This window comes from Patagioenas fasciata, chromosome 1 (assembly GCF_037038585.1).
Source record: "Patagioenas fasciata isolate bPatFas1 chromosome 1, bPatFas1.hap1, whole genome shotgun sequence".
Classification (NCBI taxonomy): domain Eukaryota; kingdom Metazoa; phylum Chordata; class Aves; order Columbiformes; family Columbidae; genus Patagioenas; species Patagioenas fasciata.
The window spans coordinates 153902963-154017664 of NC_092520.1; the positions used below are offsets into that span (position 1 = coordinate 153902963).

General features: G+C 40.9%; 1 protein-coding gene across 2 annotated transcripts; it reads right to left on the reverse strand.

Annotated features, from left to right (window-relative positions):
• Positions 1–17450: 17450 nt before the first annotated feature.
• On the reverse strand, positions 17451–85406 carry KDM7A (lysine demethylase 7A). Of its 2 annotated transcripts, none has more exons than XM_071798275.1 (20): positions 85151–85406; positions 58526–58611; positions 53590–53707; positions 52580–52740; positions 50767–50908; positions 50344–50530; positions 49495–49657; positions 46042–46129; positions 45211–45317; positions 41866–41957; positions 37619–37708; positions 36521–36730; positions 34942–35066; positions 34258–34415; positions 29532–29629; positions 27384–27529; positions 27024–27236; positions 24763–24844; positions 23426–23702; positions 17451–22524 (listed from the first exon to the last, which is right to left on the reverse strand). In XM_071798275.1, exons 1-20 carry the CDS (start codon positions 85264–85266, stop codon positions 22430–22432), a joined length of 2754 nt encoding a protein of 917 aa, XP_071654376.1. In that variant the 5' UTR covers positions 85267–85406; the 3' UTR covers positions 17451–22429. The 2 variants fall into 2 exon arrangements, with proteins under 2 accessions (XP_071654376.1, XP_071654373.1); XM_071798272.1 differs by having other exon boundaries at positions 27384–27532; positions 85151–85405.
• Positions 85407–114702: the final 29296 nt, after the last annotated feature.

The following is a 114702-nucleotide window of genomic DNA, read 5'->3' on the forward strand; positions in this document are numbered from 1 at the left end:
AAAACAACACTAGCCACAATATCCTTGGCCCCATTCTCTCCACACAGCTCCATCTTGGGGGTACTTGCTGTGCAGGCACTGGCAATTCAAACCTCCGCTTGTTTCTGTCCCCAGCGGACTTGCCACATAAGACAAGGTAAACAGAAGGACTGTGCAGGGCAACAGCTGCTTCGCTGGCAGAAGTGGGATGAGGAGGCTGCTTACCTGAGGAAGTTTGCTGCTCTGGCAGGTGCTGCAGCGCTGTCAGCAGCACTGGCTGGCTTGCAGGACCCTCTCTGTAGAGTGAGTGGTTTGTGAGATGTGCCTCGTGCGAGTGAGAACATTGCAGAATTCAGGACATCTGTACAAATTCCAAACTGATGCAGCTGCTCAAATGTACTTATGAAAAAATATTAGCAATTGAATTGGGAAGGAATTGCAAAACAGCTAAGTAGAAAGAAAATAAACTGGCATGCTGTGATTGATGTAAGCACGTAACAGCCTCCACATGTCAGTGGGACCAGCATGATCTGCATCAGCTGAGGCGCTGCTTCCAGAGACAGAAAAACACTTCTAAGGGAAGGGACTGAGCAGCCAGGGCCAAGCCCTTGTTCCCTGTCACAGTGCTGGTGAACCCCGTGAGCCTCTTCTGCCATGTAGAGATGGGTTTTCAGGGACACAAGGCCTCCAGCCATGATTTGGACCTCTGCGCTTTTCAAAACTTGGGACTGAAACACAGTTGGCTGGGATGAGTTAACTGTCAGGAATACTCCTCAGCCCTGTTCAGAATGGGACCTCTGGGCCACCAAGAGTGCTCACTTCCAACCAGCCATGATGCTGAGCATCCCTGGACCTCACCACATCCAGCACGAGCTGCGGATCCCTGCCAGCTGCTCTCCACTCAGACACAGCCCCTGATTACAGCTGACCTGGTGCTGAGCCCTGGAGAGGCACAGGGACAAAGGAAGAGGGAGGTGACGGTCAGTGTTGTTTGCTGGACTTACCTGCCACAGGCCAAGGTTGTCAAACAGTCATCCTCTCCTTTCCTGGTGTTGCTTTGCTCACCACCTGTCAGGCAACCTAACACAGGTTTGGTGCAAAAAGCTGGGAAAAAGTTTCCATTCCAGGCCAAACGGTGTGTTTCATTCAGTCCCAGAACAATGTCCCATACACTGTGTGAGCACACGGACATGCAAAACACACCTGGCCTCTTGCTGAGCTTCCATAATGCACTTCCAGAAAGAAGACGCAACATATCCTGCATATCAAAAGAGAGAAGATAGTAGGAACAGTACTAAGAGATATGCCAGAGGTCCTACTTAGATGCTTTTGTGGCTACTCAGTGCAGGTACAGAGGATGCCAAGCAACTGTGTTCAGACAATCCCTGTAACTATCTCGTCCCTCCCCAGCCAACTACTGCTGTTTTAAATGAAGGAAAAGGTTTATTGTGTTCTTTTTCCACTCCTCCCCATATGATTTTTGTTTTATCCTAGGAAATCTAATTTAAAAAGGCACTAGCAGAATGCTACAGATGTGCGGCTGACAGAGAAGCAAGCATCAATTTCAGTCCTAAGAGGAAAGATAACATGAGTCTTTCCCACCGGTTTCAGCAGGCTTTCAATTACACCTTCAGAACAATGAGAGGAAGGATAGAGCAATACAAACCCCTTCACTCCGTTCACGCCCTCAAGGAGCCCAGGATGCTTTGAGATGAAGCCTTTGGAGTCTGCCCAGCCTCCGGGGAGCTGCACACCACACGGCAGATGGGGCACGCTGGCAGGCACGTCCAGCACTGCATGTTCCCACCCAAGCAGGATGCCTGCAGATGCTTTTTCCAGGAGGGCTTGGAGGGATTTTGCTGCTGAATCAGGCATTCTGTGGTGCAGGCAGAGACCTCACCGCTGGAGCTGAGCCCGGCAGCTGCACAACGCCTGGCACACGCCACCGGGGCCACCGAGCCAACACGGACAAGCTTGGGGTGACACGGGCTCACCGTGGCCGCTCGCTCACTTCCAGCTGATGGCATCACTGAAGGCTTGTGTCCCCTTGGCAGGAAAAGCTGAAAAATAGGCACCGGAGGACAAACCACAGGAAATACGTCCCTATCTAGGAGAGAAAGGACTTGTTGTACAGCACACGTCGAAGGCATTGGAGCGCAGAGGAGGGGTGTAGGTTTGGCACTCGAGTGCAAACAGTGTGTCCCTGCTTCACCACATCGCTAGCCTTCTCAGGCATAGCTATTTAGGTTATTGGTATAAGGGTACATGTCCCAAAATATGTAATTGTCAGGCTTTTCTGGGAGTTTTTTTAAATGCAGTATGCCTCAGTCATTTCCCAGACTGCTTCTACCTGCAGGGAAAGATGGCCTTGTCACTAAAGGCTTCGTTTTCAGTTGTCACCAACTATTTATCTCTGCAAAGCAAGCACCCAGGGCCATTTTTCTTTCTACTTTGCTGTAGGTTCTTCAGAGCAAGAACTTCTTGAGCACCAAGATAGCACAGACCTTGGCCCAGCTCTATCTGCACCACAGCAACGCAAATATGTACATTCTCTTTCCCTGCTTTACTTTGGTGCAAGTTGTCTTACACAGACCTCGGGGCAAGCACGGATATAACAGCTCCCAGGTGCTTTATGATGTCTCCCGAAAACCCCGGAGCCTGTGCCTGGCAGCTTGTTTTTTTTCATGCCTGTACACAGGAGCACCATGGAAAGGGCAGGACCTGTGCAGCCTTGTGGCAATATTTTTGTTTTTACAGGGCATCTCCTCTCTTTTGGCAGCCAGCAGTGGTGGGCAGATCAAGGCACTTCTGAGTGCATCACTGTGCACGTGTCTCACTCCAGCTGGCAAGGGCAGGAGAAACATAAGTAAGAGCAGCAGCTCTGGAAAGGGAAATGAGAGGGGCAACGACGGGGGAGTGGGAGATTAAAACATCAGATTGAAAAGGAACAATAAATCCCTGGTGAGGAACGTATCTGGCCGAGCAGAAAAGGAACAGATTGCAGCTCACTAATGAGGCAGACGGTATTTTCCTTGTGATCTGCAGATTCGGTTAGCTTTTCTGACAGAAAAGATACCCTCTACTACCCAGAAACCTGCTTGACACATGACCTGCCTCCCTCTGCCTTCAGCGGCAAGAGCTGCTGGAGCAGGCAGGTCTGACAGAGCCCACCTGGCCCGGCAGTGCAGGCCGCGGTCAGCCCGCTGCCCCAGCCGAGCCCCTGCCGCAGCCTGGGGAGGAGGCAGGAGACACAAGCAGGGCCATTCCTGCCCTGACTCCTGCTAAAGTGCAGTGCTCTGAGCTCCACAGGCCTGTCGAAACGGGCAGGGTGCTCTTCTTGGGCCACAAAGCCAAGGCGACAGCCAGGCTCAGTGTCACAGGCAGTGACTCAGATGCAAGATGCTGCCCAGGACCATTAGTGAATGGCTGAAGGCATCTGGCAAAAACTTGCTGGAAATGCCCTTGGATCATTAAGACCATGTCTCCTCTGTGTAGGCAGGAAGGCTCCAGTTGTGTGGTTTCAATCTGTAAGGGCCACAGAGAGCAACACTGAGCATTTCAGCATATGACACCATTGGAGTGGGGATATAGCTACCAACCATCAGCACGAGTGTTCTAGCAGTGCCGAGGGATTCTTGCAAAACTCATGCAGGGAAGGAGAGAGAGGAAAGACAGCAAGCCTCAGGTCCTCACATGTAGCTCCCAGCCCTCCGTTCACTGTATTTCATTAGGCAAATAAATATCTCAGGGTCAATAGCATCAGCCTGTTTCCCAGAAATGAAATAACCACAAACAACGACCAGGTTGCCAAGCTGGGGACCTGGGGATGCAGGCAGAGGTCCTGCTCTGCACTGAGCTGCTTTTGCTGTCTTTCACATAGTATTACTTCGCTGGCACTAGGCAATAGCATGTCTCTCCTTTATTGTGGTTTGGGGAATACAAGTGTATGAAAGATGGGGCAAGAGCTCCCACCCACATGATGGGTTTCCTCATTGAAGCTTTGGCAGAAGTACTCATGAATAAACAGGCAGAAGAGGCCCATTCGTTTTCTTTCCAATGGGATAAAGAGATTACTGTCACCAGAGTTACCAGACTGATACTTGCCTTTAGTATTAAAGTCTCCAAAACAAAACAACAAAGAAATTCAGCATAATCAATAGTTCTGTGGGCACAGTGCACCTGATGGCCCACAGAGTTCAGCTCTTTGAAGATGCAAATCTTCGCTAACATTCGCTGGGAGAGGGGTGGAAGAGCACAGAGATGCAAAGTGCCACTCACAATATTTGCTTACAACAAGGCACAGACTTGGTTTGCTTGGACCAAGTGACATACGTGCACCCCAGAAGCCGAGGATGCCGGGCCCCTGAGCTGTCTCTGCTTCATGTTAACGCATGCAATATCACCCCTCGTGCAGTCGGCAGCAATCACAGACTCAGGACCTCCACGAAGAAGATGAGCTGATTAGAGGATTCTGGCTAAGAAGGAATTAATCAAGTGATGGGTCAGCCCTTCAAGACCCACCCTTCCCATCAGCTGATGTGGGCTCTCCTCCACCTGTCCACAAACTTAGCTCACCAGCGGAAACATCACCGGAGCTTACTTTTGCTCTGGAAACATAGAAAACAGCACAGTGCCAGCACACCGACCAGATCACCACGGGCAGAGCAGCAGCCACCTGCAGGCAGATATCTAAAGACAAGGTACTCCAGCTCCTGTTTTATAAAATATACATTCTCTGATGTGGCACTACAATACACTGCTTTTTATTTGCACATCTGTTCCTTGAAATGTTCTCCTGCTGTTGGAAGGACAAAGTTTCTGTAAAGAAATTAACTAAGAAACATCCCTATTTTTGCCCCTCTTACTGTCTAATTACTCAAACGTGTCAAAATTGCCACTGTATCTTGCCCTACTTTGCATAGAAAATCTCTGTAACCAGCTCCAGTTGCCCTTCCCTGTGCTTAGTCACAGCTACACAGACCCAGGCCTGTAGATCAAAACCCAACTCTTCACATCAGTGCCAAATCAGCAAGAGCAGTGAGCTGCCAGAAAGACGACCAACTGATATGGGACATCCTCAGCAGTAAATGACTTTGAATGAAGATGCCTCCTCAGGAGATGTGCTCTAGGCTCACATGATAAGTAGGAGGAGGGTTATGGGGCCTATTTAATAGCATTTTACAGTGTGTTACTTGAAACACCAAGCTAGGCAGTTCTCCTTCTAACAAAAAAAGTCAAGCTTTTGCCACATGGAACCATTGCAGACTGGTTTTGTGCTACCACCATGCTTGCAAAAGGCAAGAATATGCTTACATCCTTCTTGCTTGGTATTATCACCAGTTTTTCAGGGACTATCATACTTAGTTCTTGTATTTTCCTCTGCTATGAAAGTTCTCATCATGCTTTGGACTGAAGCTCACTGACTCTTCACAAGCCATCTCTGACCTTTTATTTCAGGACATCTGCTTATAGAGAGCAATATGTTTCTGGCTGGTGCTGGCATTGCACATATGGTTAAGAAAAGCCTGTCTGTAAGTTTGCAAGGTCAGGATATTTCTGAAGAGTAACAACAAAAAGGAAGACACTGTTCAAAATTAATCTCAGATCATCAGTCAGTAACGTACTCTGCTTTATCAGTCTTGCACACGAAGGACCAAGTGTCAGCACTCATGATTTGTTGAAGCAATGTTCCTGTCTTGTATGAAGAGACACTTCAAAAGGCATCTCTGTCCCAATTTACTTAAAAAAACCAAACAAACAAACACAAAAAGCCCCACAAAAAAAAAAAAAAAAAACAACCAACCACAAGAAAGTGAAACCAAACCTACCAAACAAACAAAAAAAGTGATCCACCTGTAGAAATGCCACACAAATCCCCATAAGCTGATTTCCTCTGCCACTGCTGATAGAAAGTCAATATTTAACAGAATAGATGCCACAGAGATGCACTTCTGTTTCTGAAAATAAACACGAAGGCCATATTGAACATTCCCACACATTCCTAACATGATGCAAAATTATTGCATGGCCCTGAGGGCAACCGTGAGCTGGATCTCAGAAAGATGGCTGGATTTATCTGCAGACTGCTGAGGAGAGATGAGGGAGAATAACGCAATTTGCTGCAGTCCTGAAAAGCTGTATTCATTTCAGGTTCTACACAAACATTTTTCCAAAAAGACACTGCAAAATCCCAGAGACAAGTGCATCATCAACTTCCTCTAATTAATTCCTGTTAGGAAAAGTTAGTTATAAAGCAAAGGTTTTTCCTAATTTAAAGTAGGCAATAAGGTGCCTTCAATGGTAACAATTCCTCAGCCCAGCTGAAAAACACATGGCTTTCTAGAGCAGTCGAGGCATGATCTATATGGATTTCATTGGGATACATCTTTCTTCTTCTTTTCACTTCCCTCCAATCTCTTCACTTTAGTGGCAGACAGGTCACAAGATAGATCCCAATAAAGAGACATTTGAAGTTGTTATTTGCTGTGACAATGAAGTAAAGCCTTTAACCAATAAGCGCAGACTCTCACAAGATCACATTGGATTCTCACCTGTCCTCCCTGAATGAGTGCCCAAAAATTGATGAACTCACTAAAACCCTTCTGAATGTTTTATTGCATGCACAAACACTTACGGAGACAAGCTCACTCTTAGCAGTTCAGCAACTTACGTGAAAGCAGAGAAAATCGAAGCAACAAGAAATAATAAAAAGGTTACAAGATATTACACAAGGAAACCCAGCAGCAAGATGCATTTGCTGCACTTTCTGCCCCATGATTCCTCAAAGAGGATCTTCAACCACTTATAGCAAGAGCCAGGATGACAATGTCGTGTTTCTGATGGGCAGGACTACTGAAAATTTCCACGCCTACCATTGTGGCACAAAACCCTCACAAACCCAAACCATGAAAACTCACAAGTTGGTATTTCCACTTCCCTCCTCTCTCCTCCAGCCTTTTCCCAAAAAGGTTATTGAGTCAGTCAAAACCCCTTTTGGTTTTACTTTAAGGCATTGGCTGTTTTACTATTTCAGTCCGAGATACTTTGAAATAACAACAGTATTGTTTGCATTTTTTCCCCTGAAGAAAATCAGTGCTCAAGCCTAATCTCCTTTCACACAGAAGGTACGTGCAACGAATCTGCATTTTCCCTGCAGAACAACACTGTGTGAAAGACCTCCCATTCACATCTCCTGGATTCATGGGAACTGGAGGTAAACTCGAGGAACAGCTGAGAAATGCAATAAAAAGATTGGCTTTATTCTATTGTAGGAATATCCCTTTGACTGTGACCCTGTCATTTTAGTCATGGTTACGTTGCGGTACATCATGACTAACATCTCCCACTGTACATCCCTGACAGCAGAGGAAGTGCTGGCCTCCAAAGCGGTAATTGTGGTGAGTGCAGCCCTTTGTTTTTTACCGGATATTTTCAGGGTAGCACAGAAAAAGGAATCGCATCTGGGACCCTCTCAAGGGGCCATTGGCAAAAATCCAGAGGCTCCATAGAAGAAGCAGCAGATTGCGGATTTTGACGCCTTGGGCAGGATGTCTGTTTCCACAATGGCTGGGGAAGGAAGCAATATAAAGGGAGATGGTCTGATAAGAACACGGCGGTGATAAAAAGACTCTGTTCAGTATTAATTTATTTTAGCAAGAAGAAAGGTGCCCACAGTCGCTGGGTTACAGACGTTAGTCTCTTCTTGCCTCAGTGAAATGTGAACTGGTTAGTCTTGAGGCAGTGTTAAACACTGGGTTTTAAAACAAGTACAAAAATAGAGAGCAGAACAGATGTCACAGACAGTGGGTTCTTCTCATTCATCCTGGAATTTTGCAGAAAGTTGTTAAAATAATTTCCTCAGCAATTTCAACGCTGGTGGCTCTGTCCTGCTTTGTCCTGGACAGAGGAAACTTAGCAGCTGCAGGGTGAAGATCTGTGCTTTCTGAAATCAAGCATCTCTCCCACAGTAAAAACTACCAGCTTTTTACTTACAAATTTGTTCTGCTGCCCTTGGATAGCTGGGAACATTCACATTAGCAGAGTTACTGACCCACCTACAAAGAGGTTTACTGAAACTTTAAAAAGCACAGTATCACGTGAACGCTCCCCCAGTTCTGATTGCCAGCTGGTCTTTATGCCACCTCGTTTTTTTTTACCAATGGAAAAACAAGAGATTTCAGAAGCAAAAGGCTGAGACTGGAATTCACTGCATGAACGAGGCTCTTTTGCAGCAGATGCATCATGTTCTCTGACCTCTCAGTATCTGCCCATGGCAAGTTACCCCACCTGCCCTCTGGTTTGGGTCACTTTTCCAGATGTAGTTCTAGTTCATGCATTCCTGTGTCAAATGCCAGCACTGAGCTTGAAAGGGATGGCTGCTTGCACTGTGCTTCGAGTTAAATTTCCTTCTTCGCTGAAATTTTGAGAAGTTTAAGGGCAGTGAGCTAACGCTGCAGGCTGTACCGTGAGCTCCTCCTTGTGGTCATCAGGATTGTATTAACGTCCCCTGTGTTGGAACTCAAAAATAAAAACACAGCGTTTGGACATTTTTCTTTTCTTCTGTAGACAAGAAACACATTTTTAAATGGAAACAGAAAAAAAAATAATTCTGAAAGTAATCTAAAGGCTTTCATTCCTCACTGTTTGCAGATGTGGCTAAAGGGAATTAACACAACCTTACCCCTCGCATTGATTATTTTTCAATAAAAATCAAGAGCTTCCCATTTTCTTCCTAGCAGAAGAAATAACTTTGCTGCAGATTCCACTCTTTTATATGAGAAATATATCCTTCCTAACTATTTACGTCTGTTCAAGGCAGCCTTCTCCATGCTGAGTCTGCAGGGCAGGAAGAGGGAACAAGGAAGAAGAGTTACCTGTATCATTTTCTGAGTTTGAGATAGAATGGGAAATTCTATTCTACTTAAATAGCATGGTTAAAAATATTACAGAAAACTAAATTATAAATAATCCTGGCTCAAGGTATTAACCAAATTGGTTTTTAGGCACTGCACAAGCATCTAGCATCTGACAGCCTCAGTCCCAGAAAGGTTACATTACAAAGAACAAGCTGTAACACCCAAGCGAAACAAAAGGTGGAAAACAATGCAGCACTTTTTGCAAACGTTGTCACTAGCAATGGTCTGCACTCTCCTTTTATCTGGCCGATAGTATATGATACCATGGCATCCAGAGTATCTTCTGATGTCTTTATAATTTAAAAGTTATATAAATATATGAGTAGGTAAATCAATTAATAAATTAATTTATATGAATCCTTTATACACAGTCTGCTAACCAGGTAGCAGAAACAAAATCTTGGTACCAGATCTGCCTCTGCTCAGAGCCTTGTGTAAAAAACTTGACTGACTTTGCAATTTTCAGAACAAGGCATCAGACACTTGCTTCAGGGTGGTCTAGAAGCCTTTGTTCATGCTGCCTGTTTGCAGCACATTGTGAAAATGCCTCGTCAGAACTACTAGACCCAGCATCTTGCATTAGGAAGGTTCATTTTAGAAACATTTTGTCCAGGATATCCTCCTGATGACTTGGATGGAATTGTGCAATTACTGGTCTATGTAACATCAGAGGATCCATCTTTCTCAGTATCTTCAGCATCCCTTCTTTTTATTCCTTTGCTGCTTCTAGACAATCACTGTTTCTTATTACAGAATGACAGAATGGTTGGGGTTGGAAGGGACCTCTGGAGATCATTCAGTCCAATCCACCCACTAAAGCAGGTTCATCCAGAGCAGATCACACAGGAATGTGTCCAGGAGGGTTTTGAATGTCTCCAGAGAAGGAGACTCCACAACCTCTCTGGGCAGCCTGTTCCAGTGCTCTGGCACCCTCCAAGTAAAGAAGTTTCTCCTCATGTTTAGTTGGAATCTCCTGTGCTTCAAGTCTGTGCCTGTTGCCCCTCATATTATCATTGGGAACCACTGAAAGGAGCCTGGCCACATCCCCTTGACACCCACCCTTGAGACATTTGTAAGCATTTATAAGATCCTTGCTCAACCTTCTCCAGGCTGAACAGACCCAGCTCTCTCAGTCTCTCTTCATAAAAAAGGCACTCTAGACCCCTAATCATCGTTGTAGCCCTTTGGTAGACTCCCTCCAGTAGCTCCTTGTCCTTCTTAAACTGGGGAGCCCAGGACTGGATGGAGTACTCCAGATGCAACCTCACCAGGGCAGAGTGAAGGGGGAGGAGAATCTCCTTCAACCCGCTGGTCACACTCTCCTTAATGCACCCAATTCAGCATAAAAAGTGCAGACCGTGGGCTTCCAAAACGTTGTTTGCCCAGGTTACTGTCACAGAGAGAGAAGGGGATTACACCAGATGTCAGAGGCACGGACTGGCCCTGTATCAGGCTGCCTTCTTGTGTAGATGGGATTTGCCTCAGCAAGCCATACTCAATCCCCATTTCTGGGTAAAGCACAGATGCAAAGAGCTGCATAGACATATACACAAACTTCCGCATGCCTTTAAGAAACCTTACGAACTAATAGTGATGCAGGTCCTATGTTTGAAAGTGATCTGCAAATCCCTTGCCAAGAGAAAAAAACTTAGTTTTCTAAATTTTACTGTTACATCTTTTAAATTTCCCAGCTATTGATGTTATTAATGATGATCGTGATGGCATTGATGTGAAAGCCCTTTGTGGGCATGGCAACCTTTGGGTTTGCATCATTAATTAGCACCTTAAGATATCAATACCATTTGAGGAGATAAGAATATCAGCTAGCAACAGCTGCACACAGAAATGTTCTCAAAGATCTGGAGAATTTGAAAAATGTAGAACTGAAAGGCCAGAGATGTCTAAGCTTACGTATGAGAATTACATCACTGAAAAGGACCAAACACTTCAATGCAGAAATGCTGCAAAGCAGAGCCAAAAATTAAGTGGATTAAAAAAAAAAAAAAATCAAAATCAATACAGCTCCCTAAAATGCCCAATAAGATATTGTCACCTTCAACTATAAAAAAAAGACTTGTGATTTTTAACTTGCATCAAACTCGATTGCAACAGAATATAAGCCTAAACATAAGATAGCAGTGAAAGGTACAAGATGAACAAACAAAAAATTAAAATGTCACTAAATATCCTCCAGTTCAGATCCTTTGCAAAAACACCCAGAACCTAGATGCATTGTAGTCAATCTTCCTGGCAGCTGATGAAGAAATTCAAGCAGAGAAATCCAGACACCTTAAGTAATTCTCAAAGAGGTAACACTGTTTAGAGGTTCGGTTTAGATATTTTTATAGAAAAGGAAATGTGTCTGTTCAACCTCCTTCCATCCTGCTGCTACAGTGACTGAAACACTGGTGATTCAGTGGTGCAATGATAACACGGCTTTCCAGACTAAGCTGCTATGTTATTAGGTGACTAAAACATTGGACAATACTACATTCTGGTCAATTTCATTCAAAGTAACAGCTGAGGAATGGGAGCCTTCATCTAAGAAGACCCTGGTGAGACTGGTCAGATCTTAGCCAGGCTACAGGGGAAATTAATGATGTCCACCTTCTGGGGTCCCACCATTTCCACACTTTTCACCACACAGGCTGGCAGGGTTTGAATACATGAGGAAAGAGGTGAAAAGAACAGGCCCACAGGAGCTGGCATGTTGACCAGTCAAAATGGGAGAGATCCCTCTTGCCTTCTCCAGGTGTCCTGGTCATTGTCTGCAGATGGCTGCTCCAGTCTCCAAAAGGGCACACATTCTGCTGCTGACTGGCCAACTACTCTGATCCTTTCTATTCCCTTCCCTCATCAGTACACCCCAGAGACTCCCACCACATTAGCAGAAAAAAGTTTAAGATATAGTAGCACAATATTTAAAGCCTTCCTCTTAAATGAAATACTAACTCCCAGACAAGACAGCATCACCTCCTTCCCACAGAAGACTGGACTGGGAAGTACCCCAGACAACTGTTTTGGCTTTTTTTTTTTCCTAGAGAGCACTGGGAGCTCTGAATCACCAGAAATCTTGACCAGGGATACAAAAACAGTGAACAGCAGCACCACCCAAAAACCATTAGAAGCATAGGTTGTCCAGAGAGGTGGTAGATGCCCCATCCCTGGAGACATTCAAGGCCAGGCTGGATGGTGCTCTGAGCAACCTGATCTAGTTGAAGATGGCCCTGCTCACGGCAGGGAGGTTGTACTAGATGACCTTTCAAAGTCCCTTGCAACCCAAACTATTCTATGATTCTATGACAAAAAGATATGTCACTTTGTCAGCTGAGGCATTTAGACCTCATTAAATCAGCATATGCAGGTTCAACAGCTGAACTGGTTAGAAATTAAAGACAGGATTGTAGTCAAGGCATGAAAAGAAAACCTTGGTGCTTCTAGCCAGCAATCAACCCTATTTTGGCGCTATTTCTTGCAGCTATTTCTATCACCTGACAGTCAAAGTATTTCAGGTATTAAGCCTATGCAGTGTAATACCCCATGCAAGTGAAAACAGCTATTGCAAGAGTGTTGTCTGCTTAATGTATGCCATGATAAAACTCTAGCATTCCTGCAACTAATTAAGAAAAAATTACCTCATTTTATACATATGGTTTCCCTTTTATTTTCTACCACTAAGTATGTTTTGATCTCATTAGTCACCACAGTATCCTCAAGATCTCAGGTTCTACTATAACCTGTGCTTTAGTGCTTCAGATAATGACTGGAGGTACAAAGCTCCTCAGAAAATTCAACAGATCAGAGATATTTTTTTTTCTGTTTCAAGTCTTTTTGGGGTCTTTTTCAGTGAACCACAGCAGTCTGGCACAGAACGCTATTCAGTCTTTTCTTCAAGTTATCAACTCTAAAATACAGTGAGCATTAGTATCAGTGCAGAAAACAATTTAGAAATCTCTGAATGTCCCAACCAAGTGGAAAAGAACTTAAATGTAGTATTTAAAGAGTAGTGACAGCACTATTGTGTTGTCAATTAAAACATGTAATCAAAGGATAAGTGAAGACATTCTTTTCTTCACAATTATGGTAAAAATGCTATTTTGGAGTTTGGTAGCTGACATTCTATATTGTTGAAAATTCCTTGAAATCAGAGGCAACAGAAAACATGGGACAGAAGAAACAGAGATACATATATATTTTCGTATATGTATGTCTCTATATACACACACACAATATCATAGCTGTTATGGCTGAAGACAGTTAAGAGTACGGTAAATAATACATATATACCCTGTGGCTTGCTAAAGCATTTCCAACTCCCTCAGTTTTGTAATCTGTGAATGGCCCTCTTCTTGAAGTCATTGGGGTTTTTTAGTTTACTTGAAAACATTAACCTCAGGAAATTCTGCCTTATACCTCCATCACCTCCTAGACTGTACATATATTATGCATTCAACCCATCCAAATGACATCATTTTTCTCCTGAATTACTCTAGTAAGTGGTATTTAGAATGTACTTCAAAATAAGAAAGCTACTAATGGCAATATGATTGAAAACAGTCTATAAGCTACCAGTTCACAAGAGTGCCCCATATTGAGAGTACATAAGCAAGGCAAGGTTTGCGTGGAGAGAAAATGTCTTACATCTGAACTATGAGCGCTAAACATCACATTTATTTCCCACTCTCCAAATACGTCAGTTGGTCTAATACATTTCAATTCCCCTTACAAACCTCACTCACAGGGTAACTGTGGGATGTATAACATGAAATATCCTTGCTTTCTGTACAAACTGCACTTCTCTAGTGAAATTCTCTTAATACTGAAGAAAATAAATCTCATGTAGCCACAGAAGAGGTATGTTATACAATGTTTTGCATGTTCACAAAGCATTTCACACTAATACCTCTAAGCTGCTGGAGAAGCCCGAGTTAAAAAAGAGATCACTCAGATGCCATGTTCCATTTAATGCTTGGTCTCCCTCCTAAGACTACAGCAATTCAGCATCGCTTGCGGTGCTTAGCTTCATGACAGGAACAGCTGTCTGCCAGTCTTTGGAACATCGTCAACTCATTTTGCAGTAGCACATGGCACAGCTCACAGATTTTTTCTTCTCCCTGCTCCCAGTGGACTTGGGCTGAATATAGACAGAAGCAAAAAGGGTTCCTCTCAATGCTGACCTCATCTGAGCCACCCAGCTCTGACATCACTTTTAGGATGGCTGACATGGTAAACACCCTCTCTGATTGCTCTCCTTCCTCACTAGGTCTGTAACTCGGTGGGAACACTGAAGTAGCTGCCTCTTGAGAAGCACATGAACCACATGGGAAGAGCTCTGTTCAGGAACCGTCACATGATGGAGTTCAAAACAATCTCTACAAGTGCTGGATGAGCACAGGAAAATCCTCACTGGGCTACACCTGTAATGGATCTATGCAAAGAGCTTTTGTAAAAAAGCAAAACTTCTGCGATTAGAAACCAACCACTTAAGAATTAAGCACATGATTTAGTATGTTTTTCGAATTAATAGTAGCCTGAAGAAGGTGCCAAGTTAAACCACATTTCCACAGCCCAGATCCTGTTTTAGGAGACCACAGTAGCAGTTTCTAGAGTTTTGCTGGCTTTTAGTTTTACCACAACAAAAAGCTGACTTCAATCTTTATGACATACCACCAAGGTGTATGATTCAAGGGCAAATGTTTCTTCCAGATAAATACCACATTCTCCAAATATGGGTAGAAACTTAGTACTCACACTCATTGCAGCAAATAAAACATTTCTTATGAGAAATAAACTTTGGGGCAAAACATCACAAACAAGAAGACACTTTGTATACTGTTCTTTTAGTTGACTTACATGTTCCAAAGCAGAGTACTTTTTCCAAGACCAAAGCAAATACAGCAGGAGCAGTACAGATAAATAGATCTATTAAGCCAAACACAACTCTTCAAAAATTTGCAGTACTTTTAATTCTAAAGACTGGATATAATTGGTTTCAGGGAAGCCAGACCTTAGTCTAGACAAAAAAACTGTCCAATTAGCCAGATGTTAGGTGGAATACTATGAGCTCTGGCAATGACAGACTTTATTCACTGTCCTGATCACCAGCTATTTCTTCCGCAGGTAAAAACTTCAGTCATTGACCACTGTAAAAACAAAGGCATTTACAATTCCTGGTTGTATCAGAATGAGTAACAATAACATTCCAGTTTTACACTTTCAGTCCTCCTTAACTTTTGGCTTGAGGCAGTTGACAATACTTACCAGCAGTAAAAGCGTAATTTCAAAGGCTCCCACAGGAGAAACACTTGTATACAAAGGAAAAAAAAGTTTCAATAGAAATTAACACTCAGCATGATTGACTTCACCATATTCGTTCTACTACTTGGGTTTCCTTCATCAATCCAAAGTTATATCTAAACAAACAAAGAAGAAAAGGTTTGGCTGAATGTGCTAACTAATGAGCCACCACCAAAACAGCTTCACAACTTAGGCTGGTCATGACCAACCCTCTAGAGAAAGAGTTGAACTTCACTAAATGCACTCAAAACCAAGTTTGCAGGCACTTTACAAGGGGGTACTCTTACCTCAAATACAGTAGAATACTGTTGATTAAAAAAAAAAAAAATAAAAGAAATAAACAAACATTTTAGTCTTCGGATATCAAGAACATAATCTTGACTATTCCCTGACTTCAGACATTCTTTTGACATATTGGGTAGACTTGAAATCTTTAAAATTCATCTGCCCATTAGGAAAGAACAATCCAGGCAAGGATTCCTCCATCCTCCCCAAACCAGAAAAGAAGAAAACTAGAAGCTCTCACTTTTAATGGAACTATGGCTCCAGGTGCTGAAGGCTATCCAGCAGCATTTAAAGTAGCACTTTGAGATATTTCTCTTATTTTCAAGCGTATTATCCTACCCTATTATCCACCAAACAGCAGTCACAGAGAAAAGCTCTAGAGTGTAGCTGGCAAAAACAAAAGGACAAATAGTAAAGGTGCTTATAGGGTTTTTATATGGGTAAGAAACTTGTAATTTGGCCACTGAGGCTCTCTCTTAAGTCCATAACATTAGTAGGAGCAGCGAGTTCAAGTGTGACAAATCCAGGTGAGTCTGTCAGATGGAAATGCAGTTGGGCCATTGTTCTTCAGTCACAGTGATCAAGACTTTTCTAAAATACGTGGTTGCTCTGATAGACAAATGGCTCTTTCAGATCTTTGGCAAATCTTTGGCTAACCAAATTTAAAATCAGTTTTAACACATTAATTCAAAAGATGTAGAGGCATGTCAAAAATACAGCAGGAACTGATGCCTGGACATATAAATATTTAATCTTCATCCCTTGTACTTAAATAATTATTTTTCCTCATTATTTCTTACTCCACTCAAATGACGTTTATTTTTGAAACAGCTCAGAAGTTTCTGCCCCCAAAATCTATACCACCACCAAATTTTAAACCTTAGGCCACAGAACTTACTAGTTTGGTGGAGTTTTTTTAACTATTTCAATCTTATACTTAAGGAGCACATGGTTTGATGAGGTCAGTATTCTTGTTCTTTGTAAAGCACCTGGCACAATGAAGTCCTTGTCCATCAACAGGTCTCCTAGTCAATACAGCCAGTCATAAATCCTCTGTAAACAAAAAGCCAGGCTAAGAGGCAAGCTTGAGCAGCTGCAGAGGATGCTCAAATCAAACACCTTTTGCCATCTGGTTCTTCCAGTGCCATTGCTGCATCATTTATCTAAGGTTCTCATAAAATGATCATCCTTGGAATCTGAGCATCTGCCCATCGCAGCACTGAAGCCATTGAGTAGGACGGAGCACTATTTGCAGAAGAAAATGCACTATGTGAAGTTGGAGTGCAACACAGTAAGGCTTCCATTACTCCCAAGCAGAGTACCCACATGCAAACACTGTATTGCCACATGGAATCAAAATAGGGAGCAACGACAACTGTAAAGCAGAAAACAGTATGTGGGAGAAATCAGCTGAGAAATCATCCAGGATAAAAGCAAGTATGTCAAAGGAAATGCAAATGTGAAAGAGAAAGCTTTTCTTCCAGAAGCTGCACACGCTTAAAGGAGGATGGGGGGGGGGGGAAAAAGAAATCAAGATCCGTATCAATCATCAGTAGCATGAGACAAACCTGAACACAAACCAAGACCAAGAACAAGAAAATACCATTTGACACCCTTCTTACAGTCCTAGAGCTGCTAACGTGATGGATCACAAACACTTCCACCTCCTTTTTTATATTAGGATTCAAAAAGAATATACGTATCTCCACAAAATGCATTTAGTTGCCACATAATATCCTTAGATTGAAATGAGATTTGCATTTTGAAAACTAATAATGAAAAAAAAAAAAAGTACGAGAATACTCCCTCCCACATTTCTCCACAAAATTTCTTCTTAAAAATGCGACAAGTAAAGGGCATAGCAAGCGGACCTAGAAAAGTATTTTTCTCCTCATGAAATTCTGTAGTTTTCCATATTTACACTGAAGCAAGAGAGCAGATGTCTGAAGAATTAAACACTTTAGAGTGCTAAAATCAAAACATAAGCAATACAATTTTTTAATTTCAGTATTTTAAGGTACAGAAAGTGGAAACTATGAATATCAAATACAAATTTGAACAAAGCCACTTGTCCTCCCCTAGAATAATCAATGTGAACTACTTATAGAAACTTACAAATTTAAAGTAAAATTGAAACAAAATAAATACTGTACACACACTTTCCCTGCCTGCAGGCAAAAGAGGATGGGAAATACTGTTATGAATTGAAAAAAATGCTCTTAAAGCTGCAGCATCCCATTTCCCAGCCAAATACTTAACACAGTAGTGCGTTTCTGTAAAAAGGAAGACACACATACACCGACCTCTACTGAGCAGACAAGTTAATATTTTCAGAGATATAAGAAGGAAAGATAGAAATTAGACTATGAGAGTAGAAAAAGGAGAGGAAAAGACACATGGGCCAGCAAAACATTACTACAAAACTAGCAAATATAGCCAAGAACTAGCCCCCCCCCATTTTTTTTTTTTCCAAATTCCATGTGTGTTTTTTTTTTTTTAAAAAAAGAGTCACCAAAGCATTGGCAGCAATAGACATTTCCCAGCAGATGTGACAATACATATCAATATAATCTCTTAAAATGATCCCTTTCATTCCCTTCCCACAGCATGAAACTCTTATGGCTTAATTTATATTAGAAGTAGAAAAAGGTTTTGTTTTGTTTTCCAAACAGAAATGCAGCTTATGAAGAACGTGCATTTCCTTATCAGTGCTACTCATGTTTCCCATCCACTGCATGATTTATCACACATACGCTCCCACAAAGTGGGTAAACGAGGCTGTTTTATGTTGGTGGTTTGTTTTATTGGGTTTTTTGTTGGTTTTTGGTGGGGTTTTTTTTGGGAAAAAATGGATGTTGCAGCTTTTAATCTTGTTTAACCACAAACAGTAAGGCCCTTGGTTCCATTTATATTTATTCTGTGAAAGTGTAGCTCTGGGTTCACTCAACCCCAGAGATACAAACAGCTTTTAATGGTCTGGAAGTATTATGTGAATGAAACTCTGGAAAGACAGTAGATTTGGGGGTCATAGTGGGAGTGTGAAGGGAAAGGTGGGAGTGTGGAGCCTAAACAGAGCACTAGTAGTTTTAGGCTTGTAGTACCAGTCATTCTAGTTTTGGTTCTGCTTAGTCTCCACAATTATCAGAACAGCTCTGACTCGAAAACCCTGCAAAAATTTTCAACATTTACAACTTCATGGCATTGTGAATGAAGGTAGCTTATGCCATATATTATAGCAAAGCCTAGGGAAAGCTGAAGTTTCTAAAATGTGATCATGACACTGTGCTCTCTTACATCTCTACTAAAGGTAACACAAGCACTTCAACCACCAAAATAACCAAAAACCTCCCAAAATCCCCCATGTGATCAGAAAGCAACAATTTTAACTCTCAACATCTACCCCTTTCAAAATCATCTTTAAGAATGGATTCATGTAGAGTATTATAGGTTGCATAGGTAATCTACCTTAGAGGTCAACAAAGGCTACCTTGTAGCCAGGGTTTATTAGCAAGTATAGTAGGAGAAGAAAAGGGAAAGTTGCTGGAAGAGTCTTTGATATGGTTTCTAGGTGGTCTTTCCATTTTCATGTTTGTTTCTTGAGTTTTTTTTTCTTTTCAGTTGCAGGAATGTGAGAACTTAGAAAACGGGAAACCCCCTATGGTATTTCATTGCCTATTGTTCTGTCTACAATTTAAAAAGAAAAAGATTTATGCCAAATCCAACTTATCTGACTTTTCAAAATATCCTTGAAAACAAGTTACCATAGTAGGCTGAATTCTCTTTGCTGTCCAGTCAGTGTTCCCCACTCCCTCCCCTCTTCTACCCCAAGTGAGACAGCAAGGAAAAAAATAGGGCTTTTTCTCTCCACTACAACACAAGGTTCAGTCCATCTACTGAAAGATTGGTGCAATAGTGTTTTCATCTAGAACACAATAAAAATATCCCTACGTACAAGCACACAAAACAAGTGAGGTCACCACATCCTCTTCATGAGCTACCAGAAGACTTTTTTCCCTTTTTTCCTTTTTTTTTTTTTTTTTTTTTGCTTTTGTTTTTAAAATATTGCTTATTATGGTAACTTCTTTCGAATTACTTTTTCTGAGGTGGAAATTCAGAATTAACTTCTGCTGGAAGCAATGATATCTGAAGAAAATGAGAATGAACCTCTGCCTGTAGACAGCCTATGAAGAGACTATTACATAAATTCATGACAGTGGAGAGCCACTTTGAAAATAAAGGTAGAAAGCAGAGTAGAGAAAGAATAAAACCAAGTAGAAATAATATATATATGGGTCCAGCCACATCTGTGTTCCAATAGTAAAATATGGATAAATAATATGGATGGTCAGAAAAGAGATACTGTACAAGCCAGTTACATGTACAAGAAAGCATTCTCCATCTTTTAAAATTCCTTACTCCAGATTCTATTCTGGCATACTTCTATTTTGGATAAGTGTTCTCAAAAATCTGCCTTCAAGAAGAGAGAGCTCATTCTTCATTCTGCTCTGAATCCGACTGCTGCCTTAAAACTGTAATTTTCTATTCTTAAAAATTATATAGCCAGCAAGAAGGAAAGAGTTTGGTTCAATATGCTAAAGCTAAAATAGTTTCTAAAGCCTGGCAGGCATTAATCCATTTGCTCATGCTTAAGCACAGAGAATATTCAAATGGGTATATAATTTTAACTAATATTGACAACATAGTTTATTTCTTTGACTTACTTTGGTGAGAATATATTAAAAGATAGTTAAAATATTCTCTTTTAACTATTTCCATCTGGAAAACACAACACCTGAGAACAGCAAGTACTTATAGTCACTTTCAGCACCTGTAAAGTACCTCTTAGCTTATCTTCTGCTTTTTAGAAATCCTTTGTTACCTCGATTCCCAGTAGTCTGAACGAGGTTGATAGCTTACATTAAATAAAAAAAAATAAAATAAAAAGACTGAAAAAATGCTTTTGTGAAACTGTAATAGCAAACAAGAAAAGGTTAAAAATATTCTCCCATACGCACACACACAAAACAGTGAAGTCAATATAAAGTAAAAGTTGGGCTGCAAAAGCCATTTGTAAGTTATAACTTTCAAGCTTCAGAGGAAGCCATGAAAGCTACCTGACATCTGCAGTTGTATTATGTTCTGGTGTTTCTCAATTTAGAAACAGGATAGCAGTGCTAAATAGTTTTGACCTGCAGCAATCAAAGACATCTGACATCAGAACTATTTCCATAAATTTGTAAAGGCATTGATAACCCAGCCTTGATAAAAATAACTCTGCACAAATATTCTGGAAAGTTCAACTGAATTTGTTTTTAAAACACAAGAAGATAAAACTATTCCAGCATAGAATATGGAGGAAGGAAAAACTGGTATGGAAAGTTAAATCAATTCAATGATTTGGATAGCTATGCCTGAGTATTTTTACTCTAAGCAACCAAAAAAAAAAAACCACCACTTAACAACCAACAATATTGTTGTCACTAGCCTATTAATGTTTTCATTTTGGCTGGACCCTTCAAAATGCCCTTTTTGCAGAATCAAGTAAAAGTATTCCCCTTTTTGCCTTCAACCCCATCCCCCAAAAGTTAAATATTTAGTTTTATATTACAGAAAAATACAAATTTTAAATCAAAATTATTTACAATAATTCAGAATCGGCATTTGCTATCAGCTCTGTATGAAGCATGACACAAATGATCATTCTGATACCAGTAAGCTACTTAATGCTTATATATGCACCAGTTAAGACTTTTAATTGGCTCTCTCCCAGATTTGAAAGCAACTCACATTCTCCTGCCTTCCTGACTCTTCACTTCAGTAGAATGTGTCTGAAGTACAATAATAATATTTTAATGCTACTTCCGTGCTACATTAAGTAATGCGCCAAATCTTAACGCGGCAATGTGTATCTTACGACTTATTTCAGAGTAATTGTTTTGAAGAAACATTTATCTTAACTGATGTCCCCATTCCCCCAAAAAGATATATTAGGTTTCCCTCCTTGGTGCACGAACTTTTAAATAATCTGTACATAGACAATTTCAGGAAGCCTTTTTACAGAAGAAAATCATCACAGAAAGATCACCAGGAGGAAAAGTATGCACTCCAATTTGGAGGAAAGGGGTGCAGTTTATACAAGTTAGCTACTGGACTGACATAAGACAATTCTTCTGGTTTTAGGAGTCTCTTCCAGTCCATCAAATAAATAAATCTGTATAAAAGAGGACAGATCGAAAAATAATCAAGCTGGCAGAGAATATGCAACTTGAAGTCAACAGAAGCCCAGCCAATAGCTTACAAAAAGCAGGAAAAAAAAATAAGATTCCATATGCCTTAATTTAAAAAATAATTAATAATGCATCTCACCCCTACTTAAGACTATAACCTGAATATCAAATTTAGGAGTCCAGACTAATCACAATTAATGTGGCTCTCCACTGCACCAAACATACATTATCAAAACAATTAAAAACTTTCACATTCTTAAATCTAAATTAATAACCCCCACAAAAAAAAGTCTTCCAAATAAATAGTTTTTTAAAATGAATTTAAAAGTTGTCAAAATCTATCAGAAATAAATTATTGATAAACCACCTTCATCATCTTCCCCTCATTAATTAGGTCAGAATCTACCAGCAACAAATGATATTCAAGCCCTGATGAGAGACTCTTTCTCACAGTCCATGTCTCTCTGAAGATTTCCCTATTCCCATATGGTTATTGCTGAGCAGGTGTGGCACAGTGAAAATGCAGCATTGGGTTGGGTTTTTTTTGTCAATTTTTTTTCTTTTTTTTTCTTTTTTTTTTTCTTTCTCGTTTTTGTTCATCAGGCAGTGTTTTATATGGTACATGCAAGTCTGCTTCAAGCAGAGGAACAACAGCAGCTCCAGGCTCTGCTGCCCTCAATACTGGTCTGTGCAGGAAAGACAGCAGTAGTAGAAGTAGCAGCTACATTAAACAAAGAAGCGCGCATGGCCATTCCGGTTCAGCTTCAAGATCTTCCCGAGGCGCTGTTTAGCTGTTGCCATTCCTTTCTTTGGACGTTTGCCTGAAAAATGAAATCGAGTACTTCAATCAGGAATTTCAGAATACACTTTAAACATCGCAGAACAAAGATGACACCCGGCTTTCAAGCTGAAGCAGGCAAGGGACAAGGTTTAGAGCTAGAGTTAGGTTATGGTTGGACTTGATGATCCTGAGGGTCTCTTCCAACCAAAATGATTCTATGATTCTAAAATTTTCACCTGAATCGGTTTTTAAAAAAAAAAAAACAAAAAAAACAACAACCAAAACCACACCAAACACCCCTCATTTTTCTGTTTGGGAGCAAACAAACAGGGAATCAGAATTGTAAAAAAGTCCAGGAATTGTTTTCCCTGAACTCTTGTTAGTATTATAATAAATAAAGTGATTATATTATTTACAAACATTTCCAGTTCAGGGAAGACCAGTGGGTATGGTAGGAAAGAACCTAAACAGAGCTTCCTGAATTTTGCTCAAGTTATTCCAGTGAGTAAATTTCAGAAAATAAACTAGAAACTAAAAACTAAACAGTACAATCATCAGACTGCTTTTTGAAGTGTCGCAGCTCTTCAACCTTCACTTCAACAAATAAATCTGATTCATGCCAGTGTTTCAGAGTAGCGTCGTGGTTCTGTTCCCTGTAATAAATGCATAACAGATACATGCGCAGAGGTGCAGTGTTAACTATCAAAGTTTAATCTGGCCATGGACCCAGTTAGATCTCTCTTAATTGTGCCTCCACACATTCTCTGCCAAAATTGGAGAGTCCATGGGATACCTATTTTGTATTTTTTCCTCAAGGTCTAAGTCTGTCCTTCTTTCAGTTTCTGCATCTGACAGTGCTTTTTGATGCTTACAAGCTCCTTTTTCTAGTCTTTTTTTTTTTTTCCCCACCCTGGCAAGAGGACCACAGAGATAAACATTACCTTTTGTCGCCTGGTTGCTGATAGGAGGTGGATTTGATGCTGGCCTCTTTGTTGGATGAAGCGGTACAGACAAGGACGTTTCACCGTATGCCGTGTCAGGGCTAAGGCTGCCATCACTCAGCCGACACTCTCCTTGAGTTAGACTGGAGTCTCGTGTATACTTGCTATGCTGAAAACTCAGGCCGTTGTTTTGGACTATACTTCTGTTTTCCTGAACCTTATGGATGGATTCTGATGCAGCCTCTTTCTTGATATATTTTTGAGTTTTGCTTGTATCCTAGAACAGAAATAATAATACGAAAAACAGTAGAAGTTAACACCTTTTGGCTATGAGTTCACTCAATTTTTTTGTTTACACTACTGGATCTTTGAAAAAGATATTTCAGTTCCACCAATGTCTGACCACTTCATGACACCATCACTTCTTTCAGCATAGATACCTCTTAAAAATAAGATAAAATATAGTATCTTTGTGCAAGCTTTTCCATATGCACTTAAGGGCAGTGCTAAACATTACACATACCAGTGTACTTGAATTCTCTACTTTTTGGTTTTAGCGTGCATTGATCAAAACAAAGGCAATTTGTTTTCAATATTCAGCTGACGACAGAAGAAAAGCTAAATGGAGAATTACAAACTGTAAGGAGTATCATGTAGTTAAGATACTCTTACAAAAAATAAAAACACCTACAAAGCATGAAGTTTAAAAACAGCTATTAAATCACACTGTTATTTTGTAACTTTTTTCAATTTCATTGTTTAATTGTTCTAATACTTCTAATAGATACAAGTTTAGAAGGACCAAAAAAGTTCAGAGTGTAAGAGACACAACCTTTAATTTATATATCGCTTGCTGGATTCCACCTGGGCATCAGAAAACACAAATATTCCTACCTGCTGGTTTTTGAAAGGCTGTATTAGTTTGGCAGTACCAATTTCTTAAGCAAGTATCTTTACTGTAAGTTCTACCACCAGGTTCCACTTACTCTGATGGTCTGTTTGAGAATAACGATGACTAAACAATACAGTGCTTCCCCAGTTACACCGAATGTAAAATCACACTTTTTAATGAAGTAGTTTTTATTTTTAAAGATACTGTCCTGAGCATTTTAATACTAGCCACTGTGACAAAAGAGAGTTTGAAAGGAAAACAAACAAACAAACAACAGTGCGGAAAAAATAACTACAAAATGTAATATTCAGTTACCAGCACCAGAAGGATGTATTATCAGATATGCAGTATGGAAAGACCTGTCCACCATGCTTTTTGTATTTACAACTTAATGATCTCTTTTTTTCATAAAAATGTTCTCAAAATGTTTTAAGTTTTGCTTCACCTGAGGGGTAATCCTGGAAGCTTCATTCAGGTGTCTAGCCCACGCTGAAGTCCCCAAGTCTCTTTCCTCTTCCTTCACTGACCTACCTAAAGAGAAGTTCAATAAGCTTCAATTTTAAAATCAATAATTAGGAATACAAAGTTAATTTTACATTGTAATCACTTTAAAATTAAAACAAACAAAAAAAAGGAAAATACAATGGAAAATATTTCCTATGAACAAAATTAAAAGTTGTCAGAGCTGCTTGGTTCTATGCCCTAAATTAGGAAAACTATCTCATAGTATAAATACACCTAATTAAAGATCCATATACCACAGTAAGAAAGTCAGAAAAGTATTAATATAACCATTCAAATTTGAAGGTACTGATGTTGAAGACAGGTTACTTTGTTACGCCACAGTTTTCTACCATGACTTTGTATCATGAGGAGTTCATATAAAGATGGCCATTTAATTTTCAAGTATTACTAACTGTATTGTTTCTAAGAACTAATGTGCTATTCAGGTACAACATATGGAAGATCTATGCTGATAGGCCTACAGAAGAAGTGTTCTCACTGAAAACATACTTACAATACAGTCAACTCGTAAAATTAAGGGTATCCTAAGACACCAATTCAATTTGAATTTGGAGAGACTGAAAAATTTTGCAAAACCTGCTAGCTATGAAGAACAGTTTCATCTTCACCCATGGAGTCTGACACATGTACTGGGTCTGTCCAGACCAGAATTTTTTCCTAACAGTCCATGTGGTGCTATGCTTTAGATGTGTGGCTAAAACTGTTATAACACACCAAAATTCTGGCTGTTGCTGGGAAGTGCTTTCACAGCGTCACAGCCTTCTCTTTTCCCACTCTGCCCCCTGCAGTAAGTAGGCTAGGGGTAAGCAAGAGATTGTGAAGGGACACAGCCAGAAGAGCTGACCTGCATTGGTCAAAGGGATATTCCATGGCATATAACATCATGCTTGGCAATAAAATTTGGCATAGGGGAAGAGGCTGAGGGGAAAGGTGGTCTTCCAAGGCAGAGCCATTGCTCAGAGACTGGCTGAGGTTCAGTCTGCTTGCAGAAGGTGGTGATTGCCTTTGCACTACTTGTTTCTTTTCCTCTTTCCTTCACTTACTAAATCATCTTTATGTCAACCCATGAATCTTCTCACTTTTGCTCTTTCTATTCTCTCTCCCATCCTACAGGGCAAGGGCAGAGAATAACTGGTAGTGGTGTAGGTGCTTATCTGTTGCCCTGAGTCAACCCACCACAATTTAGAAACTTGGATACTATATTTTTTGTAAAGTTACAAAGAGGAAAGGCACTCTTTGTGCCTGTGTGGTTTGCTGGTTAGGGTTTTTTGGTGGTGATGGTGGTGTTATTTATTTATTTGGTTGGTTGTTGGGTTTAAAGGTCATAGAGCTTCAATTACCAGAACACAGCCAATGACATATTACGCTTTCCTGTTATAGATGTAAACAAAAATCGACATACTAGTAGTTCTTTGAATTAGCACCCTATTTGTTGGTGGGGTTCTATTTGTTTCACATCAGCAAAGCTATAATCCTCTTCCATTTCCATCTCAAGCAAAGAATTTTCAAACATAATGACTCTATTTCTCTCTGTTCCAAGAAGCGATTTTGATTCCTTTGACGGGATTAGTGTTAATGTTCTGCTGTCTGTCATTCCCAAAATGCTTTTAACACATCTGTTTTCCACACATGTCAAAATGCCACTGACAAAAAAATTGCCTCTGAATTCTCCTCTTCAAGATTAGAATCTCCTTTAATACACTGCATTCACAGCAGACTTTCAGGAGTAAAGCCAAATATGCCTTCTAAAGACATACGAAAAATCACCAAGCAGATTCTATGTATATCTAAGTAACATACATGCCGTGAATGCTGCAACCATGAAGTTTCGGTCGATCTTTTCTGGAGGAGGTTACACTTTCAATAAGGAGAATATACTTTCAATATATCCATGACTTTGTCAGTCCTGGAAGGATGCCATGAAACTTTTAGATGGCAATATTTAGAAGATGTATTCTGATGAACTCTCAATCTAAGTTTGTCCCAGTTTTCAGAAGTAACATTTACTTTTTTTATGGGTGAGAAGAAAAAAAAAAGGAAAAAAAACCCCATACTTTTTAAAATGTCAGTCTGATTTACTTAAAAACTTGACTACAAATCTAAAAACGTAACTTATTCTGAGTGTTTATTCAGAGCAGTTTGTCCAGAAGCAGAGAGCAGCAGCGTCATTATTTCAGATACCTACCATATTCTATTGTTTTGTGGCTCTGAGATGGCTGTCTGTCTTTATGCCTACTCCTGGGGTAGCTTCTGTGTTCCTGAAGAGAGGTTCTTTTATCTGTGCAGTCTGTGCTTTGAGTATGACCTGGTAAACATGTAGTATAGTGCAATCCTGCCATAGAAAGCATGCCCTGAATAGCTTCTTCTTCTGTACTTGTCGAGGTAGGACATTCCCTAGAAAAATACGAAGAGTATTAAGCAGTTCAAAACAGAACCCCAAATTTCTCCAAAGGAATGATTTTTACATTGGTATGAAGCAGAACTATAAATATGTGCAAAACGGTCTAACACTTTATTAAAAAATGTCCTCAATATGCTTACTTTTTACTGGGAGTTTCATTTCTGGATGGCTTCTGGGTATTTTGACAAAGGCCTCTCCTGACCTTAGATTCCTCTTTGAAATTTGATGTTACTTCCTGCTTCTCTTCATCACCTGAGCTTTCTGACTCCTCTGTGGAGGAATCCTTCTGCTGAAACAACAGCAAAACAGTACACAGAAAGGTCACCTTGGCTCCTGAATAAGAGACACTATCTTAATTTACTCTAAGCAAAAACATTCAAAAGCTTCCAGGTCCAACTTTTTTATATAAACCATGCACAAATCATTGCACTCTCTTCAAAGACAGCATTGATAATTCTTATCTTCAATACTAAAAGTAGAGGAAAAAAATATGAGAGTAAGGTTCCCAGCAGCAGCCAGAATTGATGCTTATTACATATAACAGGACACATCCTGCCCCAAGTAATTGTTTATGGTTCCTGATCTCACAAAAGCTAACTTTCAGCAGCTGCATCTCTCTAAGGAGTGACAGAAGTTTTCAGGTGGATCCAGAACACAGCAGCAACAGAAACACAGCAGCTGTTGCCTCTCTCACAGTGGCACAGCCTCATTTCTTGAATGAAAGGGCTTTTCAGTTCCTGCTGGGACTACAGCTTGTATGGGTAGGAGCTTCTCAAAGGTGAAGCAACCATATGTGACTCAATATGCCTTTACATGAAGCAAGGGCTACAACAGGTATTTTCCATCTTGGTAATTCAGACCAATCTATTTTCAACAAGTAGAGAGAATGCCACAATTTTTTTTTCAAGCCAAGGAGTACACATGACATTCAATAAAAGCATTGACATGGAAGATTAGAACATGGAAGAATCATAATATTTCAAGACTGACTCCACTATCCCTATCATAAAAATGGAACTGGAGTGAACGCAGTGCATCGTATCACCAAGGGATGTTTTTAAACACTGGTTTAATTCACAAGAGCAGCTCATTAATCTTTGACACTTGTGACACAAATAGGCAGTTAAATTATAAATACGACTCAACGCTAGTAATAAAGCTATTATCTTGTTTTGTTAACATCTTTGGTACAATATAAAAACGATTTACAGGAGCTACTGAGATAGTTCATTTTGGATATATCAGTACAAAAGACAAATTTAAACACGCAGAAAAATTATTCCATTAGACGCTATTAGAAATTAAGAAGCACAAGAATATAGAAGGAACTAAGAGAGAAAATGGCAGCAATAGAAAACATTTCACTCAATGACAAAGTCATCCAAAACTGGCTACATTCTCCTGCAAAGAAGAAATATATCCCTTCTGAATAACTATTGATTCTATGTCTTAAAAAAGGAAACCTGCCGAGCCAAAGTTGTTTGCAATGCAGTTCAGGAAACCAGAACAAGCCACATCACAAAGGTTCCTACCACTTATTCCAACATCTAGACCAAAACAAGAGCTTTCCAGAAGCACAAAACAAAAGTGTGAGGTAATTACTCCACCGTTTTACTGCTCTCCAATTAAAATTGAAATTAGTAAGTCAGAACACAATTTTGCAAGGGCAAAAATCATAAAAATATTTGTATATACTTATTTTTAAATACCAGAAGTTGTATTAAAATACATGTATGTAAATACATGTATCTGTACACATGTGTGTGTACATTTTGTTTAGTAGACCCTCAAATGGAGGATTTCCATTTATTTCAGTCTATTTCCTCAACCGTCTATATCCTCAATAAGATTTAGCCACTTCAGCATTTTTTAAAAACTGAAGGCCTATAAGATTGTTTCCATTTAACCATGCTCTAAAATGAAACTCTGTGGTAGATATTCATCATTCTAATGATAAAACTTAGATTTGTTATGGAAGAAATGAACAAAGCAACTACAACAGAACTTTTCTTAGACTTTGCATGTTCCAGAGCAGGGCTGCCAGCCCCACTTTAATAACAAAGAAGATAATAAAATATGGGTCAAGATAGCATATCTTGTCATTTTTCTCAGTGCTAGAATAAATGAAGAATGAGGCAGAACCGTAACTTTGAGATACTAACTTGAACAAAAATTAAATACTTTGCTCTTCTTCTTTTAACACAAACTTTGACCAGATAAATTTGAAGTGAGTGAACAAAATTCTATTTAATTGCTTCATTAACTTTTGTGATGTTTTCTAACTATACCTGTGTAGTGCAATCAGGCTCAGATTCTTCTGAATCAGAAATATCAGAGTACTCTGAGGATCCATTCCTGAGTTCTGCTTTCACACTTTCAAAGAACACTGAGGAGAGAAAAATTAAAATCTAAGACCCAACATTTATTACATATAATATTCCACAATTATTTTGGAAGTAAAGATCAAGAAACACATATTTAGTTTTAAACAGTCTGTAAATAAAAGCACATCAACACAGTGATCTGGTCTGCAAGTCAAGTTTGTCCAAATCTCTAATGAGTTGCCCTACTGTTGACCAACAGACCCCTCAAGCAACTGACTGGATGAAGCCAGAGGAAGAGAAATCAGGTGCAGCAGAAGCAAATATGATTTCTCTCCAACAGAGCACATACTCCGCAGACGGCACCTTGGGCAATTTCTGCTTTTGTATAAAGGTTGGAGTCAGAGAAGTGGCTCTCAGAAAACATTAATTAGAAGTAATTTTCAATATTACTTTGTCTTTGAACATTTAAATTCCATTTAAACATGAAATTTCCATGTTTAAAAACAAAAGCAGTTATACAGAAACACTAAACATGGAAGTCAGGATAGCAAGCAATTTAAAGGTAAAAAAAATCATCGTGTTACTTGGAATTCTACATTTACATTACAATTTACTGGCAATTTCTGCCTGTTCTGTGCTAATACAGAGTGGCCAACCAGGGGTAAAATGCACACCTGTTAAAGACTAAAATATTACTGTAATGATATACAATACACTTGCATTGGTTTTCATCACAGAAAGACCTGAAAAAGAAGAGGAGGAGAGGAAATACCAACCTTAGACATGCTTTTTCCTAGCAGTAACAAAGTACTAATCAGAAAACGAGGTGTCAAAATAGACATCAAAAACATTGGCATATGACAAAGCAATCAATCAAATCAGCCACTTAGTCCACATGGTTTACTTTTTGAAGTGCTGAAAGAACTCAAACATGAAGTAGCTAAGCAGCTCTCAGCAGCACATACTCCTAAAAGGCAGCCCCAAACAGCTACGAGTGGGAAACGCATTTGTAAGCATTTGGAATCCAAGGCTCAGGGTCAGTGGGCTCTATGTATACCTGTGTCAAGGCTGCTGGTAGAAATCTTGACTAAGCACAAATTTGTGACAAATTACAGTATGCAGTTCAACTAGCAGAAGTTTTTTAGAGAAAAGCCAAACAGAATAAAAACTTATGAATGTGTGTCAAGAAGGTAGTGCATAAAGGAAGCAACGGAACATTTTCAAGTACTCACAATTTCATATAAAACTACACTGAAAGCAAACCAACATTTTAATTTTGCTTGTCTTCATTCCACATCTAATTTTGATCTGTGTTGGTTTGCTTTCAGCTAGTTTTATATGAAACTACATCAACAGAACATAGTTTTTCATAACTCATATATCATGCAAGCATAAAAGATGTATTTGCAACCCTATATACACTGCAATTCTAGAAGGATTTTGTTCCTTTTATAGACTGTGGCAAAGCTCATAAATAGGTGTCAAGTATATTTCAAGGGATATCACTAATTTCTAAACACTGTATAAGAGGAATTTAGTTTGAGTCAGAGGAAAGCAAAGAATGAGACAGGTTATTAGAAGGTGAATACAAAGAACAGTTGGGACCAAAATCCAGAGAAGATTACTTAAACTTAAAATAGTAGAACTGTGAGGAATATCTAAACACACTAAATGAGCAACAACACTGTATATGAAGTTAAGCTAAATAAAGTAATGGTCAACATATGAAAATAAAACGAATATTCTGAATTACTTTAGCTCAAAAAACCCCAAGGGATTTCTGATGATAACTCAAGCCTTCAGCTCATTTCGAAAAGGAAAACAAGATTCTAGGATAAGCAACAGCATGCATGACACAGAAAATAATACCATTAACTAGCTCAAATGAATTTTCATTTGTATTACTGCCTTTTTCAAAGAAAATATTGCTCCAGACTTAGAGACAATTTAAAGGAAGGAGCAAGAACAAATAAGGATATCTAAATATGCTCACTGCTTTTCCCACCACCCACTTTCTACATAGCCCTGCAAAAGACTACTGTAGTTTTCCCACCCTTCTCTTTCAGATACAGGTTTCGGATATATTATTGATCTTCACAACAACACATCACATGTTATTAGGACCCCTCATCTCTTCATCCATGAATGCTATGTATAACTAAGCTTAAAAAAAAATAAAAATCGTCTAAATATACAAGTTGGGTCTTGCTTTTTGTTTGTTGGTTGGTTTTGTGAATTACCTTGATAAATACTATTTTTACTTTAGAATGAAGCACTTTACCCCCAGATAAAGTTATGGCCCTGCACCGTTCCAGATACTGGGTGGAACACTCCAGAAATCAGGTGAATGAAAGCAGTCATTATGTGCAAGATCAGGCTAAGCTAATGTGAATTCAAAAAAATATCTCAAATCACCTTCCCTTTCTCCACACAAAGTGTCTTGCTCCATTAAGCACAGCACTTGATTGTTATCTCTCTGATAACATTGGGTCACCATTTAGAACTAGGATCTTGGCATGACACACAAAGCTATATAGAGCTTGATCCATTTAAAGGCACCTCTCTGTGGACATTGCCCCTTGGCCTAAATCCCAGTAAGAACAATAGAAGGTGGCAGCTGTTACAGAAACAGGTAGTTCCTTTTATGGAATTTTATGGAATTTTCCACTAAAAATAGCTTCTCTCTCTCTCTGTAGACCTTCAGTTAAGGCAAAGTAATCAAATGTAGGTGATCTGTAATAGGGAAATTTGAAGACTCTCACTAATCAATTAAAAATATTAGTGATAGTCCTGAGTACTCAAATTCTGGCAGAAAAATCTCAGCATTCACTTATTGTTCTAAGTACCTTTCTTACAATTCGATACACACTGCCATATTTATTCTGTATCAAATAAGATTACAGATTTTGAAGTAAACCTGCCACTTCTGTGTATGATTTAATCTTTGATTCAAGTGTAAAAATCAGTTTAATTTACTTAGTTTAATTTTTAAGTGGAAAACCACCACATATATCTAAGCCTTCACTCAACAAGCTGTTTGCCTTGTTGGTTCAGGACTATCCAAGAGGCATCTTTTCCCTGTGCAAATTTTTTAGCACTGTTCACTGTGACCTTTGGAAGCACAGTCAACAGGGATTACAAATTGCCTTGTTAAAAAAAAAAAAAAAAATTATATCCAGGCTGACAATGGACTCAGATGTTGTTACAGATTGTTGTGCAGGAAATTAAGGGAACTGTAAGTCTCTAGAGGAGTCTTGTTATCTTTTAAGTGCTGACATCAGTTTCCTAATACATACCCTCTACTGTGAAAGGATGTGACTTTTATAATTAAACAGAGCTGAACAGCTACATCAAGGATCAATTTGTTACTGCACATGGATAGTGCTATTAAAAACAGGTAGTGAAAACAGGCATTCAGTATTGATACTTTACTAATGCACTGCTGAACACTTGGCAGGAAGGCCTGAGGCTACAGAAAGATCAGAACAGATTAACTCCTAGTGAAGGATGGTTTTAAGTATTGGAAAGTGGAATTAAAGTGTTTTACAGATAATCTAAATTCTTTCCCAGCCTTGTAGATTACCACAAAGGTTGAAAATAAAACATTTTATTAAAGCTAAATTATGTTTGATCACTTGTATGGAATAGATCTATTCATTAGCAAAACTGTCCTGGTTTTGGCTGAGACAGAGTTAATTTTCTTCCTAGTAGCTGGTATAATGCTGTGGTTTGGATTTAGAATGAGAATAATAATAGTTGAATAATAGTTGATAACACACTGATGCTTTAGTTGTTGCTAAACAATGTGTAACACCAAGTCAAGGACTTTTCAGCTTCTCATACTGCCCTGCCAGCAAGGAGGCTGGGGGTGCCCAAGAAGCTGGGAAGGGGCATGGCCAGGACAGCTGACCTGAACTGGCCAAAGGGATATTCCATACCATATGATGTCATATTCAGTATACAAAATTAGGGAACGTTTGCCAAGGGGTGAACACTGCTCAAGAACTGTCTCAGTATTGTTTGACAGGTGGTGAGCACTTGCATTGTGCGTCACTTGTTTTTTATGATTATCCATTTCTCTCCTGTTAAGACTGTCTTTATTGTAACCCATGAGGTATACTGTTTTTTTTCTGATTCTCTCCCCCATCCCACAGGCAGGGGGGAAGCAAGCCAAAGCTGTCTGTAGTGTTTAGCTGCCTGCCAGGTTAAACCACAACAAAACCATACAAAACTGTATTATCAAGTATGTAATCACCAAATCGAACAGAAATAGGTTTAAAATCAGCTACATGATATGATCTCTTATTCTCTGCAGTGAATGATGTAATTAATTTTTCACACTGAAGAATATTTTGATCAAGAAAAATCAGCATTCTTGCAGTGTGAAACAGACCAAAAGGAACAAATAGTCATCTAGAATGCCAATTAAACCTCCACTCTGAAAAATGCTGCACGCAGTATCTGAGATGGCACTAACAAAAAAAGGTGAGTTTTACTTTTCAATTCCACCCTGTTAGCTTCTTCAACTGACAGACATTATTTGACACATTTTAACTTCTAATATTACTTCTCTGATTCATTAGCTTGCCTTCTTCATACTTTAGTAAAATTTCAGTCAGACTTCACAATAGTTAGACCCTCTTCAAGATCATCAAAATGTTCAACTGACAAGACTTAGATACAAGCTTACTGTTCAGTGGTTTCTGGGCATCTGCATTTTCTTCTCCTTCAAATCCTGAGGGCTGGTCTTCTACCTTAACAGTTGTCTTTTTCGACCTTGTCCTGTCATCTTCATCTTCACTGTCTGCTGTGTACAGACTTCGGTCTGTAAATGGGCGTCTCTCATCTCTGTCTCACAAAAAAAAAAAAAAAAAATCATACTATTCTTAGAAAACCTGAGGCAATTGTTTTCCTTTCATTATTTATGATACACTCTCAAGATGCAACAGTAACTTATGTTAATCTCTTCATTCCAGATTGTGTGTATTCCCATTTTACTGCCTGTACAGCTATCATTTTGATAAAGATGCGAAGTTGGACACGAGAATCTTTTGAATGAGAATCACTGTAATAGGTGGATACCAAATAACCGTTTATACTTTGAAGCATCCCCTTCAGTACAAACTCAACTAAGTAACTAATTGAAATCCTGTAACAAAGGAACATGCAAAGAATCTCCTTCTCTTCACTCCATAACCGTGGCTCCACTAGGGGACAGCAGACACAACAGACAACACACACCTTCTATATTGCTAACACGAATCTTACTGGTAAAAGGGAACCTAGAGCTCCACAAACAGAAATGTTAGTAACAATTAGCATGCTCCAGACCATAATGACTAAGAAAAAGTGATCCACAATTAACCCTTTGTACCTAATTATTCTTCCATTTGACAGCAGAAGGCGAAGATCATTGTCTTTTGTTCGCCATTCAGGTACTGTAGAAGATGGCTGAAAGGGCTTGTTAAATCTTCCATTCAGTTTAGAGCTTGTGGTATCCTAAAAAAGTAAAAGTGATATTGCTTACTATTTATTTCTATAAATGCCATTTTTTTTTCTGCACTAAATAAATATTAAAATCAGCATCAGGATCATTGCCTTCGTGATAACCTGCTGAAAAAAGCTCAGAGAAAACCTGTTTGGATGTGAAAAAAAAAAAATACACTGTATCTTCTTCCTTGAATCATTTATACTCTCCTGAAGCATATGAAACAACTACAACTTTACTATAATACTCCTTTTATGTTTCCTTTGGAGAATTATCACGGTATTCAAAACAAATAGAATAGAGACAGGTAAGCCAAAAGCTGAGCTTGGAACTGATAAGACAACTCCTGGACTGGGTATCCGGTCCCTGGAATTAGTATCCCAGAACTGATTTATAGGACAGTAAAACATCAATAGTAGAAAGTAACCTGCCAGAAGCAGCTCAAAGCAATTTACATTTAACATATACTCTGACGCAATCAGCGACACACATTTGGGCCAAACCAGGCACATGTAAAATAATATATATATTTTTTAACAAGTCAATACTGATAGTGAACAATGTATTTCTACATTAAATAGCAATGACTAATACTCCTAAACATTTGTTTTGTAGCAATGAACTGCAAAGGGTTAATTATTTGTGGTAAATTTTAAGTTCAGTTTCCTGTCTTTGAGGGTTGAGTGTCTCTTGTTCACGCCTTATGAAGATAAAGACCCAAATCAGTATTTCGCCACTATGACAATCCATCCTGTCCCAACTACATTTGACAGCACTTCTTATTCTCATAAAGCTACATATTTCCTTCTATAAAGCTACTTATCTCCATTCTCTCACTCCTTCTCAAATATTTGTTGCTGGTTTTTGAAATAAGGTCATCAAACATGAAAAGGTTTTTCAAGAGACAACATTTCATTCACTCCATGATAGTTTTGTAATATGACTATGAAGTCCACAGCTCCACAATGGAGACCAAAGACAGCTCAAGCTTTACTGTTAGGGAGGCACAGTCATATAGGAAATAGGAACATGACTGAAGAACATGACTGATCAAATTACAGTAACTGAACTATAAGAAACAGCTATCTAAAAAAGACAGAGAAGCAGCCTGGCTCAGAGCCTCATCAAGTTAAGGCTTTGCAAGCTCCCTTTTCTTCACAGAACTGATTCAAAGTACTACTTGACAGCTACAGCAGTCCTAATTCAAAAACTATACTTGAAAAAGGTAGTGGCTTCAAAGCACTTTCCAAACCAAAAGGTTGAAAGAACCTCCATGAAAAACATAATCAAGGAAGAGAGAAATTCCTATCAGGAAAACTCAAAGAAACGGAAAACAAATCTATCCATGCCTCACAAGACAAAAGCAATAGCTTGTATTCTTATGCACGTTAAAAGCTTTTCCCTCTCAACAGAGATTAGAAATCTACTCTGGTTTTGTTTTTCTTGCGCACAGCTTGAAACTTGCCTCCTCCCACGGTGACATCTCCAGCCTTTTCAGTACTGCCCTGGTGTGGAGTTCCAGGATGTCCAGGTTAGAAGGAGTTTTGGTAGCATGGTCCCGCAGTTTCCTCACCCTTCTTCTGGAGTGGTGAGGGGAAGCTGTTTCATGCGAAGACCGTGAAGATGGACACACACCAAGAATTCCCTGAGTTTTAACTAGTTTGCTGTTTTCCTCCTTTAATTAAAAACACATATTTCAGAATAGTCTCAGAGGAATAAATTCACATATTTAAGTGCTGTTTCTTACTCATCTAATTAAATGTAAGTTATATAAATAAAATTGTTAGACCTTTTAGAGAAGTACTACATATTTCCTATGGATTTGATGTACAAAGTTTAGTTCTACTGCACCCCTTTCCCATTTGGGTCTTTTATAATCTCCTATCATAGTGGTACTTAAGACCAAAAGTTAACACAAAAACATAAGACTTGATTCATGAAGGCAGCATACGATAGACATGTGTTGTATCCAACAGACCACATTTCTCTTCAGTTCTCAAAACTGTTCTCTCCACATGCAAATGTGAGAATTTTTCAAGAATCAATATTTACTAAGGAATAAAGGAGCAAAACATTGGTAAAGGAGGGGGAAAAGAGGAAAACAAATCAGACTATAAAACAAACAGCAACAAATCATAACGAAAAGAGCAAAAGAGATGACAAGTGGACCAGAACTAACAAACAAGAGCATAGGAGAATGGAATATGCACAGAATTTCAAATTAAACTCTTTAACAACATATTCACAGTAACTATTGTAAGTAGTAATAAGCGCGAATATTTTAGAAATACTGATCAACAACTAATTTCACCATTAAAACTACATATTAAAAAAAAAGCAAAACCAACAAAAACACCCTCACTATACGTTTTCTTTATCTGAAATACCCATAGCTTCATAGCTTAGTATTCCCAGCAGTTTTCCTCTTGATTTTCTATTATTAATGAATGTTAAATAAATTAAAAGGTGAATATGGTCAATCAGAAGCATAACTACTACGGAATTCTCTTGATTCAAAGATATTTTTTTCTGCAGGCTTATGTAGGGTTGCCTCTGTTCTTACCTCTACAGAACGAATCACTTTTGAGAGCTCTTTTATGAGATTCCCAGGCCTAATGTTGTCTGGAATTTCAAAGGCATGTTCTGTTACAAGCTGTATGCAAACAGGGAAGAAAAGATGCTTAATTCATTTTTTCACATAAAACCAGAATAAATAGGAAATAAAGCTATATGGAAAAAAAATAAAAGGAAAAAACAGATTAATTTATGCAATAATGACTGCAAACTGCCAGCACAGACACACATGCACACTGAAGCTTCCAGTCCAAACTTCAGAAGGCAGCAGATACACCTCAGTGTCTCTAGGAATCCAAAGAAAGGGCGATACAAAGCCATACTCAAAATCACTTAGTTTTTTTCCCCTCAGTACAGCAATCAGCTTCTTTTTTTCCCTTTAGCATGATCAGTATAGAGCCACACTTCAGAAACTTACTAGAGGCATGAGCTTCAAAACAGCTAAGTATCGCGGGAACTTCATTATAGCAAAAATTTAATCTAAAGAGCAAATCAGGAATAATAATCAGTAACCAACATGAAGATTTTTAGACATCTGCCTCACATTCAGATTGAAAAAATAACTTATTTAGAATCTCATAGGTTGGAGAAAGCAATTTAAAAAAATCATTCCCTATAAAAAAATTTAGGAAACTGTTACCATTTATGTTCCCTTCCATCCTCTGAAATAGTACCCAAGATAGATTTCCTATATATATACTGCCAATCTAAGTAAGTCCAAACACTCTACAGTTAGATCTAGTAAAAAAAAAAAAAGTTTAATATTTTGTATGTACAGTTTAAATATGTCTCAAAACATTTTTAGTTAGAATTAAACAGATGAAACAGCACTCACGCATGAACCAGAATGACTAACATGAACTCTGGTATCCCCTTGATTGACTGCTTAAGTGGAAAACTATCCCACACACTTTCAGCTACCCACATTCAAAAATGAGATTCAGCAGCAAAATTATTGCTAGAAGCAATCTGATATTTTATGTGCATTTCATTGAACCTGGCTTCCTCTCAGTCATTAGAACAAACGCTCTCTCCTCCTCCCAAAAAAAGACAAGATGGACGTATAACCACGGTATAATTATTCATTTCAGTGCCATAATTTCTACAGGAAAGATTAAATCAGCTGCTATTATTTACAATTGTTAATTCTTTGCATGCATCACCTCTACACATTCACACTTGGGAACACGGCACCTTTGTCACTAAACTATGTAACTTTTCCAGCAAGTTTACTTGTCATTTTAGACTATTCAGTCCTTACTACTTAAGGATTTGACTCTCCCGAAAGCCTTTCTGTCCATGAAGACTTCAAGAGGAAGGTGACTCATGTAATCCTCCAAAACACTGACTGACTTCGAAGTTCTTCTGGTTTAAAAACACCAAAAAGCCTTCCTAGTGCAAACTTAGTTTATATCAGATATAAAATCATACTTTATATCAGATATTTGTTTATATCGGATAAAAAAATTAAAATATAATTTACTATTTCATTATTGTAATACTACATAATTATTTTTAAAGTGCATCCAAGGAACTTAAATATGTGAATAAATTCAAATGGATATATAACCTAACAGTCTGACAGAAGGAAAGGATGGGCGGGAAATACAAATACCTACAGAAGCCATAACTGAAAAGTTGTTATCATTATTGAATAATTTGTTTTTAAGCTGTCTCTGTATCCTGCCTCCTGAAAAGGAACAAGCAGCCTTTGGGACTGAGGAATTCTCCTGTACTAAGGAGAAGAGTACCAGCAAAACAGCCTAAGCATGTCAGATGTAAATTGCAGGTAAATAAAATAATGAAAAATAAGCTATGATTCAAGAAAAGGGTTTGTAAATGTTTGATATATACAGAGGAAAAAGAAACATTTAAATCAAGAGATACAGATTAAAAAAGAAGTCTTGGTAGGCAAATGAATCCACCCATCTTTGGAAACTAGCATCACAATGAAGTATATCAATACTTTAAAATGTACATAAAAATAAAGATAAAATGAAAATAATAAACCCCACATCCCACACTTACAAAAAAAAAATGCACACACACACACAAAAACAAAACCAACTTTTTTTTTCTTTTAAAACAGCTATTAATACTTTTTTTAAAAGCACAGAACAGTTGCCCAAAATAATTTTACTAGTACATGAATCAAACACCTGAAAAACTGAACCTGAGACCTGTTGCTTATGCAAACTGGAAGGAAGCCAGAACTAAAAAAACCGATGTTCAGGTAACATTGTTACTGTGTGTATCAACTAGCCTGCAGATGGATGATTTGCGCCAAAGTAATCGGAGCATACACACACTGATAAAAGCCTTGCACAAACTGAACTCAAATCAAGACATGAAAACTAAAATAATTTTACTAGCACTCAATCTCTAGTCTCCGCATCTTGTAATTTTTGGCAGTTTTTAAGTATTGCAGAAATTAAGACACTGCTGGCCTGCTGAAGATGAGTTTGAAATTCTCCAGCAAATGGTCTAAAGCAATTCTCTAAGATAATTCACATCTTGAAAAGATGTATTCCGTGATACAAATGTGAAACTTCATGAGTAGGCTTCTCATTTGTGGAGTATTCAGTTGTCATTCTTTTTTTGGAATCTGTCTGAAATCCCCAGTATAAGCAGATCATACAGCAATGTAAAAAGCTCCTCCTGTCTTTAGCTGCGTACAGCGACAACCCTATCATGCACATCACCTGCTGCAAAGAAAAGATCAGCTCATTTATGAAGCAGCAGCTAGAAAAGATGAACACAAGGTACAAAGTATGATAGCTGGAGGACAACAGACAACATTGTGACTAGATCATCGATGCTGTGCAGTTTCTTCACAATCAAAGTGTCTGTTCAGCCAGTGGTTTGGGAATGCCCAGAGATCTCATTAACAAGCATTCAGAAGGCAGCATGTACAATTCTTTTTTTTTTTCCATGGAAAAGTAGGAAACTTATCACATTCTGTATGAAGCATTAATCAAACTATTTAATGAGCTACTAGACAGTACACAAATGCTACAATACTACGCTACAGCAATCTAGAAGAGATGAATCCAACACAATTTCAAATTAAAATAAGGATTCATACAGGCTATGTTTGATCTCAGTTACTGGCAGTCTGATTGCTGGCTTATTATCCATGCCACGGATGCAGAGACAGCTTGGATTCACACATGGCTTAGCAGCTTAGGCACAACATCCTGTAAATACTGCTACACCGCTTACTAGCTAGCTTTGATCCAGCATGGCATAGACAAGTAGACACTGGAGAACCAACTCAGAGAAGTTAGAGGGTCAGCAAACGTTCATCTGGAACCACTAATGCTATCCAGGCTGGACCCCAGATGATTCCACACAGAGTAACCACTCTGGGTTCGCACCTCATGTTCAGTTTCATAAAGCTTATTACATTGGGTGCAGCATTGTGTAAATATTATACTTGTTGCATAGTAAATTCTCTTACAAGGAGAATTTGTTGGCAGAAAGACCAAACAGATCTCCAAAAGCCAGTTCAAGTCAGCATGGCCAGCAACAAACTAGAATTAATAAGCTCCATCAGAACCAAACTGCCTGTCAGTGAACAGCACTTCCCAGAAGCACAGATTCCAAGAGGACTTATTAGCTCAGGCACATGAAAAAACAAGTGGAGTTAGGCCAGATCCAGTGTCGTGCCAAAACAAATAAGCTTTCCTGGAGAGCAGAGCACCAGCAAAGACAGCACAGACAACACAATGGTTTTACAAGAGTCAGCCAATGTTCAGCAGGGACAGTACTCAACTGAAGTTAATACCCTCATCTGAAGTTAAACCGACTCTTCAGTAGTACATGCATACCTGAAATGTGTTCTACAGAGCACTGACATTAATGAAAAATGCATTCCATCCCTCCATTACCTCAGACTAGGATGAATCAACTATATAAACAGATTTGTTAGAAAAAAGCCGCACCTTATCAGCTTATCCTCTAGCACTCTTATCCCGTCCTGAGGAGAAACAAGATTCTACTTCCATCAACTACAATACAAGAGCTTATTAATTGGTCTAAAAAGACTTTATTAGCATCACGGAATACAAAGTTGTCATGATGATTCTTTCACAGGTCAACAGTACATACTCTCCATAGAGTCTTTCAGTACTCGTTAACAGATAAAAATAATCTTAAACTTTAAAAGGGCATAGACCTTCACTTCTATATCAAAACAGAGCTCACCCAAATAGGAAAAATATCTCTTATACTTACATCTTTTTTCATCCATAATTTTAAAGCAGAAAGTAAAGCCTTCACTCCTTGCACTAAGTAGCTTGGAGGCTGGAAACCATCTTCCCTCAGTTCTAAAAAGGATACAGATACCAATTTAGAAACACACTAACAGTGAAAACAATAGAACGATACCTACCCTTCAGCCAATTAAGTTGTCATTGTGCAACAACACAAAAATGGAAAAATCATGCAAGCAAATGAAACATGACACCCTGTATTTGGTGTAAACTGCAACAAAACAAACAAACAAAAAAAAAAGGCAGCCTAAAGTGATTCTACTTTTCTTTTTTTTTTTTTAACTAATTTCTGGGTGAATTAGGGGTCATTTACAACATACTAAAGTTCAATCAGAATAAAATAGACCTAAAATATAGAACAAGAGAAAACCTATCTGAAAAAAGAAATCACTTCTATTTCATTCGGAAATATTTAAATATTTTAGTCAAAGCAGACTGGAAGGATGTGGGATGTATCTCTAGAATTCTTATTGCTTATGTCCATACGTACAGCACATGGTTTGTATTAGCACACTTCCACTTCCCAAACATTTTCCGTCACCCTTCCAAATATCATAATTCTTCCCCAGTTTACCTCATTTTTCCCCCCAAAATCAAAGGGGACATAGAGTGAAATCACTCTGCTACAGAAGCTGCTCTTCATAAGAAAGCTGGTGCTCTCAAGTGATTGCAATTCCTTTTCTATTTTCTCTTTTCCTTCATGGGGGAAAAAAAGAAGGAAAAAGACAAACCCTCCTTGAACAGTCAAAAGTCGATTGCAACTTCTCCCCATGTTCCTGACAAATATTTCCACTTGTCAATAGCAAATGGACCAACACTTGAACTATATGGTTCATTTTATTTCCTTAAAAGAATACAATAATAAACCACTATTCTTATGGATAACGGATTAGTATGCTGGCAGAAAAAAGAAAGTTCTGTTACTAAACACCTGTTCTTCCGTCCAAGATACCTCCTACTTTTTAAAAGGTACTAGCTGCCCACTAGCTGACTCAGTTGCTAAAATTTTGGCAATACAATGCAGCACCACAGGCTGAATTTTTTTAGCTGCAATAGAAAAGACTGCATGATGTAAGAGTAATCAAAATTAATGAGTATCAGATAGATAAATAAGTTACCTATTCTGCAGCTCCAAGAACTATGAAGAAAAATAGTTTAGGTGAATGCCACAACACATCATAAAACACTTCTTGCTAATGAAGAGACAAAATCAGAGTGTTTATGACCCTCTTATCATTAAAAACAAACAACAAAACGAACAAACAAAACCAACAAAAAAACACAAAACAAAACAAAACAAACATGACGCACAGAAAGATACACTGTGCTGATTTTGCTTTTGACCTGAATTTCGCATGAAGTGCTGCTAACAACCATGAACTCAACATTTTACACATTGGTCATCATGGTTACCTTTCACAGCTGAACTGGTATCATCCCTTATTTGTAAAACAAACGATTTTGGTTGTTAAACATCTAAGTTGCATGAGTCTTGATGCCAAAGCCCAACACAATCTTCACTCTAGCCAGGGAAACCTCAATTTTTATTTTTTTTTAATGGATTTTAATGATCATAGCATTGTTCTGCAACAAAATATCTGCTAACCTAAGATTAAAAATAATATGAGAGTAAGGTTCATACCCCTGCCCTAATACACAAGATGCTCCTAGTCTATGTACTCAAGGAGTCATGGGATAAAAAGAACAGGGGAAAGAGGAGGGGAATGGACACACAACACAACTCATAGTTAGTTAGATGATATAGAAACATATATCCCACTGCTTTTCCAGCAGGAACACAGCTCCTATGTCTTCTGACAAGTTTGTAAAATTTAAATAAACAGCAGAGAGACCAATCAAGGCAAACTTTCAAGAAGAAAATACTCCTTTTTGGAAGGAAAGGTTTTCTGCAAGTATGTTCTATTTGATAGGATTTCTGAGTTGCTTTAGGTTCATTCAGAAAGTTTAAATGCTCATTTAAGAAACAAGGGTTGGTTCAACACCTTCATTTGCTGAAAAAAAACAGAATAACTGTGACTATTTACGTATTAGAAAAACGGTTACGTGAGATTCTGATCTCTTCGAAAAGAGAATCTGAATTCAGCTTTGAAGGTTCATTTCGCTCCTTTGAAATACATCATTTGGAATATGACATTTATTATTAATAATAAGATTAAATAGAGTAGGCAGTGGGAAAGATATTTGAGAAGGCCAAGCCAGACAGGCACTCTCTCAAGCTCAATTATACGTGATCACAGATTTAGAAATTACAGGACTAGATGAGGAAGTTTGGAAAGGATCAGCACCTGTCACGAGCAGGAGCTTTTTGAGATATCTATTGATAAGCATGGATATAAATGATTTCACACAGCTCAGAAGAACTGATGCATCTTTCCCACAAAAGGCCTCACAGACACTTTTCCCTTCACAAGAAAGAGCAGAAGACAACAGGTAGTTTGACTGACTGAAAAGGTCAAAGAAAATTGTCAAAGTGCAACAAAACGCCTTCACTCAGCTGCAAAGGCACCAAGAAGAAACTCACAGATACAAATTAGTGGGATCGTTTAGAGTCATTTGCTGAAAGCAGAAGAGAAGGGCTATCGAAGGGTACCCATAGATCTGAAGTGATATGAAGAAGCCCAAGTGAAAAACTGATGCCATTGAAATAAGTTTTTTATCTTTCTTAACAATGTCTTTTCAGATAATGGCAAATTAATCCTATTTAGGTGTAGCATAACTGCACTGCGTCAGTATTCCAGATACTCTGTCTTGACAATCTAGAGTATTTTCATTGATCACATACATCATCAGCATTGGATGAAAACCACTAATAAAATAGTCCAAAGGTTGCAGCAGCATGCTACAAAGCATTAGTTACATGCATCAGCAATTGCTCTAATCTTTCTGCACTGCAAAAGTTACCCTAAAAATCTTAAATCATCAAAGTAATTTTCAGAAAGTTCATTTACCAAAACCAAAAACTGCTGGATCTAGAACTGTCGCAGTGCAGCATTCACTAAAACCTGGTTAAAAAATAGTATGACAAAAATAAAATAAAATAAAATAAAATAAAATAAAATAAAATAAAATAAAATAAAATAAAATAAAATAAAATAAAATAAAATAAAATAAAATAAAATAAAATAAAATAAAATAAAATAAAATAAAATAAAATAAAAGTATGGTTTCCCATCTTAAAAAGTTTCCTCGGTTCACACAACAGCAGGATAATTTTCTTTACTATCAATGAAAAGAAAAAAAATAGAAGCGGATACATGTCTATCTCTTAAAACAAAACAAGGATTACCTTTCAATGTTTCCAGTAAGTTTTTGGCCACAAACCAACAGATGGCTTCAAAAAAGGGAAATTTAAAAAGATCTGGGGTTTTTAGCCTCTTCTCCATTTCGTAACACCTGAATAAATTGAAATATTACAAACCATTAATGTTTTAATTATCAAATTAATTATTCAAATATGTAATCAAATAGACACAATGTCCAAAATAAAATAAAATAACCATAGCCATGATAAATAAAAGAAGTCAAGTATCACATAGTTAAATCCCAACAAGACCACAGACAAGATTGAACTCTGGTCTCATCCAGGCTCTGACCTTATCAAGTTTGACTGCGGCACTTCTAAGAATAAAGTTGGACTTCATAAAACTAGGATACAAACCCAATGTGTGATCTTTTAACAGATGGAATTTTATCAGGATTCCACTGTAATAAATAAAAACAATATGTTTAGAAGACAGCTTCACATCTTGGACAAAAACCAAATACAGCTGCCCTTAGAGCAATGCTGACTTGAGGACACTCATTTGAACTCAGTGTCACACACCTGGGCTTGCTCAGTTTTGTTTTACTTACTTAGCCTAATCTCCAAAGTAGAGTTTTTCTTTTTTTTTTTTCTTCTATTCACTTAAATTTTTGCATAGTCTTCATTTTGCTTTTGAAACAAACTTCGAAGAAGTGAAATAAGAGTATGTACTTGATACAGTCTAACTGAAAATGCCACTATTGTCTGTTTGAGAGCCTGTACCTATTTGATTCTGATTAAGAGCATGAAGAAAAGTATCTATTAAAAGAATACCCTACTCAACAAGGAAAAGGTACAGGAAGGGCTGAGACTAACCTGAGCTGCATGCCAATATTGAGGTTGTGCAAAAAGTTTCCTCCAAAAGCCATACAATCCTGAGATGTGAGCACAGCATGAATCCAGCCTGAAATAATAGATTCTGAAACTTAATATATAAATATAAATTATTCTAAAACTGTTTTTAAATACATATAGAAGTAAAAACTCTGTACCTGGAGAGAGAATATCAAATTTGTATTCTGTGCTGTGAACCAGTAATTTAAAGTTTAGCAACATGTAAGTTACAGTGTTTCAGGTATCTAGTGGAACTGTAGCTTTCTGAAGGAGTTAAGATCAAAACATTTTTTACTAGAGGTGGAGGAAGGGGATGCAAGACCATCAGTGATTTCTCATGTAAAAATTCCGAGAGGTTTTCCCTCCAATCAACAAAAATAAGCAAGTAAGGAGGGAAAAAATATAACGAACAAAAGATAAAGTAATAAAAATAAAATAGAAATTAAATTACTTTCAATATTTACATGTTGCTTAAAGTAACTGTGCTGTTTCCTCAACATAAAAATGTCATTTAGCAATACTGAAGTTTCTCTAATAGGAATTCAGAAGTAGTTCCACTAATTAGAAACACAGTCATCATAATTCCAGTGAAATTATGATCATTTTTAAAATCCAGTCTAGGCAATCTGACTGTATAAATTTGTCACATAATTGAAATATTGTCCTTGGGAATTCCACTATTCAACATGGCAAAGAATGGCCAACATTATGCTATCAATCTAGCTGATCACTACTGGATAATTTCAAGTAAGTACACAAAAAACCACAATACATTAGCTTCCTGATTAAAAATAATTACCTTTAAAACTTATACAATGCAGCCTTAGTGTAAATAAACTACAAATAGAGTTTCCTCTTTCAAGATTTTTCTTCTGATTTTGCATGCATACACATAATCTTCTGAGAGAAGATGAGTTGGCCACACATTTAGAGCTTACTTCATGGCTTCACTAAATGTAGGCAACATGTACAAACACAGGAAACTCCTCAACTTGAGGCAAGATCAGACTAGATCACAAGGAACTGTATGTTGCAAACTAGTATTAAATCTATGCCCTAATTCAGCTCAGAATAACTGGTCCTAGTTGTGGTAGCACATGTAAAAAGACTTGAAACCTAGCAACAACATTAAGGAACACACCTGCTATGTGGCCTGGGAAGGAAGCAAGTTACAGCACCGTGTATGAGAGAACACAGAACACGGTGGCACATGCAACTTAAGGGTTTTTTCAATTAATATTAAACATTGATCAGTTCTACTTCTTTTCTTTGAGAAGAGCAGCACAACAAAGATTGCCTTGTATTACCAGCCGCATTTTACATCTGTTAATACATTTGCAGTTTTTCACTCTTATCATCACAGTAGATGAGTACCTCCAGTTCTCGAAGGAATAATTGTATTTCAGTCCTTTAAACACACATCTCCCCAGATGTTGACAAAATTAACAACAAAGCCTGCTCACTGTTGCATCAGCACCAGGATTTTTATGGCACAGCTGTATCAATTAAAGGATTTCATTTTTTTATATTCCTACCTGCTATTTTTATGCTGTAGTTTTGATCAAGGTCTATGCAACAAGGCAAGAAAATCTGGTGTAGGCCACACAGAATATTTTTAATAATATTTGAATAACTCTCAAGAGCCTCCCAGTAGGTGCTATTCATCTGCACGTAAGATTAATTTTAAATCAGAAGTCTACTCTGAACATATTTCAGAGATTATAAGATAATTATGGCATCCACTAGCATCAGTGCAAGCAGGAACAGCAGAAGCGGTTTTCAGCAGAGATCAGGGGCTTTTTAAACCCTTCAATCAGTCTAACAAAATTTTCCATTTTTGAAACACCTGTCTTGAAACCTGGTTTAATTTACTAGTTCTTACACTATAGTTCATCATATGTATATGAATGCATACGTATATACACATACTAACATTAAAAAGTACCATTTTATGTGTATATACACACAAATACATGTATACATTAGAAACTATCATTTTAAGACACTTTTCTTTTTGGGCAGAGTATAGCAAGACCTCAGATTCAGCTGATGACTAGGGAAGCAATAACTCTTTTCAAAGATCTGTGCGTCGCAGTAAAGTTCTTCATTCTGTAATTCTGCATTCTTTGTTCATAGATGCATAACCTTGCACTTAGATAAATGGAAAATTAATGTCATCTCTTGCCAAAAATCTATGGATTTTAAAAGCTCTGGGTGTTCAGGAAAAGTTAAATGCATATATAGCTCCTCACCATGTAGTATTTATTCTGCACAAGCCATGAACTAGAATAGTAAATGCTAAACCTCACAGGTAGAGAACTGGGCTATGAGAAAAACGTAGTTGTTGGTCTAGGAAGTCCATGCAAAATGAGGTACTGAATTCAGGGCTTATTCCAGAAGTAGACTTGCGCACTGTTTTCCTTCTCCATGTATTTAAAGCTTCCTCCTCCCCAAAAAGGGAAGATAGTCCCCAGCATAGACTTTTCATTATAAAATACATACATATATATATATATATATGGATGGGCTGGATAAGTGAAAATACAAAAATGAACTTGCACTCACTTTACTGGTAAAATATGGGTTGATTTTTTAAAGACTTCTAAGTTTGCGGTATTTGGGAGTTTTGGGGAGTGGGAGTAGTGTATTTTGTTCGGAGGATTTTTCTGTGTTTTTTAAAATAGATAGAGAAGTTTGATTGTCTTGGTGTTTCTCCTTTCTTAAAAACGTACTGTAACTTATCAGATGTTATTAGGTGACAGCTAAATGAAATGTTGTTAAAGAAAACCAGAAAAGACTATGTCTTTGCATCATTCTTGAAAGGAAGCTGTTGAAATAAATTTATGAACTCTACTGTTTTGTAAGCTGTATCTACAAACATTAACACATTAATTGAATTGTGTATTCTTCAATTTTATTTAGGGACACTTTTGTTTTGATTGAGAGAATCTCCACAAGCTTCACCACAGTTTAGATTTCCTGCTGACAAACACAACCCCATCCACCCAACATTTATTTTCAATCCTCTAGCCTACAGCTTAAGAATTTTATGCAAGGTTTTTGTAATGATTTTGTCTAGCAGGTCTTGAAATATTTAAAATCTGTAAAAAAAACCCTGTAGGATAAAATTAATAATTCAGTCTGGATATCTATCAAATGCTGAACAATGTGTTTTCTATGAATTGGAAGTATTTTCTTGATACCCAAATCAGGGTTTAATTTGTTGACTTATTGTGTAATAAACACCCTTTCTCTCCCTGATAACTGTTACTACTATCAGGTAATCTAAAAAGCTAATAACTTGTTTTGAAAATTTAAATTTCCAGATTTTGTATTACTCTCTCTTATCCAAAATGTTATGTGAAACCAAATGTTGATAACACAATCTCAGGTGATCAAATATGCTAAGGCCTAGTAATTAAGGTAAAATCTTACCTGTTGGAACAAATAAAGTGTGTCCTTGCTTCACAACACACTTGTAACATTTGTCAACCTTGTCCCCAAAATATACTTCACTCTGGGTGACAGATGAACTCCAAGACTCATACAGAGCCAAATTTTCATCAGTAGGCTTGATCAAATAGAATATCTTCTCACCCTATTAAACAAAACAAACAAACATAATCAAATAAATAAATTAATGTCTTCCTGAAGGCACACTATAACCTCTGACTCATTCCTAAAAAGTAACAGATTGAGCTAAACAGTAAATATTCCATATTTCCATTGTGGAACACCGGGTTTTCCTAGACCCAGTGTTTCACAACTGTAAGCAAACAGAAGATTAGTCAATAGTACACTAACCAGTTGGTCTCTTGTGATGCAAAAGAAACAAACAAGCCAACCAAAACTTTTAATTGGAGTATAAAAAATTTCCAGCTTTTATTAGCTATTTATGGATATGCACACACAAGCCAAATGAGAAAACATTTTGCCTTTTCCATTATGTATACAAGGTCAAAGTTTGCAAGAAGAAAAAAAAGTTGAGTATGCCAATGACTTTCATTCAATTCATTTTTCATACTAAAACCTCACTGCATCACCTACCAGTCTACCAAAATGATCAGTTATTCAATTACAGTCTGGAAGTCATCAACAGCATACTAAAATAAAAGCATATAAATGCAACACCAATAATCAGTAATTTACTTTCAAGGTGGCTTTCTAAGCACAAAATTTCATGTAGGTGATAATTCTAAAAAGGCAATACTGCCATAGAAGAAAGCTGCACACTGAATAAATTTTGTTTCACACAAATTGTCATAAATCAAGAAGCCTTCATACCCAGAGAACGTGGTACCAAACTGATGTTCCTCCAAAATCAATATGAAAATCAGTATAGCTGTCCTGGACGCCCATCAAGCAATACTTCTGAACAAAAGGCTTAGGGAAGACAGAATCATCTGGCCAATAATTTTCCACCCATGAAAGCTTTCTGGCAATGTCTGGTACTTCCACTAATTCAGACATCCTTTTAAAACAAACAAACAAAAAAGAACCATAAATATAATCAATAGTAACCACATATCTTTTTAAGTGACAGCTTTAAATTTTTGTTTCCTACAAATTTATTACTGCGTTACATCATTGTCTACAGAAAATACGCAGCTTCCTATCTTTCCCACTACAGACATTGTACTCCTACACACACTGTTCAACTTAGTGAAAACCACTTCCTACATTCAAGGAATTGAAGTCAATACTCACTTTGTGTCCGAGAATTCCAGGCTGATGACATTCAATACTTTTGGTCGGTCAGGATTTGTGAAATATTTAATATAATTATGGAGCTTCATTTTACTGTCTGCTTGTCTTGCTACATCTATTACATCTATCACTTTGTCGCCACCTGTTAAGCAGAAGAAAACAGCCAGTCAAGGTGTTTAAGAGAAATTTAACCTTTTTCCAGCCTTGATCAAACCATTTCTGCACTAAAACTCCACTGCTATCAGCATTGTTTCGCAACAGAGACAGATCAGTATAAACCCACTTTTTATTAGATCTAACTTTAATTGCTACAATCAGCTAAGGACAGAACTGAAAACACTCTGAAAATAAATCCTCTTTCCTGTGGCTAACCAAAAAGAAAAAGAGCAGTATAGAATGACTGCAACTGGTTTTTGGTTTGGTGGTTTTTTGGTTGTGTTTTTTGTTTGTTTTTTTTTTTTTTTTAAAAGGTTTGTGGTTGCAATTGGAAAGACTAGCATAGAGAAAGTTATCAAAGATCTATTCCTCATTTTACTATTAATCATCACCACAGCACTTGAATATTTAACACAAGGGCCACTGAGAAGTCTTTACAAATAATAAACACTACTGCTTGCAGTTTGTATTTCTTAGCAAACTGCACTAAATTTATGCCATAACTGTTAAGTTTTAACTTTAAAAACTATGTAGGCACCATTTCACAAATATTCTACAAGCCTACCCCCACCCTCTTTATACACATGCATAACTTTTAAGCACACAGTAATTTCACTGAATAATTATTATGAGTGTGCTTCATTTATGAAGACAACAAGGACTGGTTTACATATTGCCTATTTTAAAGTGACACATCTGTAGAACTAGACAAGCAAGAAGCAACCTTTAGCCAACACTGTAACAGTAATTGGTTTATGTCCATTTAGTTATACAAGCGTCAAATCTGCCAATTAATTTTGGAATTCTGGAATGTATTTAGATGTACATTATAACTATAATTACTTGTATCAAAATAATTACACTTTCAAGTAGAACACATTACTCTTTATAATCATAACAGTAACAACATTCCATATACTACATATTTCCTCTATTCTCGTGCCACTGTAAGATGCCGATGGGCAGAAAACCTACTTTCAGCACAGATCGTTATATTAGGTCATCACAAGAACACAGACAAGGCCATATACAGACTTCTCAGCTGTACTATATGTTACAGGAAATGTCACACTCTGATGGGCTGAGTCCCCATTTCTCTGTACTGACCACTTACACGAAGTTGAAACAATTACAGACTGCCAACAGACCTGATAAGAAATAAATAAATGGTCTTTGGGAAGCTCTAGTTCTCCTGTCAAAGGGAGCCAAGGTGGGAAAATTTCCAGGAAGAAACATTTAATTCAAGAATGCCAATTTACTGAGCCCAAAACCGTAAGTTTTGCAATATCCTAACCAATACTTAAACTTGACTGATCGTAAGAGTGATTAATTCAATTCTCAAAGAGAACAATCTTTGAAGTCTTTATTACTTTAAAACTCAGCATTCCATGTTTAGCTTGCACCAAAATTAACATGTTTAAAAGTCAAAAAGTAAGGCCGTACTCTTACCACATATCTACCCCACACTAAAAAAAAAAAAACAAACACCACAACCACATAAAACCATAGCTTTCATTTTACTACCTGCTAGTCTTCCAGATAGAAGTCACTTAATTTAGAATATATATTTAGGACCCTGGAAGCTCTTACAATCATGTAAATATTTGTTTTACTTTACAGACAGCATCATTTGTAAGTATTTCAGAGCGACTCTTACCTACATAGCGTTCCACATCTAAAACAGAGAAAGTTGGTGGAGGAAGCCTGAGCCCCAGACCATCTAATTTAGGAACCATAATGGGAACATCAAACCCATGTTTCTCCAAGTATCTTTGTGTCAGTTGGCTTCCATGCATTTTCAAAATGACTTCATCAGCACTGGTAGAAAGCAATAACAGAACATTAGCAGAAAAGCATCCCTCAAGTACTACTGAAAAAAAAAAAAGTCACAGTTGGGGGGAAGCGGGGGGGGAGGGGAAGATGGGAATAGCTACATTTGAATGCAAAAGAAGTGGACACAGTACTATCAAGCATTTAACTAAAAAATGAAAAATATGACCTAAACCAGCAAGGAAATGTTTACTGTCGTGCATAATCTGGGAACTCATAGTTACTGAACACAGTAACTTAAGAGGATGAGGAAAAGGAATTCTCAGAGAAGGCATTAAAGCACATTTTGGTAACAAACTCCTTTAAAGAATTTTCAGTCATTATGTTTCAGTGAGATACCAAATCACAGACAGCTCAGGATGACAGTACACCATGTTTCTTCACTTTCCTCTAAAGGATGTGAGAATGGAAAGACTACCAGCTCATCTAAATGTTCTGTGTTATATGGAATGCAACTGAGGACTATGCCTGGACTAGAGGAATAGACAGACAATATTCTGAGAGTTCAGGCCCAAAGAAGAAAAACAAAAACCAACCACTCCCCCCCCCCCCCAAAAAAAAAGAGCCCCAAAAAATCAAAACCCCCACACCATCCTGTAGCAGTCTTGATAGACAACATATCCCAGTGCAAAACTGAGCAGGCAAAGTTACTGCATTAAAAGGCAAACGTATCCAACTGAAACAGGGATGGGATGAAGGGAGGACTCTAAAGGGGGAGGAAGTTATCGTTGAGCTTCATTTTCTGAAACAGAGAAATGTCAGTCGCTTCCTCTAAGACACTCAGCCAACAACATTTCTCTATTTTTTTCACTGAAATGTGTGAGTAACCTTCTGTACCTTGGGAAAGAGCGAGCCCGCAGCTGTTTAACAAAGGTCCGTGTTCCAGCCTGCACTGGTTTGGAACCATCATCCAACTCCGTGTAGTCATGTCTGTGCCAGTTCCTCCTCTTCTTCACTACGAATTTCAGAAGGATTAAACTTTGAATTGGTTAAATCAGATGGTTCAGATTAACAGTCACCCCATCAGTGAGCTAGACATGCCTCAATTACATTACTACGATTTAAGAACCTTATTGTTTATGCAGGTGACACTCTACCTATCTACAACAAACAAAATCTTCAGGACACCTGACAGTAATTCTATGTACTTCTATAGCTTGCTCTGTGTAAGAATCTCACTGCACATTATACACAATGATTTAAAGCTCCATATCCAGTGCAGCACAAGTAAACCACAACAGACTGAAAGCTGTCCAAATTCTAAAAGTCAGCAACAAAACTAGAAATAGAACTTTAATTTCCTAAAGTTCAGACTATTTTTTTAATAAAGAGAGAATCATACCTCTTCAAGATCCACAGACTTCATTTTATTTATTAACACAGAGTTAACAGGATCTAATCTCATTGTGCTATCTTACCACATGAGCATAACTCATATCTAGTCTGGTAATACTACTACTATTCACTACCACATGCTGTTCAAAACCAAACCACCTTTATTTTATCTACTGCTTATGTGTCCATAACAGTTTTGGGCATAAACTGTTTTGGACCAGTGTGATCTTTACCATGCAAGCACAGTACATATGACAGAAGCATTGCAGACCAAAAAAATCAACTTCTGAGTTGTTTGAAACTTTAATACACTGTTAAAATTTCTTAATAAAGCACAAAGGATAAATTAATGTTCCAATGCAATTTGGGGAATTGGAAACTGATAGTTCAATGGCAACTAAACTGCAGTTTTAACCATTTTCTATACTTTAAGAGGTGAGGAAAATTATAAACTAGACATTCAACACAAAACTGTTGTGTTGGTCTCCATGACAAATGGAGATTAATATGACATGACAAATGACAGATTAATAAATGAGGAAAAAAAATCATAGCATCATAGAATGGTTTGGATTGGAAGGAAACTTTAAAGATCACCTGGTTCAACTTCTCCTGCCACGGGCAGAGACACCTTCCACTAGACCAGGTTGCCCAAAGTTGCATCCAACCTGACCTGGGAATGCTTCCAGGGATGGGGCATTCACAGCTTCTCCAGGCAGCCTGTTCCAGTGCCTCAACACCTCATAGTAGAGAATTTCTTCCTTATATCCAATCTAAACCTACCCTCTTTCAGTTTAAAACAGTTCTCTCTTCTGTCACTACATGCCTTGGTAAAAAGTTGTCTTGTTTCTTATTAGCACCCTTTATATATTGAAAGGCTGTATTTTAAAACATTTTAAACTATATGCAGCCTCCCTATTTGAATTTATTTGCCTCAACTGAAGCAGAAGCCAAGTTGACTTATAATATCATGGTGAGCTTACTGCCTGTCTTCAAATTTTCATTATTTCATTACATTATTTAATAATGGATATTCCATTAATTCATCTTAATCAACCACTTATTTCCTATCTTCGTTTATAAAGAACAGACGCTTACTGCTTTGAAATGAAGCCCTCGGTTGTATCATCTATCTGTCAGCAAAATGCATTTTGGAGCATTTTCTGTCTACACAAATAAACGCACATCTCTTGCCCTCAAACATTTAACAGGCTGGGAAGCCCCATTAACTTCCCAACAGATGCCTGAGCAAGAAGGAAGGCCATCTCATCATCTGGGAAAGAAAGTCCAACAGTGCTCAACTTTCTACCTTTCTATTGACTTACCAGCAGATCCTGTGCCACAATAAGAAACATACTATGCTTACAGTATTTTTTAGGTTGTATTTCATTTTTTCAAAAAAAAGCCAGACTCTGCTTCACAGCTTTAGATAGTTGCTACCAGAAGACTGCCTCAAGAAGAATTACTGAGACCAGATCTATAATTTAACAACTAATATTAAGCAGAAATTTATTTATATCTGCTGAGGAAACACAGAAGAGGGAATAAGCTGCTGTCAACACAAGTGTTATTATGCAGGTGCATATAAAACAGCCTGCAATGCAAATATGATACCCAGCTAAACAACTGTCTCAATACAAATTTGAACTACATGGAAGAGCTCATCAAGTCTACTAAAGTCATGATACACTCAAAATCTAAGAAAAAGTGCTAGCAATACAGAAAACACATCTAACAGTAACAGGAAGATAAGGATTTAAGAGAGAAAACAAAGAAAAAAAAAGTAGCTCCTACAAAAAAAAAAAAAAAAAAAGAAACACAACACAAAAACAAGCCACAAACCTGCTTCTTCAGGAAAAAAAAAAAAGTTACATATATAGGAATAACTGAAATCTTCTAGTCATTACACATAAGAGGTAATTATTCCTATTGATGAGCTGTTTCCTACAGAAGTGACAAAATGTACCCTGCAGAAGACATTTAAGAGAAGACACGGGTATTTATAGCTCTTTGCTAACCTGAAAACCAGTGCTGAAGAGCTTGCTTAATGTGCCAACTATCCAAACACAGTAAAACTTCATAAATAATGAAACCAGGTTTATTAGGTTTTCAAAGCTATTTTCTCAGTCATAAATAATAATACAAGAAATTAGTGGCTAATACTAATTTGCAAGAGTAGTTTCTCATAAATTCACTGCTGTTATAACAGCTCATTAAAATTGTAAGATGATACAGCTGCTTAAGAGATTTTACAGCACAACACCAACTTTAAAATATCTGTCCTTCCAGCATTTGAAAACTAGAAATTTAAGTTCTTCTTTTGCTTTACTTAGTACTTGGCAACACATGTTATCATTCTCTAAGTACGAGAACACTGAGGAACAAAGAAAAGGAGTGAAAACTTTTTCTGCTCACATATCTCTAAATTCTAGAGCTTTTGTAACCCGTTAGGACACTACAATAACTGTTGCATGAAAAATAATTTAACTGAATGGTCCTCACGCCAAAATTCAAATTAAAAAAACCCCAAACAACTACATTAGTTGAAATGCTCATATAAAACCTCCCTCTCCATCACCCCAAACTAGTGGAAGGATCTAGTGCTCACTCTTGCAGTTTCTGAAAACTGAGGCACAACCCACTGTGACAATACTAAAAATTTTGAGGAGTATATAGCAAATCATAGAATACCACTTCTAAGGTCTCATATTGTCAGCTCAGATCAAACATTGGCATTACTACAGTTAAAAAAAACAAACCAAAACAAAACAAAAAAGCACACACAGATGGGAAGGTATTTACAGAATTTGAAAAAGTAAAACCAAGAAAGCAATGTCCTGACAACCACAGTCCTGTTAACATTTACTGTACCTGCTGCTCTCTTAAAACTCTGGATTCTAGAGTCTGGTGACAGACCTGACTCTCAGAATTCATGCAAATAAAGCACTTTCAGACTCAGGGATCACTGAGAAAACTTGCAAAATAACAAAATATAATATGAAGACTCTAACCCAAATAAGCTAAGAAAACTCCATAGTGTATTGCTATTTGTTAAAACTGCTCTCTTTTTTTTAAATTATTTAAGATTTTAGGATAAATTATTTAGCATTTTACACACATGGCTGCTTACTAAATGTCTTTCTTTTTGTTTCAAATACAAGAAGAAATTGATTGGTTAATTTCATCCTTACATCCAAATATAAAGGAGCTTTCTTTTCATTATTGCAACTTTTACATAATTAATTGTGTAGGATACTGACAGTAACTATCTGGTAGTATGAAGTATGTGTTTCTTGTATATTTTCAGTAAAAGTTTTGCACTGTTATTTGATTAGATGGGATTATATACACAAGTGCTTGCTAAAATCACAGATATACTTGCCCTCTTAAATCAAATAGCTGAATTTTTGTCTCTTTCAAAACTCTCTTAGATGAAGGGGTTTTAGAATATGAATCTGTAAATTTTATTTTTTTTTTTTTTTCTACTTAAATACATCATTTCTTATGATTGAAGCACTCTGGAGCATTGCTGCAACACTTGAAGCCACATGACATTATCAGTCTCTCTAAACACTAAAGTAAAAAGAGCCCAAACCACAAACTATCATAGGTTGGATTCTGACAGCTTAGTGGAGAACAATTAATGCAATTCCACGTGAACACATATTTCAACATATCACCTCTGCTTGGGTTGATATGTGGTGTGTCTGAATCTTCTTCTAAATCTAGATTATCTACTTACTTGAGGCAGTATGAATCAATAAGGATAATTTTTACCACAGATTGTCTTTTTGAAAATACTTCCAACACAAAAATCAGTCTTCTCTCACTCCCAAATTGCTTTAGGTGAGACAGAGCTCACACTAGCGCTAGGAGCCTCTGCATTACAAGAAAGGCTATTCTCAGACGTCACGGTAAAGCACACTAGTTCTCCCAAATCAAGAAGAGAAAAGTTTCAAATTTACTAGTTTATTATTTTGAAAGTCTGATACAGTCCTCCTTCTACTCCTCCTCCTAGTCCCTCTATTCCACAGAAACAACAGGCAGAAAGGTTACTTTTTTGTTTGTTTGGGGTTTGGGTTTGTTTGTTTGTTTTAAAATGACAATTCCCTAATTTTCATTTTCTCACTCAACAGAGTCTGTTAAGTCCAGATTGTTTTCTTCTAGTTCTAAGCACTTTGATTTATCTAATTTACCCTGGTGGTTTATATTTTATCGTATCTGCATCTCCATATCAAGGAACCTTTCAGGATGATTTGTTTTGTTTTGTGGTTGTTTGTTTGTTTGTTTATATCAGCTCAGAGTTAGTAATGTAGAACCAATATCTTCTAAATAATCAAAGTCATCTTCAATGGTCTTTTGAACAGTCTTTTTCAATTGTACATGGAAAGAAAACATACTGAAAGTGTAAAATTAAATCTGAACAACCTGTACTTACTTAGAGAAGGTCCATGGAGAATTGCACAGTTGGGACAATGGTATAAATCGATGTCAACAGCGTGGTGCTCCTCTACCCCAACGCAGCTGGAATAATATTTTTAAAATGCTTGTGAGAAAAAATGTAAGTTGTATTTTTCAAGCTAAAAAATAATTAAATTTTAACTTTTTACTAGAATATGCTTAGTCTACAAAATTGTAATGAGATATCAAATTATCTTAACTACCAGGTTGCCACATACATTATAGAGTAGTAATTTATTACTGAACAGAGAATGCCATTAAAAAAATCATAAAAAGGAAACAAGAATCAAATTTCTTTAAAAATTACTCCACACTGTATACCATTACCCCTCAATCCCCCAAAAAGCTTTGATCCTAATTATAGGAAACAGTTCATGCAAAATAATTCACGCAATTTTCCTTATAAAAGTTGCTACTTAAAAAAAAAAAAAAGAAAAAAAAAAAAAACCACAACACACACCAAAAACAAAACTGAAGTCTACTTGCTGCCAATTTACAGAAGATATCACAGCTTTTTTTTTTTCTCTTTTTTTTTTTTGCTCTTTGTTCTTGTTGTTCGTTGGTTGGTTCCCTCACAGCCCCCCACAAAAAGTACATAACTGATTCCTGCGCCCCAAGACAAACCAATGAAGAATACTTCAATTTTCTTCCTGAAATCCTTACAAGAGCTAGTTTTGCAAGTTACACAAGTGACCACACAAAAAATTGCATAGAAGTGTTTTTGTTTTAAAATAGCTAGAAGTATTTCAAAGAGCACTTGAGAGAGGTGATGTTTTCCCAGCGCACATTTTTTGCCAGATATGTCAAAGTGGGATTAAAGTTGATCTTTGTAACAGTCATGACAAAGTATCTACACTGCTGTATATCTAAAGAACACAATTTTAAAGTCAAAATGAAGTATATTTTCTTAGAAGTTGAAACACTAGTGCTTTTGCACAAAGTTCTCAAGTAAAAAAAAAAAAAAAAAAAAAGTAACCCATATTTGCTGGTAAAATCTGAATCCTAGCAGAGTTCTTTCTCTCGGAACTTCATAGACATTTATAAAATTGCTGACTTTATAATACAGAAGAAAGACTACAACACTGAACGTTTACACCAAAATTAGTTATTTATATTCAATGCATTCTAGTAACAAGAGAACTTGAACACTACTGCATTCAGATAACCCATTTCATATCAAAAGTGTAATGACAGCTTAAACACTAACACTTTGAAATGACCCAACTATAACAAGTCTTCTCCCTAGCAGCCTAGTGCCAAAGCTGCTGGTACGCTCCAGCAAGCGCCAGTACATGCTGCCAAAACATTATTCTAAATAGCCAAGCATTCAAAGTGCACCAATGAGCAAATGAAATCTGAAACTGAGGAGCACCTCCCATGTAACTATCACTGACAAGTACACCATTCTGAATCCTCTGTTAACAGATTCAGCTGGTTCTTCTGCTTCTCCATTCACTATACACCACATGAAATTTAAAGATTATAGAGCTTTTTATATACATACTATTTTAAAATCTAAATACAAAAACTCAGCTGCCACAGTTCATCCCAATTCTTGCAATATTTAGTATCTGCTTTAAGAACACAACTCCATGAATTGTTATCACATGAAAATTCAGCTGACACATAAACAAAAAAGCAGGCAGAAGTAGTCTTTAAAAATGCATGTCCCATTTCCTTCTGCTTGTGCTCTCTCTCTTTTTATAGAATCAATGAGTGACTCATAATCCTATGTATTGTAAGAAAAATGTTTTAAAATGTACACTCTAAAAGCCCCAAATGAGCAGGCTGGTTTTATACATCCTTAGGAATCCCATTCTGATTTTTGAACAGCTAAAGATGTTCATTTTGGACTGTATCCTGATCAAGTTTGCACATTTATTCAATGAAATACAGTGCCCCATGGGAAAACTTCACTTAGTCCCTTTCCTTTTTCTTTGTATTTATTCGATAAGTTCATCATCACCCCAGTCAGATTATTTTGCTGTCTAACAGTAAGAACTTTGCATCAAAGTACTGTAAAAATACCTTCAAGTTTTGACAACTGTTTGTCATATTCTGTTAAAGAATGTTGCTTTTATTATCTCTTATAGAATTTAGAAATAGCCTGAAAATAAGGCAGAAATTCTGTTAAATACTGAACACTTTCTCGGATTTGATTAATTCCATAACCTTTCATGAAGGCACATGGGGCTTTGTGTACAGAGACAGCAGCCAACACAAAAATGGTATTAGAATCTCACAGCTGGAACAGCCATTCAACAAAGAAGGTAACATTTTTGAGCTACTATTTATGCTCTAAACTCAGAACTGGAAAGACAACACACTAACTCGGAGATACTGGAAGCAAATCTAGTAGCAGATACCTGACTGACGCAAAGGGCAAACAAAGCATCAGCACCTGCAAGAACAAGCATTGCCACGGATGCCACAGAACATATCAATCACATCCAGCACCATTACAAGTCACTTTCCTCAGTCCCTTTCTCCCAAGTACACAGACAAATCTGACATTAATCATCCTGGCTACCAGCAATCAATCAATTACTGTGCTAAGTGCAACTTCAGACCTCAAGCATCAAAGCAAGGTCACCAAGATGTAGCAGAGAGCCTGGAAAGCATTAACATGCTCAAAAACAGTAACACTCCTAATCCACTGATGTTTTCCTGAATGAAATATCATTATTATCCTTCACCTCGCCACCCATTTGAGTTGAAATTTCTTTAGTATATATTACCTGGTTTCTGAATTGCTTATCTCCTGCAGGGAGGTTGTACATTAATCCTCAGGAATGGTTAAATGTTTACAGGATTACAAAATATAAAATATGACTAATAACAATCATCATCTCTAGGAGGCTACACTAAAGCACATCTCTAATTATCTTTATGAAGGTGAAAGGCCTCAACAGGCCCAATTTTACTTGAAATGGTTCTAGAAGCAGTAGCACAGCAGAAAAATTTAGCAAAAAATAGACTCCATTATATCAGTTTCTGAGTGGTGAGACTTTCATAACTTCCCCGAGGTGTCCAGTGTCAAGGCAAGGTCAGCAAGAGGTAGTAGAAGAACTGGGCAGCACTGGGTTTTTTCACATAGAAGAACATGCCCATCTCTGGCAACTGAAAAAATCCCTTGCTACTCCAAAGCTCAAGGAACCAATTCTCCAGACTTAAGTCTAACCAGAGGGTGGATGTTTTTTATTTAATCTCAACTTTCCATTTGATTATTACATTTGTAACTATGTAAACGGAGCAGGTGTAAATCAAAAACTATCAGAAGAGGACTATCTAATAGCAATAGATAGCAATGGACCTCTGCTTTTCTGTAAAGTGGAAATAAGGCTTCTTTCACAGGGAAAAAAAGAAATCCTGCAGAGGCTGTTCTCTACTGTAGCATTGCTATTAATTTAGAATTTAAGAGATGAATAGAGATCATTCAGTATGACAGATTAAAAAACTATTTCACAACTATGCTGGAATGCCTGGTACAAGGAGTTTGCAAAAGTCAAAAACATTTACAGGAGGCATTATCCCTGAAGACTGCATGGCTGTACATCCTAAGCAGCACAAGGCACCTGGCACCTCTTCTTTCTTACAGCAGCACAATGTTCTGAACAAGTATTGGATCCACGTCAGTCAGCACACAGGCTGCAGTACCTTCCACATCTAATACCTGCTTGCTCTCAATCCAGTCTGGCTTTTCCCTACTTCTAATGTATTCAATCATGACCACAACGTTTAGAGATTGCTTAACTGTCTCTGTTGGTATGACTGAAAGAATCCTGGTTTAAGAAAAAACCCAAAGCACTCTTGATTCAAGGCCTTATTTCCAGTGTGCTCAAAGGGACATGGCTACTTGAAAAGCTATTTCATCTTATTAAAACAAGTAGTGCATATGCTCTACCATTAAATAACATTCCAAGTATTAAAAGGAAATGATTACACACATAGCACTAGAAAAGTCAAGATATGAGTAAAGTTTGGATGCCCATTTTCCCAATTTAATTGTCACAGCTGAAAAGACTAACAGGCCAGATTATCAACTGTCAGAAAGATATTCCTAAATAGGAAATTTCTGAGATTTTCAGCATACAAGGCACACTGAAAATACATTTTGAAAACTGAGAGATGTAAGCAATTATCAGTGATCTAATAAAAGGACTGCAGAGAACAGATGGAACATCCTCAACATGGAAAAAATGAGTAAGCTGAAAAAATGAGAAGTTGGGTTGTACATCCTCTCAGATTCTGTATTCTGTTCCTTTCCCCTATCACCTCAATTCTGTAAGCACCTTTTGCCCCCTCTTCCAGCAGGAAGTGTAAAACAACCTAACAGACTCTTCTTTCTAGATTGTAATTCATAACAAGTTTCCCACAGTAGCTTCCATTTGACTCTCAATGCAAGCGTGACACTTTGTGCCTAAAAGCTTCACCTAGTAGATGCAGAAAGTGACACGTGAACATCTACTACTTCAAGAGATATTGTCAGACAGATATTATTTTACAATTAGATATTGATTTATAGCTCAAAATTGAGTCAAAGAAGTTTTTTTTTTAAGTCTCCTACCTTCTTCTTGGGAGACACAAAGTTCAGGCCCAAAGACCTCTTGGTTTTCCAGTCTGACTTGAACAGCCTGACGTTTTTGCTGTCATTGTGCAGCAAAAATGCACGTTCAGCAGTCTTGCTAGCATGTTTAATTAGGCATCATTTCCAAGCTACATAATTACTGAAAATTACATTTTCTAAGATTCCCCTGTATTCTCCCTGAATAAACACTATGGCTAATGTTCTCTTTCTTTCTCTGCTATCCTATTTCTGAATAAGAACTCCACATATCCTCTTCTTCAATCCACCCCTGCATCAGCACCCACAATCTTTCCCTGCTATGCCTCAAACAGCACTGCAGGTTTTATTCAGTAAAAGGAGAAAAAAAAATAGGCAGACGTATTTGCATCCAGTAGGAAGAGGTTAACAAAAATCCTAGAATGGCAGAAAAATACAATAGATATTAGAGCATGTTCCCTGTTATCAGGAATACAGGGCTACAGACAATTACTAGGGGAATAGGCAGGTTCCCTATTAACTCATGCCCACTAGATGACAGAGTACATCCCCAAAAATACTTCTTCAATTTCCAGTTATCCACAGAACAGCTGAGAAGATACACAGACAGTGAGGCCCTATGGAATGAGGAAAGGAATAAGTACATTCTAGAGGCAGCAAAAATTCATTAGTAACAGGAGAGTCTTAACTGTCCGAAAACAGAAGTCACTACTGCAGGGTACAGTTTCACATCATACTAAACCAAGTGTAGTTGTTGCTGATGAAAAAAAGGTCCAACCCTCCTTCCTCCGGTTGTCTGACCATGGATTTCCACTGGTCTCTCACCAGAACTAAACCATCAGGCAGCCACAGGACAAGTCAGTTCAACAAGCTGACCCAAAGGAAAAAAATTAATCACCACTCAGCTCACTTTTTTAGATACGCTTTAGAATAGATTCCTACACATAGAAAATAAATAAAACGTTACATGTTACATGTTACAGTTCTATGCAGTAATTTACCCAATATATCTTATTTCCAAGACACAATAATTGAAAACATTGTTATTTCACCTCTACACTATTTTGTCTTTCTAAAAATGATTGCTGAACAAGCAAAGAGATGTCTGTTTAGTAATCTTATGCCAACAATATACACATATATAGAAAAAGACTGACGATTGCCTTTCTAGCATCAGGTCTTATTACTGAATTTCAAATCATCACGGATGAGAGATATTTCTATTAATATACTGAACAAATAACTCTGTAAGGAGTAGGCAAGTATTAAACTTTTCCGTTTACCTGTAACAAGGTCTGCAGTTGCTGCTTTCAGTTCTAATCTCTTTGAGCGTAACAAACTCCAAAATATGATTTATTGTCAAAATCAACTAGCAAGCTTGCAAGTTATGCAAAGGACAGCTTCTCCTACCCTATCACAACAACACAAAAAAAAAAAAAACATGGGGTAGGAAGTCAATTCAGCAAATTTTAAGGAACTCTGGTTAGTCATTTAGTTCAAGCCTATTCTTTCCAAGTGGGAAGAGGATGCCAAGTAGGCAATATTTGCAGGTTAAAACAATGGAAGTACTAAAGATGTCAGTGCCACAATCAAATATCCACATCTGTCACTCATTCAGGGACAATATTAAGCTACTTAACTAGGAATAAAAAGACAAAGTCATAGTATGACAATACTGTTGACAGACCACATACCATCCCGTAGCATAAAAACAGCTAAAAAAACGTTTATTTGAAAGAGAGTCTAAAACTTATAATAAATGTAGTAAGATTTAAAAACCTGAGCCTCAAGTGGCAGTTAGATTTTTTTTTTCCCTCTTCAAAATGCATGGAGTTACACCAAAGTAATTTAAATTGATCAAAAAATGGAAAGTGCAAGGAATGACCGGTTATCTCGTAATCTTACCATGATAAGCCTGGTAACAATTCTGGAATCATATTGCTAGTACTTTTAGGCATACAATTATTTACTTTGTCAATTAAATTTTTTTAAATTTACAATAAAGTTACAAACTTCTATGCACCAGATGTAGAACCACAGTGCCTTAAAACAAACAACAGAGAAAAAAAATACAAACTGAAGTCAAACAGCCTTTCACTCCAATCTAATACTGTCAGGAACCTGAGACACACAGTCCAGCTTAACTCATAATAGCATCAATCATCATGGATTACATGTAGCAGTTTTAAGAGAAATACTTTTCCTAATGACAATTTCATCACTAGGCCAAGTTAACATGACCAAAGTACTTCTGACATATCCCTTCTGTTTAGTATTGTCTATTAAGCACATAGCAAATTTCTCTCTCCTTCTTATGTCAACCTGACCAGATTGATTGTATCAAGTTGCTTTAAATTAGTATTTACCATTAAATTTTGTGCCTGTCCTTTTAAAATCACTGTTTTACAGAAATTAAGATCTAAAGAAGCCTAGATCTTTTAGCATAGATATTTTCACAATAAGCTGCATCAAGATCAGCAAAATAACATCTAAGAAAACTAGAGCAGACCTCAAAACTAAACAACATGCCAGTGAGAGCAAAGGCATTCTAAAATCAGCAGTCATACCTGAAGGCCTTATTTCAGTGTGAAACCAATCAGATGCCATAAATCAGGATGACACCAGCAAGAGAATCAATACATAAGACGTACAGAAAAGGAGGAGAAAAAAGAGGAAAAAAGGGAAAAAAGGGAAAAAAAGGGAAAAAAAAGGAAAAAAAGGAAAAAAAGGAAAAAAAAGGAAAAAAGGAAAAAAGGAAAAAAAGGAAAAAAAGAAAAAAAAAGGAAAAAAAAAGGAAAAAAGAGTACATCGATGTGACCTGAAGAACATTTTTTTAGCAGTTTACAAACAGTAATCTTTGCAACCTTTCACATATGAAGCAAAGCACTTGGCTCAGGAATTCAGAAAGATTCTCTGTAGCAGTTCAGACTCCCATCTTTCTCCATTCATTTTCCCAATCAGGCCAGACTGACGCACCAAGGAAAATGAGAAAAAATAGCCAAACATTACTTCAGGCACTGTTTCTTGGAGAAGATGCAACTGCACAAGTGATGCAGGAAAAAGGATTAACACTGGGTTTCAAGTATTTCTAGGAATACTGGAGTTCAAATTTAATTGACCATAGCCAACATGAATTTTAGTTCTGGTTATAACGCAAAGTCTATAACAGCTTTGTTTTCCTACTAGATAGCATGGGCCTTCCATACACAGAAGAATACACTTTAATTATTTGGTTTAAAGAGAGAGGGCATTGGAAGGGGAAGAAAGAACACAAAAATTAACTGCCTCCCTATACACTGATCACAGAGGTTTTCTAGGTCTTTAAGAAAGTTTTTCCATTATGTATTTTTGTCTCTTCTTCAAAACTCCAGGCCAACATAAGTTTAATTCTTCATCTCTAAGATATTCCAGAAGCTAGTAAAAGCCCCTGACAGATAACTGCATCTTATTTACATTATTTGCCTTACTTTAGTTCCCAGGCAGGGTTATTCCGTTGTAGTTGTGCTTGCAACTGGGTGGGGGGGGGAAGGGGGTGGGAAACATACACCACACCAACTTACAACCAAGCAAGAAACAAAAAAGTACTTAAAAATAATGGCTTCAAACCACAGAGGTTTTAGAAGCAGAACCAACATTATATCTCAATTCTGTTAAATGAAAAAAACAAAAAAAATACACACCAAACCACACAATCTTCAACCCATTTAAAACAGCTGCCATTGCTCTCTTGAAAGAGACATCTTAACTGAATCCCTGTGTGTGGTTCTATTCTACTTGAGAATAGAACTGCTACCATTATTTCCCTAAAAGAAGAGGAAGAAATAGGCTAAGCTCTACTACTACAGAGCTGCCAAGGGGGTCAAAAAAGGAAGCCAGTAGGAGAGTTCATAAAATCTTCACTCATTCAGGAATAAAGCAACTATGACAACTGTAATATAGCAAGTGAAGGCCAACTCTTTTCCTGAACGAAGATATAAAAATGAAATTTAAATAAACATTTTGTTGTTGTTATATATTGCCAACACACATTTGCTTGCCTCAACTTTTAATTTCTTATGTTTTTTCTTAATCTTCCTCAGCACCAATGTGCACGCAAACTCCTGTTAATTATCAGTCTGTCTCTAGTCATCTTAATGAAAGATTGCATATGATGTGATTTTAAGAACTACTGGCATCCCAAGTCCTCTGACTACCATCACCACAAATTTCAGTTCCAGCTAAGAGTTTGTAAGTTTGTAACTTTTTTCCTCTTAGGTAGCAAGGGCCTGTTGTACAAAGAATAGCCATACTAGTTTCTTGTTTCTAAGAGAGAGGGGACTGGAAGGGAAGAAAAGAGAAATTAACCGAATCACAAACAGCCTATGAAGAGAAACTGAGGTTCAACCCAACATGACAAACAAAACTTAGGAAACAATGGCATGATGTAGCTTGCAGCCACTGAAGAGGAAGGTTACTCATTCCTTTCAAAGCAAGCACTCCTATTCCCCTTCCCTGCAATGGCCCTGGTACTTGCCTGGTTACACAGCAACCTGTTTTCACTCGCTTATCTGACAGAAACTAACCTAGCCAGTTTTCTGCCTGTTTATCAGGTTAGCTTACAGCACAGCCAGACAACTGTCAGAGCCAATTCATGGGAGGGAGTAGGACTATGTAACCTGGAGAGAAGGGTATGAGAAGTAGGACTGCCCCTTTTGGCAATGCATGTCACTAGACCCAGTCAGGTCTATGGTGTTAACTCTGTCCTCATTATTCACTAATACTCAGAACTACTCAAATCTAATGGATAAGTTGCCAATAGCTCACCAATTTGATAGCAGGGAACATCCCTCCTTGCATCTGAAAAACTTCCTAGAACTTCTTATAATTATATACCCTGCACATCAAAAAAGACGTTACATTGGCACTAGATGCTGTAAGTGAATCAAGCTTTTTCAGACAGCACAGCATTTAAGATGGTCTTAGTCTGCCTGCCTTTAGGCATCCGAATTTTTCTTTGATGAAGTGTTTAGTTTTACAGGTTTCTTGAGATCAGTTATCTTCAGCTCCAACAAGAGCAGCTGAGGCAAGTACCAGGGAGATGTATAACTTTATGCCACTATCAATGTTATCTGCCTACAAAACACACTACCCAGTAATGCAATGAAGTATGACAGTAACTGTAACAGATCAGAAAAGCAAAAAAGTAACCCAAACAGTGCAGCCTCCTATAGAGAGTACTAGCTGGTTACTCCAGTTGCCTAATAAATATTAGTCATTTAGAAAGAACTGGTTGTCTAATAAAGATCAGTGGTTTGAAGAGATCATGAAGCGTGCCAAGTACTATCAGTACTGTGTGATTTTATGCAATGGACAGTCTGTAAAGCCTTCGACATCCTGAGTAATACTGCCAGGAGACACCATCAGATCTGACTTGTTCTCAAGCACAGTGATAAAAAAAGATATGGAGGTGAGCAGCAACAAACCCACAATGGCTTCCTAGCCTGAGGGGATTGATTAGGAAGCTAATGATTGTTTTTGAACTGTGCCCCTTCACTGGAAAATTATGTCAGGCATGATTTGAAAATGACTTTCTGCTAACATTAGCCAATATCATTTTCTGTCTCCTGCGTTCTAGCACCAGTAAAACAGTGTTAGCGCAACTTTAAGACACCATTTCTGCAAATGCCTTATTCCAGGGTTACTAGATGACTCTTTGGCTGCTTTTACAGGCTGCAGCAACAGCAAACTTGACTTCAGCCTGCTTTATGCACCTTTAAATTGACTCCTTATACCAAAACAGTGTCTCACCTAACTGGTTTGAAAATTTGTGAACCAGATTGGTTTTAAAGACTTGCTGGAGCCTCCTGTTAAGTAGCCTTAACACTCACAGTAGTACCCAGAACCTCTGCAGCTATACCTGAAAATAATCTTTTATTGCCTTCAAAATTCAACTCATTTAACAGTTCTCCTCCTTTAAGGAAAACAAAAAACCCCACACTCAAAATACTTTTTTAAACTCCTCTGCTTCTCAACTGTGTAATTCCCCCTTCAGCTCTTAATATTTTTCAGACATTGCTAAGAACTTTTTAGTGAGCAGAATAATTTCTGCATCTTCTAACCACAACATAAAATAATACATGATAGCTCCTATAGCTTTGAAATACCTTACTTTTATAAGGCAAATAGACTTGCAGTCAATAGCAAGCAGAGACAGATGCTTCATTTTTGAAGAAATCTGAAAGCAAACTGGCTCATCATCTCTGGCTCACCATCTCACCATCCTCATTTCAAATGCAGATGGAGTAGCTGATTACATTAACTTCTATTTAAGCTATGATACAAGCAAACTGTTTCACATACATAGATAATGAGTTTAAATATTAGATGTTACATTGGCTGGCTGGCAGAGCAGTAAGTAGAATAAGCTCCTTCTATCAACTAGATAATGTCCATAACTTAGAGATTTTTACTGGATTCTCAGCTGCTTATAGAGGTCCAGAAGGGCATACTGGCCACACTGCATCCATGGAGTCTGTAACGTATCAAGAAGTTACTTTTACACATTATTCCATCTACAGAAATCTAACTGTTCAATCCTCTTCAGATGGAATTAATGAAGCACAGTAATTTTCAGACCACGTGGAAACTTCAAATAGTGCAGAACAAAGCTAAATAGAGTTTGGGGGTTGAGTTACATCAGCACCAAGATTAGAATTAATCTGCATCAATTTTTTTTTATTATGGATACAATTTGATATACTGATTTTAATCTAAAACTCTAAAAAGTTCAAATTCAGGTTGCTGAAGCCAGTTTTGCTCTATCATAAGCTACTCAAAGTGTCACCTAAACTATTCGTAAAAGCACAGCTCTACATTTTAATTCTAGATTTTACACACAAACACTTCCAGAGGTAATATTTACTTCACAGTCTGTGTTACTCAGCTCTACAGTTTTTAGATGAGAAAAAAAAAAAAAAAATATCATGCTAGTGTATATAGATATAGCTCTTACAATGCCTTCTTGACAGCTGGTAAAACACCAATAACATTTGAAACAGGATGCTCAAGAAATGCATAAGAAATGTATAAAGCAGAGGACCTACTGCAAAAAGTCCCCTGAAAACAAGTCCAGACATTTACTATTCCTGTAAAAATTACAGGAGACATTATTGTTCATTTATTGTGAAAAACATAAAACTAATTCTTCAGGAGAAAATTTCTGACTCAAATTTTGTTTAATTGTTTCTATGAGAGAAGACAGGAAGTTTGCCAAAGAGCAACACATGCAAGTGTTTTATTTTGGGTGTCAATACTGCAAGAAGTGTATATATGAAAATATTTTTATATAAACTAAGTAAATTATGTCTTCACAATTCTAAGAGTGAAAGCACACATTATTACAGGTCTTAGGCTTTGTCTGCAAGGGTGATCTGCACCATGACACGCTGGAGGCCAACCAGCTGGAATGCAGATCTGCAAGAAAAGGACCTTGTAGCTCCGGTAGACAACAAGCTGATCACAACCCAGCATAGCAATCTTGTGGCAAAGGTGGCCAACACCATCCTGGGAAGCATTAGGAGTTGCAAAAGGGTCAAGGCAGGTGATATTTCCCCTCTACTCAGCACTGGTGAGGTGACATCAGGAGTGCTGGGTCCAGTTCGGGGGTACCCCATGGAAGAGACATGGACATACTGGAGCAAGTCCAGCTAAGTGCCACTAAGATGATTAAGGGACTAAAGCATCCTTCAGATGAGGAAAGGCTGAGACAGCTGCAACCCTTAGGTCTAGAGAAAGCACAGGGGCATCTTATCAGTGTATGTAAATATTAATGTGTATAAGTTCCCCTGATGGGAGGGGAAGGGTGATAGACTTTTCTCAGTAGCGGCCAATGACTGGACAAAAAGCAATGGTCACAGATTAAATCATATGAAATCCATCTGAACACAAGGAAAAAAAAAAAATCTATTTATTTTTTTGGCTGCTAGAGCGGTCAAACAGTGGAAGAGGTTGAGCAGAGAAGTTGCAGAGTCTTCATTAGTGAAGATACTCAGAACCCAACTGGACACAGTTCTGAGTAGCCTGCTCCAGCTGACTCTGCTTGAGTTTAGGGGGTGGACTAGATGATCTTAAGAGATCTCTCCCAAACTCCATAGTTCTGTGAAAGTTACTTAATAAATAAAAATTTTCTAGATTAATTTGGGTCTATCAATACACTGTTATAAATCTGGTTTAAGTCAAAAGTAAGACTACCAGAGGAGTCCATTCCACACCAGTTGATAATAATTTGACTAGTTAAAATAGCAAGTACAACAAGATGTAGCCTTGGAATTGAACAGCTGTGAAGAACAACTACTTTCAAATCCAGAGTAAAGAAGAATGAAGGAGAAATTATAAGAACACGGAAAAAAAAAATAGGATAGATCTCTACTAGGGCAAGATCCAAATAAGGAAGCTGGCCTCTAAAGTCTATGTAAATTCAGGAGACAGCACACAGGTACCTACACTCAACACCTCACCACTTGACCTGAAAATTCCAAAAGCACCATCTATTCAGTTCGCCCTGTGCACCCAGCCAGCATGTGCCACGTTCCCCTGCATCTAAGCCAGAAGACAAGCACAGCTGCCGTACTTTCAAAGTACTGGGCACTAAGTTAGGAGGGAGAAACAATTTCGTTTTTCCATGCGAGATGACAGCAGTGCTTATTCAGGTTGTGGGAGTTCAAGCCCACACATCTCAAGCAAATTTTCACCTCCAAGTAACTTTTTATGTAAAGATACTCTTTATCTCCCCCACTTCTGGCCTCTTATTCTGCAGAAAAGAATCCAAGAAATATGGGGCAGAATAATGACCCAAACATAATCTTCTGGTTAGTGCACTCAGACACCAACAAGACTATCTGCAGTTCTGGTCCCTTCTCCTGACATTAGGGAATAAATACAGCGAGAATGCGTTATAGCACAACTGTTTGCAGGTCTTAAGACACACTAAAACGTTTTCTTAGTCGTCTGATTTAACAGTACTTCCTAAAGGAATGTGGTCTATCCTGACTATGAATGCGTCTTTTTTTTTTTTTTTTTTAAAAAAAAAAAAGGCAGAACTGTCCATTTCTCTAAATATTTCAGGAACTGTTCAATATTTGCCTAAAACCTGACTTGTATGTGTCAGACTTTGTAGAGTACAAGTAACACACAACAGTTGTTGCTTTTGTGTTTTGAAAGTGATAGTAATGTTTTGCTTTTGTTTACGACCTCTACTAAGATACTTTGAAAATCTCAAAAAAAGTTTTTCTTTAATAATTAGCAAAATGTAGTAAATACTTCACATGAGAACAATCCTTTGCTATGAGCGTTTCCAAAAATTTAAAGGTCAATGATCTCTAAGGAGCCTTCAATGAGTTCAATAATTCACTGAAAGTAGGAAGTATTAAGTAATTTTTCTTACAATTCAATTATAGAAGAAGTTTACCTGTTTGTTTGTATTTCATGGTCCTGGCTATGAAATTAAGTAGAACTAAATATACCAAGGGGAGAAAAAAAAAAAAAAAAAAAATCAAGCCACTTGAAGAGTGACAATTGTCTTTGTAGTACAATTTAAAAAAAAAAAAAAACAGATTCAGCTTTTTGAAAAAATTACAGTTTTTACTCTTAGTAATTCAAACCACAGAGTTACATAAGGCAATCTCAAACTGCGTATTTATTTTCAGAAAATGCAAGAATTAAGATTGGACTTGATACAGCTGATTCAGGTTAGATTCCATTCAGAGAAACTTACAGAAAGCTACAGTTTAAATTAATGCTGATCATCACTTCTTTTCTGCACACAATAAAGTAGTTTCCATCAAATCAAAAACTCAACCATGCATCTGTATCAGCATCCGCAAGCCAACTCGATGCATTAGAACATGGATCTTCTACACTTCACTTCAGAGTGGCCATTGCAGAGGATATTTTAGCACAGAGGTTTTTTTATTCACAAACTAATGTTCAAATTTAAAATTCCAGACTCTTGCAGTACAAGACAATATTCTCCATGTATTCTCCGTTCTATGTTTCCTTCTGCATTGTCTTCACTTTCCTGTCTTCTCTCCATCCAGCTTTTCACCTAGAAGAATGTCTCTTCTTCACTATGCTGCTTACTCCCTTTGTACACACCCCATGAGAACAGAATAATCTCTTAATCTCGGTTCAGATTGTTCAAACACCTGAAAACCAGAAGTCCCATTTAGTTATGGGTTTTTTTTGTGTAAGGAAATATCTACTTTAACTCCCAGCCTCTTAGCACATAGTCAGTAAGTTACCAATATAGTCAATAAGTTTCCAAAAATGATCTATTTAGAGATTTGCAGCTTTTCTTCCAAACATGTATGAGGGTATACATGATGCTGCCAAGTGTACTACAGGATAGAGACCCTTTCTAACCAAAAACTAGTTCCGAAGTACCATTGTGCACAAACTTCACAGAAAGCCGATGAACTTCTCAGATGCTCAGAGCAAGGCATACATTCACACTGGAAAGAGCCTTGTCCAGCTTCCCCAGGTTGGCATCATAAGAAACAGAATTTTACTATGCTGTGTTAACCAACAATCCAGTATATAGAACACATCTACCTGTCTCCAAATTCTCTATTAGCTGTACAAAAAAAAAATACAACAGAAAAAACAGACTATTCAAAACATTTACTAATGTGTTATAAAAAGCATATTATATTTTACTAGTGTTGCCCTGGGACAGCACAGAAAACTTCACATAGAGGCTTTCCTGCCTCAAGCTACTACATGGTCCACAAGCAACTCCCTGGGAATTTTCTGTATAGTTTTGCATTGGGAACTGACATCCCATACTGCAGGGATGCATTCACTTCCATTCTCAGTACATGTGTGCCAAGAGCAGTAATGAGTGCACTGCAATTCACTCTTAATTACATGATGTAAATGTACCAAATGCCTGTTTGATATAAGTTTAGTCCAGACAAACACGATGTTTCCTCAAAATCATTTCACTGATCATCCAACCATACTTAAAGGCTAAAGCTTTATTCTCCCATGTTTTACTACGTTTTCCATGATTTTGCCTCATTTCCTTGTCCCCCTCCCCACATAACATCACTGTTTACAACTATGTAGCATCAAAGAAAGAAGATAATGAAATGCAGTGCTACCCTATGAAAAACAAAGGCTCAGCCCATTAGGTTGGAGACATGCTTTGACATTCACAAGCTGGGGAAAAAGAAAAAAGGCACAAGAGCACTAAAGTGCAATAAACAGGATTGTAGAGATACACTAAGGAATAGATCCAAGGTAAGAAAAACACTTCTGGGAAGATCACTTGTGTATCACATATCTTTGTAAGAGGTAGGTAAAGGCACCTCACATTAACAGGTCAAGCACTGGTATCAACAGCGATACCTTCCTTTCACAAATACCCAAGATTTTGATCTCTCTTACAGTAGTAAGTCTATTCAGTATCTAGTACCAGAAGTAACTAAGAGGAAAAAGTTTTATTCTTCTGTAAAGTGGAGGGTTTGTGGTTTTTTCATTAGCCAATGAAGTTATTTCCATACTCAAATAAGGACCAGGAAAGAGAACACACAGTATATTCTCATTTGGCAAAGTTGGCCGAGATATCAATTCTAAATAAATAAATAAAATTAGACTTTTACCTTACTGGTAAAATATAAAAGCCAACAGTTCACATTTGCAGAAGCACTTAAGAGTTACATCTTTGCTTTAGAAAACTGTGATCTACTCAAATGATACTCCTAACTCTAGTTCATACCTAAATCCTTCTTACTGGAGTTTCATGATGAGTCAAGGACAAACCAGCTGACCACGCTGGAAGTATAAGCTACAGCCAAGGCATTTGCTTTCACTCAGGTTAAGACGCTTTCCAGCAAGGATGCTCATCCAGTCACCCAGTACTACAGCTGTCCCATTTGTTCTCGGCAAGAACAAGAACAGCATTCTAAACTACTTCTCCCATATTCATTACACCAAAGCAGCACATTTTACTGCAGCATTAAAAGAAGCAAAATTATGTCCCCAGAGGTCCTAGCAATTCACACAGGAGGGCACAGCACCAGAGGCAGCAAGTTGCTGCTCACCTTTGCATCACATTGATGTATACTCCATGGAGACATATACTGTAGTCACAACTTAATATGTGATTTTACAGACTACATGTGTACACCATTTTTGTTAACGTGGTTTTGGTCCTAACTTACATAAGCAATAGAGCACAGAGAAATGCCTAGGACAGTGTGTCTGGGCTTGAGGCTGTGGCATGTCAACACAGCACACCATCATGAAATAAAAAGGGGAAAACACTACCCTGAGAGGTAGACTGGCAACATTTGCCTGGGCACAATGTCACGTTAGCATGGTTGTCTCACTTTTGGTACTGTTCCTAGACCACTCCGTACTTCACTTTGCAGCTCACAGATCTGCCCATCAGTACCCCTGCACATGTTAAGTTCTGCAGTGTCTCATTTCACTTCCTCTAGTTCTTGACGCTGAGTTTTGGAAGTCAACAGCATGACTAATCCTTCAGTGAAAATATACACATTTCTGTTATTGAAACAAAACTAAAAATTTGTACTTTGAGCAAGCCAATCCACAAGTACCCAACAAGTACTATCAGGTAACAAGACACAGCAATTCCTTTGGTTGCTCTTCATTTACTCAATTTGGCCTTTGTTTATTGGCCTTCAAACATCAGTACCCCAAAACGAAAATGTCAGTCTGTTCAGACAATGCTGCCTGATAACTGGTAAGAATGACAGATCAGATCAATCCTTTATCCTCAGTATCAAAGGCTTCATTTCTCAGAAACTCACCCTTCCTTGCACTTATTTTCATGAATAGTGCTTTAAGAGCCTTTAAGTGAATAAAGCATTAATGTAAATGGAACAAACACAATTAAATTTATGAAATGAATTCTCCAGGCTAGATGCAATGTCAGCTGACGGTTTCAAATGAAAATAAATAGACTTCATACCACAATATATTAAAAATTTAGAACAGTCATCCTCACTCTAGTTGGCTTTTAAGACAGGATGATGTGAGACGTTTTTTTAAAAAAAAAGCCTTCTTGCTTTTGTGGCAAACATGAACATTTATGCCTGCCTGAGCAACAATGAACTCAATATTTTCAAAACGAAAGCCCAGTTTTAAAGTCTACTTTAGTTAATGCTGAAGTAATGGAGAAAACAGTATTAAATATTAATTCCATTCAAAAGCAGAATTGACCCAAGGAGATGTAACTAGCCACATAAATCCATATTACCACCATATAGCAGACATCTCAGGACTATTCATACTCCATAGATTGTTACCTCTGTGTATCCATGAGCTAATGTTACAATACATTAGAAGGAACTGACATATGAAAAATAGCTTAGCTATTTTAAAAGCTGTATATTTCACTAAAATCTCTCTCCTATGTTGCCAATAAAGCAATAGCAATGTTGTTAATTGAATTTTCATACTTCAGACAAATGTAAAAAACGAGCATTTTTCTGTTTTTCAGGCATGCACACTATACTGAAATCTTTACTGATTACTCAGAGTTGTTTTGAGACAAAGGTATTTTATTTTAAAATTACATATGGAAAATACTCTTCATGTAAATATTTGTAGGAGTTCATCTTCAACTTGTATAAACAGTCATGTAAACAGAATGGAGACACTGTATCCCATGGTCTTTCAAAAGATTATATAGAAATTGCACAGAAAACTGCACTTAGCATTAGAAATCTGCTAATGAATATGAGAACTGTCCACAAAAAGCCAGAAACCACAAATGAAGAATGAAAACAAAATTAATGTGATTTTTCCCACTGGCAGTTAACAGTGATACTCCACTGTAAGGCTTAATCCATTTTATTGCCATTGTGTTGCTCTAAGAAAACTTATAAACAGATAATGTTTTAAAAAAATAATAAAAAGGAATATTCAAAATCAGCACCGTTGCACCTAGCAGATATATACAGGAATTAAGTGTACCAAGCAGCAGCCCCCTACCCAGACTTCTCTTAGCTCTGTTGTTTATAGATACAGAAGTCACAAATCAAAGCCTTTTGAAAATGTTGTAATTCTTCAGTCAAATAAAGCATGTATTAAATATAACAAAAGGAAAGGAAGACACTGAAGTGCTACATAAGCATCAACAAAATTTCGACATTCTTTAATACAAAATCATCATAAATTAAATAGTTAATAAACAATGCACTATTAGCCAGTTAAATTACACATGAAGACTTGTAGTGCCTTCATTTGCATGGTCAAGAACAGCCAAAGAAAAAAACAACTATACTAAAAATATTGATATGGATCAACTGTAACATTACAAAGAAATTAAAGGTAGTGTTTAAATCACTAATTCTGAACCTTTGCATCTTTTAAGTAACATTGATTAGGCAATAAGTAATTTACACTTCAGAAATTAGAACTATTAGCATTTAACAATTGTTTATAAACTCACTAGAATCTTGTTGTAATTCTAATTACAAAACAAACCACAGAATTAGGTACACCTCAGTTCTCTTGCAGATCTTTTTTTTTGTCGTAGATATTATGTCAGAATGCATATTCTAAAACATCTATTATGTTTTATTCCAGAACATGAAATGAAAAAAGTACTGAATTAGAGACCTAAAGGAAAAAAGTGTTAACTTTCAAAGTATACATACTTCAAATAAAGCCAGTTTTTCCACAAAACTGTAAAGAAAACTTGTACGTGTAATTCTACATGTTGTTACACAGTTTCAAAAATGGAAAAAATTTGAATACTTACTTCTCTACAGTACTTATTATGTCAGAATACATCTACTTTAATATATATTAATAAGTCTTCCCACTTCACAGATGGGAACCAAGAGGAAAACAAATGGTTTGCTCAAATGAAGAACATAAAAGGATTGGAAACAGACATCCAATTACACAAGTGCTAGTCTGGCATCCTTATTATTATTAGTTTCTTTTCAGTTTAACCAAAATCGTTTCAGCTTTTGGGTTTAGTAGAGCTGAAGTCACTTGAAGTCACTTAATTGTTTGGCAGGACACACAGCTCACTGGACTTGAGCTGAGGCTCCCATCTTACCTCTGAGGAAACAAGGCTAAACCAGAGAAAAGTAAGGTTAACAAACATAGTAGCTTTCCCTTGAGTTCTAAAACATACACCCAGTTGCCATAGGAAGAATTTAAGGTATATACATTCTAAAAGCCCACAAGTCAGCTCAAGAGCCTCTGGTGCCAGAACAAAGCTCTAGGGACAGGACAATGATTTGTTGATTCAGTTCAGGCCCCTGAAGGTCTATAATTACAAAGCCCTAATTTTCTGTAAACAGAAGGCCTGCACCAGAACACATTTGTAACAATTCCTCTTTGCAGTCTCCATGTTTCTTGACAGAAGCATCACCACACCTCGTCCTTGAAGTCCCTTTAAGACAGATGCAGGAGCTTCATCTGTCTCTGCAAACAGAGGATGCTCTGGGATTGCAATACTGCAGCTGCACTGGGAACGCCTTGCTTGAACTAGATGAGCAGATGGGTCTGGGCTGAGGCCATCAGATTCAAAGCAGAATCACATATGGAGACTGAGACACAAAAACAAGATTCCACAAATCTGGGTGAGCCATTGATCCCAAAGTGGGCAGTGGGGAAGAAAAATGGTCAACTCTCCTGTCTTTTCCCATCCACTATGATCTCTTCTAGCAACAGAGTCCCCACCAGTGTTTTCCAACAGTCTGGGACTTATCCTAACCCTTGATGAGCCTCACTCAGCTCAGTAACCCAACAAAAAGCCAACCCAGCAAAAGAACAGGCTTTGTCAGTTTTCTGAGTAGAGTTGACTTACCAAACAATCAGATAAGCACTGAACCAGCAAAGGAGAAGTTATAGTAGCACACAGCCAAGAGCAGGACAGCCCCTTTCAGCAGCAAAAAGTTGGTGAAGCCCATCATGTAGAACAACATGCATAAAGTTCCAAAACAAAGAACCAATTCAGGAAAAGTAGTCACTATAGCATGTACATTTCTCTTTTCTTGCCTTCAGAGTACAGACCAGTGTGTTAACAGGGACCTGTACCATGTAACCAAACAGCTGCAAGAGGGAACCTTGATTTTGAAATTGAGACCAGACTAAGGAGTGGTTCAGCAATTTTCTATTTCTTCAAAGACCAAATGAAGACATGCTCACATCTATACAGTATCAGAAAACCTACGCTCTACATGAACCTAGCTCAGGTGCTATTTTGGTGTTTAAATTTTTTTTTTTGAGAAGAAAGCCTCAAGGCATCTGCAATTCAAATAATCATCCTCAAAAGGTACATGAATCACCTTTCTTTTCAAATGATACTATTAAATGTTTTTTTGATAATGACAAAGCTGTAAAAAACATCAAACACTTTAACAGCAAAGTTCTATATACCATCAATGAACTGTTCCAGGAAGGGGAAAAAAAACTTAATTATTTCAGAAAGGCTACAGAGAATACAGAATTAATCCTCAGAGCAAGAGTTATCGACTTAAAAACAATCCTATATAAATTTAATGAATTTGATTTTTCTTTGCAACAGAAATACATACACATGTACACTGCATACAGATTAGTGCTGTATCTTCTTCATTGCCCTCTAACCTACCTAAATTAAATGCTGGTTTCTGTAAACATTAAAAAAATATGAAAGAAAAAGGATTATGGGCTTGTAAATTTAAGTTTCATTTAAACAAAACATCAATGATGTGGGCTGAGCAAAGCTGGATGGATTGTTTCTTTCTTCTCCTTGAAAGGCAGACACCAAAGTTGACATTATCATCAAGTTTTAGGGAAAATTACTGATTTTGAACAACAAAAAAAAATGCTTTCTGTTCCTACTCCCCACTGCTCTGGTTTTGAAGAATTAAACATTTCCTTTGTTTCTAAAAAAATATGGCTTAAACGTTGAAAAAAAAAAAAACACAACACATATTTAAAAGGTTACAGGCATTTCAAAAGACAGAGACTATTACTTTAACCGACATCCACACATCTGATAACTTCTTACCCTATTTGTCACTGAGAAGTTCACTGTATGGATGTTGACAAAACATCCCTTGGAAAACAGCTACACAGAAAATTTCATGGGGACACGTGCATTTTCAGTTCTCTGTTTGACTGACTTTCCATGCTCCTTTACAAACAGTGCAGTATCAGTGCAGCTTTACAAAACAAGCAGGCTTAAAAAGCTAACTCTACAATCGTTCACTCCTGAAGTATTACAGACATTACATTCTGCAGACAAAAAGCAGATTATATACTTAAACTTCAGTTTGTTCCAACCTGTCTTATTCTTGTAGACTAGATTTCAGTGACATCTATGCAATGTACCTAAATCTAGCCAAGTACAGGTATTGTACCATGGACAGAAAAAAAGACAAAAAATTGAAAGCTGACAATAGGATTTCTGCAAACTCTACAAACATATTCCAAGAACAGAGCTGACTGTAAGATTGGTTAAAAAAAAAGAAAAAAAATTCTGTGCATAAGGTTACATGTATCACAGTAAAAGAACACAAACAAGAGAAGAAGACAGTATGCAGTTAACCTAATAACCAAGGCAGAGCATCAAAAAATGGAGACAGAGACAGAATGAGAAGTACCATGCTACGATGCATATCATTTGAAGATAAAGCCAAGAACTTAAATAGGTGTCAAGAGCTACCGAACAGATTCAAGAAAAAGTTGAACATTTAGAGAAGCATAAAGGTGTTTTTCTGCTGCATTCTATCTGGAGTATATTCTAGACAAGCTAGAAAGGGGGAAGCAACTTACTGTGACGTTTTCATTTAAAGAAGATGGAAAGACTGGGAAAATACAGAAATTCTCTAAAATATAAATGGATTTGCCTATCTGAAAGATTTGACAGTTTGTCAGCATCTCAGTCTCTTGCAAGCCATTCAAGAAAGTGATGAAACCTGGAACATCTCACAAACACACACACACAACATGCTCTTTAGTTCAGCAAGAGGTAATTACACAAGATTGTGGCAGGATGTTAGGTCCACTTGTCGAGTAACTAAAACCCAGAACATAGGTTTGCAACCTTGTAAGGCATTACAAAATATTTGCTTTCACGCAAATATTTGCCAGAAGCAATAAAATGCATAGTTGACAATATCAATATATTGATGATATAGTGATAGTAAGCCAAAATACAGTCATTTGAAGATAGACAGTGCAAGAATATTAAAAAAAAAAATAAAATCACATAAAATTGTAAGAGACTAGTGCCAATCTGTCAGAACAGACTTTAGCATATTGCTAAGGCACTCTCTTGACTATACATAGGAAAGCAGCAAAGAGCCCATAATCCAATAATACATGCTACATATTAGGTTGGTGCAAAAAGAATTGCAGTTTTTGCACTGTTGAAATCTGCCATTTGGTATTGGAATACATTCTTACATAAATGTGGTTATGTTATGCATCATTTTAATGGGCTTTTCTCCCTTTTTTTTTGCTACTGACTTACTGCTTGCTGTTTATTTTATATTTATTTTAGCTTATGGCAATGATATTAGATAAAAAGTAAATTCAAGTGATTTTCTTATTTGAGTCCAAAACGGGTCATAAACCAGCGGAGACAACTTGCAATATCAGCAACACATTTGGCCCAGGAACTGCTAACGAACATACAGTGCAGTGGTGGTTCAAGAAGTTTTGCAAAGGAGACAAGAGCCTTGAAGATAAGGAGCCTAGCAGACGGCCATCCAAAGTTGATAACAACCAAGTGAGAGCAATCACCAAAGCTGATCCTCTTACAACTACACGAAAGAATTCAATGTCAACTGTTCTATAGTCGTTCGGCATTGGAAGCAAATTGGAAAGGTGACAAAGCTCGATAAGTGAGTGCCTCATGAGCTGACTGAAAATAAAAAAAAAAAATCATAGTTTTGAACTGTCATCTTCTCTTATTCTACACAACAATAACCCATTTCTTGATTGGATTGTGACATGTGACTGAAAGTAGATTGTACTGAACAACTGGCAATGACCAGCTCAGCAGCAGGACCGAGAAGAACCTCCAAAGCGCTTCCCAAAGCCAAACTTGCACCAAAAAAAGGTCACGGTCACTGTTTGGTGGTCTGCTGCCGGTCTGATCCACTGCAGCTTCCTGAATCCCAACAAAACCATTACATCTGAGAAGACTGCTCAGCAAATCAATGGGATGCACCAAAAACAACAGTGCTTGCAGCCAGCATCAGTCAACAGAAAGGGCCCCATTCTCCTCCACAACACATGACCATACGTCTCACAGCCAACACTTCAAAAGCTGAATGAACTGGGCTATGAGGTTTTGCCTCATCTACCATATTCACCTGACCTCTCACCAATCGACTGCCACTTTCTGAAGCATCTCAATAACTTTTTGCAAGGAAAACACTTCCACAACAGCAGGATGCAGAAAATGCTTTCCAAGAGTTCATCGAATCCCAAAGCATGAATTTTAATGCTACAGGAATAAACAAACTTATTTCTCGTTGGCAAAACTGTGTTGATTGTAATGGTTCCTATTTTGATTAATAAAGATGTGTTTGAGTCTAGTTAAAATGATTTAAAATTTAAACTTTTGCACCAAACTAATATGATAGCACACCACAGTCTTAAATAATGGAGGTTTATGTTTCTTAATGTGAACCACATCAATCTCATTATTCCACAGGCTGGAGACAAAAATTAAAAAAGAAAAAAAAAAATCAAGAAAACATGAAACTAAGGAGTTCCCAAAAACTTCCAAGATTTGAGAAAGCGTATTTTCTTTCACAAGCTATATAATGCTCTTCAGATACTCTTAGACCAAGGGAAAGGGCACTCCCAGAGCAGACCACAGCTGGGAAAGGACAATGGTCTCCCACGATCTTCTCCCTTAGTCAAGAGACTGGGTGAGCATGCAACTAAATCCCAGAACAACATGGCTTTTGCCAGCTTCTGCTGGTCTGCTCACTTTCCACACTTAGGGTTTCAGCCTACCAAAGCAGTTCAGTGCTAGCACAGTTTTTTCTACCAATTGCTTGACAGAGCTCAAACACAAGAACCACTGTGAATCATCATGCAGACCAAGATTGGAGTAAGCTACAGAGTAGTCTGTCCCACTTTTGTTATGAGGAGTATTGACTGTACAATACAATTTCAGAAATTAGTTCACATGTACCCTAGTAATATTAGTGCACAAGACTGGCAATAAATTAAGCCTGCATGTAAGCTGAGAAATTGCTAAGATCAGCTGAACAACACACAAATGCAGAAAAATATTTGTGAGAGAGAACTTGTAACCATAAAAAGACCTTCAGATGATGCCTGCACCTTTACTACAGGCAGTGACCAAGTTCTGACAAACTTTTATTAAGCTACTTTAATCCAAAAAAAGGTGTTGTGTATCTAGCTTCAAACAACAGTGCTCACAAGAGTAGTAGCAGTCTAGTTAAAAATATTAATGAGGGCTGTTTCTAAAGGTACAACAATTCTGTTTTGCCAGTTTTTTAGAGTTTACAAAGCCCTTTTCATAGTTTCTATTATACTGTGGTTTGAGTCGAGGGAAACCCATACACAAAGAACAAATCAACTCAACATACGTATAAGTCAACATCTGAAATACTGAAAGCCCTCCTTTCATCCTAAAACGTGGCAAGAAAACACCCGTGTGTAATAATTACTGTTAAGTAACACCTAGATACACAACCTACTTTTGGCCAGCATTTTTCTTTTATACCATTGAGGGAAAGAAAAAAATAAATTAAAAAAATAAAAATAAAAATAAACAAAACACAGACACACAATCATCGTTTATCTGCTGCAAGCGCCGAGGGCAAGAGATGAAAGGCAAGCGCGGCCGGACCGCCGGCGCGCTGCCGCACGACACCTTTCCCCGCCGGGCAGCCCTCCCCGCCGCACTGCTTTGTTCCGGCGCCCGGCCGCGCCAGCAAGGTGCAAAGCCCCGGTGCCGTCACGGCTTTCCGGGCAACCCGGCGGGCTAGGGGCAGCCGGTGGCGGGGCCCTGGCGACGGCCGGCCCCGCTCCGCTCCGCTCGGTTCGGCCCGGCCGGGCTCTGCCGCCCCGCGCCAGCAGAGGGCGAGGTGCTGTCTCGCCGGCTGCGCCGGGAGCCTGTTTTTGTTACACGGGGGGTATTTAAATGTCCTGCTGTCAATCACAACGCACTTCCTACACCGCCGCCAGCTCCCCGTCCCGCACGCCGGCACCGGGGCTCCCCACATAATGGGGGCGGCAACTCGGAGCCCCCCGCAGCTCCAGCCCGGCCGAGCCACTTGAGCCGCGGGCCCCCAACTTGCTCCTTTGTTTAACTGCCCGTGAATCCCCACCGCCACCTCCGCCTCCCCCTGCTCGCAGCCGGGGCCTTTATTATTCGCACTCTCGGCTCACAAAAAAAAAAAACAAACACGCGAGTCGGCGGCTGCCGCACGGGACCGGGCTGGAAATGTCAAAGCGGCAAGAGGAGCGGGGCGACCCTCCTCCGTCCCCGCAGCCCCTCCGCCAGCCGCCCTCCCCAAACAAAACGCACGGCCAAGCCACTAGCCCGAGCCCCGCCGGGGGAAGCCCCAGCACCCGGCGCGGTGCCTCCTCCGCGATGAGACCGCCCCGTCCCGGGAGAGACCGTCCGGGGGAGCGGGGCGAAGGGGGAACACGCCGCCTCCCCAAAGCCGGCTCAACTTTACGGTGGCGCCGCCCCGCCAGCGAAGCCGCCGGCCGGGGAGCCCCGCATCTGTTGCTCTTTCATAATCCGCCTCCCCCCTCCCGGCCGCCTTGCCCGGCCCGACCGCCCCCTCACAAGCAAAGCCCCATGTGCCCAAGGACGGCAGCCCTCGCCGGCACCGGACACTGCCACCGCCGCAGGGGGGAGCCGGAGCGGACAGGAGCCCGTTTCCCCCCCGTGCCGCCGCCGCGCAGCCATTGTCCCCCCAGCCCTTACCGGGGGGGGTAACTGCCACCGCCTGCGCCCGGTGGCCCACTGACCCGGCGGCTCGTCCCTCCCGCGCCGCCCGGCCCTGAGCGGCTCCCGGCGCCTACCTGCCGTGGAACCAGTCCTTGCAGATGTCGCACTCGATCATGAAGCGGCTCACATCGTAGGGCTCTCGGCACACGCAGTACACGGGGGTCGCGGCGGCCGCCGCCGCTCCGGCCATCTTTAAAGAACTCACTGACTGAGGCGCCGGCCCGCTCCTCCTCCCCCTTCCTCCCTCCGCCGCGGCCGGCGGCACCAATAACAACAGCGCGCGTGCCAGCCCCACACGCCGCGCGCGCCCCGCCGCCGGCAGGCAGGCAGGCACGGGCAGGCGGGCGCGGGAGCGAGCGAACAACAGCGCGCGGGGGCGCGCGCACGTGCGTCACCCGGCCCCCGCGGAGGCGGGAGGAGGAGGGGGGAGCCGCCCCCCCCCCCCCTTCCCCGCCCCTCCCCCCGCACGGCGCCCGTCCCGGCCGCGCCTGCGCCAGGCGGAACGCCCGCACCACACCCCTGCCCGGCCCTGCCGCCTCGCCCAGCGCCCGCGACTGCGCGTGCGCGGAGCGGAGAGGGCTCCCATTGGGCGCGGGAGGGGAGCGCACGTGCCGCCGCCCGCCCCTCCCCACGGAGGGCGGAGCGCGGGGAGGCACGCGCTGGCCCTGCCCTCCCTCCCTCCCTCCCCCTGGCGGTGTCACGCGGGGAGGGGGAGGGGCAAGGTGCCTCGAGGACACGGGCAGGGGGGAGGCGGGCCACGGCGCGCGCCGGCTCGCCTTATGTAACCGCGGCGGCGGCGGAAGAGGCCGAGCAGCGCCGAAAGCTCCCGAAGGCTGCACTTTGTTGTCGGGCCGCGGACACGCCGCGCAGGCGCAGAGGCGGCCTCCACCTCCCCGGGCCCGGGCCCGGGTGCGGGGAGCGCGGCCACCTGCGTGCGGGAGTGGGAGGGCACCCGGCCTTCTTTCCTCCTTCCCGCGGGGCTGCGGTTGGTTCGCCCCGGTACCTGTCGAGCAGGGAGCTCCCGCAGGCAGCGCCAGACCCGGCGAGGGGCTCGGCCAGCATTGGAGTCCCCTGTGCTGCTGGCAGCGCTGAGGAAGTGGCAGGGTTTGGCTAGAGCGGTGTCACGGAGCACCGGTGCTGCTGCCTCCTTCCCTGCCCGGGCTGCCCGACACACCGTGGGCTTGGCGGCCACGGGAGCAGCCGCGTCCAGCTGCGGGCCTGCCCGAGGAGCTCATCTTCTTGGGTTTTAAGTCAATTCTTTGCATGCAGATTCAGTGAAACTAGCTGAACGCCCAGCCATGGTTCACAGAAAGCTGATGAAACTGGATTTATTTACTGCATGGTTTTTGAAGAACCAGTTATCCAGCTCATCATTTATCGGTACGAGCTGGAACACAGGAGGTTCCATTTAAATTTGAGAAGAAACTACTTCTCAGTGAGGGTGACAGAACACTGGAACAGTCTGCCCAGGGGGGTTGTGGAGTCTCCTTCTCTGGAGACATTCAAAACCCGCCTGGACACCTTCCTGTGTAACCTCATCTAGGTGTTCCTGCTCCAGCAGGGGGATTGGACTAGATGATCTTTCTTCTGAGGTCCCAATCCCTAACATTCTGTGATTCATCTGCACGCAGTGCTGTATGTGATGCTTCTGCTCTTGGAGGGACCTCAGGACAGAGGCACATCTGATGTTACGAAGGCTGAGCAGGCCAGGGTTTCCACGCTGTTGAGCTGGGGTTTGCAGTGGGTTCATTTCCTGTCAAGCTCTCTGCGTGTATTGGCATCATTCTTCTGCTCCATGCAGTCACCCCTTTCTCTCAGGACAAAAAAAATAACATTGATGCATGCATTATATACAAAAAGTAGAGTTTTACATGGAGAAAAGGACCTCTCAAGGACCTATGTAGACTGTGTTATATAAGGGAATAGGGAATCACATCCTCCACACTGAATGTACTAATTTCAAAGGGAAACAATTAAAAAGTGCATGTTCCGGTGATCATAACTGCAATAGACTAACTGTGCATACAGCATTGTAATTTTATATATCATTTTACATACTCTTAACCACCAGTAGCCACACACACACACACAAAAAAGAAAAAAAAAAACACAAACCACTACAACAAAAAAATACTTTGTATGTTTGTTTGGCAGGGAGAAGCTCAGAAGTAAATGTTTCCTTAACAGGCTGTTATTGTGAAGTTAGCTAATCTTAACATTTATATAAGACAGTAACATGAGATGATGGTTTGGCAGCAAATTGGACAGCAAAGAAATGTAAAACTAATAAATCCAGCATGCAGGCTCTATGATCGAATAGAGAATGAAACAGAGAAATATAGGAAATGTAAATGACAGCTTCAAGAAATGTCAGATTCTCAGACCAAACCCTGACCTATTTAGAAAGTGCATGCAGTTCTGGTCTGCAGGATGCTGTTAGTGAGTGTTTCAACACTCTTGTTTTCCAATACATTCCAATATTTTGGCAACTCAGGATGTGGCCACAGACACATCAGTCATCTAAAAAGTTAATGTTAAGCTTAAAAGAGGTAAAAAACACCAGTAAAGTAACAAATGGCATTTCTGGAAATAATACATACCAAGAGGCTTTCTCATGAAAAATATTGTTTTCCTTTATTAATCTGATTCAAAAGCACACCCAAGAAGATGCATATGAATGGTAGAGCCTGCAAGCTTTTGTACAAACAATTACAAGTAATGTAACAACTGCTAAGGGGCAACTGTTCGAGTTAAAGTCATTAGTCTGTTTATTGTAAAGAAGCGTTGGTATATGTAGCCACACTGGAGTCTGAAAATTAACAATTCCTTGCTCCTTAGTTTGCTGTTTCTCAGGTTGTCACGTGGCGAGCTTTATCTTGAAGTTGCAGCTACCAGCTGCAGTGGTAACTTTATCCAAAGTGGCCATAAAAATACACACATGTTGTGTTTCAGGAGGTGTCTACAAATGGCAAAACCCTGAATTGCTGTGGTAAAGCACACGGTTGGGTACTCCCATAAGAGATGGAGGTGAGGTCGCTTAAAGTGCATTATGTGGGGAGGAGACTTTGTTCTCTTCAGGGCGAGACCAGGGTTACTGGAATGGATGAGGAAGTTTTCAGCTGACATAGAAGAAAGTTGTCTGACAATGAGAGTGCAAAGAATGAGGAAGCAGGTTGGTCTCAGCCCTCCGTGGGGACCTTCCCTTCACCACCCTTGATTACTGCAACAAACTTGGGGATTTTTGGAAAATAAAGAAGTTGCAACCTTAAGCACGCAAAACAAAGCTTGACATTTAACAAGCATTTTCTGTACTGCCACAAACAACATCCTTTTGCTGTTGTGATTTATTTCAGAACAAGGTACGTTAGTGATTCAGGCTGTTGTGGGCACTCCTTAAGCAGGTGGGCAATACCTGCTTCATTCATCTGTTGCAAAAATCAGAAGCATAAACCAGCTCCATCTCAGTCTGATCTGCTGTCAGCTTTTCTCTTTCCAAGCTTTCTTTCCAGCTGCACTAAACTGTACTTGAATGTAACGCAACGAAAGTTCAGAAAAGCCAAAGACCACACACTGTTAGAGAATTACAAAACCACTTTAAATAAGTATTCTTCGCAAAGACTTAGAGACCTTTATGACAGTTTTATTACATGAAGTTTAGAAACAAAAATTGCAATGCCAACCTTGAATGTAAACAACTAAATGAAGCCAGCTTAGAGTGCAATCCCAAAAAAACTTCAGAAGCACATTTGTTAATCCACAGCAACACAGTGACACCTGAAGAGACCAGGGCCCATAGCACTCTCTGCCCTCTGCTCCCAACCAGCAAGACATGCCCACATGCAATGTGGGGTGCAGAGCGCCTTGTAATAAACTACAACAGGAGTCATATGCTGGGCCACTGGATGAGATCTGGCTGCTAAAAGCAGGTGAGGCAGCAGTGCCACAGGGCTGGGGCAGGCTGAAGAACCAGCTCTAGAGCAGCAAGGAGCTCTAGAGATACAGAGACAGAGGGTAATGGGTGGGGATGGTGATGACAAGCCAGTGGAAGGGCAGTGAGAAGTAAGCAGGCAGGAGCAATGCAACTTGTTTAAAGAAAGGAACAGGGTGACTGAAACACATCAGCCATTCTCAGGTTTTTCTAGTCATTCCTGACCCACTGCTTCTTCTCTGTGCAGTGTGCCTCCCTGCTCTCTCACCAACGTACAGATGCTGTCATATTCCCACTTGCCCTGTGCTTGAGGTTGCACCCTGCCCAATACCCCCTCAGTAGCTGGATGGAGCAAGCCAGCTGACCCTTCAAGCCATGCCCCCAAAAAATCTTTCCATCCTAAACTCCACCAAAACCTGCTCTGCCCCGTCAAGCACAGCCCATGACAAACACAACTTCCAGCAAACCCCACTGGCTGCCCCCAGCCCCATGCCGAAATTCCACCAAATACTTAGAAACACAGTCACAAGGGCTGGGGCAGGCAGGGGTGACTGGCCCTGGCACTTTGAGGAACGGGCCTGTGTGTAAAGAGCATCAGGTCTGTAAAAGCTAAAGTCAGGGTTAGAGATCGGGACACCAAGGATGAAAGAGTGCTTCCTCTTTCTGGGCTCCTCAGGGCAAGCCCGAGGGCTGGTACGCAGGGAGGCAGAAGCCTTCAGGTTGTGTTTGGAGGAGCGTTGTTTGAGAGTTTATCATTAAGGCTGGAATCAGGCTTTGGAATAAAAAGGCTGAAAGTCTAGGATTATTCCTTAATAATATGAGGACTGCAGAAATATGAATAAAGGTCTGGTACCCAGTTCCTGCCATGCTGGGACAGGGCTGCAAAGTCACTTGAGCTAATCAAGTCAAGTGGCTTCCCATGAGGTCTGGAGGGATGATAAATGCACTAAACCTTAAATTTAGGGTGAAGTATTGCCATGGGTTCTCTAGCCTCTGAAGAAAATTTCAGAAATACGGGGTAGAGCCGAGGACTGAGGAACTAGAGTGATAGGAAGATGAGAGAGTCCCCTAGCACTAAAACATATGCTTGCACATATGGCTTATAGTTAGCTATCAGTCAGGTACGGCTCATTGCTGTACAGGCCGGTATAGAGTCAGGATATAGTGGTGTTTGGGTCATGATGCTAAGTATAGGTTACATTAGCCAAGGCCATGCTAGGGGTTGAGTGTGGGATTTTTCTGTGGTTAAAGTTACTGTTTGGGATCAAAAAAACAGGATCTGTGGAATTCATTTCACTCTGCATGTTCTGCAGAATGCACGTACAGGCACATCATCTTCAGATCTCTCAAAAGACAACCTTTGCCACATAACATCCTTCACCCACAAGTCTTTTACCGTCTAGCTATTCCCAGATCTTCAGTGAGGTTCATGGTGGGCTGAGGTCTGGTATCAGCTGCAAAAAATGGTTTCTAGGTGGTTCCAGGATGCTGGGCTATGATTACAGGTAAGGGTCTTTAGCAAGCAAGCTATTCTTATCAAGAACATGACGACCAGCAGTCTGTTCAGCAGCAGAGGAGAGGGGATGGGAGAAGAGAGCACTTGTCATCACACAATAAGAGCATCCACAGCCCATGCCTGGCCTCAGGCATCTCCCAAAGCTTATGTCAAATGCATAGAGGGAGGATAAAGAAGGGGGAGCGGGGCACGGAGGTTTGCCAGAAGGGAGAAAGAGAAATATTCTGTGACTTTTTGTCACTTCTGGGTACTGGCTGAATCACATACATGTACACACAAATATGCCTATTTTGTCTTAAGAGTAGGGGGAGAACTCACATCAGTCAGAGGATTGTGGCTCTCACCCAGCAGGGCACAGCTGGTTAAACAAATACTGGAGGTGATACTCAGCAGACAAAGAGGCAACTCAGGAGCAATGAAGACTAGGGAAAATCAGAAAAAATTGACATTAATGGACATTTCCAGACTAACATGAAAATAATCAGATAAATTGTTGAGAAAACATGGGACTAGAGGTAGTTTCTGCATGTTCAGTCACGTCTTCATTGTATTTTTCTACAGTTTGGAAAAGCACTGATTTTTAAAATTATTTATTTATTTTCACATCAAAAGACTTAAGGCTGCCAAAAAGCAAAGCTCTGGACTAAAACGGTGCTCCAGTTCCCAGCATGAAACTGCCCGAAGTATACCCAGAATTGGCAACATGATCTTTGCATCTGCGGAGAAAATACTGAGTCATGTTGTCAGCCCACGCACACTAACAAAAATAAAGGCAGCCCAACAATTCAAGATTCACCCACTCGTCATTTAAAGAAAATACAAGTCATTCAGTCATGCCTCATGCTTCAGAGACCTTTAGAAAACACCCAGCTCAGGGAACATTCGCCCACGTTGTGCCCATGCGCTGTTTCGAACTAGTGATGTCATTTGCAGCTCGTTCCCTCACGAGTCTGGACCGCGTTTGGTTCAGCGTCCTTGGAGGAAGTCGCTGAGACTTAGAGGTTTCTGCCAAAAACATGACACGATAGCTGAAGCCTCAGACCTTCTGTTAACGAACGCTGAAATGATGTAACACAGTGTACCCAGCTTGAATCCCTGGAGGAGGCAGAAATGCGTCCTGTGCTTCATTGCCTAAAATATCTGGCAAACTTAAGCTGTAGTTTTTATAAGATGCTACCTTGCTCTTCCTTGAAGGGTTAATCCTGTCCTGAAGTGTTAGCTCTCCCTGTGTTAGGTCCCCGCTCACTTGGCACACGTTAGACTGGGAGGTATTTGCACAAACATTGAAATTTGAGGAACTACCCAGGAAATCTTCCTCCTTTAACCCTGTCCCACATCATTGTCCCCTAGCAAGAACAAGCAAGTTCCTGCACTTCACCCAGCTGCTGGCAATCTCGCTCTTCCTACTTTGGTGCTAAAAGCTGCTTGAAGTATGAGCAGCTGAAGCCGGATGTGGGGCAGCCAGCCCAGCTCATGACGGAGGGGGAGACGTCACGGCACGGGGGACATGGAGTTACACAATCTCAGTGGTGCTGAAACTGGTGCTGGAAACTTGTCAGGAGCCCAAAGGCCAGAGCTAATTTCTATTTTCTTTTACACAGCGTAATTTTAATCAAAGCAAAAAGCGCCCAGTTGTATTTTATGTACAGAGTGTTGTAAGTAGAGACAAGTTAACAGAGCAACTAGGGGCAGGATACAGTCCAAGGGCAGCGCAGGGAGGAACATTAGACAGGGCAAGGAAAGGCAGGCCAGTTTCCTACACTCAATTTATCAGCATTTCCTTGACTCTTCAGGAAGGCCAGGTGCTACGAAGCAAAAGGCTAAGAGTCCATGTCATCAAAAATGCTGTGATTGCACAATTCCCTTGGTAAGAAGGAAGAAGAAAAGAAAAAAAAAAGGTGAAAAAAGAAACCTGCAAAAGCTTGAGGACAAGCTTATTTCAAAAAGCTCTTTCCAAAGGTTCTGGATGTGTCACCAAGTAAAATATGGCGTTCAGGAAACCCATTTCACAGCCAATATTTGACAACAGTCGAATCCGGGTGACCACTAACATAAGCTCCTCCAGCTTCAGCTGCAAACAGATCTGTGCGAGTTCCGTTTTACAACCAGTTTTCTGCCTCCCTGAGCAGACAACACGAAGGGCTGACACAGGCTCCCCTCCAGCACCCCCTTTCCATACCGCGATGGCTGAGGAGCAGGAGTTGGGAGCAGCTTCAGGGTGCACCCTTGCGTGACGCCTGCGTGAGCCAGAGGGGGAGCGGGGCAGCAGGTTAACGGTAGAGTAAATATACCTTGACATTTCCTGATCTATTTGCTTTGTAGTCCTGGTAGGTTTACTGGAAACTCAGATGAGGGGTTTCCCACCTGGCGAGTGCTATCGCTGGAGAAAATCCATAATTTCAGCCTTCCTCTCTTTACCCACTGGGGATAAATATTTTGTTCCCCCTCAGTTCAGCTTCATTCCTTGAAAGTTGAGAAAAAGAAAAGGGAAAAAAAAAAAATCAGACCTCGTACCTTTACTTTGTTCCGGAGCACGATTTAGACGTGTTGTGCAATGTCTAGCTCATGACGGGATGAGCTGCATGTTAGGGATATAAAAGAAAAGCTGTCAGACAAGCTCAGCTGGAGCTTCCTACATTCAGTCTGATAAACCCTACCCCTAGAGCTTTATCCCACCAACTAGCCCCTTTCCATTGTAGCCCCCAATAGCAGCACCCTCTCTGTTCTCATCCCTCTTCCACATGCTCCCTCACCCCCCTCCCCCATGTACATTTGTCCCCCTGACTCAAACAGCTCCCCAAGGAGCTCAGGCACCATCGATGCCTGGAGATGGGGAAAAAGGAAGACAGAGTCGGGTGAATATGCAAACAATCCTATGTGCACCCCAGCATGTACAATCCACGTCTTTGTCAGCATGATGGAGTATGCTCTGTCCTGTTTGTTTTCTTTCCCTAGTGCCATACACACACTTTCCGTATGAGCATTATCAAATGCTGAACCTGAACCAGCCTTTTCAAGACAGAGGTTGATTTCTGCCTGGCTAATATCTGTCCACCAGCTGCTTATTTATTTTGTTCAAAAATTATAGCCAGTCATAAAATCTAGTGTAAAATCTACAGCTGCCATTAAGAAAAAAAAAAAAAAAAATTAAAAAAGGCTTTTCCGTGTTTGATTTCTGATGCCACTGAGGCAGCGGGTGGAAGCGTTTTCACTTGCACGAGCAGCGCTGCTTGGACACAGCCCATCGCGACGGGAGCACGATTGCTTTTGTGCTTCGAGGCAGCACGTTTGGGATGCTGCCTGCCTGCCTGTTTTCCCCACTGTGTGGCTTCACGCCTCAGCTGGTCCTCCCTCGCATTGCCCTGGACAGACAGACAGACACCCCGTGCAGGAAGGATGTCGGGGCAAAGGTGCAAAGCGCTTTTGGGGCTGAGTGGCAGTCGCCTTAGCCGCACCGTCAGGGCCCCAGGCCTGGCAGACAATAGCTCTCTCCCCGCTCTCTCCCTCCCAGCCACATCCATCGTCCCCAAGACTGAGGAGCCTCATGAATCAAGTCAAAACACCCAGTGACAGGCTGAAGAAATCTATTAATATGCACCCGCCACCGCAGCACGCTGGCAGCCCCCAGCCTCGCACGCCGCTCACCTGCCTGTCTCACCCCTGGCAGGCAGTGCAGGGAACAAAAGAGCAGGGGGAGACGGCAGCGACTGCCCCCCAAATGAAACACAGGGAGGCAGCGGCTGGAGACAAAGCTCATTCGCCTGCCGCCATGGGCGTGAGGAATGCTCTTGCTCGCCCTATTGTCTGGGGTCCTTTGTGCTCCTCCAACCAACCCCCCCCACCTCGGTCCCCAACCGCACAGGCAGAAATATTGGGAGCAGGACAGAAAAGGCTTTGTTGAAGGAAGCCCAAACGTGCAAAAAGCCTCCTGCCCTCGCCTGGCTGTACGTGCCCATCTGACACACGGGCCCGTACTCCTTCTGCCCCAGAGGGCAGGTAGGGAGTAGGGGGCTGCAGAGCAACACGGACAGACAGACGGACAGACCCAGGGGTTTTGTTTATCTATGCCCACAGGGCACTGGCCGCCCTTCTTTTGCTCCCTCCAGGGATTTGACCCTGCGATGCTTTTGGGAGGTGGGGAACAGTCACCTAGTCCTGCAGAGGGGAGTGGGAGGGCTGCCCTCACCCCACACTGCTGATACATGGCCAGTAAGCCCTGCTAGGCTGCACTGGGGAGCAGATCTGGCAGCACAGACTTGGCATGTCCTGAGCACCCCCCGCATCCCTCCCCGCCTCAGAAACAGCACAGATCCCTTTGCCAGACCTCTGCTGCTTTGTCAAGCTGTGGCTGTGGCCTCCCTTGTGCGAGTCACATCTGCAGCATTACACCCCCCAAGTCCTGCAGGGCTGGTGGCAGACCCATTTTTTTTTTCCCTGTTTTTGGGCAGAGTCATAATTGCCAAGCCCTCCTAAGGGGTCAGTCCCCAGGTGCAGCGCACTGCTCAGCTCTCCTGCCACCGCCACCCCACTCTGGCATTGGAGGGACCAGGATGGAGAGAAGAAGGGGGAAGCCAGGTCCCTCTGGTGTGAGGAGCAGGGTGACCCCACAATGGCCCAAGGGACCACAGTGCTGCCCAGCCCCATGATGGCCACCACACGTGGGCCAGCTCCAGTGAGCGACCCATGGAGAAGCACCGCTCTCCCGTACACAGCACACCAGCTTGTGCAGTCCTTGTCCTGCCTGCCCTCAGCTGCCTCACACCTCCCCACCGGCACTGCTTGCCACGCATGGAAACAGCCGCAAGGTGGGTCTTGCTCAGACAATGTGGCCAACATAACGTAAACCAAAGAAACACAGGTAAGGTCGCAGAAAGCACGGAAATCACAGAATGTTAGGGATTGGAAAGGACCTCAACAGATCATCTAGTCCAATCCCCCTACCGGAGCAGGAACACCTAGATGAGGTTTCACAGAAATCTGTCCAGGCGGGTTTTGAATGTCTCCAAAGAAGGAGACTCCACAACCTCCCTGGGCAGCCTGTTCCAGTGTTCTGTCATCCTCACTGTGAAGAAGTTTCTTCTCAAATTTAAATGGAACCTCTTGCGTTCCAGTTTGAACCCATTGTCCCTTGTCCTACCATTGATTGTCACTGAGAAGAGCCTGGCTCCATCCTTGTGACACTCACCCTTCACATATTTATAAACATTAATGAGGTCACCCCTCAGTCTCCTCCTCTCAAAGCTAAAGAGCCCCAGCTCCCTCAGCCTTTCCTCATAAGGGAGATGCTCCACTCCCTTCATCATTGTTGCCCTACGCTGGACTCTCTCCAGCAGTTCCCTGTCCTTGTTGAACTGAGGGGCCCAGAACTGGACACAATATTCCAGATGTGATCTCACCAATTCAAGAGAAAATATTAGTCCTCTGAGATGGTGCCTGGGTCTGTGAAGGAGACCTGGCATACAAGTGCTCTACTGCGAAGATGGCAGCGCTGGGTGCCCTGGCCCAGAGAGCAACAGGGTCTGGGAATGAGCACCAGGAGATGTACTGTGTGGAGGCTGCTAAAGGAGCCTGAAAGTTGTCCATAAGGGGCAGGGATGGTAAGGAGGCAGCTGTATGCTTACAACTAAGGAGCTCACCTCCCAGTTTTGTGCTGGGAAAACCAGTTTCTGACATTTTTCATACTAAGGAATGCATATTAAAGAGGAAGGCTCTATGCAAAGTTCAGTTTCTCTTCCTGTTTTTCATTGTATTTGGTGTATTTTAAATAAATTCTGAGTAGCTGTTGCAAAAAAAAAAAAAAAAAAAAAAAAAAAAAAAAAAAGAAAGCTTCTATGGCCATCAAGAAGCACATCTCCAAATAAGTTTTGTTCAGAAATAGGTTTTTGCTAAGGAAAAGTGCAAAATTCCTACTTAAAAAAAAAAAAGAGTAGAAACCACGATATCCAAACAGCATCACTTCTTTCTTTGAGTTTTGCACCTCACAGTGAAGCTTCAGCAGCTCTTGTAAAGTATGCTTGTGCTTTATAAGCAGGACTCACACTGAGCTCAGTGGACAGAAGATTCCCAGTAATGTCCAAGTTGCAGAAGCAAAGCAGTTGCACGCAAAACAGTTGCACCCAAAGCCACCAACTAAGAAGAGACTTTGGGGCAGTAGTTAAAGCAAGAAACCAGATAAAGCAAAAGGCCTTTATCTTGGACTGTGAAAGAACGCAGCAAAAGGGGAAAGAGTTCTTGGTGGGTTGGTGGCAAAGTTACTGAACTCTCTTTTCCATGCCCCTCCCATGACACCTCCCTGCTTCCCCAGGAAAATGGGGACACAGCAGCTCTGCTCCCACAGGCCCTGTGCCTGCACTGAGCTGGTGTTCCTGCACAGCGCCATTTTGGCAGCTGGAGGGCCGGTTGCATCAGACCAGAGCTGAACTAATGTGACTACAAGAGGCGTTTTGGCATCCGAACTGGAGAGGCTGCCTGAGTTAACGAAGCTGATGAGAATGGGATGGGGTGTAACGAGGTGCCCCTTCCTGAGAAGCAGGGAAATTCCCCCAGGCTGTCTTCAGCTCCTGCAGAGCGCTCGGGTCAGCTTGTAACTTATTAATGCCAACACTCACACGACCAAAGTTCAGCACGTGTTTAGTTGTCCTTCTGGAACAGGGGACTTGAAAAGCACATCGTGCAGGTTTCCTGGGAATAAAAGGGATGTGCAGAGAAAATGCCCCCTGCCCCGTCTGCCCAGGGGCCTCAACTGCATCCCTGTGCATTTGGGTTGTGAGACCTTGTTCATTCACTACCCAGTGCCCAAGGAATCAGCTCCCCTCAGCTACTGCACCCATCACCATCAGGCCACGGTTCCTTTCTCCTCTCACAACAGAAAAGCTCTGCACCCCAGCAAAGCCTGGAACAGTCCCCAGGTTTAGGAGGAAATTCTCCACTGATAAGGCAGATTTACTCACTTTCCGGTGAGATGAGTGGGTTTGTTAGCACACGCGCTGCATGTTTTTAAGTGTCTCCCCTACAGCTGGAACTTAACCCTAATCTAAATCACACCTCTGGTGCCCTTAATTTAAAGAAACGTTCAATAGACTATGTCCCTTGGAAAATTAATCGCTTTGCCGCTGGATAAACAGGGATGTGTAAGACTCAGCATTGCACCTCAGCATCAGATCTTAGAATCATAGAATCATTTAGGCTGGAAGAGACCCTGAAGATTATCAAGTCCAACCATTAACCTACTCTGGCACTAAACCATGTCCCTAAGAACCTCATCTATGCATCTTTAAACACTTCCAGGGATGGTGACCCAACCATCTCCCTGGCAGCCTGTTCCACTGCTTCACAAGCTTTTCCATGAAGAAATTTTTCCTAATATTGAATCCAAATCTTCCTTGGCATAACTTGAGGCCATTTCCTCTTGTCCTATCACTTTCTCCTGGGAGTGAGGGACAGTCACATCCACAGGGACTGCTGTGGTTCCCACAGGTAGTCTCCTGTGAGGCCATTAAGCCCCCCACAAACCAGGTCACCTCCAAAAGAAACGCCAAGACCCCAAGGATGATTTATCTATCCATCACCTGCTGTGCTGACCATGGCTCTCAGGGCACCGTCCCTTCGGAGGCAGAGGAAGGGAGAGTGGCCCTGGCAGACATGGAACGTGGTCACCCCACCCATGTGCAGAAAGCCGACCTCACTGGAGGCAGTGATGTACACCCAGAGGAGCTGCACGAAAGCACAGAGAAAACGAGGTTCTTACAAACCAAAGCAGAGAGGAAGGTGAGAGCCCATCACTGAACAAACCTGAGAGAAAAGTGCTAATGGAGGGAGCTGTGAGTGTAGTCTTTGAAAGGTATCAACTACAACTGTTTCAGTGATCAAGTTACCCAGTGAGAAGGGGTTACACTGCAATTGTAGCTATCAACCCCTCGCAGAGCGGCCAAACATCCTCTGCTACTCATAGCTTCCCTGCAGGCTCACAAGCCAAAGAGCCAAACAGGTTTCATTCATTTTGCAGCTGCTGCCCAAACCAGTGGAGGTAACAGCATTAGACCCAATACCCAAGTGACAAGCCTACACCGACTTAAAGCACAAGTGTCCTTGCTTGCTTATCCAAATGTGCACATGTCCAGAGAGCATATAGTCTGTTGTTTAAAGTAGTTTTATTTACATGCTTATTATAATGAACAATGTCTGTGTATTATTCTTTGTAAGTATCCGCACTCCCTGAAGGTCAGAGTTAGGAACATCCAAGTAAGGTTACTGGAAGTGTTCCTCATTTTTGAGCATTTTATTCGAGCGATCAGTGATTCATCAACCACTTCTGCCACTGGTTATGAACATGCAGCTACTGCTTACTCTGACCCACAAAGAACAGTATTTTAGCCCTTTACAAGCAAGAAGTTTTTTGCTATTCAGATGGTACCAGTGCCTATTGCCAGACCTGATTTATTTCAGTGCGTTATTTAAAGGCATCACTAAAAATTCACCACACTGCCAAGCATACTTTGTGTCTGATGGGACAAAGCATGCCTTCTCCCCCACGTTTGCAAAAGCAAATACAATTGGAGAAGGGAACAAAGTTCCACTTACCAGAAGATATTGCGTGTTTTGGCCATCATGATCATTTGTGTTCCCTGCAAAGATGTACTAACAAGCCCCTTGCTTCTCAGTGGCTTGAGGAGGAGGGAAAGAGAAACCTTGACCACAAAGAGGAACCCAGTCTCTGGGAAACAGGAAAAGAGGATGCTGTTCGACATTTCAGGAAACACTAAGGGAAAGATGGGGGCAGCCATAAGCTTTGAAAATTTGATTTCTCTGAGATAATGAACTGCCTATTCTAACTAGAGGAGAAGTAGCTTGTGAGCTACTTGTTTCTCCTATGATGTTCAATACTGTAAAGGGCTGGAGAGGAGGGAACACTTTTGGCTGGATTAATTTATAAGGTAAAAGTGACTTCTTTCCTACAGGGAGTTAAACTAGACTCATGGCCTTGTTTCTCTGGGGTTCATAAAGAGTGTTTGAAATTCTCCTGCTTGCACAAGGAGGGCAGGAGCGTCTCCTGCCCCAGGAGCACAGGCACTGCTGAGCCCAGGACCACCCTGGCAACTGGGGAATTGCCAAGGCGGTGTATTTTTGGGAGAATTTAAATACTTCAGATTCCCTCTTCAACCAGGCTGCTTAAGCTTTGGATCTGTTTTTATTAAAGCCTTCTTATTTGAATTGAGAAAGTCCTTGTTGAAATGCAGCACCCTGCCCCTCTAGTTATGGTTAACACGTCTGCTGAGATTGCCACAGCCAGGCTGAACTCAGTAGCTCTCAAGGAATGACGAAAACCCTTTAAATGTAGCATGGGAGAAAGATCATACTCTCAGCAAGCCAAGGATCCAAAACAACCACGAGAAACTCAAGTTTTGGGCCAACAGGATCCTCATGAAGCACAGGAAGGGGAGTACAAAGCTTTGTCCTGGGGAGGAACAACACTAGGCACCAGCAGAAGAATAGTGAATTTCATGAATATTAGGAGTTGCAGAGCAAAATTAGGGCTTCCTGGAAAATCTGTTCATTTTGATTATTTGGGGGAAAGGGAAAAAAAGGAAAGAAAAAAACCAAACAAAACAACAAAACAAACCAAACAACAACACACAAACACACACACAAAAAACACCACCCAAAACCAGAAGTGATAATTTCCCCCCAGTCCCATGTCTCTATAAATGGCCCTGCATCACCCCATTTAGAATGTGTATCTGAGAAAGCAAGGTTCTCTTTTAAAAACAAGTCATTTGCAGGAAGAAGGCTTGAAAAAGAGAACCAAGCTCTGTGCTGTTCAGGACACCAGCAGCCTCCCTGCCCATGGGATGTAAGGAAAGGACAGAAGGAAAAACAAAACAGAACAAATTGCTGATAGCCTTCCTGCCCTCCTGCAACCCTAGATTGTCATAGCAAGATTAATTTGAGATGGCAGTAGACTAATAGGTGGATTTGACAGGGTAAAGTGGAGAAGATCAGATAGGAGGAAATATGGCTGCACTGAACTGGCTAAGAAATCCTTCATCTCCTTTGGAGAAACGCATTGCTTTCAGCTGCCAGGTGCCAAGCACTGGTGCAAGCCCAGTAGGTAAATAGGCACAGGCAGTGTTTGTAGCAGGAAGCTTAACCAGAAAGGAATTTCATCTGCCCAGAGTGGGCCCCTGCCCAGGCCAGCCCAGAGACCTCTCTAGCAATGAAACATGGACACCTCTTGAGGCTAATGAACTACTAATGGACCTGCTGATTCTCCCCTCTTACAGGTGCTGTGCTGGCTGAGGGCTGGTTTTCTCTGCTGGAAACAGAGACGCCCATCTGTATTGACCAAAAATCAGGGTTCAGCAACAATTATTAAAGGCAACTGCTGCCCAAGCAGCACCAACAAGTGTTTGGCCTGGCCAGGCTGACAATATCACAGTTAAGGCAGGCAGGACCCTCAGCTTAGTCCTGGGGGAACAGCCCTCAGCTCAGCAATTTGGGCACTTCCACACAGCCTATACATCTCATTTGTCTGTCGGCTGCTTGTGGATTTCTATCCTCTCCTCTCTTCTCGCCTCCCAGCCCTCCCTGAGCCCGCTGTCCCTCCAGCAAAGGATAAGGTGGTGGTTTTTTGTTTGTTTGTTTTTCTGGAGAACATCAGCACTTCTCCACATGACCTCCCAGACACTGGAGGTGATAGACAGCAAGATAGCCAAGCATAATCCCCACATGCTATGTGGTCTTTTTTTTCATCCCATTCCCTTCCTTTTATAGCCTAAGTGGGAGAGACTCAGGCCAGATCTCAGCCTCCATCTACAGCCCGGGATTATGATCTGAAGCATAATATTTCTTTATGAGCAAATTATCACCAAGACTTCAATGCGCTGTTGGCCTTTTAAAAAAATCTAAGTGTTTAGTATTTTTATTTCTTTCTGCCTTGCAGTTTATGGCTCCCATAAATCAGGTGACAGGCTGTGGCACAGAGGGCTGATCCAATCTGCAAGAAGGAGGAGAGGAGCAGGAGAAGGGAGCACGGGCTGAGTCCCTAACCAGGGGACCTCTGCTCCCTCCTGTGAACATTCCATTGGGGGAGGCAGGATGCTGTCCACCTGAGGCGATGCTAACACTGTGCCAAGGCTTTCTTCTCTGACACTGAGGAAAAATCCCCTTATTTCTATTATGCCACACCATCTACTTGTAAAACATGAGAACGGCTTCTCTCCCTCACTGGAGTGAGAGCAGTAATAAAGCCATTAACATTCACAAACCATTCAATTGGTATAGAAATCAGAGCAGTAGGGGGAACGGACACAAGCAAAGCACTAACCCGCTGCACTGGCAAACCAGCCCATGCATTTGAAAAAAAATCAAATCTGACCCAACGTGTTGCTGATCTAGAAGTCTTATCTTGTAGCAAAAGAAGGATGCTGCCATGGCTAAAAGACTACTTCAGAGTCAGTTTTTGTGCTGAGCTCCCAAGTCTTGCAAGTCAAAGACTAAATTTTCAAGGACATTTAATCATGTGGAGATGCATCAAAGGCTGTGCTATGAAGCATTCCAGCAAGCGACTCATCAGGGAAACCTCATCCCTACATCTCCAAGCTTCCTAGTACTATTAAAAAAGTCTGTCCTGTAATGAGTCTACTCCATATCAGGGAAACCAGACCCATAGCCTTTCCTTTCCCCTGCCCCTTGCCAACCATCTTGTGCACTTGGAGTCTAAATATTTCACGCCAGTCACTTTCCTACGTGCACATGTTTAACACCTTGCCAAGCAGGCCACCATCTTCACAAAGACTTTAAGTCTCAAAAGACAAATAATATATAACATTATTATATATAATACTATATAATAGTCCTTCTTTACAGATTCAGGTCTGCAGAGTTATTCGCTGATAGTGGTTTCATTGAAAAGAACTGGTCTTTCTCCCTAAACGCTCAGTGCTAGTTTGCTTGGGGAGACAACGGTACAAGTACTTCATCTTCCATGGCTAGAAAGACAAGAGTGCAGGTAGCTTGCTGCTGTTTCAAGGGAAAGACTGTGCAGAACAGGGTAAGAGGATTTCTACAAGGACAAGCCCTGACGTTCCTGCCTCTGGTTCACAGAAACCCAAGAGGTGACATAACTTCACGCAGCAACCTTTCCTTGAACACTCCTGCAGTCCCAATCCTTCCTTTGGCATTTCCAAAGCAGACAAAACCACCAACAGGCATTTGAAGTCCCACAGACATTTTGCATACCGAGGCAAAAGGTGCCGCCAATCATTGCCTCGCTTTTGAAAGGCTGCCTGCTGCCCAGCATCCACCACTGGTCCTCCACTCAGTGAGGAAGAATTTACCTGCTACAAAAGACTGTATAAGAGGCAGGGGTTGCTGCCATTCTCAGCAGGCACCCACCTTCTTGGTGGTGGTGGGCACCAGCAGCTCTGGGCTGTGCACCCAGACTGCTGCAAAAGTGCTACTGACTGGTAGCCAAGTGCCACAAGCACAAAGGCGTGGGAGTGTTTAATTTTACACATCTTTTACTGACATCTGAAAGCACATGAGAGTCCCAACCCATGCCATAACCTGCACACAAGGTTATGTGAAAGGTAAAGGGAAGAAGTTAATTAAGCATAGATAAATCCACCAAATAACAGAGGCAAAGCTGGCGAGAGCCTGCTGGTGGCCCTGGCCAGAGACTGCAGCACGTGCCTCAGGCCCAGCCCCTCATTGGGCACCTGGTCCTGCCATCCGGTTTAGCCCCTTGCCTACTGGGACCATTTGCCCCTGCAAGCCACCCTGCGGTGGGGGAAACAGTCTAATTGCCACCCAACGCTGAGGAAAAAGAGGAGCATGTGGTCCAAAGCGCAGCCCTTGTGCATGGCCTCAGAAAGTGCCTGGGAACCTCTAAGCCATGTGAAGAGCAGGCTGGATTTGTGGAAAATGGTGATTTCAGTCCCTTCCAAGAGTTCACAGCACAATCTACAAAAGGAAGGAGGGGAGGCAGGCTCAGAGGGATCCCAAAGAGCACAACCCCTTCCTGGGGCTCTTGGCCAGTGCTCTCGTGAAGGACATGGTCACTGTCTCTCCTGTTTGGTAATGCTTGAAAGCAGGACATGCAGAGAATCCCAGTGCAGAGTTCCCCTCTACGGGCAGCAGTGGGGCTCCCAGGACAGCGCCAAGAAGGATGCAAATCGGTTCCTGGCTTGAACCCCCACTAAGGTGACAGCCAGGGAGAAACCCCCTGGCAACGCCACACAGGTGACCTGACAAGCTGCCCCACATAAAACAATACAAATGAGCAGCTGGCCACACCAAGGTAACAGAGATCTGACCGTTGACATCAAACCGCACAAGTTATTCCAATAAAACTGAGATTAGATGATAAGCGGATAGCAGTAAGAGCAGGAGGACATCCATCCGTCCCATCTGTGTGCCCGCAGTCATCAGTACAGGACTCAGCATGACAACTGGAGCTGTTCCGTAGCACTAAGGACTCTCACTGGGGGAGCGCAGGTGAGACAGAGCCCTGGCAAGAGGCTCAGCCCCACAGCTGGGGCTGTCACTGAAAGTAATGGGATTAGCAAAGAGAAGAGAAAGCTTCCAGGCTGGCAAGGAAAAGACAAAGCACATCAGACATTCAGGCCGTGCTTTTAGCAAGTTTTGAGCATTAGAGGATCTCTTCAACAAGAATGAGAATCTAGTATTTGAAAAATATAAATTGAAAAAAAAAAACAAAAGACAGAAAAAAAAGGGTAGCAAGAACCTGCCCTCTCCCCCAGGAAAATGTGTGCTATACAGAGCAATTCCCAAACACAGACACCAGTGTCATCTTCCTGAAACACGGCTGTAAAGCTAACAACTGTTGCACTGTTAAAATGTTAGATAAACCAGGTGAAAGCGTCAGCGAGACTCCTGGAGCTTCAACACACTCTGGGATCACTTGGACACATTGGGTTTTAGCCTGGAGTTATCAAAATCTGGGAGTGCTAAGGTCAGAGGTAAACATCATCAGGAGTTGCTCTGCCCTTTTCCAGGAACTACAGCCAGTTTGTTTGGACAGCAGGACAGGCAGGAGGCAACAGCACCCGCTTCAGAAAGCCACCTGCTTTTCTGCAAAAGACTTCAGGGAAACGCAAAATCCACTACATGCCTCCGAAAAAAAAATCACACAACTGCTTTCAGTGCTGACAATGTGTGTCTTGTTTCCAATCTCACTTTTTGCTTGTTTTTCCCTCCAGACAGCAAGTTGCCCCGCAGCTTGTCCCCAGGTGGGTGCCAGTAGCCCAGAGCCCCTTTAAACAATCACGTCCACCTCTCCCTGCCACCCAGCAGAGGGGCACATTAAGACAAAAAGACTAAAAAAATAGGTGAATTAAAGCTTAGGGAAAATGCAGGGAGGCAGGATGTCATTACCAGAGCTGGAATTTGGCCTGGGTGCCATGGAGATGAAACGCAGCAGATGGCTAAGGTGTACACGGGAAGCACACGCGCAGCACCTGACCATAGATTTAAGACCAATTAATACGACAAAAGAGGAAACTTGACAAGGAAGCCAGAGACCTACAAAATGAATAAATGAACCATGAAAAGGGAAGGCTCTCCCACCCAGAAAAAAAAAAAAAAAAAGGAGAAAAAAAAAGCCCCAGAGTGTACAATACCTACAGAGCTGTGAATAAATTGAAGTTGGAACAGATGGAGACAGAAACAAACCACCGTGTGTATTAGTTGGCTACCAAGTAAAAGAGCCACTGCAGGGAAAGAGCTTCCCCGCAATTCAGGGTGAGAGCAATAGGCACCAGCTCTGCATCACCCCCTCCCCAAGGCACTCAGTGCCCTTCCTATGGCTTAATTTAAGGCTCACAAGCTGCAGCACTCTCAGATACAAGATCCTAACGAATGATCAGGAAAGCACATTCTTTTAAATAATAAACCACATCGTTCTAATTAAAAGAACCCAGGCACTACACAGCAGAGACAGGAGCCTGCCCTGCCAGCCCATCACAGGGGAACAGACCCCGACTATGTGGCCTTGCCTCGGACCCGATATGAAATGGGATTGGGGACAAGAAACAAGGGCTTTCCAATGGATGTCGACAGCCCTGAGGTAACTGTGGTCTCAGTGCGCTGGTTAAACACATGATAAACCCCATGCTACCTCGGAGGCACACAGGTGACCTTTATCTTTGCAGGCCAGGGCCCCAGAGCAGCTTTGGACACAAATGTTTCCATTGAATTTTATCTGATCTCCTGTGAACTGAAGCCCTGGCCAGGTCAGAGATGGGAAAACAAGGAAGGAGACAAGCCAACACATCATGGGAATGGGAGCAGGGAGGGGTGAGCGTTGTGCAATTAAGCACAACATGAGAAACGGCTCACTTCAAGAATGTTTAAAATCCCGGCTGCGAAGAAGAGGAGGCAAGCGCCCCAAGGAGCACCGGGCACTGGCTTCCCAAGAGCCACCCTTGCCCTGACCTGAGGGCAGCAGCAGCACCCCAACACCCACGGCAGTAGCACCCCAACACCCACGGCAGCAACCCACTTCTCAGATCAGGCCAGCAGGAGCAGGCACTCAGCTTTCCCTCCAGATCTGCAAACACAGGGCTGTCCCGCCACTGTATCTGTGCTGTAAATCCCAAAGATAAACAAGCCCAGCTCTGCAGACAACATTTATCACCCACTTTAAAGACGGTCTGCTTGGGGCTAAGCCCCCTCAGAAGCACCCCCCATGGCAAGCTCAGCCTGGAAGCGACAAGTTTTTCACAGCTTTGAGTCCTGCCTTGAAGTCGGCTGGCCAGAACTTTGCTGACTTCAAAGCAAGAGAGTATTTGTAGAGCCACGCAGCCCCTGAAAGCTCTGTCCCCAAAAGCCCTTCCTTTTGTCCGTGGTCAGAGCAGACCCCAGAGCATCGCTGGTTCACACGGCAGCAGGCATGCTAGTGCACCAGCTGCTCTGCTTCTTGCAGCTTTAAGGAGACACCAGCACATTTCCCCATCGCCACAATGACTTTATAAAACAATGCCAGCTGAGAGGCAGCACCTGCAATGAGCCCACGTAGAGGCACAAGTTATAAAAAAAAAAACAAAAAACCTCCTTTCCTCACCTCTACCCCCACTTAATTCCCTTTGTGGCTTTAAGCAAATCACATAACTTTTCCTCTTTAGTTTCTGCACCTGGGAGAGTAATATTTACCTACCCCAGAAGAGTGTTGAGAGGATTAGTTAATGTTTGCCCAGCATTTTAACGGAGAAAATATCCTGCATTAATTCCTAGCTGCTGAAAAGACTGATATGTACAACTTTCATTAGCCCCAACAGAAGACTTTTTGCTCAAGCTGGGTTTTACTGCTTCAGAAAAATAGAAGCAAGATGATGTGTGATACTAACATTTCAAAAATACCTGCAGCACATGCTGTAAAACCTCTTCTGACTCCTTCCCAGCCTGTGCTGTGGAGGTGAACCTGCATCTGTTAAACATTACAGCAGCCCAAACCCAACATGGAGTTGGGTTGCAGGCCCCCACAGCAGAGAGCTGGCCTCACCTGTGAGATGTCCTCTCGTGGATGAACAGCAGCTGTTGCACCACCTTCTGTTCAGATTCATCAGCTCTTATTTGAAGATGGGAGCTGATGCAGGTGTTCAGCTGTTGGCTTTAGGTGGCATCTGTGCAGTGCCACGCCTGCTGGAAGATGTGGGGGGGGGGACGTGTCAGGTGGGTGGGCATCCCCTGTGCTCAGGTTGTATCCTCTACAACCAGGTACTGAGCAGAAAGAAAAAGTAAATAGATAAGAACTGGGCTCTGGCTGAGCACCCAGGAGTCTCAGCACGCTTTACAACCCAGGACACCCACAGCACTAGAGAAAATACATCATTGCTGCACATCTCACAAATCAACACACCCTCTGCTCAGGCCCTCTGCATTCCTAGTGTGGCACCAGCACAGCATCCTTGTTCCCTCCTCACATGCTGGGCATCTTTTTTTGGAAGGAAAGGACAGCAAGGTGCCACCTCTGGGTGGTGTTGCACCCCCAGGCTCATTTCTCTCAGCTCTTTCCCACCACAGCTCACCCCAACACTGGTCTCCCACATGTGAGGGGTGCCCACGCCTCCATTCATGGGGGCTCCACTCTCATGAACAGCAGGTGGAAATGCCAGCAGCTCTTATAATAGAATCATAGAATAGTTTGGGTTGGAAGGGACCTTCAAAGCTCATTCAGTCCAACCTCCCTGCCATGAGCAGGGACATCTTCAACTAGATCAGGTTGCTCAGAGCCCCATCCAGCCTGGCCTTGAATGTCTCCAGGGATGAGGCATCTACCACCTCTCTGGGCAACGGGGGACAGTGTTTCACCACCCTCATTGTAAAAAATGTCTTCCTCCTGTCTAGCCTGAATCTCTCCTCTTTTGATTTAAAACCATTACCCCTTGTCCTATCACAACAGGCCCTGCTAAAAAGTCTGTCCCCATCTTTCTTACAGGCCCTTTTTAAGCTCTGAAAGGCCTCAATAAGGTCTCCCCAGAGCCTTCTCTTCTCCAGGCTGAACAACCCCAACTCTCTCAGCCTGTCCTCACAGCAGAGCTGTTCCAGCCCTCTGATCATTTCTGTAGCTCCTCTGGCCTCTCTCCAACAGGTCCATGTCTCGGGGGTCTCGCCAGAGCAGACCCTTGTGAGCTCCCAGGACAGAACAAGCAGAGGAAGTGGCCTGGCTTTGGACCATGGTGTCTGTGGCTTGCTGGGGTAAGCAAGCTGCAGGCACTGAGCTCCCACCTCCAGCGAATACCATGGCTGTGGTGAATGCATCTCTATATGCCTGTCATCAAAAGCAACACATCCAGGCTGAGCCCCACAGCAGTGAGGACGGGGAATGGGGGGCTTTGCAGAGCCAACCAGAAAGAGATTTGGTTTTAACTGCTGGTTTATGGCCTGTCAGCAGAAGTCTATGGCTGTACAACGAGGGAAAGGCTGAAGGAAGGTGTTTGAAGATCAGGCCAACCCAGCTCTAGACCTATGAAAGAAAAACACCACGAAAGCAGCCCCCCACTAGCCCCACAGTTTCAGGGAGGGAAAGCATTTTTTGAAGCCCAAGAACAACAGGATGATCTTTCCCTTCTTCTGGTGAAGGTGAAAGACCTTGCAGAGGCATCCACGCCAGGGAAAACACTGAACGAGAAGCCCTGAGCCAATAAAGCATCCCTTTGAGCCTTCCAACAGCCTGTCAGATGGCACTTCCCAACCTTCATCGCTCCTGCCTGCTGGCAGTACTGGCAAATCTCAGCCCCCAGCAGCAGGTCGGCCCACAAACCCTGATGAGAGACAAGGGCACAGCCACATCAGCGCCAAGGGCTGCCGGCTGGTGCCGGACCATCGCTCCCCAGGTGCCACAGGATGGCTCGGAGGGCTCAGTTTTTCCTTTCCCTGCTTCCACCATCTTGCTCGACTTCCAGAAGGGCAGGCAGCGGCCGAGGCACCGCAGATGTCTGCTGAGCAAAATCAGAAGCACAGATCGAAACATGACTAATTTCAAACACATCCCTGCCTACGAGTCACTTTGTTTGTGAGCCCAGATCGCTCTCCGCTGCTTTCATACCGGCTTGTTTCAAGGGTGAGTAAGCAGACAGTGGCAGACGTGACTTCTGTGATTCCCAGGGCTTTGAAGTTGCACCATTTCCCTGCGGTTAGCTGACTGCATCAGCCGCCTGTAGTGGCACATTTCGAAGAACTCAGAAGTGATGCTGAGTTGGAGCTCAGCATATTCCATTGACGGTATTTCGTGGTGACTCATTAGCTGCCCACCCTCTATTACTCATTGGTTTTATCCCGTCATTTTATTTCAGTATTCTTGACAACTTCCAAGAAGGCCCTTTTGTAGACAGAGGTCAAGGGCAACAAAAACAGCTTCAAGCTGTAACTGAAGCAACTTTCTGTTAAATTTGCAGTGTATGAGTTAAAGTGGATTTTGTGATGAATATATCCTTGAAGAGTAAACAACGCCACTTGAAGAGGCAGAAATGTGGAAAAACTGTCTCAGTTACAATAGTATGAGCATTTCATGTATTTATGCATGTGGATATGATCATACATATGCAAAAGACTAAACACAGAATGATGCATCTATTAGATAAGAAAGTGAAACTTCCTGCATTTTTGAATGACTCCTTTAAAACAGCTCATTAAATAGATTTTTTTTTTTTTTAATATTTAAAAATACAGCTCTTGCACACATTTTGACAGACAGTATGGCTTATTTCCATCCCAGGTTAAACTGCTACGGTATTTTTTTCCTGCTGCTCCAGAGTTCCATGTTTCTCACCTATGTTTCTGCATTTAATCACTTCTAGTTTGAATGGCTGAACATCAAGAAGAGCCTTTGCATAGAATGAAGCAGCACAGTTTGAAAGCATGTCGTATTTTTAGCTACAAAACTTAGGTGAGCATCAGCACAAATATGAACCTTTTGTCAACTGGAGGCATCACAGCCACTTCCTCAGGAGAAATTGGCACCACAAACACTGGAGTATAAGCAAAAGCGCTGGATTGTGATTGTGGGGTTATTTACACAGACCAAGTCAAGTTCCACTGTTAATTCCAGTGCCAAAAGTTTAGGGGCTGAGATAAATCGCCCTTTTCCCTTTGAAAGAGGCTGCTTGCATTTATGGCTCGTTTCAGAATCCAATGGCCCAGGCTGAGATGAAAGGCGGGGGGCAGAGCGGGGCGATGCCCCAGGTCCAGCGCCACAGAGGGCTCAGGCTGCGGCAACCAGGAGAGGAACTGCCAGATTCGGTTCCCAGCAGCGCTCAGCCTTCTTGGGTAACCTCAGATGTGTCATTCAGCTTCCCGCTGACTCAGTTCCTCATTCGTGCCATGGAAATAACACCACTTCTTTGTTTCGTAGGAGTTTTGGGCAGATAAATATCTTTTAGCTCACTATCGGAATCCACTCGAGAAGCATAACTGAAATAGAGATCAGTTATGATCTGAAGAAATGACACAAACGAGGGCTGGGAGGAAGGAACAAGATGTACGGTACCAACATGGGGAGCTCTCCAAACTGGGCTGATTTCTCCTGTCACCTCAGGATACCTTTGGAGGAAGAGCCTTGGCTCCCCGTACAATGTGGAAAATTCCAGGGACCAGACAGTTTCCCCCTAATAGCTGAGGCTCGCTTTGTCAGTGCAGTTTCCCTGCCACACTCAACAAGGCTTGGCATGAGCTGAGAGGCGCTGGAGAGATGCAGATCCCAGTTTATGATCCTGACAGGCCTCCTGCTCCCTTTGCCTCCTGGTTATGAGGGACAGGCTGTTCCCTCTCAGGGGGAGGGACACGAGACACGGCATCTCTCCCACAGGTCTGGTGCACCTCTGCAGCCCCCCAAAGGCAGGGCACCCCACCTGAGTCCCTGCTGGACAGGCATTCAAACCCCTGGGCCATGCCAGACTTCTGAAATGACATCATGTTTTGCCATGTGAGACATCTGCACAACCCAGGTTCTTCTACCTCCCTGTGAAGCGGGTACAAGGCCAAGACCCAGCCTTGTTACTCCAGCAAGATCAGATATTTCTGTGTCTGACACCCAGGGCTGCCTGGGCCAGCGTGCCCCACCGCTCGGTGCTCTGCATCCCCACCCCGTAACACAGACGTGGTAACTACTGCAGAGGGATGCACATGGCTGGATGAGATTTTAAGACAAGTGACCAGTGACCTCGCAGCTCCGTCCTCATTTTGCTGGAGGTGTGATGTGGCTGACCACAACCCCCCTCCATCCTCAGCACATTTTGGTGGATGAGCTGGGGAGGGAACAATACTCCTCTTTCTTCACAGAAGACAAAGCTGCAGAAGACACCGATTCCCATGGCAACAAAGGCAGAGAAGAAGTGTCCCAAGATGTGATTTGCTGTCACCATACCCACCTCATGGCAGATAAGGACAAGCAATAGCTGTGAAAGGAACTGTTTCCATGGGACCCTTCCCAGCAAGCGCACGTGGTGACAACCCAACCGTCTGCCACAGCTTTCGGTGCCGAACAGGTCTGAGTGGCAGAGAGCAGCAAAGGCTGCCTGTCTCCATCTCATCCTCTTGTGAAGAACACTGCCCTCCTCGCTCCTCTGGTAGCTTCACTAACCCCAAACAAGCCAGGCTGCTGCTTGCTAATCCACTTACCCAGGCAATTACACAGGGATAGCAGCTTGCGAAGAGCCACGCTCAACTTCTCAGCTAGACATCATCCTATGGGGTTTTTTTAATCCATGGAGTGCTACCTTAAACTGTGTTGAAAGCTCCTCACAGAGCTCACATTTATGCTTTGGTAGCACGTGCTATGTAAGTGCGTTTCCTTCCGACACTTTCATTTATCATACTTCTCCCCTCCCAACCCTGCCCTTTCAGTTCCCTGGGGAAAGTTAGTGAATTTATGCAGGAACAAAGTCACCTTGAGCTTTAATCCACACCCTAGCAGAAGGAATACGTCTGTCGGCAATCACATCCACCCACTCTGCAACTGCATTACAATGCTCACTTTGTTTGCACAGAAAATACTGGCTCCTGTTCTAGTCCTGGAGACGAGCTACCACAAAAGCTAGAGCAAAGAAAACAGACTGGGGACAGAAGAGGGAGGGATCCGGCCCTGCAAATTTGAGAATGAATGGGTAACCTGAGGTGAAATGATGGAAGCAGGAAGAAGCAAACAAGTCTGACAAACTAAGACCTTGACTTATGATAAACTCTCCAAAGCGACTCCCTGCCCGCTTCCTAAGAAAAGGCAGCTGAGAAACCTGCAGTCAGCAAGGTCACAGAAGACAGGCAGAGATCCTTATCCAACTGATAGCAAAACAGCAGCCTGAGCAAGTGGCAAAGTACAGCAAACCAGGCACATAAAATAATCTCGATTTCACCATCTAGGAGCAAAGGTCAGAGTCCCTCTGAACCAAGGTGGCACTCAGCTGCTGGGGCCATAGAATCACAGAACAGTTTGGGTTGAAAGGCACCTTCAAAGGTCATCTAGTCCAACCCCCCTACCATGAGCAGGGACATCTTCAACTAGATCAGGTTGCTCAGAGCTCTGTCCAGCCCGGCCTTGAATGTGGCTCCATGCTCCCCCAACACTCTCCTCCTTCCTTCAAGGAAACCTGCCCTGACACTGCCTGAGCACACAGGGCCAAGGTGGTGTTTAAAAAGGGCCTTGGAGCTCCAGTAGTCCAGAAGAGCATTGCAGAAATGCACAGAGACAAAGCTAAGCAGCAAAAAAGCCACCTCCAGCAGAGACCCTGCCAGCCTGCACACACACTCACCTGACATTTCGTAGGTGTGTGTGGATTGTGAAATCCCATGTGCTGGCACAATGCTGACCCACGCCTGCTCCTGCGGGCAGGGCTCCCACCTTTGCATCTCTCCTGGCATAACAGCTCCTTTCCATTCACCAGCAGGAGCCATGACCGCCTCTTGCCATCTGCCCTACATGTTGATGAGCAGTCCTGGGATGAACCTGCTTCTAACGGGAAGAAATGAAACATTCCAAGAAGGATGCAAGAGTTACAGCAGAGGGCGAGGAGGCTGAAGAAGAGGTGAAGGGATGGTGGAGCCGGTCCTGACGAAACTACCTTTTGGGTACTCCCATCCTTCTGGCGGAACAGCACAGGCAGCTGTTGCCCAACTGCTTTGTCACCTTTGGCACTCACTGCACGCAAGCACCAGCTTTTGTCAGCCCAACGTCACTTTTCTCTGCCATGCACCCCAGAGAAGATAAGGGAGTTTCTGGAAACTGGTGTCACCTGACAAACGGGAAGAAGAGCGAGGATGTAGGTAGGTTTCCAGGTGTAGGAGCTCTTGCAGCTAGTGCTGGAACCCAGAAGCCCAGAGAAATCAACCTACCCTGAATCCCCCACAGTTTGCTTACCACATTATAAGGAAAGATTTAAATAGCACATCTGAGTAATCTTATCCTCATCTGCTGTCATTCCACTGGTACACTCTGGATTACATTGCTTCCTATGCAGCCCACTAGGACATGAGGTGGTGGTGGTTGGATTTCCTATCCTTCACAACTGGGCAAGAACACCAAAGGACACAGGCTTCACCAAATCACCTAGAGGTCCATCAGCTGCCATCTGCTGCCTTAAAACTATGCCAAAACAAGATAAGTTGTCCCCAAACAGTTTACCTGGGCTTCTGTGATCTCAGCAGAAATCTTCCTTCCCCGGTAGTAATCTTAAACCTAACAAGAGAGCCACAAAGTCTGCTTTCTGCTCCTGTGCTCCAGGAGTATGTTTTGATTTGCCCATAGCATTTGTTTTCGTAGACGCCTGCACACTGTTGCAGAAGTGGTCAAAGGAGACATTCCAGGAGAACCTTCAGGGATCCAGACATGTATGCAGACATAATCACCAGTGCAGGAGAACCAAAGGGTACATTCACAGCTATTGCCAAAATTCTTCTTCTCTGCATTATTGCAAATATTCATCTAAGCAACTCTTATTTAGGAAAAGCTTCAGTAGAACCAAGATGCTTTCATGCGCCTGTACATAACACACACCCCCCCAATCCAACCCCACAAAATGCTCTAAGAGCTTGTATTTATGGCCTTTAGAGAACGGCAGGCTGTTTACTGAAAGGATTAGATAAGGCTTGACAAAGATGTAGGAAGGTGGGCATGCTGTGCCTTAGAAAACTTTTGCAATACAGAACCCAAAACATCCCTGCAGGCACTTTCAGTTTGAAAACCTAGAAAAGAAGGGGGGAGAAATGGCAAATAGGTGTGACAGAGCACTCTGGCCACCACTGGATAGGGGATAAAATCACCCAAGAGTAACCGAACAGTGATGTATCCGACACATCCCTGAAAGCTTGTGCTTCTACTGGTAAGATCTGTGTGACTCTCAAAACAGATACTTCTGCCTTTTATCTCAGGAAGAAAACAATAACCCTAAAAACATGCTACTCCTCCTCCTCCCACTTTCCAGCAGAAAGGAAAGCTGCTCTTCTGGGTTTGGTGAGGACAAGAAGATCACAACCTCTCCAAGGCTGCGCAGCACTCAGAGCCCAATTCTTTCCCCTTTGGAGAGCACTGTGATAACTGTGGTGGTAACTGTGATAACAGGTGGTGAAACCCTGGCCCAGGTTCCCCAGCAAGGTGGTAGATGCCCCCTCCCTGGAGACATTCAAGTCTGGGCTAGACGGGGCTCTGAGCAACCTGGTGGAGTTGCAGGAGGGAT

What these genes read in the sequence shown, in the direction of transcription:
- KDM7A (XM_071798272.1), bottom strand. Translation starts at nt 85,266, where the DNA reads ATGGCCGGAGCGGCGGCGGCCGCCGCGACCCCCGTGTACTGCGTGTGC. An exon ending in CGGGCTCGCTCTTTCCCAAG is followed by an intron (nt 52,741 to 53,589) that starts GTACAGAAGGTT and finishes GCTTTCTACCAG; the next exon opens with TGCTGATGAAGTCATTTTGA. An exon ending in AAGTGATTCGTTCTGTAGAG is followed by an intron (nt 36,731 to 37,618) that starts GTAAGAACAGAG and finishes TTTTAATTAAAG; the next exon opens with GAGGAAAACAGCAAACTAGT.